The following is a 144,179-nucleotide window of genomic DNA, read 5'->3' on the forward strand; positions in this document are numbered from 1 at the left end:
TCCCTGAGGTCCCTCCACCTTAGTGAATGACACCTCCACAGTCTCTGTTCTGCCCTAGAACATCTGCCCAGCAGACACAGGGCTGCTGGAACCATGGTTTGGCCACAACCTCACAAGCCATTCCATGGAGCATCCCTACCATCCAATTCCCCACCTCCATCCCTGCAGCCACAGCTCAGGCATCAGTAGCCTCACTCTCCCTGCTGTAGCCACTCTTGCCTGGGTCTGATAAACAGCATCCTGTCCCCTCAAAGTGCCCACTGAGAGCAGCAAGGTGGCTGTACCCATCTCCAGCACAGTGCGGAGGCTCATCTTCCTCGGGGAAGCATGAGGATGGCCTGCACCTTCCCCAGCACAGCTCCCCTCTGCCTAGTTCTTCATTGTCCCTCTCATACATGTAGGATATACACACAGGAGAGGGATGGAGTACCTCTCCTATGAGAGAATTTGGACTGTTCTGCCTGGAAAAGAGAAGGCTTTGGGGTGACCTTATTGTGGCCTTTCAATACCTGAAGGGAGTTTATAGAAAAGATAGGGCAAGACTACTGACAAGACCATGTAGCAACATAACAAGGAGGAATGGTTTCAAATTCAAGGAGTGTAGGCTTAGATTAGATATGGGGGAAAGAAATCTTTTCCATGAGGGCGGTGAGGCACTGGAATTTCCCAGGGAAATTGTGGATGCACGACTCCTGACGTGGTAGGGCCAGGCTGGATGGAGACCTGAGCAATGTGGCCAGTGAAAGGTGCCACTGCCCATGGCAGGGGGCTTGGAATTAGAAAATATTTAAGGTCCCTTCCAACCGAAACCGTTCTACGAATCTCTGATTCATGCCGTGAGCACTGCTATCGGAAACACTGCTCTCCCAACCTTCTCAAATATTTCTGGCTTTTTTCCTGTGTGCTTGACGCCATGCGGGCAGGCTGAGGTCTCATGTGCCAAAACGCACCCAGCCCTGTCTCCGAGCGGCTGCCTTGCCCAGGCCGGGCACGGCCCCGCCGAGCTCAGGGCTGCAGCCGGCCGCCGAGCGAGCGCCGAACAATGCGCCGCTCGCAGCGGGGCCTTGTGGGTAGGGGAGGCGGCCTGCGCGCGGCCGGGAGCGGGAGGCCGCGCCGGGCCGGGGGCGGGCGGAACGCGGAAAGCGGAGAGGGAAAGCGAGGCTGGCGGGGATCGCGGCTCCCGCCCCAACAGCCGGCGAACGCTGCAGAGAGAGCCGCACTCTGAGCCCGACCCCACGGCAGCCGCTCCCCCTTCGCTCCCCGCCTCCCCCCGCCCTCGGAGCGATGTCCCGGCGGAGCGGGCAGTGAGGCGGCGGCCGCCAAGGGACGCCCTGAGCGGCGAGAGGCGGAGGCACGGCGGGAAGCGCTCCGTCCCTCCCTTCCAGCGCTCTCCCCTCCCTCTCCCCGCGCCCGGGCGGAGCAGCGGCCGTTTTCCCTCGCCCTTCATGCCCGGGCGGCGGCCACCGGCGGCGCTGCCCTCCGCTCCCGCCTCGCCGCCCCCGCCCTTCCCGGGCTCGCCGCCGCGCTAGGCCCGCCGGGCGGCCCCGCGCAGTGCCCTCCGCGGGCCCGGCACCAGGCGGGCCGGAGGATGAGCCAGCAGCCGGCGGGGAAGATGTCGGCGGCTCCCCTGGCGGCCGAGGCGCTGGAGCCAACGGCGGGGATGCTCGAGGGCCGCCAGAGGAAGCTGGAGTCCATGATCCGCGACCCGCGCTCCCCGGTCAACGTGGAGAGCCTGCTGGTGAGGGGCGGCCGCGCCTGGGGGGAGCGCTCGGCGGGGGAACAAAGGGAGCGCTGCCCTCGCCTCAGGCGGGCGGGAGGGAACGGGAAGGAAGGAAAGGGCTCCCGCGTCCTGAAAGTGCTTTCCTGAGGGAGGACGAAGGATCGTCTCCACGCCCCCGCCGGGCCACGGGCAGCGGGGAGGTGGCGGGAGCGGCCCTCGCCCCCAGGACGGTGTTGGGCGAGGGGACGAGCATGGCACCGTGAGAGGAAAGCGAGCGCTCCTCGATTAGCAACATCTTATTTGGGGGAAAGCGAGAAACGTCCCTGACGAGGTCTGATGCAGGGAGAGGAAAGCGCCTTGTTTTCCCTCCCAGCATCGTTCGTTCACACCGTTCGCTTTCGCGCCTGGGAATCCCAGCGTGTCCGTCCCCAAAGTACCTGCCTTTGTGTGCGCTGCCGGCACCCATCGCTCACCCCCTGTGAAACGTCCCCTGGTGAAGCTGAGGTTGCTGTGAGATGTGGAAATATTTCAGGAAAAGGCGACACGCCTAAGGGAGAAATGTAACTGGGGGGTCCAGTGACCCTTCACGTTTATTTTTCATTGGGGCAAATTGATTCGTCTGTGTCCTGTTTCAAATAGCATTTTTCCGTGTGAGTGTATGAAATACAATTCACTTTAGTGAGAAATCTATGCCCTTGTGAAGAAGTGTAAAAGGGGTTAGATTTTCTCATTTAACCATCTGAACTCTAGAAAGGCAGCCAAGAGACAGATGATTATCATTATTATTATCACTGTTATCATTATTTTCATTATTAGTACTATAATTATTAGTATTTTAATTGATAAATACTTTAGGGTCTTCAAATCTTATATTTCCAGTCTGCCCCAAGATTTCCAATATGTCCCAGTTATGAGGAGCAGAAAAAGGGAGAATAAATCCCAGTCCTTCCAGCAGTTGCTCAAGGCACATACACTGTGGTTTTTTTTGTGCTTTCAAATGACTCAGTTCTGTTTGGCCAAAAATACAGGAACTGACTGAACAGAATGTATGCCTGTGCTGTGTGGAGAATATAGGAATTTCCTATAACATCTGAAAAATGTTCTTCCCGAGGCTGTGGTGCTGTTATTCCTCTCATACATGTTCAGAGGCATAATGACAGCCATAGTCAATGGAGGGGGGTGGGAAACAGTGCTACATATCTGACTGGATTCAGATAAGTTTTTGCCTAGGTCAAAGCAGAGAGAGCTGCCTCTGGGCTTCGCTCCCAGCATTTTCACTTTGGTATTTTGCTTGGAAAACTTTGACCTGTGGCCAAAAAAGAGCAGTTAAAAATAGTACAGTCGTTCTGAAAAATGCATCAGGTTAATACTTAACCCCAGTAGACTTTTTCACACTCTGCTTTTATACTTTTATATGCATGATTCTTTTATTCTCTCACCTCCCATGCCTTGGATGTAGATTGAATACACTAAAATATGTTTGTGTTTCTGAAGATAAATCCTAGCTGCAAAATTGAGACTGGGCTGCTTAGAACTTGATTTTTTTGTTTGTTTTATATGCTAGCAATGTAGACTGCTTCATGTAATACATTGAGAAAGAAAACTATGGGAGAGTGTTAACTGGATTGTAAATGCATTTTTTTACAGTAAAGGTCATCACTGTACTCTACACTCTGTCTATAAGTATTGTTTAAAAAACTAGCAGCAAGTGAAATATTATGCTAATCAATCAGATTTCCTAGCTTGTGCAGTGTACATATCTGTGTATGAAATAATGAACTATTTATTATTCTTATTTAGGAAATTTGCAACAGATTTCCTGTAAAAGCGTTTTCTTTTGCTCTCTGGCATTGCTGCTTTATGAAATTTGACATCAATTTTGCATTGGTGTGCTGCTGAATAGTCTGAGTATGAAAGCATATTAATATTGAAAAATTTACTTGTTTACTAACGAGCTGCCTTGCAGTGTAAATTATCAAAAGTGGAAATGTGTTTTCAGTTAAAAGTAGAAATACAGCAATATGAACTGAGAGTTAAGGGAAAGCATCTTAAAAAGACTAGCTGGAATGCCACTATTCCATCCTCCAAAAATAACATAACCAAAACTAAAAATGTGGAATGGAATTCAAAATGGAATTCATTTCCTTACAGTGTAAAAAGTCATAAACAGCTGCTATTCTGTATTTTGTGTGCATGCTTTATTTTTGGGAAGCCGTAAAAAGCGAAAAAGTAGCTGTTGATCTATAACACATGGTGTAAATTTGAAAGACGTGAGAAGCTGAGGTAATAAGCTGTCTTTCTCTAGATAGCAATTCCACTGTCATCAAGGGATGTTTTATTCAGTGGCTCTAAATGAAGAGACTCTCTTTGCGTACCTTTCTGACCACAGGATGGCTGACCACATCCATCTGTTTCTTCAGCAGGAGAATCTATGAAGCCAAATACATTGATTGATTATGTTCCTCCCATTCCCCTTCGGGGCTCAAGAGAGACTGTTAGATGTTCTAATGGGATTTTTGCTATCTTGTGTGCCTTAACAGTTATTAATGCCTGTGTTGAGCATAATTATTTGTGTTTGATTAAAGCATATCTTCAAAAAAGACCTATGCAATCTCAGTTCAGAGGCATTATGAGATGGAGAACTCTGCATTTAGTTTGTTCTCACAGGCAGTTATGAAGGCAAAATAAAACGTCCCAGGAAACAACCAACCAACCAAAATGTGTGGCAAAATGTTATTACCACCCTTCTTCTGCTAAATAAAGAAAAATCATGGAGGACTTTCTACTCATTAGCATAGATGAGATGCACAGCCAGCACTTGGTGGGGTTCTTCTGGTTTTGTTCTGATAAAGAGATGGAAAGAGGAATGCTAGAACTGTGTGCTCAGTGCTGTGGTAGGTGTCAGCAAAGACATCCACAAAGGGAAGTGGTTATTGCAACCTCATTGAGGCGTTGGCTGAGTGCTCATTCTCTCATTGTGTCTTGTTGAAAGCTTGTTGTTAGGTTGCCTATGCTAAGATAAATAATTTTGATATTGTCACAGCTTTCTATGGTACAGTCTTACTCTTTTTGGGCATGGAACAGTGCATTAGTGGTTATGAAAACCTGTTTTCTCTATTACATTTAGATCGTGCAGATTACTTTATAAAGCTACCATATTTTTATTATTTGCTTTTCTGCCAGTTGTGTCACCCACTAATTTAATGAAGTGACATTTTTATGTGTACTGCATGTAGACATGGATGATAGCACTTAATGGCATTTGACCTTGGCTGATCCATAAGAAACCCTTCTATAAATACATTCCTACCGAATAGTTCTGAGTTGACAGCTACATTTAAGGCAAGCTTAACAGTGCTCAAATACATTTGGGCATTTATGATTTTGCACATAAGCTCTATCTACAGTATGAACTGAGTTATTTTTGATAGTATTTCGTACACATTATCTAGTAGGGGTGTGTTGGCAAGTGTTACCTTCTCTAAAACAAGAGCAGAGAGGTCACTGTAGGCTGTGTAAAACTAATCCAGACCTCCACTTCCTTGCCATGTGTAATTGTATCACTTCAGCACATGCTGAACTCAACTTTTGAGTTGTGTGGTGGTGATGAACAACTCTGGTAAATCTTACCATGCTCTTTCTGCAGTGCTTTGCCTGGGCTGGTGCTGCTCGAGTGCAGTTGTCCAGAGAAAGGTGGTGGTGTTTGCCCTTGGACTCACTGGTCCAGTGCAAGCCTCAGGATTTTAGTCATAAGCTTGAAGTTTGGCATTACACTGGAGGTGTAAAATGTTGAGTATATTCTGGCTGCTCTGCTATGGTTGTGTCAGCTTTTGAAAGAAGGAGCTCTTAAAACTGTTAATTAGGCAGTGCATCAGTGAAATTGTGAGCACAGTGCTGGGCTGTGCTGGCATGCAAGTATGATGGACTGAGAAATGGAGAGATGATTAGCAGGAGAGTGCTCAAGTGTCTCAGAATACACATGCCTTAGAACCCAAACCCACAAACCAAAACTGAACTAATTAGCCATTTATTTCTTTTTTAAATAAAGCTGACAGGTAAACTGTGTATTTACACTAGTTTGAACATGAATAGATGTTCATCTACATGGATCATTGACATCAGGACCCTGGAATTTTATTCTTAATGAAAAGTGAAGTGGAGATACAGCTGTGACTCCCATTCTTTCAGTAGGTGCATCTGTCCATAAAGATCTCATCAATTGAGTAGATGCCAGCCTTGTTCCAAGAGTGTTAATTGAGCAGATCACTAGGCTGAGCTCTGTTAATTCAGGATCTCCAGGTCATCATGGCTGATACAAGGTATTCCTTTGCAGGATTTTAGCCTTAGGAACTTTCTAAGTATTTAATAATTAATATGAAAGTTGTTTCACTTTCCTGAATTTATTGCCACACATAATTTTGAATCAGCAAGAACAATCTGTTGTGTTAATTTGAGCCAGAGAGTACAGGGAAGAGATGCATATGTAGCAGTTAGCAGGATCTGATCTAAAATTCATTGCCCACTAAGTAATTTGAAGGCCAGATGATTCTCTGTTCTTGAAGAAATAACCTTTTCTTGTTGGTTATATTTCTTGTGCTGTTATTTCTCTCTTAGTTTCTGACTCTTTCTATAAATGTTCTATTTTTGATCTGTAATTTTAGAGCATCTACTGCAGAGTTAAAAATTATGATCCTTAAGGAAACTGAATTGTCTTTTGTTCATTGTTCCCCTCTGATGGATTTATATATAGCAGTATAGTTAGCTGGAAAAAGATAGTTCTACTTTTCTGACAGCTTTATGTGTTTTTATATTCTGACTTATTCTACACTAGGATTAAAGTGTTTCACTTCTGGTTTGAGAAAACAGAAAGAACATTTTGCTCAGCTTCAGGTCTTTTTACTGCCACACGAGATGCATGCAGATTTTGTGTGTGTGTATTCACAATAGGCATGTTCACTCCCAGTATTTCATCTCTGTTGATCAGATTGCAGAGTATGTCATTAGGATCCTTTAATTGTTCAATCTTTGTAACAACTTAAGAGAAACATAAATACACCTACACTAGCAAATTAGCAGAGTTTTCTTCTGTTTTATGTGTGCAGGAATAAAAGTTCAGGAACTCTTCACTTTTCCAAATATTAGTAGTCTCAGTTTCAGTTGAAATGTGTGCAAATGCTTATTAGAACCTGTTTTTTAAAGTACATTTTCAGTTCTAACTAATGCAGAGCAGTGCCAAAGCATTTGGCTCTTTGTCTAGTAATGCAATCCATAACAAAAGCTGTCTAATTTCAAAAGAAAGGAAAGTGCTACCTCAGTAGGCAATCTCCACAGCAATCAGTTGATGATTTCTTGCCAGTGTTTGATCTACAAAATATGACTGGAATTGTATCAGTGTCACAGAGGAGCTGGCTTTGGATTTTAAAGATGAAAGTGATTAAAATTGGGTAGTAGAATTTTACATAATGAAAGATAAAAAGAAATTAAATCTGTGTATTTTTATAACTCATAAGCATGGGGGGTTTGGGGGGGAAGAATGCTATATTGTGTCCAAGGTTTCTTCTAAACTGTTACACTGTAGAGCAGCGAATGATTCTGGTAACAAATTTATTTTAAATACTTTTTTTCTTGGTACATCCCATTGGTTAAGAATAAGAATACAGTGTTTATGTTGGCAGACTTGGCTAGTAATAAACTTATTTTAATGAGCTGTTGGCAATGTAAACACAAGGCTGAATGTAGCGCTCGGTTGCCCAGCCATACCTGCCGTGTGTGAAGCTGCTGCAGCAGTGCAGTGTTGGCTGCCCGAGCACAGGTGAGGCATCACCTGCATCCTTCATTGGCAGCATTGTATTCATTACCTGCTAACAGAGTATTAAGACTGTATGCTACAATCAGTGATTGGGCCCCTAACATGCTGACAGCTTGCAATATTTGGAACGTTGTGATTTTGTGAATTTTGTCGAGATTTCACTATGGTGGATAGTCTCAGTCTGTAACAGGTGCTTTGTGTGGTGTGGACTTAGCTTTTACTCTGTGTTTGTCTGCTACTGTTACAGCTATTGAAAGAGGGGCCCTTTTTTGTCTGTGAAGTGTCATGGAGTTTTGTTGTTGGATGGACGCAGATTTCTTCATTGTCATGTGAAATGTGCCTTCTGTTCAGTCTCTGCTTCATTTGTTGTAGGGTGTGGAAGGTGATAGACACGAGAAGAAAAACAATCTGGGTGTGACATACAGAGGGGTTTTGATTATGCTTGTCTTCCTTTAATTTAGTTCATGTAGAATGACTTACCTAAGTCAAATCTTTTGCAAAAAATAACCCATCACATGCTTTGTGTTTTGTGTGCCCAGATGGAGACTAATGAGTTCTGATAGTGTTCAGCATTGATACTTTAATTCCACAGTCATTTCATCATTCATTTTTTTAGGATAGTGTTGTTCGGATGGTACAGAGAATAAAAAAATGGTGTGCAGGAGAGTCTGAATCCTAATCTACTGCTATCACTTCATGGTTTCAGACAAATCTTTCTTCATTTCCAACTATATGAAATGGAGATGATGAAGCTTTATTTTTAAGATGATGAAGCTTTATTTTTAGGTGATTTAAAAAGTTGATCACAAGTAAGCCATGCCCAAGTGTTTAATTCTGAACCTTGAGGATTCAGGTAATCAGTAATTGCTTTATTGCCTTTTGACTGTTCTAAATTATGGGTACTGATTTTATTAGTCCGTATTTAAAGTACAGAATTACAGGATCCTACATAAAGCTAGATAAAGTTTGGGTGACTCATCCAAACACAAGAATTTTCTTGTACTTTTCTTCAGGAGGAAATGAAGAGGAGGTCACATACAGGCTTGAAAGTAGGCTTAAACAGCTATGAAAGAAGAAAAGTTAAGCTTTAGCAAATACTCCTTTTTTTTGTTAATCTCAAAACACATAATGTTGACTGTTACTGTCACCAAATAAATAAATAACTAGAAGAAAAATGCCTGAGTTCCACACTTTCTTTCAAATGCTATTTAAAGTTTAACTAAAATTTGATTACTATTTAAAGGCTGTAACGCATCATTGTTCTTTGTCCATGTCACTGCTGTTACAGGTAGCCGTCCAAAGTCTATAGCTTCATTGTTGATTAAATATCAAACATAGCTCTGTCAACAGCATAGATTTACCCTAGTATGGAACAGAGAGAAGGATCTTCAGGTTCTTTGGGAATTCCTTTTTACTGAATGAACTCTGAACTTGGAAATCTGCTTTTGTTTGTTGCTACTGTACAACTTGATTGACCCTCTTTATTTTTCTTTTGTTTGAAATTAGGAGTGCTGCATTGATAAATTCACAGTACTGTGTATCTGCATACTTTCAAAGAGATTATGCTCTAGAAACAGTAATAGCAGAGGTTTTGGTTGAGGGATATACAAACGTTTGGCGTGCCTATGCTATAAAAATGTTCTATTTCGTACAGAAAATAGTTTAAACTGGTTTTCCTTATGGTTACTGAAACTAGTTTGTTCTAGTCTCAGTTTTCAGTTTAGTGCTGATCATTTTAAGTACAAGATTAGGGAGACAAGCCTTTTCATTTGTTGCATGTTTAGGACACAGATTTTTATTTGTAAATGACTTTTAGCACCATCTGCTATATAGGGAAGGCTATATTATGATAGGCTTCTACAATGTGCAGCTAGAGTCATTGGAAACAAGCTGCAGTAAATAGATAAAAGATCTTCTGAGCTTACTTAATATTGGTTGCACCCCTTCTTGCACAGTTTTATAACTATGCTTGACTTCTGAATTATGGGGGTTTTTGTGGAATTTTAAACTTTTGTGATAAAATAACCATGAAGTCTCTCAATTTAGGAATAGAATTATTCCTTCTAATAGTTTAGGAGAATGAAGAAGAGCAAGAAATAATAGCACGTTAGAAGCTGGTGGTTTAGTGAGTGAGAAATGAAAACCTTTCCAATGCCAGGGGTATGCATGCATGATCTGTTTCCTTTAGGGAACATCTCGGGACCTCCTCCTCCAACAGTAAAAGTTAGGCCACTTAGGCACTAAGCCATAGTTTTTATTTCTTGGCCTGTTCAATTGAATTACCTTTTTAGGGTGTATAAACCTAGATTATAAAATACCCCCCCCTTTTATTTTATGTTCTTTTATATGAAAAGTGACTGAGAACAACTGCTTGAATTACTCATCTGGCAAGGAGGTACTGGCAGTTTATGATTGTATCGCTGCTGCTGCTATTAATTTAAACATTATTCTATGTTAATTTTTTTTCTCTGTGAGTACAAAATAATAATTCTGTTAAACTTAAGACTTGCATCCATGCTGGTATTACAAGCACCTGTACTATATATCTGATAGGGAAAGCTGAAAATAGCTGCACTTGCAAAAAAAAAATCCTCTTACTAAATTGTTAAGTTTTATAAAGCTGTTTTCTAAATTGCTTTCAAATTCATTCTTCAGTATCAGTTTAATTATATGGAATATGCTTATTTTTTATTGCATTTTTAAGTTATTTTCCTTATTCCCCACTTGTCATCTTCCCAGAACTGAAGGATTTGTCTTGACTGCAAATGTGATGTTATTGACAGTGAGGGTGGGAAGCAGCAGAACTCTGTTGTCAGAGTTCTGCTGGTAAAACCTGAATGTAACAGCAAACGAGGCAGCCTGAACATTGTTTCGTATGCACGTAGTGTTCTGTGTCAGAAATATTTTAAGCTTGTATTAAAAGATAATAATAAATACACTAATGTAAGCTACATCATCTGAAAAAAATATTATGTTGGCAATTCCTTTTAATTATAGACATCTAGCTAGATCTCTGGTTTAGAAATGATTTCTGCTCAGATTATGAAGAAAACCACTAAATGTGGACACTGTGATGAGGAATAGTTTATATGCGTAGAAGCCTGGAACAGTAGCACCATGAGGTGTGAATCATTTCGTCTATTTTAATGGTTGGCTGCCTCTGAAGAAAGGCAATTTAGGTGTCAAAATAAACTATTTCAGTGCTCTCATTTTTTAGAAGAAATACCAGTATTTGTTCCCACATGTGCCTTGCAGTGTTTCTCAAGTGGCAGAAGTCCCAAATGTCCCCTCTCTACCTGTGAAAACATCTTTGGCAAATTTTGACATATATAAAGTGGAAACTCTAACTAAAAATTTTCTAAGGTATGAAGTTGTTCATTATTTTAAAAGCTCATGGCTTTATTTTATATGACTCTACTGCAGGACTGCACTGAATCAGAAAATCAGAGATAGCACTGAGCCCAACTGCAGAGCTTATTTTACATTTTCTACCTAGAATAGACTGTTCTGCTTATTCTGCCATATTGCTGAAAGAATGTTTGCTATAGGTTGGGTAAAAGTACATATGGTTATGTGGTATTCGTGTTTTGAAATCACACTGTCTAAATTTATGAGGGAAGATATGCAGTATGTCTTACAGACAGATGGGAATTAATAAAATTGCAGTATACTTGCAATACAAATTCTTTTTTGTTAAATCAAAACCAAGTGAATGTATACTGAAGTTATTTCTGTTTGTCAGTGTTTTACATCAAATGGATGATGAATGTCACAGGGGAGAGGAATGGCTGTTTTGCCTTTCTGGAGTATGCAGGAAGCAGGACTGAAGAAAAGTCTTAGACACATTTTATTCCAAGGTGGAACTTTTTAGCTCTATTTTGATTTCAAGCTTACTTTCTAGAGTTTATCAGAAGGAGACTGCCATGTAATTGGACTCCTTTCTTAGCACATGTTAATTGTTCTTGGGTTTATACACAGACTAAATTTCTGAATTGTGGAATTTGTTTTGGTTTTACTGCCATCATGCCTTGATTTTTTTTCTCATGTGTGAACTCTTAGCACTATTGCGTCAGTTTTCCTCTAAAATGGAAGTGGGGGACAAACAAATGTGCTTGAAGCTGTAATATCATAGGGTCACTGATGCTGAAAGCACATATGGATTGTGAGAGAAGCATAACATTTTTTTTATCTTCTTTGTGTTTGCATGTAGAAAATTATTGAAAAAGTCGTTATTGTGGTAAAATGTCACTGTCTTCTGTAAGTTTGTATCTAATAACAGTAACTCAGACTGTGTCAGGGTTCTCCCCTGTACCTGGTGTGGTGTTGCCCAGTCCCTAGTGGGAAGTTCCTGACCCAAGATTGTCCAGAAACATCGCTGTGGTTACAGTGAGGGGACTGGAGGCCTCACACAGAGGTTCAGGTGCTGCTCTTGTTTCACAAAAGGATTCACCAGAATACCCTTTCAACTCAGAGTATTCTGTATATCCTTCTGTGAATCTGTGATTTAAGTCAAAACCAGCAGAATGATCAGCAATTTAGGCTTAAAATGAACCTTGCCAGTGCTCAGAGTGAATGATGGTTTCCAAGGCCACGTCTGTAGCAGCAAGTGAAACAAGAGCAGCACCAATTATCTCATGTTATTCCTGAGTTATTTCTGAAAATATAGATTTTTGAGTAAGTGAGCATATTCAATAATCAATTTTTTTGTGTGTCTGAACTCCCTTTGACAGTGATGTGTATCTAGCTAGTCATATGCACATTTTCCATGTAGGGTAATAAGAAATGACAAGAAACTCAAATCATTTAGGGACCCAATTATGTCTAGAATGGCCTGAAACACCAGGGTCATACTCTTACCTACTCAATGTGCAGTGGAGCTGTTAAACTGGTTTTTGTTGATACAAGGACTTTGTATCCCCAAATTTAAATTCTGCTTTAGTAGAGACTAGTGATCTCTGCTTGCTGTTGGGTGGTGCCATGCTGTGGTGGCTGTCCTGTTTCTCATTAGGTCAAGGTTGTGTGCTCTCCACCTGTGTATATTCATAGAATATAAAACTTTTTTTCTTCCTCATAATCTTTAGCCAAGTGCATACACTTCTTCTGACCTTAATGGTCTTTATGCATGAGTTTTTTCTTCAAATGCAAAAATTGTGATTCCTTGAGGAATGGCTCTTGTGGGGATTAATCTGCTCAGGTCTTAGGCAAATATTTTCTTGACTTTCCATATAAGAATCATTTGTTGCCAAAGCTGAAGGAAAATTTAGGAAACATCGAGTTATTGTCTGTGGGAAAACTTTTCCACTTATAAAACCGTGAGGAATTTGAAATCTACTTTCTATTTTGCTTTGCTTTCCCAAGTAATTTAGGCTATTCACTTAGCCCTGAATTTCTTGCCATATTTTTATTTAACAGTTGTGGGCTTTCTTAATTCTTTATATTCCAAATATATATTTGCTTTAAAAAGGAAAGTGATTATGGTGGAATAAGCACAAACTAAATAAACTGAAAAATATTATTCTATTTAAAAAATTCTTTTTTGCTACCATAATCTCAGCTGATATTTTTAATATCAGTTTGTAGACAAATTCTGATAGAGTTTTAATTTAACTGTCTCAATGAAAGCAGTCCTGTATATCTTCTGACAAAGTAAAAAGACAGGATTTCATTGCCTGCATATATAAAGATAATACCTTGCAGAGCTGTTATTAATTGGAAAGAATATTTTATGTCTGATTCAAGTTTTACAGTGCCCAGGAGCCTTTGCTTTACCTTGAAAAGGCTATGAAATTGTCCTGGCGTTCTGAAGATACAAGGTACTTGATTGTCAGATTAAGACCGAACTTCCTGAGGATGTGGGTTCCTTTGTGAAGATCTCTATCAGCCATAGACAAAGATGTTAGAATGTCCATGGAGGATGAGGGAAGCCTAAAAATGCTGTAGGATGCTGTCTCTGTTTCTGAATTACTTCTAGAAGCAGAAAGAGATGAGATTTTGCAGACATGAACTTAGTAAATAGGCGTACCGTGCTTGGGTCAGATAACTGTGGTCTGTAATGTGGATGTAAATGCAGCAGTAATTAAGACAAGCTTAAATATTCTCAGGTAGTCTGCAGTGCTCTGAAGGAAGATAAAACAGTGGGGATGTTGTAAATAAAAATTTGGGAAAAGGTGGGCACAGCAGAGGACAGATGTGTTCTCAGATACATGTGCCATAATTATTATTAACGGCAGCAAGCTAACTTTTTTGCCTTAGGACTAGCACATTTAGAGGAGGAACAGACATGGTCTACTGGTGGTCTTTATAACTGGAATAAGGTTTTCTGGGTTATTCTTTAATAGTCTAGATTTTGATTTTTAAAAATGTATATTTTTGTATTTAAGTGCTTCTGTCATTAATGGTAGTACCAATCAAATTTTTATGTATTTAACAAGAATACATCTGTTTTGGAAGAATTTGTAAATGAACCAATAAAATTGTACAGTGTTACATGAAGATACCAAGCAGCTTTTAAAATAAGAACAAGAAATGTTCAGAAATCTGAAGAATAGGGAAGTTTTTCAGTATGAGAAACTAAGCCTCAGTGATCTCAGAAACTTTTTAACCCCTGTCTTTCTCCTTTACTAGTTATATGAATCTATTGAAAAACAAATGGCTAACACAAATCGTTTCCCTATCAGTTAAAGCAGTAGCTCCACCTGCTTCCCTGAGGCACCACCTCGGTGGTGACACAATATTTGTGCTGGTGTGTTGTGAATTGCTTTGAGTACCTAACCTAGATTAAAACTAGCCTGAATCACTTTCTCAGCTAATCCTGGCAGATTTGCAGAATGATCACCAACCATATTAAGTTTACCAAGGACAAATGCTGGATTCTGTATCTGGGTTGGGGCAGTTGTATCCCAGTTGTGTGCACAGACTGGGGAATGAGATGCTGGAGAGCAGTGCCATGGAAAGGGATTTGGGGTCCTGGTCAGCAGAAAGTTGAACACGAGCCAGCAGTGCCCTGGCAGCCAGGAGGGCCATCCCTGTCCTGGGGCATCAGGGACAGCATGGCCAGCTGGGCAAGGGAGGGGATTGTCCTGCTCTGCTCTGCACTGGGGCAGCCTCACCTCCAGTGCTGGGGCAGCTCTGGGTGCCACAATGTAAGAAGGGCATGAAACAACTGCAGAGTGTCCAAAGGAAGGAACAAAGATGGTGAAGGGCCCTGAGGGGAAACCGTGTGAGGAGTGGCTGAGGTCACTTGGTCTGTCCAGCCTGGAGGAGACTGAGGGCAGAGCTCACTGCAGTTACAGCTTCTTGTGAGGAGGAGAAGAAGGACAGACACTGATCTTTTCACTCTCAAGGCAAGTGAAAGGACTTGAGGAAACAGCATGAAGCTGAGTCAGGGGAAGTTTAGGTTGGATATCAGGAAGAAGTTTTTCATCCAGATGGTGGTTGGGCACTGGAACAGGCTCCCCAGGGAAGTGGTTACAGCACTGGCCTGACAGAGCTCAAGAAGCATTTGAACAATCCTCTCAGGCACATGGTGGGTTTCTTGGGGTGTCCTGTTCAGGGCCTGAAGTTGGACTCAATGATCCTTGTGGGTCTCTTAAAATTCAGCATATTCTATGACTCTGTGAACTATCACAATAACATAGAAAACCAAACAACCCACAATCCTGAACCTCTCCAAAGCAAACTAAAAAATCCACAGCCTATCTCCTTTCTCCAGAGGGGTGGGTTCCAAGTGAATGGTGTGTTTATTGATGCAGCCTACTTTTTCTGAATGCAGGCCATCATCTGCATGTCCTTCCACAGTGTTGGTAATGAAACTTTGAGGAGAGCGTGGTCCAAGAAAAAAAAATTTATGCACTGCTCTGCAAATACTGTAGCTTCTTTCAGATTACAGAGAACACTTCAACTAGAACATGCTAATATAAGTTTATGAGAAAAGAGAATGAGAATAAAAGAATTAAATAAATTCTGCTATCACATTCAGGGGTAATATCACACTGTCTTACTAGTCTGTGTACAGAGAAAATGGTAGAAACTGGAAAGGGTTTCTTTTAAAAAAAATAATAAAACGTCAATTCTGATTAGTACTTGCCTGTGTTTGAATTTTGATAATTTAAACAGATTTTTTGTGCTTTAGTCTGTTGCTTTAATCTGTTCTTTTAGGAAAAAGCAGGAATCTGTGAGTAAACATGCTTGTTTTAAAGATAAATACTGGCTTATATATTCTTCTGGAAATAGTGGAATTCATCAACATAAGAAATGCCAAGTGACTAATTTCAGTTGTTAGCTGCCAGTGATTAGCTAAAAGTTGTTCTTAGTGCCATGTTATTATTGCTCCATCTCCAGTAGGGAGGTTCTGTTACACGGGCACAAAGCAGACTGACACCACTGCAGCCTGCTTTGATACCTGACTGAATTAAACTATATCAATACTAATTTGACCTTACACAGTTTTCTGATTTTATATTCTTACGTCAGGGCAACATCAACTACATCAGTAGTGTTAGCATTGAAACAAGGTTGTTTAAAGAACAAAGGTTTTACTTCTAGGTTTTTGATGGAGAGGTAGATATATTTATAATAGACAAAATTTTTCTGAAGGTTCCACAGAAAAGAGATGTTTAATTTTACAGTTGGTAAAAGAAAGAAGTATTTTTAATGATGGGTGCCATTTACAAATTAAGGAAATAGCTGATTATTGATGTATCATTTTCAGCACTGATTACAAAATTCTTTCAGAATTACAGAACAGTTTGACTTGAAAGGGACTTTTAAAATAATGTAGTTCCAACCTCGATGCCATGAGGAGGGACATTGTTCATTAAACCAGATTGATCAAAGCCCCATCCAAACTGACCTGGAATTTTTCCAGAGTCAGGGCATCTGCAACCTCTTTGGACAACCAGCGTCTCAACATCCTCACTGTAAAGATTTTCTCCTTATGTCCGTTATAAATCTACCATCTTGGAATTTAAAAATTGTCTCCTGTCATTATAGGCGCTGCTAAAAGGTCTCTTTAACTTTCCAATTAGCCCTCTTTAAATATTAAAATGTTGCAGTAAGGTCTCCCTGAAGCCTCTTCTCCAGGCTGAACAAAATCGATTCTCTGAGTCTTTTCTCATGGGAGAAGTGCTCCAGCCCTCTGATCATCTTGTGCCCTTCCTGTGGGCTCACTCCAACAGGTCCATGTCATTCCCGTGCTGGGGACCTCAGAGCTGGGTGCAGCTCTGCAGGTGGGGTCTCACCAGAGCAGAGCAGAGGGGCAGAATCCCCTCCCTCTCCTGCTGCCCACGCTGCTTTGGATGCAGCCCAGGACATGTTTGGCTTTCTGGGCTGCAGGGGCCCATGGCTGGGTCATGTCCAGCCTCTCACCCACCAGCACCCCAAAGTTCTTCTGTGTTCAATTCCTTCATCCCCCCAGCCTGTCTGATTGCCCCAGCTCATGTCCTTGACTTGGCATTTGGCCTTGTTGAACTTCATAAGGTTCACATGAAGAAGCAGGCAATAGTTCACTGCAGTAAATGGAATTGGTATTCTTGTTTTTTTGCCTGAAAATGTTAGAAAACTATGTCAAATACAATTTATGGAGAGAATTGCCACTTGGCAGTGTCACTGCAGTCAGTTTTACATTCAGTTTGTTTCCGATTTGTAGCCTGATGTTAAGCAATTCAGAGCTCTGTTTTGGTAACAGACTGAGAGTGTAAATTTTTTTTTCATCATTAGAGTGCAGGAACCATGGCAGGATGAATTTCTGCAGATACCAGATCTCTTGGTTAGATAAGCTAAAGACAGTTTTCTTTCAGAGAAGTTGGGGTCCCAGGGTATAGTTACTTTCATACAATTTCCTTTTTTTGACAACACTAATGTCAAAAATCAAATACAGCTAATCAAAAGTCTGTATTGTTATACTTGTTCAGATGTTGTCAAAATGTGAATGTATTATCCCTTCACAAAAAAAAAATACAAATTTCTCTGTCATAGTGGGAAGCTTCTTTGGCTGTTTGAATTCTTTCCCCTAGGTAAACAGAATAGATAGTCAGACATGGATTTTTAAAACTATTACTTAACAAATCATGAAAGTGAAATGGATCCTAGAGAGATGGATTCCTGGAAGTCTTTTGAAAGACACTTTGGGGCAGGAGGAGTGTTTTTCAGAAATATTATTAGAGTGCAGTTTTGCAAGCCCTTACACGCATGTTTAGCTTAAAGCATTTTAGTAAATACAATTAAGTAGGTAGGACTACTTATAGGCTCAGAATTAGACATAAGGTTGTTTCAGTCCACAGAGCTGTGGATTGGGTGGTTGTTGCCAGGACTGTGTAATTTTTCCTTGTCATCTCTTTGATATGTAAGATACTTGTTGTACCCACTTCATTCTAATCTCTCTTCTCATCTTAGAGCAACATGGAGCCATTTCAGTAGAGGCTAACAGACGAAGTCTATTTCCTAATAAAAATATGCTCTGTTTAAGTAGATTCCTGACATCTAAGAGCTAATGTTTGAATGTGTGTTCTGTTAGCATGTAGTACTGTGAGCTTAGTCATTACTGCTTTGAAGCCAAAGAGTTTACTGTATGTGAAATTTAGTCATGCATTCAGTAATACATTCAACTAATTTCCGTGGAATTCTGCCCTTTCTTTCTCAGGTATTTCATTGTGTTTTTGGAGCAAGCTTTTTATGCTTTATGGAGGAATAATTGGAGGAAGAGGAAAGGGCAGATGTCCTGGCTCCAGTGATGATTTTATTTAATTTTTTTCAGACTCCAGATGGTTTATTTTCTGTTACTGGAATATCCAGGTGAAACTTGGAGCATAACTGGAATATTTGCAACTGTGATGAAAAACACAGAATTAAAATTACTGACTTGTCACATCTTTAAATATGAACAGGTTGATAGAACCTTTTTATTATTTTTCTAAAAGACAATGCCTGAAAAACATTGACTTTTTTCCATTGTGCTGTCAACTTTTCTTTGAGATCATTGGTCAGAGTCTACAATGTTTCTTGTTGTGTGTATATATATATGTATGTGTGTGTGTGTGTCTGTAATGGGAAGACAGTATTTCTTTACTGAAAGTGAGTTTTGGCCTGGGATTTGTTTCATGTGCCTTACTTGAGTAGTTACAAAAATGTGTTACTCTTCATTTCTGCTATGATTATCTAAGTGTTTATTTTCTGAATTTTCAACCTTTTTGGCAAACATGAATATGTAACACTGGAAATAATAATAAGTATTTTTCAATATTTTTAGTAAGGAAATATATATACTACCTGTCTTTTCTTTCCCCTGCGTGTTTCAGTAAGTTTAATCAGGTGGTATTGGTTGGCAGATGTTTTCTCATGTTTATCTCATTTTGCTAAGCATTTAGTGACATTTACTTTGCTTTTATACACACTTTGCTCATTTTGGTAGGAACTGCACTACCTTTGCTAGGCTTGTCTTTGAAAAGCAGTTTCAACCCAAACTATCAAAAAATAACCAGCTATCAATTTTTTCTCCCCTTTTTCTCCAAACGCACACAGGTCATCTTAAAAAAATAAATATATATAAAAATTTTGGGATAAATTATAGTATTTCTTAAGCACTAATTTTGTAAGTGATTGTGGTAACTGCTAACCTCTTGACTGTTTGTAGGAGAAACTTTCTGCACCAAACTTCAAATGCTGTTGAAAGAACACACTTCAGTGTCATAAAATGTATTTAAAAAATGAGTTTGATAGAGAGAAGAAAAATGCAGTCTGTCTCAGACCTGGAGCACTGGCTGCCCCCAGAGCTGCAGGCTCTCTTTGGGTTTAGAGTTTGGGGAATTATATTTGCTGGCATAAGTTGTTATGCCAGCTTCCTCAGCTGTGGTATTTGGAGACAAAACCCTGCAGCAAAAATGTAGCAGATGACCAGGAAAGAGGCAGCTTGTGGTGGAAAAGGTGGCGAGCTTTTCTGTGGTCCTTAATTCTGTGTAATTTCATTGCCTAATTTTGGACCAGTCTCTCAAAATCTCAAGCTTCCAAATAGAGATGATAAAACTCATCTCTGTTTTGCAAATCTTCTTTGCTCAAGAGGAATGTAATTATATACCACAGTCTTCAGATGAGAGATTTCACTGGTGTGGTGACACTGTAAGGGCCAGTTGAACTCTGTGTTCCTCAAGGAATGATGAGATCGATTTGCAAAGTCTAAATCTACTACAGGAGCCAAAGGCAAATGCTTTGAGACAGCTGGTCTGGCTCTGGAGGAACACTGCAGTGTTTGGTACAACAGGACTAGGCTCCAGAAATCTTCATGTCAATAAAATTGTATGGCAGCACTCCAGCAAGATTTAAGATAAGTTGAGTAAGTAAGGCTTATCTGCAGTATGGGATAGGAAGTTGAGGAGGAAAAAGGTTCAGATTTTTGCGGGGTGGGATTTTTTTTAAGGTTAGGGAGGAAAGAGGTTTTCAAGTTGACAGTGCGGATACATGAAACTCAGGATAAACATTCTTTCAAACTACTTGATACAAATCCAAACAACACTTTTATGAGCAAGGTCGTGACCATTGTCTTAAATAGAATGAAGAAGGAAAATTACTTGAAGAGGTGAAGTGATGTTACTGTTTCTCTGTAGAGGATAATAGTTTACGATTAATCTTTTCCCAAAATATGTCCTTTCTAATATAGCTCCTTGTGTTTACAGCTGAAGGGCACCCTTGTGCAGTATGTCAGTATGATTTTCTTAAAAGTTATCTTCCACTTCTTCACTCTCTCTAAATTTACAGATCTATTTCCTAAGCAAAAGAAGGTACTATTTGCATGTGTGAAGAGTTTTTTATATAGTTATGTAAAAATTCATTGTTTTGACATTTTGACTTTCTTTTTATGTTTGGCAGGAAGTGAAAAATGAACTTAGTGGATTACTCTAAAATATGTAGGGAGTGTTTTGTTCTTGAGAGGTCTGTCTGTCCATTTGGATATGAACCATAACTTAGTGAAACAAAACATTTTCTGTGGATAAACTAATTGCTATTGATAGTATGCTTAGTATAGTTTTCTTACAGAACTATGGAAGTATTTTCTATTTTGATTAGACTGATTAGTATGCCAAGAAATAGTCAGTTCTAAAGATATACAACTTCTTTTCAAGTGAAGCTGTATTGGTAGAATAAAAGAAAGAAGTTCTTTACAGCTTTTTGTTGTTTTGTTATTGCTTTTCCACCCTCCATGTGTTTCAGGTTTGAATGAAATAACATTTTCTCAGGAGTAATTCCCCGTGCATGGGACTGATCTGCCTTGGTTGCTATATTCTTTCTGCTGCCTTTTCACTGATTATTTTACTTCTTTGGCCTTGCGGTGAACAGGTTTAAGGGGATAAATGGCCAAAAATGAAAACAGCAAAGACCTGTCCAGTTTGGCTCCCTAAACTGGCTTGCTCAGGGTGAGAAAGACATAACTGCTGAGGCAAAGGAGGGGTGGGGATTTTTGTTTAGGGGATAAGGAGACTGGTTTAGACTGTCCTGGAACTTCATCCTCAGACCTTGAATAGATCACTTCTGTATGCAAACATATGCTGCTTGACTGGTTACTCTGCAGCTCTGAAAATTACTGTGGGTTGCTGTAATTTATTTACTCATTGTTAGGTGCCTGCAACACACAGCTTTGGAAGCAAATGTTAGTGTTAACCTGCTTCCGAAGTTTGTTTTGGGAAGAGTTGGGTGGAGTAAGTTCTTGAGACATCCATCCTGACTGCTGTGGATATCACCAATAGCACAGGCTCGAGCTTCCCATTTCTCTGTGGTTTTTATTCAGCTGCTTCTTAATCAGGTCAACAACGTAATGGCTCTTTTGCAGTCTGGGGCAAATGAAAAGAAGGAAGCTTCAAAAGGTTATTTCACACTTGTCCTTGATACAGCGTGTATATTGAATGCCATGTATTTGTAATTATTTTATATTAAAATTATAAGTATTGGTCACTCTTAATGAAAAGTATGAGCTGTTCAGTATTTCCATCTCAAAACTCCTCCCATAGAGCTATTTTTGATTGCTTTTCTTCAGTGAATTGAAATAAAGCAATTACCAACATGTTTTACAGTTTTAGCACTTCAACACTTGTTATTTGTGGAAGTCCTTCAGGCTTTGTTAGCAAATGTAGCAAAAGATGTAGCAAATAACTACTTCATCATGTATTCCAAGGGTCATTCACTACAGTTAGGCTTTTTCTCATTTTACCTTTAAGACAATCCTGTTTAAATTATTTTAATTGACTCTAATATGTTTGGGCATGAGTTTCAGACTTATTAACTTTAATTTTTTTTCAAAGTGTCATTATAAAATACCATTCTGTATAGTTAGTGTTTGCAATACCTGTGAAAATTTGTTTTGTATAAGCCAGATATTTTGAGATGTTGAGACGTGGAGGTAGATGATGTAGGAGGCATAAAGTGCACGGAGTTTATTTATAAATCTAGTAGGTGCATTATTGTAATGTCATGGAAGGAATATATTAATGCTCTCATTTACATAACCTTTTCATGAAGGGCTTAATTGTCTGAAAGTCGTTATCTTGTTAAAGAAATTAAATGACATCACAGAGCTAAAACTAAAAGATTGGACAGATTTCTGTGTTAAGCTATAAACTGCATTCCAAGAAATTACATAAAATAAATACAATGAATGTAAAGCTCCAGCTTCATACGGCCACCCAGGCACTCTGTTGATGAAACCCCAGTGTGAAGGAGGCACACACACAGCGGTGTGTGCCTCCTTCAGAGATCATGCCAGGCTAGATCCTCTTCTGCTCCCCAGTCAAGTTTTTGAAGTGCTGTAAAATACTAATTCTATCAAACATTTGATAATTTACTGACAGCATTTTACAGTTATCTTGGCTACTTCTGTCAAATTCCACTATGCAGTCATCCTTACTAAAAACTCTCTTTGCATCATATGGAAGTTAAATGTTTATAATAGAGTTACAACTGAAATTGCGTGGTAAATGTAATACTTTTGCATAAAATGCTGAGATAGTATTGTTTCATACAACAGATATGCAGAACTTCTTTCTAAATGGTTATTGATAGTAGTTATTTGGAATTCTCTGCTTTTGTGGAGTTGGTGGGTGGCCATTGTTTAGCTGTGAAGTAGAACTGGAGTATTGTTTCTTGCCATTGGGTAGACTGAAAACAAACAAACTTTCAGAGAGCAATGTAAAGAAGGTACTAAGGTCAGAGAAAAACTCCTGGTGTCCTCCCAAGGCCTGTAGGTGCCTCTAGAGGAAAAATGAACAGCTGAACTGTTCTAGTCTAAAGAGAAGGATTCTGAAAAGTATTATTTAAAAGCTTGACTTTGCTGGGAAAAAAGTTCATAATATTGAAAAGTTTGTGGTGTTTTCAATCTGAAGGTTTGAAAAGGTTTTTTACTGTGTCATCTGGTGAGAAGAACAGCAAGGTTTTTTACTGTGTCATCTGAAGAGAAATATATTAGTTCTATGAAAAAATGATACGGCAACCTGGCCTGTGTAGATAAAGATGAGTTTAAAGAGCTGCAAATGTGCTGGCTGAGTAAGACATTGCAACTCTGAAGAAGAGCTACAACTGTGGTCAAGCATCTCAAATTGAGAGCAGTTCATGACAAATCATGAAAATAATGCAAGATCAGTTTTGAGAAAATGAAATGTTGTCTGGGAATCCAGCTGGTGTGGAGCTATAGCAAAGAAAGAAACCCAAAGAAGAAAAGATCCGGAGATAAGAGGAACAGAGGAGCATGGCTTTGTTAAAAATCTACTTCTGACATTGTATTACTGGGTCAGCTAAATCGCCACTTTTTAAAAAGCCTTAAAATTAAAATGAGACAGTTCTGCTGACTTCAGTAGAAACAAAATTGCTCTTGACTGAAGTGCCGTATTGCAGCACAAAGAAATAAGAAGCTTTTAGCTTTCCTCCTTATTTCTGCAGCATAAAGTGTTGCTGCAGCTTGGTTTGCAAGTGGAAGTTGTGAAAGCACTTACCTCGTTTTCCTGCCTGCTGTGCAGAATGGCTAACCTCTGCATTTACAGGGACAGTACTTCTTGTTCCTGTGAGCTGCCCAAAAAATCCCAGCATAAATTTCCATTTATCTTGAATCTTCTGTCATGCTTTAAAATGTGCATTCAGTCCATTTCTATCCAGGAAAGGACCTAGATCTTTTAGTGGAACATGACATGTCAGCAGGAAGGTTCTGCAGCTGGAAGGCAGCTGTGTCATAGGGCTTTTGGAGGGGTTGATGAAGGTCTCTGAATGCGTCCTCCTTTATGACTTGGTGAGAAAATTTAAAAGGAGGGAGTTGGTTTACTAAGATTATGACTGGTTGGAAGAATGTGCATAACTGAAGCGTGCCATACTTATGCAGTCAGTCAGAAAGTGAGTTTTCATAGAGCATCATGATTTACTTTGTCACAGCTACACTGAGTGTTGCTTTAGTGTTTTCTGTTGTAAATGTCAGTTTAGCAAAATATGGAGTTTAAAGTTTGACATATGCATTGTTTAGATAAATTGCAAGTCTTAATGTTGTTAAAAATTTGTGCTTTTCACGGAAGCATTCACATGGTAGCTCATGCAGATGGTTCTGTGTTATGTACCACCTTAAATTTGAGGCTGATCAGGAAATTAAATAACTTCCCATTTAATCATGTACTTACTAGAGGATAGTATTTGAGCAGCTGTTCCTAGGAGTGGGCAGGTGCCCTATTCTGCTTTCGTTCAGCTACTTCCTGTGATGAGTGGAAGATTTTTAAAATGAAGTAAAGTATGATGATAATTTCTTAAACATTTCAGAAGATGAAAATGTCATACTGTAAACTTTACACATACAATCTTATATGAGGTAACTGAGGGGGTTGAAATCAATATATAGCAAAGCATGGTTGCAAATTTATAGGTTGCTTCAGAACTTGGAAGACTTTTGGAAATATCAGCTCAGAATGATTTCTATATACTTACTGCTAATTTTCCCATAGTGGATTTTTTCCTAGCACTTTTTTTAAATACAGAAAATCTAAAATTATGCTAGTAAGAGGTTTCATATTTAATATTTCTGCTTGACAAAGAGAGTGAGTTAATATTTTCATCAGCATTCTTGTTAATTGAATATCACAACTGTGAATGTAAAATTGATCTGCAAAACAGTACATCCTAGCAAATAAACCTGAATTCTGGTAAACTGCATTTTGGTAAAGAAGGGTAATGTTTGCACAGTTATAATGGAATTCCATGTCCGAGATTAGGATAAGGCTGTTGCTCTGATGGCAGCATTGGCTTTCATATGGAGCTGAAGAACAGCCTCCTGGTTTTCAAAATGTCTGTGCTGCTGCCTTGGGAATGTGGGTTTTTCTATTCCCCTTTTAATTTTGAGGCAAGAAGAAGTTGCCATGATGTAGCAGGGAAGAGGCAGGTGGGGAAGCAGTTCTGAAGTCTTCTTGGCACAGGGGGAGAATTCTGGTTCTTGTTCCTGAGTGTGTAAAGGGATATAAAGTCCCTGCTCCCGATCATGGCTGTAAGTGTGGAGGACAGGACCAGAGTGGCTGTGTCCTGCCCTGGCCACCATTGCTGCTCTGCTCTCAGCAATGCACCCTGGGCTGCAGGGGACAGGGTCCCTAGCAAAGGGATGTATATAAGCAACATTTTTTAGTAAACTGATCCTATTTCCCAAGAAAGCATGCTAGTTGCTTGACTGAGTGTTGTGTTTGCAGAATGGACAAGATATGAGCTATGACATTGGTATAGAGTGAAAATTCATAAGCAGGAAGAGGAAGGAATTGCATCACTAATCCGGTGTTGTGGTGGTGCACCAGAAGTCTCCGCCTAGAAGTGTCTGCATTTCAAGTTGCAATGGGACGTGGAGGTAACAGTTGTTGAGATCATCCACCTTCTGCTTTGCAGTGCAGGGTTATGGCTGAGCTGGAGTCTGGGCATGGCCTTCACTGCTGGTATTGCTCAGAAATAGCCATAGCCATGAAATTCAGCTCTACAGTCTGCATGAGGCTCAGCCACTGCTTTGGGAATCTGCACAGGGAAGACTTCATTAGCTTGTTATAGAAATCTTTCTCCAGGAACTCAGGGCACTTGCGATTCTGAAATCAGTGCTGTCCTCTTGGCAGAAGACTGTACTCTTAGAGTTGACTTTTTTTTTCTTTCACCTGTACCCATTTTTTTTGTTGATGATGTTGTTGTTTGACCTGTACCCTACTCAGCCTGTGCTGTCTACCTGAAAGGCTTCCCATTTGTCTGTGCTGTCACATCGGAGTATGACAGTGATGCTGGCATCCCCTGCTCTTGCTTTGTAAGCCTACTGGATTGCTTTTCATAGAACCCTTAAGGCTGGAAAAGAGCCTTAAGATCATCAAGTCCAACCGCTAACCTAACATTAAAAAAAAAAAAATTTCCATTTTCAGATTATTTTCCCCCACATTATTCTCATAGATGCAATGTGGGGAATTCTGGAAACAAATTACAAATCATGAATCATATTCTGTGTCGATGTACATGTACTGTGAATGACCTGAAAGTCATCTATTTTGCTGGCTCAACAAACAACTTCAAGGCACATGGTTCTTTCACTTATTGATACTGGGAAGAGCTCAGATAAGAGATTGTTAAATCTTGTTCAATTTATGGTGCTTTGTGGACTGTTTTTTTACATATGCATATAGGAGAACCTGCAAAAAGAGCTGATGTAGTTCTTTTACTAAAGAAATTTATGTACAAAGACTGTAAAAGTCTAGAACTAGTTCCAGAATTTTGACACTAGTTCTAGAATTCTAGCACTAGTTTGTGTTAGTAGGATTTTAGAACTTTACAGGAAAGATAATTTTTGAAATAATTGACTTCAGTTTCTCCGACATTATCAATCAGTGGTTTAGCTAGGGAGTTAAATTTCCATTTAATTATTTGATTTCTTTTAAAAAGAATTTAGTACCTAATTTACCATATATTTTAGTAGTAATGCGAATTAAAGTCAGTGCAGAAACATTGGTTTATAATTGGAATCAAGCCATTCAGACTGAAAAAGCCATAATAATTTTAACTGCTCCTTTCTTCCTTTTGCCGAAGTCTAAGTGATAATATTTAGAATTCCTTTCAAAATGTGCTTGGAATGATCTTTGACATTTCCCTCTGTAAACCTTTTCTATCCTTTCATCTTTTTAAGTATTGACCACCTTTCTTGTCTGCATTATGTGTGCTAAAACTCTGACCTTTTTTTTCTGGTCATTTTAATGCTAACTTGGATTTTCAGTATTATGATTTACTGTAGAAACATGTTTGTGGATTTTCATTTATGTGAGCAAATGTGAGTTTGTTTTCATGCCAAACTTTCATCAATATTTGATGATTAATAATAGGTCTTAAATATCTTCTAATTCGATGACTGCAGTATTTCTTAGCCTAGCACTTCTTTGCCTGTCCTTTGTAGAAGAAGTTTTATGTTGCTGCTGTTAGGCAAATACAATCATATGTACTTTTCAAACAGGTTTCTTTGACAGGTTTGTTATTCAGATGTATTGAAGTGGGATCAAACAGAATAGTAGGGATTAGCTGCACGTTAATGTTTTTTCACAAATAGTTGTTGTTGTGGTTACTGTAATTCAGTGTTTCTCAAAAGTACATGTAAACAAGGGGGATTTGAGCACATTATGAAGTTAGGTATATGCTTTCGAAGAACTGAAATTATATTTTCAGATCAATTAGTCAGCATAAAGGATTACTGCTTCTTGGAGTTCTATTTTGGCATGTAACTAAAGTATTTCCACTGAGAGTGATGGCATTCTGAGTGAAGAGATGGGTTAAATATAGAATTGCATACTGTGTAGTGTAGGGTGATAGCAAAATTTAGAAATAAGTATTAGAAGGTAAGCTGCATGGTGGGTCATTGCACCTCTAAGTGATGAAAATTAAAATGGGGTCTTCGTATCTTTCACCTGTGTACCTCCATCTTCTTGGCTTGAATACAGGAAGTTAGGAAGCAGGACTCTCTTAAAGAGTAAAGGTGCATATCTACTTCAAAATGTGGATTTGGATGAGATTTTTTCTTGAGAGCTTGGAGACTTGTATGTCCATCTGAAAATCACATTACTATGGATAAAAGGACAAGTGTGTGTATGTAGAGCAAAACCTTTGATTTCCAGGTTTTATTTCGTCCATAATGAACAGAAGAGTGAATTTACAATAGTTCAGGAATAACATCTTTACTGTGAAAAAAACTATATTGCTCTAATTTCAGAATTTTGCAATAATGTTTCTCTTAGTAGAGATAAGTCTTTCTTTGAATTGGATTTGAAAATAATAATTTCCTAGGTTGGTGAAATTGTGAAAATAACACTAAATTCAAAATTCAGATACTGAGAATTGAGATGTCTGGGGAAAAAAGACACTAGAGTTCTCTTAAAGATAAATCTTATATTTAAAGTAGGGACATAACTTAAATAATTTTCTCTCTTAGCAGTAAAAGTCTAAGGAACTTCATTATGATTTGAAGTCTCTTCTAAAAGGACTACAGTTTCCTTTGCCAATTTGATGTGATTCCTTTTCACAAATGCAAACAAAAGGATCTTGTATACATAGGCACACCGAATTGTTTGATTTCACCTACAGCTGGAACATTGGGAAGAGGAATGTTCTGGGAACTCGTTATGCAAATTCCAGACCAAGTGTCCCACTTTATTTCAGAGTTACCATCTAGAGTATTACCAAAACAAATGGCTTTTTTAACTAGAATGAGGTTTAACCAGCTGTAAAATTGATAATCAGTCATGGTATTTCAGAAACTGCAGTGTCAGTGGTTTTTACATTGTCTGTGCAGTAATGGAAGTCAAGTTCCTAGAACATTGAATGTACCTGAAAGTAGTTTTTAAGCTACCTAAGAGAAATTTTAAACACTGAATGCTGTTGCTTTTGTTTTCACTGAGTGAGATGAACTTGCGTCCAGGAAAGAGTGCACAAAGTATTGCACAGCCACCCATTCCATGCTGGATTATCATGTTGAAAGGGAAGTGAGATAAGGTTGGGCAGTCAACCTTTGTTCTATTTTATCCCCTAAGTTTTGATTTTTTTTTTCCTTCTAATAGGTCTGTATGTGTATGCAGTTGTACTGCCACTCCCAAGATGTAAAAGTTGGCTTAAAATAGATGCAGTATGACTTTAAAACATTACTAAATAGTTAATAGTCTTTTTGTTGTAAATTTCAAAGATGAGAAAAATTATTTTATTGCACAGAGCTGATACTAAATCCTTTCAAATGTCTTCTGCAAGCTCATAGCCTGCTTTGTAGTAGTAGCCCTTGATTTGGTTGTTGCTGGAGTTGGCATCTGAATCCAGCCTCTGTTTTCTCACATTTCACAGAATTATTTAGATTGGAAAAGACCTCCAAGATCGTCAGAGTCCAGCCTTTGAACAATCACCACCTCATCAACAGATTACTCCTCCAGCCCCAAATTTCAAGGCTCCTCTTGCAGGCTGGGAGAATGACAGGCGAGATACAATGTACTGCTGGTTTCAGAATGGTTTCTCTTAGTCTCTGTTATTGAAGCTTTTCTCTTTTTACATGCGTACTTTTGAGTTTGGCATGATGTTCTCTTTTGTCCAGAGCATGTAATATGTAGGCTGAAAGAAACTTGTCTTACTTCCATATAATTATTTGTAGGGATTATGTGAGCATGAAAAGACAGTTTCAATAACTAGATTGTATTAGGAGTTTTTCTAGCCTAATGATGCTGTTCCCAGCAGTAGTCAGTAACTCAGAAGTGCCTGGGACAGAGTGCAGAAGAAGGACTCTGCCTGTTCAATTCCACTCTCCCAACTTGGGGAGACAGGGCAACTCAGGGAATCTCCAAGGTGGATGTGGTGGTTTTCTGTCTCACAGCCCTTGTCAGCTTTATCTCCCCTGAATCGAATAGCCTTCAGCCCAGTGTAAACTCCTTGGCAGCAGAAACATCCCGTGGCAATGAGTTTTATGATGTGAATAAACCCTTCCCTTCTGTTTTCAGTGTCTTGCATGCTGGCTTCGTGTGCCTTCCATCTTCCTGTTAATGGAGACCCAGCTAGCCAGGAAGTCTGAGTCACCACATACGTAGGAGACAAGGTTCCAGCTGAATGTCTGTGATACTGTCTGATAGTGTCTCTGCTTATTTCAATTTGTGCTTATCCATCTCTTATCTTAGATTTGACTGCAATACAAAACAAAACAGAGCCATGATCTTCCACAGACAGGCCTCAGTTCATGATTGATGACACTGTGATAATACAATTCATGATGAAATATTGTTTCACAAAATATCCTGTCAGCTCTTCGAACAACAATGTCTAGCCAAATAATTTGTGGTATTTCTGGAGATGCACATGGCACCCTGTCAGTAATTGAGCTCTGCTTGAAGTTATTTCCAGAATTGAATACAAATACCCATCATAGGATAATTTAGGATGCAAGGGACCTGTGGAGGTCTTCTGGTCCAAACTGCTGATGTACTCATTATCAGCTTCAATTAGATGATGTTTAAGCATTTCGCTTGGAAAATATCCAAACATGGAGATGCCATACCCTCTCTGGGCGACCTGTTCTAACATTTGACCGTGGTGAAGAAAATGTTTCCATGTAGCCAATTTCAGTTCCCAACCTGTGTCTGTTGCCTCTTGTCATACTCCTCTGCCACAGGGCCCACTGCTGACCTGTGACGAGGTTTTTGTTCAACAGGACCCTCAGATCCTTTTCCTTAAAACCACTGTCTAGCCAGCAAGTGCCAGCCTTTCCTGGTGTGTGGTGGTATTCCATCGCAGATGGGGGCGTCTGTGTGTGTTACCGAACTGCATGAGGCTCCTCTCAGCCCATTTTCCCCAGCATTTCTGGGTCCCTCTGAATAGCAGCTCTGTCCTCCAGTGTATCAGCCACTGTCCTGGTTGTGTTATCCTTGAGGTTGCTTAAGGTACACTGTGTCCTAGCTTTTGGGTCATTAGTAAAAACAAACAGTATTGGTCCCAGTATCGCTCCCAGTATTAGTCCCTGGGGAATGCCAGTGGTCACCAGGTGCCAAGTTGACTTGATTCTGCTGATCACAGTGATACTTTGAGCCGGATGGTCCAGCCAGTTTTCCACCCACCTGATTGTTTGTGTACCCAAGTGGCCCATACAATTCCGCAGGAATCTGTGTTGAATACCTTGCTGAAGTCCAGATAAACAAAATAAACACTGCTCAGTCCTTTGGCACTGAAAAAGTCATCTCCTTAGAGAAGACAAGTTGATTATGTACAATTTCCTTCTGATCAATTTAGTCAGTTATCTTATTCTGCATTTAATTGATAATGGTATCCAGGGGCCTGAACTTAATTTGAATTCTGGCCTGTTTTTCTGCAGGTCCTCCTTCTTGAACATGGGCAGAAAATTTGTTATTTTCCATTTAACAGGAGACTCCCCCAGTTGTTATGACCTCTCAGAGGAGGTAGAGAGCAGCCTGGTAATGGTTTTGACTGACTCCTTCACGCCCCTCAGATGGATCCCATGAGGATGCCTGAGGTGGAGCTCTCTATGTCCCAGGGGACAACAGCAAAAAAGGCACAAAGTGTCCATCTTCTGTCCCCAGGTCTCCTGCTTTACTAAGACAGTTTGCCCCCATTTACTTTCTTTAGTTGCTGATTTATTAATAGAAGCTTTTGTTCTTGTCTTTCATACCCTTTCATACCCTTTACCTAAGACCTGAGCCACAGTATACACACATAGATGTGTGTGTGCATGTATGTGTGTATATTCTGGTTTTCTAGGGACAGACATACTAAATGCTTTTCAGTTTAAGAGAAACAGGTTTAATCACAGTCATTCTGTGTCATGCTCCAAGTCATGCTCTTTTATGCACGGCACAGGATTTTTTACACTGTCCAAAGTGAGATAATGTGTTTATTTTATCATGGTCATACATGACATTTGAATATCTTGCGGACACTGATGTTTTTCCTGACTGAGATAAAACTGAGGTGCTGTGTACAAGCACAAGTGTTTATTGTTTGTATTTGTCTCTTCAAGCTGCAATAGTTTGGAGTTTTTTCTTGGGTATCTTAGTATTATGTAATGTTTATTTTTAAATACAGTTCCTTCTGATATAACTTGCAATTAGCATTAAAAGCTTCTGCAAACTGATTCATAAGGCAGAGGATATAACAACACCCACTGAGTGGAATTTATGGCTAGATAAACAGATCAGAAATCAAGAGCTGTTATTCTCCTGAGTTTGTGATCAACCATGATAGAAATTTTAAATTTTGTAATGAATTCACTTGCTAGCAACTTCTAAAGCAAGGTTCTGCAGTTGCCTTGATGTCTTTTAAACTTTACATTAACTAGATTTTAGTGACTAAAGAAATAAAAGTTCTTCCATGACTGAACTAATTTATTATTAAAGTAGTTGAAAAAATCCTTCAGAAGAAATTTTTTGCTTTCTTCTGTGGTCTTTGCATCACCTCCTCTTCAATGAAAGAAGCCCCAAGACCTTGATAAAGGCTACCCACAGCTTTGGGGACCAGTTGTTTCTATGTGAAGGTCTTAACTAATCTTCTGGAAGAAATAGCTAATTAATATAGATTTGTGCACACAACTAACTTCTCACTCAGAAACTTGGAAATGAGTAGTTATTGCAGCAGATTGCAATAGGCATTCACTTCACCAGGCTTGCTGAAGTAGTCTTTCAAAATCTGCAGATAGCAAGTTCCTGTCAACACTTCTTTTCTACTGCTTTACTTCATACTTTTTTACAGTAGAAAATTCCTTATTCAAGGACTGTCTTTATCTTTGCAAGAACAGAAGTTTTTGGACTCAATGATACAAAAACTGATTTTAATGTTCCTCATCTGCCATGTGTTCAGATCAAAAGTAATTCTAGCATCATGGAGTAACTCAGCTTTGAAGACCTCCAGAGGTCATTTGGGTTCAACCCTTGCTCAAAGTGGCTGCTTAATGTCTGTCCCGAGTGTGAATCCAGTCTCTTCTATACAGGACAGCCAGTTATGTGGCACAACAGGTTTGCTTTTCTCCATGTTTTGGGGGGGAGTTTTCAGCCACTTTTAGTTGGGCTTGTCAGGAGAGACAAACTCTGCTCTACAGTCCTCGAGGCTGAGGCAATTGACCTCTTAAATATTTTTTCTGTTATTGAAGTTGATGAGAAAACTTCACTTTTTGATAATACCTCATCATCATGGATTTTACAAATGATTGAACTACTACTTTAGTCAGTCCCTAGAAGAAGGTATACAGAGTTCCATCAGAAAACATCCAGAAAAATTCCTGTTCTGCTTTAAAATCTAGAATGTTCCATTAGAAGTCCTGACACAGGAATCAGAATTGAAGTGTTATTTATGTTATTTTATATATTTAAACATTTTAAATATTTATGTATTTTAACATATTAGCATGTAGGTTTTTCCATACTGCATCCAAATTCTGTACTCCAGAGTTAGATGTGATTTTGATTACCTCAGTTTTATTCATCACTTTAACTGGAATTCTGGGCTCATGGAAATATGGTGGAGTGCAGCACTTACATTTCAAGAAATATGTGGTGCAGCTGATAAGAATATGCTGCTGACATCAAATTTGAAGTTAGGCAGGAGGTAACACGATGGGCAGGCCATTATTTATTTGGTTAGAAGTGTTTTAAAGAGTGACTTTAAACAGTTGCTGGTATTTTTAGTACAGGGAAATTTTATAATAATTTGTTCTGAGTCAGTGACTACAAAAAAAATCAAGCCTTTTAATAACTTCTAATTAATCATGCTTTTAAGGGAGGAGGGTGCTAGGCTTTTTCTTGATTTTTTTTTCCAAGCTATGTTGTTTGCAGCTCCAGTTACTGTAATAGAGGTAGTTACAATTTTTGTTGTTTACCCTAATAAGTGTCCTTTTTAGTTAGTAGATTGTGTACTTGCATCTTATTTATCCATGACTGCTAAATAGATTAGTAAAAATACATAATATAATACAACCATCAGCATTATGTGAAGGAATACATATAGGAAATTAATTTATCTGAAAGCAAGTTCACAGTGGAATTGACGAATGAGTGATTCTGATGGTGTAACCTGCAATGGATAGTTGCTGACACAAGCTTCACAGACTGAACTGTCTGAGGTTACAAAAAGATAAATAGAATAAGTTTCATGATGGACAAGTGGGAGTCTTAGTTAATACAGAACAAGGATGGTAAAAAAATGTGGTCAAAAAATGATTTTAAGAATAGGCTGTGTATCTGTCTCCATCCTCAAGCACAGATGAGCCTCCTGACCTTTTATCTGTGTTCCTGATGTTACCTCTTCGTCCAACAGCTGTAACCTTTGGAAGCCCTTTTTGAGAAAAGAGGAATGAATAAAAGGCTGTGTGTTGCATTTGGATTTTCTTGAAACAGTAGGTAATACCATTTTTTCAGGGTGTCAGAGAAACAATTCTAGGCATGGGTTTATTTTTTGTGCACTTTTAGATAGTCTTTTTACAGTTCTACTACTGTTTTGCTTGATTGTCTGGGCAAACCCCATCTGAGCTGGTGCATAAATGACTGCAGGAAAGTGACTGTCAAAATCACCAACCCGCTCTTGCTCTCCTGTTAAGGAGCAAAGATTGCTAATAAGGGCCTTGGAGATTTCCAATGAATAGGAAATTATCTCTGATGTCATTTTAACAGGTTTGTAGTTCTGGGCTTTGGTGCATATTAATGTTTTGAAAGCAGTGTGAATTCTAAAATCAAAAGTAGCTAAAGAACCTGGAAATTTACAGTGACTTCAGATGAAAGCAGATTATGCTGAACTACTGAATTTTTCATGGCTACAGTGATAATCAGCAACACATGCAAGACCAGTTTTATTTTCTTAAAGCTTAAAGAGAACAGTAACAACCAATTTGGAGGAAGAAAAAGTGCATTTTTGTAATGGTTAAGTTTTTAGGGATTTTTTTTAAGTGAATAATGTTAAGCTATATCTTCAGAGCTTCTGGTTTACTCTGGCTTTCAGTCCTTTTTCTTTGGCATGAGTTACTGCCTTTGTGTATTTCTTACAGTAATTTGTGAAGAGATTTTAGGTGGGTTTGGAAGGAATTTTAGAGATCACTGCTAAAGGATCCACAGCTGAACCTACTGTAATAAATATTTCTCTAGCTTGTGAATCTCTTGTGAAGGTGGTCTCTCAACTCCCTTAAGGAGCTGCATTATGTCAGTTTATCACTACTGCTATTTAGAACTTTTTTCCCTAATCTGTGACCTAACATTTGTGCCTAATTCAGCTAATTTTTTATGTTGTTTTAGGGAATGTGAGGAATTGTCTATCATCAGCATTGCTCATAACAGCTTTTTATGTTCTGAGAGAACTTGTCTCCTTAGGCTAACCTTTTTAAAGACTAAAGTCTCTGCTCCTGACAGCCTATTTTAGCACAAATTGCTTATCATTTCCCTGCTCTTTTTAACTTCCCCTTAAGTTCTTTTCCAGCTTGTCTTTTGCAGTCCTCTGTGTAGGGATTCACAGAACTGGACACAATATTCTGGCATAGATGATATCAATATCAGCAAATTATTTCTGATCTTTATTTACAAAAGAATCTTAGTTCTCTGTGAGGTCTTATCCAATGCACCTCCTGTTTATGCATGTGAAACTGGACTTCTAGTCTGCTGTAACCCCACATCATTTTCCATTATCTTCCTGCTTGGTCATAATTTCAATATTTATATTCTGTGCATTTAAATGCTTTCAAAAGCATATGTTAGTGGAGATTTTCTCCCCCTTTTTGTACTTTGAGTTGCATCTGACTGTATTTTTTTCAGGGTTTATTTTTTCCTTCTTTTTGAGGTAATTTCAAATGCATTTAAAAGCCTGTGCTCAAAACTTCAAGCTCGGTATCATTTGCTGAATTTACTTATTTTATTTTTAGTTCTTAATAGATCTGTTTCTCATTTTATTGCTTTATTGTGGCAATGAAAATATTCTGTAGAACTGAAACAGGACAAACCCAAGGGACTTTCTTTTTGACACACTTTTCCAAGTCCTGATGATTACCAAATTCCTAATACTTATCTTTTGGACCTTTTCTCCATGATTTCCTATACCATATTTTTCTTTACTTTGCCTATGTTAATGTTGAGTCCTGTGTTTATTCCTGTGTTAAGATGATTTACTTTATTGATTGCTCCCTATAATCTGCCAGAAATCTTTTTTTGTGGCACTGTTTTATCTTTGAGAAGAACACAAAAAACCTTAAACTCTGAATCTCGCATGTTAATCTTCTAGGTGTTTGCAAAATGATGAATGTCTTACTCTAACTCCTCATTGCCAAATATTCTGATCTGTAGTTTGGAAAACCCTATGCATTTTAATGGGAGTGCTTTGATTTACCCTTTTCAGTCCTGCTGACCTCTCCTGTTCTCCTGAGTTTTCAATGTAAATTGGTTGGGACAGTCTCCTTAAATACTGTGAGTGAATCTCAGTGTATCTTGCTGTCCTCAGCACATTTCTTTATGTATATAATGAATTTCTTTAGGATTTGTTTTCATTCTTATCCCAGAAAGCATGGAAAATGTAAACCTTCTGTGCATTCTTTGTTTTTTGTTACTCTTAATGGATTTTTTTTGACCATTCTTAATATAAAGTATCTTCCTTTGTTTTCTTTTGTCTCTTGTAAACTACAACTCATTATACCCCTTAGCCTTTCTGATCATTATTTACATAAGCTTTTATTATTCCATAGTGGTGTTCCTTAACATCTGTCTTGTTGCATCTTGAACAATTTTGTGATTATACCTTTGTAAGTATTTAGAAGGAAGCTGGTTTAGGGCTGTTACCATCCTATCATTATCATTACATTTTCACACTGTGTCTTTCAAATAGCAGGGGAAATGTATAAAACCATTAACATATGCATGTCAAATGCAGCACATAAGAGGACATGTCTTGAGGAGTATTGCTTGTATGATGAAGAAAACTTTGCCTGTATTCACTAGTAGACAACATTAAAACCATTTCAGTATTTGTTTACCTTCATGTACAAAAATCAGATTGTAAGTGAAGCCTGTTGTAAAATATTTACATACTCATTTGTGGACAGTAGCTGCTTTTAGGTTTCTAAACTGTACATACTCAATACTGTTAAAAAATCTGTTAATTAATGTAAAACTGTTAAAGAACTAGAATAGCAAGACCTCCCAGCAGTAAATGTCGGCTGCATTATCATGGCCCAGATTATTCCTTCACATACTGATTAGTTATGCTTAAATAAGAGAAAAGTGAATTGCAACATATCCTAGAGATCACTGAGCAGGGAAAAGGCTGTATTTGCCTTGCATATGATCTTTCAGTTGTTTTTCCTATTGTATGTTGATACTGAGCTGCTCACCTTGCATCCAAACATACCTTCTGTGTTATGGAAAGAAGTAATTGCTCAGGAAAGACCAGAATTATTTAAGGGTCCCATTGGCATATGGAAGAACATAGTGGAGGTTTAGTCCTGGGGAAGAGTCATTAGATGCTCAAGTCCTGTGTTCATAGAATTGGGTAGTTCTGCCTGTAAAACCATTTAGGCCCAGCTAAAAAAATGCAATGTGATGTTACAGGACGTTTCTATCCTTACTTTTTGCTGCAGCATATTTTATTAAATTTTATTTGGTGATTTGGAAAAAGAAAGGAATATTGTTTTAGGTTTTTTAAAAAATAATGGCATAGTGAAATTTCCATAGGATCTCATGAGTGTAGGTTAGAAGGGAACCGTGAAAGATCATCTATTCCAGCTCCTTGTCTGGGCCAGAGACATCTTTCACTAGATCAGACTTTTTATATTTTCCAGTTTATTTTATTACAGGATGATGAATTGTTTCCTGAAGTAACTTACACCTTTTCTGTTCAGTCATTCACTATTTGGCCTTGTTTGGGTTTTTTTTCACATCATGAAAGTGAGGAATAAATCAAAATAGCCAAAGCTGCTTTTGACAGCCAGTGGAGTTTACATGCACATATCAATGTTAGACAGGTTCAGACAGTTACTTTAATATCAGAAACTCTCATCAACACAGAATGGTTTCATTTGATGAAGGCTTCTGTGGGGTTGCCTGGAATTAATATTAAGCTCATTATTGAGAAGCTGCTAGTATTTTTCCCTATCACTGACCCTTCTGTCAGAAAACAACATAAACATTTAGTTCCTGTATTTCATGAACTTTTCTTGCCTGTTTTTTTCATTCATGCCTGTTCATTCAGGTGGGTAAGCAGTGCAAACTGCTTGCTGGGGAAGGCAAGTTCCCTGTTGTCCACAGAGGGTGACTGCTGTCAGTGGCCAAGACCTCTGCTCCTCATGTAGTAGGAGGGTGTTGCAAAATTTATCAAGTTTGATCTTTTCTCTTGGAAAACATTTCAGCATGTTTGCCATCAGCAAAAGGCTTTTGATGGGGGCAGATCTGTCTTTGCCAGTGATGCTTTTGCTTGGGAGCTGCTATTTTTGGCCTGTTAGCTCAGAGTCTTTTGTAATAGCAGAAAGCGGAAACGAGCAGTGAAATCCCTTTAATAGCATATTTCCTGGTTGAAGTGACTTATCTGGGAGGCCTAGACAGAGGACACGTCATTTCCTGGATTACTTCTCTTCAGTCCCAACTGTCTCTTTTACTGCATAATCTTATGACCTAGCTTCTTAATTGTAGGGATTTTTTCTGTTAAGTGATATAAATTAGGTCTTTCAATGAAAATGTAAAGCTTTAAGGAAACAACTTTTGACAAAATGCTAGTGTGCAAGACAAGTTTTTCATAGATTACAAGTTGATAGGAACTTGAAATCACTACATTAAAATTTTGTTTAAAAGCTTAAAATCTTGTCTTTGAAAGAGTATAAGATTTCTTCACAGGGCTAAAAAAAATTTGACACACTTTCTGTTCCTTATGATGATTATACTTATCACCTCTCTTTGACTAGCTGTATCTGGCTGTAGTCTAGAGTTAGGACACTTCCAAAGAGCTAAAATAGTCAGTTGTGCTGTTCTCAAATTTCCTTTCATTAATAACTACTTGTGAAAATTATTACCTAGAGTCCATGAAAAAGAGGCAAAAAGAGCTAATTAAAAATTAGCTGCAAATATGGTTCTCAGTTTGTATAGCCCACAAAAAAGCCATGGAATCAGAATGACACATGGGAAAAAAGTGACATCTGAAATTATAATATACAGTTCAGCTTAAATTGGAATATGTACGATTGGTTTGGACCTTGTAATCCAACTTCACTATAATTTTTTGGGAGTGATAACTATTCTTTCCCCTGATGTTTTTGCATAAAATAGAAGTCAAGAACACTATATATGGGTTTCTTGGTCAACCACTAAAATATCTTCACATAAAAAGCATTAAGACCTCACCTCTCTTCCCCTCCAAACTAAGAAGAACAAAAATATGCCTTCCTGATTTTTGTTAGCACAGAGTGGTTTTACATCTCCCTTAAAGTGTCTACCCAGTTAGTGACTATGAGAGTATTTTCTCAGTAGCAATGAAGGAATAATGTTGGAGTTCAGTGTAAACTGCCATCTAATTGGAATTGATACTTCATTGAGCTGGGTAAAATCCTAAACAGCTGGCCCAGCTGTTCCCATCAGGGCATTCAGCATGGTCCTTCTCTACATGTTCCAGGGTGAGGATCCATATTTCTGCAGACACATTGTGCTGCAGAATGAGATACCCTTTTTTGAAGGTGGTGTTTGCCAAATCAAGAGTAGTATGGATTCTATTATGCTATTTGCAGGAAGTCCTCTCAAATTAGTGCTTTCTGTTGGATTTGTCCATATTGGGCATTACCTGTGTAATTGATGTAGTGACTAATCCATAAGTATATAACAACCTTGTTACTTTGATTTGGTTTTATTGTATCTTCTGTAAAAGTGTCATATAAATTAGGAATAAATAATAAGTGTTCTGTCCCTCAGAAAGATGAGAATGATGTCTTGGTGCATCTCTCCTGTCTCCTTAATGTGTCGTGCATGAGCTGTTATGGTCAAGGCTGAAATAATCCCTATACTTACTGTTATTAAAGCACCTACTGTGCCTTCTTGACTGACTTTCTGTTTGCTTATTTACACTGTCTTATGCTTCTTTCTGGTAGGGAGTTCTAGAACTTGATGTGTAAGGCTGCCATAACAGTTAAGGTTACAGTCAAGAGTAAAATTCCACCTTTTTTCTGTGCAGCAGTGGAAATATTAGAGGTGTTACAGAATGTTTGAGCTTGGCAAGGACCTCTTGGTATTGTCTAGTCCAACACCCTGCTCACTGCAGGGTCTACCAAAGTAGGTTGCCCAGGACCATGCCATGTCAGATTTTGAATATCTCCACTGGTGGAGACTCCACGGCCTCTGTGGGCAGTTTGTTCCAGTACTTGACCACTCTCACAGGAAAAAAGCGTGGTGTTAAAATAGAGTTTTCTATGTTTCACCTTATGTCCATTGTCTGTTGTCCTGTCAATGAGCAATGCCTTTTCTTCTTTCCTTCCCATCAGGTACTTACAGACACTGATGAGCTCCCCTGCCCTGAGTCTTCTCCTCTCAGGCTGCAGAGTCACAGCTCTTTGAACCTTTTCTCCTTGGAGAAGTGTGTTAGTGCCTTAATCTTACTGGCCCTTTGCTGGACTCACTCCAGTAGATCCCTGCCTTTAATGCTTTGGGAGACCAGGAGTGAACACTCCAGGTGGGACCTCATCGGTGCAGAGTAGAGAGGAACTTGTTGTTCACCAGGACCCTCTGGTGCTTCATTGCAAAGTTGCTCTCCTGCTTGTCAGGCCACGCCCTATACCTGGTACCTGGGGTTTTTCCTCTCCAGCACCAGGACTTGACTTTTCCCCTCGCTGACCTTTGTGAAAACCTTCTGTGTCCATGAGAAGTGCCAGTGCAGGGGTGCACTGCTGGTAACCGGCTCCGACTGGACTTTGTGCCACTGATCAGTCTTCTGGGCCCGGTCTTTCAACCAGCTTTTAATCATTTGTATAACCCATACTCCATCAACATGTCTGTGACACTTTCCAAGACACTTTCATTTGTTAGGAGGCAAAAATAAATAAATAAATAAAATATCTTCACTTTGGACATTGTTTTAACCACTAATGTGTTTTGTGATGTAAACTGATACTGCCATGGATGAGGTGGTCTTATTTTTGTATGAGCTTATTTAGGACAAAGCAGCATTCAAAATGTATTTAATAATCTTAGGTGTTGCCTTTGAATCTCTACAGATACATTATTAAAATGAATATAATAATTTTAGTAATATTTGCAATAAACTACACATTTCCAGATATATTAATAAAAATTTAAAATCAGCAGGTTCTTAGCTATAGCCTCAGTTATTAAGAAGACCGAAAAGCTGTCTAGTTCTGTTGGCTGCCTATTAATAAACATGATGTGGTCTCTGACTTAAATCTCTGTGATGTCCTGTCAAGGCTCAAAAACCTGAAAAAGCAGTCTCAGGATTTTGTTCTTAGGGCAATGAATAAAGCTGCCATTTCAGGCTGAACACTGGAGCTGCTGACAATGAATGGTGTACACTGCTCTTAGTGTCTGAAGCTAATTTTTAGTTTTATTTGTCCCTGTGTAACTGGAAAGGTCTCTATGTTTGAAGAGTAATTTTCTGAGTTTTTCCAGGTTGCAGAAAGGTGGAACTGAGTAAAGTCTTCTAACAGGCATTTAAAATACTATTTTTAGTTTAGTTTTGGTGATCTCATTGCTTCCATTTTAGGAGTCCCAATTGTTTTCTGCTGAGGCATTGATAATGGGTAGCAGAACAGCATGTAGAGTTCTGGCTCATCTACTGTTGAGTCACTTAGAAAAGGTATTTTAGTGTTGTGAGCCTGAATTACATGGTAAATTGTCTTCTTAGGTTTAGGTCATGTCTTGCTTCCAAGAAAAATGTGTGGTTGGTTTTTGAATGTCCAGAATGAGAAGGTAGAGAGACTTTGATCAAAGCACTAATATGGATATGCAAACATAAAGTCTTTGCAGGAAAAGTGTAAGAGAAGTAAGAAAAATGGATTGACTGAACTCAGTATCTCAAATCAGTGTTTAGTGAGTAAGATTACTTACTGATTAAGATTAAATCTACTACTCCAGTTTAAGTCCCAGTGCCACCAATCAGTGGTAATATAGCTGTCCTGTTTATAGAACTTGGAGCCAGTCAGTGTGTGTTGGCTCCTCTGCTGGTTTATAAACATACTTGAGAGCTTGTTTGATTTGCCTACTAGGAATGTAATGCGTGCTTGAATAATGTATAATCAGTCTCGGTGCAGTAATTTTAAGTTGTTAATTAAGATTTTAGAATTCAATTAACTTATTTTTATTTTTTTTCAGGATGGCTTGAATTCTTTGGTCCTTGATCTGGATTATCCAGCGCTGAGGAAGAACAAGAACATTGATAATTTTTTAAATAGATGTAAGTTGCAAGTAGCTCTTAAACAATGACATTGTTGTGATCTCAATCATAAGAAGTTGAGTGGTCAGAAATGCATTTCTCATAGTTATTCTATTAAGTTTTATAAATCTGAGCTTCAGAAGGCTTTGGAGAACCATTTATTACAGAGAGAAATTTCATTTAAGGGGGTTGTTGTATTGTAAAAATATGTTGGAAAATACCAGCTTTTTATTTTCCTAAATACAGTTGGAAAAACCCTTTTATGTTATTTTCTTATCTTACATATGTGTAACTACGTAACTTGCTAAGTATATCCTAGTTATTATTCTTCAGGAATTCATTACACTGAAGTCAACATTGTTTATATAGTCATATTTAATCTAACAGAAAAGTCTTCTGTGGGTTTTTAAAACTAAATTGTTGTACCTTAAAGTCTGTTGGTTCATTTTTGAACCTTTGCATAAATGTTTGTGATTCTCCCCAAGTTAATTGTAGACAGGATCTTGGAGTTTATTAAGCATATGATTCTACACCAAAGTAGCTGTATTTTGTGGTTTTGAAGTGTTTTCTATTATTGTATAAAGCAGAACATTTTTTCTGGTAAAAATAGCAGATTATTTTGTAATTTGCAGTGAGTAAGCCTTCTTGGAATAACTGTGCTTTCTAGTGAACTTCTTTTGAGATGTATATTTTTTTTAAAAAATCCTTTTCTGTTGCATATGTTGAGGTTAGGTTTCTGCAGATGCAGTCCTATTAGCAACTCCTTTTCAATTCTTTACTGGTAAGACCTTGTATGTGTTTGCCCTCTGTTGCCCTGGGACTCCTTGGAATATCCACTCAAACTCTTCACTTAAATAGTGGCTGGTGTAGTAATTTGTGGTGAGTTCTTTGTTTGGAATTCAGTGCTTCTCCATGAGGTTTAGCAGAGCCCTGTAGATGGACATACAGCTTTTACAGTTGCCAGTAAAGTCTCATTTGGAGAAATCATTTATAATACAGTAAATAAGAAAGAGTAGATTAGGACATACAGGCATACCTTAGGATTATTTTCAGTTTGAGTTCAAAGGAATTCAAGCAGATATTTATGAAAGAAAGGGTCTGTAAGAGCATTTTAAGCATCTTTGTTATTTGCAACTGAGCATTGTATGTGTAGAGGGGAAACCCCTATGAAAAAAACATAAATAACATTTATCAGCAAATTCTATGAGCTGGTCATATTTGCTTTTACGTTACTATTTTTTCAGTAGAACAAAATTAGAAGCCTCTCTCTGATCAGAAGACCAGTGTCTTTTGACTATTAGAAATAGTAACTGTGGGAAAACAATTTAACCTCAGGAGCAGGTTGGGATTTTGGCTGTTACTTGATTGGTTGTTTTTTGTTTGTTTGCTGGCTTGTTTTCTGCAGCCCCTGAACATTCTGGCTGACTGTCTCCCTTTTTTCGAAGGCTGTTGCTCCTTCTCCTCCTCTAGGCTCTCTGTCATTGTTGTAGTAAATATTTTAAAGTATCTTATGTGACGTGGAGGCTACCAGCAATGTCAGAAACATGAAAATATACTTTTGTTCACAATTTTGTTACTGCCTTTTTATTGTTAAATCACCTGACAGTATACTGTTGAAATAGCCAGATACTAGTTAAAAGAATTTTGAGATGTGTTACAAAAAAATTCACAATCGCTAATAAAGAGTTTTTAAGGGTACACTTCATCTTTACCTGTTGAACTCTAAAAAAGCATGCAACACCTGACTATTTTGGCCAACATATCATGTGACAGTGCATCTTGCTTAAGAATCACGCATGTAACTCTTCTGTTTCTGTACTGACTGGGAGAGAGTAAAAATAGTGCTGCATATCTTCTGTGATTTACACTTTGGGAAAAAATGAATTGTGAAATGAGAATTTTGTAAACATTCAAGGCTGGTAGTATTTTGATATTGCAAAAGAAAGAATCAATCCTGCCACAGTGATTCATTTCAGTCTTTTCTGACACGGGTGGTTGTATGGTTTGTTATATACCACACAGGGAACCTGAGCAGAATTAATGCAGTCAGTCAGGTTTCATTTTTTCTTTTTACTAAAACTAGTCAGGCAAAATAAAAGCAAAGACCAGTTTCTGATTTTCATTACACTTCACTGATACTTGTGCTAGCACAAAATGAGCCACTCAGATACAGGAAAAAACAGAACAACTGGGTTCTTATTGACATCCCCATTTTATGCAGTTTAAAGTTGTTAAACCCATAGCTCAGGTCTTCTTGGAAACTGTTCTGAGGGTAGCAGGTATCACGGGAAAGAGTGTGACACGTGCTTGCTGAAGCCTCTTGCAACCTTGGGCTTGGAAGAAAAGTTGGGAACTGTATGGAGAATTTATGGAACTGTAAGTTGTTGCCTTCTTAGGGTAAGGAACAGTGAGTTCTTGTCTCTTGTGGTTTTTCTCAACATCTGAAGAGCTGCCGCAAATGCCCAGCTGAGAACTGCTGTCAAAAGGTTCTGACAAACTCTGCTGAGCAGTCTGTGCCAGAGGCCTGGAGTCTGCATCCCTCCCCAGGGTTTCCTGAGGCCAGCCTGGAGAGGTGGCAGGGCCTCCTGGGAGTTGCACTGTGCTGCACAGCGAGGCAGCTAAAGCAGAGTCACTGCCATCCTTCTCATCCACATTACACAAGTCTGCAGAAATTGTGGAGAGCACTAAATAATTATCATACTTTCAGTCAGTTTAATCACTTAATTCTTCCACAATAACATTTTGAGTGATAATTTTTTTTCCCACCACAATCCCAGGGGTTTGTATACACCCTACTTCCAACCTATGTCAAGTTATTACTATTCAGGTTAATGTTTTATTAATAGTTTTTTAAATTTAAAAATGAAATAGCTTGCACTTCAGCTGAGACATTAATTTATGTTTAGCTCAACTCATAATTGCAAGCTGAAACTCAAATGTTTCAACTATTTCACAAAGGCAGTTTATTAATTGTCCACACCATAGAAGTTTGATGTATTCTGTTTCTGTGATCACTTCACCAAAGCAGTCTCTTCACTTGTTTGATATGAAAGAAATTCTTTAATTGCCTGCTTTGCCTTACTATTCTGATTTCTTACCACTTTATCTAAGGTACTGAACAAAAGTGTAGCCTGTGTTTATTAGAAGAGGCACATTAAATATCTTACATAATACAACCATTTCTTTTCAGGTTTTTGTTCTTTTTTGTTGCTTTAATTAACTGTTGGGATTCTGATTTTAAATTGCTCTGTTTTTTAGCGTATTCATGGAACAGAAAAACGTAATGCAATATTTAATTCCGAAAACAATGAGAGGAATCTCATAGTCCTCTGAGAGCAAAAACTAATTCGCTTATTTTAGAAAAGGAAGCTGAGTTTTTCAGCATGGGCTTGGTGTAACAAATCTTTCTTGGTCTTTTCCTCTTCTGTCATCCAGGCAAAGGTGATAGGCTGAGTAAATTCTTCCAAGTCAATTTTTCTGCCGTCTAAGATTTGCCAATTGTTGAATCGTGTCTTAGTGGCTTGTGCCTTTTTTGGTGATGTCCCATTCAGATGCAATTTAGTCTGAAATAGTTAAGTGACAGGTTTAAGCAATAGTTGGAAACATTTAATCATCTATAATCTTATCATCATGAATAGAAGGACACAAAAAATGGATTTTGAGTAAGTCCAAATAGCAGCATAGAGAGGGGTGCCATAAACAGGCCTTGTACAACCCAGAAGTCTTGGCTCCCTAAATGGATCAGTGATTTTCTATGCATTATTTAGCATCACTCAAGAGTTGGAAACTTGTGTTGTTAAAATGATTTGCTGATATTATGTAGGTTGGCAGACTTGTAGAGTGTAGTGACAGTGGATGTATTTACAGTAGAAGGGATTTCTAGTAGAGATGTGGCACCTGTGCACCAGTTTTTCTAGACTCTCTGAATAAACTCCCTGAAAAGTTCCTTTGGCCATTTTCCTCTCCAAGCAGACACTACTTACTTGGAAGATGCATCTGTTAAGATTAATTTCTTGCAAAATCAACAGTTCTGGTTCCTTCCCTTGCATTTTGTTATGTCATTTGAAGTTGCTGAACCCTGCCCAGCCATGTGGTTACCGACAGGAACCTGTGTTCACCCCGTGTGGTGTGAGCGCCTCATAGGGCTGCAGCTCTGCGTGCTCTGGGCTTCCTGTCAGCAGCACTCATGAAATGTCAGATGCCATTTGCTATCTTGGGAATTTAGTGCACTGTAGAACTTCCACTGAGTTAAGGAGCTAATTGCTCCCCTGGTTTTCTCTTGGCTTCTCTAAGGCAGCTCCCTGCCAGGTCTTCACTGTCACCTCAGCAGGTTGGGCTCCAGTTCCATTCTTAATGATATTGTTCTGGTAGGAGTAGGGATAGGAGAGGTATCAAATAACCAACTTTCCCAAGCAGAGCATGGAAGCCACAGTGTGTGTGTAAGACAGAATGTCTTAGATGTATAAACAAGTTATATGTCAGTGTCATTAACCACATTCCCTTTTGGGTACTTGGTAGATACAAAGCAATTCAGCCCTGCCATCAGGCTTATTTTCATTACATTAGGGATGTGTTCTCTGTAAGCCAGAGAGGGCTGCTGCTTTCTGTTTCCCTGTGTTCTGCTGTTTTCCATCTATGCAAGAGAACATATTTCTCATGTTCTCCTTTTATTTCTCTGAGGGAGGAAGCATTACCCTGTCTGGAGCTGTGCCTTCTAGTTCCTCCTGATTCTGCAAGGTCTCCAGCAGCTTCTTCTTCTTCTTCTTCATACACCTTTGACCAGACACCATAGATGCACCCCTCATTACTTCAGTCTTTCTGTTGTGCTTTCTCTTTGGTTTTGTTCAGCTGTGGGATGGCAGCACTTCCTGGCTGTACTTCAGTTTAACTTCTGGCTGGACTTCTGCCTAGGGCAGCAACTTTTGACTTAACATACTCCATAGCAGCATTCATTGACTGACTGTGTCTGATCTGTGGGGTAAAATTGCACTCCCTTGCAATTTTTTTTCATCATATATACACTCCCCAGAACTGCTTGATACACATTATTTTTTTAAGAGAAAATAACTTGCATATGAACTTTTTTTTTTAATCTTAAAAGGCAGAAAAGTTTGGGTGTTTCCTTCCTCCCTATCCCCCTTTATTGTCCTAGACAGGTATTTTTTCCATTTTCACAAGGATTTGCAACCTTCAGCCACATTCCTGCTGCCAGCTGTCAGCAACTGATCCAGACACCCTGCCCTTTCAGAAAGTGAAACTTCATTTGTTCGAAAGTTATAATGAAAGTTATAATTTTCATATAGTAAATCAAAAGTTGTCTTTAAAGACTCTTTGTATCTAACATTCCTGGTCTTTCCTGTGTTAACAAAGAAAACTGAGTGATAGGTGATGGTATTCTCACTTTTTAGAACTTTTATTTAAATATCACAATATTTCTATAAGATTCCATTGCATCCTGGGGCTGGGGAGTCCACCTAATGCCTTCCTTTAAACATAATATTTTTCTTCTGCTGGTCTTTGTGCTGTTGCAAATTCATGAGACATGCATACAGATACCAAAACTTTCAAACTCATCTGTGTGAAATCTGAAAATTCAGACCACTATAAGAAGGCTGCTATTGAAAAGGTCTCCTGCACCCTGAATTAGATCACGTTATGTGATAGTGAACTAAATCTTATGATCCACAGTGTTGCAATTACGATGTGGCTTCAGGGTTAATCTAAGCTTGCCTTCTTCCACCCCAGTTTTTTGTTTCAGGTTGGTTCCATGCATTGATTATCTGCTCCATATCCATAAGATTTTATGCCAAAATAGACAACCCATCTGTGTTACTGGTACCTTTGCAACATTTGCATCCCTATGTGGTATTATTAACTGAGATTATTAAATTTTAAAGGAATTAGGAGGAATAACCTTATTGCTCTCTAAAGAGGGGAAAAGTGGAGAGGAAGCTGTGGAGCTCAGCTTCCTGGGATGCAGTGACAGGACATATGGGAATGGTCCAAAGATGCACCAGGGGAGGTTCAGACAAGACATGATGAAGCATTTCTGTACTCTGAGGGTGGTCAGACACTGGAACAGGCTTCCTTGAGAGACAGCCAATGTCCCAGGCTTGTCAATGTTTAAGAGGCATTTAACAACCTGTAACTGTTGGTCAGCCCTGAAATAGTCAGACAATTGCAGTGATGGTCACTGTGGGTCCCTTTGAACTGTTCTATTCTATTCTATTCTATTCTATTCTATTCTATTCTATTCCATTCCATTCCATTCCATTCCATTCCATTCCATTCTTCTTTTAGCAAAGCAAGTAGGATTCCTCTATTCTCAGCCATTTCACCAGGATGATAAAACTAGTAACTCCTCACCTGGTTGTTTAACATATTTTTGGGTTTTTATTGTTTGTTTGCATTATTTATTGCTTGAGGAGTTTCACTGGAGCTGTATTGACTTTGTTTATAGTTTCTACCTTATACAGAAGTATTCTGTGAGTTCCTTCTCAGATATTAAGCTGCATAAAACTACACACTGCTTTTTCAACGTGTTTAGATCTCTGCTCATTTCACGTATTTGAAAACATTGAAACATGTCAGAAACATTTAAAATAAACTCATGTCATTCCTGTGTCTAATGAGGTGTAACATTATATTCAAACGTGTAACTGCACATTCTCTGTCACTTGAAGTTTGCTAATATTCTCTCTGTAGTGCTGCTTCCTGTGAATTTGTATTTATCTTCCTTGTCTAGTACCAGGGCTTGCGATCTGCATCTCCAAACACAGCAATTCCCTTTGCAATCTGCAAAATTAATTCATACTATTAACAAAAATAATAAACTTTGTGTGGGTGAAGCACTGTTGCTTTCCTGTGTTTTTGGTCCAGGCTTTCATGATTCTGTATGGAAACAACATCACAATTCTCTCAATTCCTCTTCCTGTCGACAGACTGAATTACTTTGGTCTTACAAGTACACTGAATGTAGCAGATTTGTTTACTTTTGGAGATTTTAATTGCCTCTGTCCTTACAAATTTATTAGCAGATCATTCCCTCACTGTAACATTAATCTCTCCCCTTCCCTGTCACATCCAGTCTTTTCTTCAGAAGAAACTTACAGCAGCATTTTTGTGTTCCACAGGTTAGGAAGGATCTCTGAGGCCAGCTGGTCCAACTCTGCTCAAAGTCAAGCTCGTTTTGATGTTATATCAGATTGTTCAGGTTCTTGTGCAGTTGACTTTTGAGAACTTCCATAGATGGAGTTTTTTAGCTCCACTTGATAGTCTGCACCTTTCCCCAGTTCTTACTATTCTTTTCCTACAAAAGAGGATTTCTGGTACTTCATCTTGTCTGGTGACTTTTGTCCTTTCACTTTGTACCCCTTTGAAATAAAACCTCATTTCAACTTCTGTTGAGGCCAACCATTTACCCATCCCTAACCTGAACAATTCCAGTTCTCTCAGCTTCTCTTGAGCATCATGTGATCATCTTGGTGGTCTTCATGAAGCCGTGGAATGTTTAGTAATTTTGTGCACTGAGGACTCCAAAGTTAGTCATAATATTCCACATATGGTTTCACAAATGACAGATAGGGGAGGAAATCTACTTCCCTCAACTTACTGTCTGTGCATTTACCAGCACATACTCACACAGTCACTGCGAAGGCTGGCTCCTCATTCCTCTCTGCTTGGCTTTTGTCCACCAGGGCTGTCAGGTCCTGTTTCTCATGGTGCCTGCTAGCTGGTGAGTGCATCCTATTCCATTGTGTGGTGCTGTTCCATCCCAACTACAGGGCTCTGCACTTGCTTTTGTTGAACTGTGAGCTTCCTGTCAACTCATTACTCATCCTGTCTGGGTCACTCACACCCTGCCCTCCAGTGCATCAGCTTTGAACTTAAAACCACTGGCTGTGACTCCAACAGCTTTACCACTCACCTGGTAATTCCTCTGTGCAGTCCATGTTTGGCTATAAAGATACTTTGAGATGTTGTGTTGGAAGTCATGCTATTGTCAAGGAAAGGTACTGCTTTCCCTTTGTCCACCAAGACAGACATCGCATCATTGAAGGAAATCAAGGTAGTCAAACACAGTTTGTCCTTTCTAGATCCATTCTGAGTGTTCTTATCCTTCCATGTGCATCATGTTCTTGAAAGTGTATTCCTGAAGGATTTTTCTCCATTATCATCTTGGGCAGTGTGGTCAGGCTGCTATTCCACCCTGTATCCTCCTTGTTGTCCCTTTAGAATATGGATGTGGCCTTTGTGCTTTACCAGTCATCACCTTCCCAAGTTGCCATGACCTTTCAAAGGTGATAGAGAACAGCCTGGTAATGGTCTTGACTGGTATTTTTAGCACACTTGGATGCATCCTGTATTGTCTCAAGATCTGGTACATGCCAAGTTTGCTTCACTGGACCTGAGAGGCTTCTGAACAGGGCTTGAGAGTGAAGTGAAGCAAAAAAGGCATAGACTGCCTCGACCTTCTCCATGTCCCTGGTACTAGATCACCTCCCACACTGGGAGCAGTGGGACTATATTTGCCTCAGTCTTTCTTTTATGGCCAATGTATTTATTGAATCTCTTGTATCCCTTCATAATCCTGCCTAGTTTCAGTTCCAGCTGAGCTTGGTTTTCCCAATTCCATCTTTTCCAGTTTGAGAGGTTCCTGCTGGGTAACCCAACTCAGCTTCCATGTTCCGAATCTTTACCTTTTGTGGTGAGTTGAGGCAGAGGTTGCCCATTTAGGCAGACTGTCTCCTTGCCATTCCTGCTTAATTTCTAACTAGAACAGCTCTATAGCTAACTAGAACAGACTGTTCTTGTGCTATGAACATGTCATCTTTGAAGATCAGCCCACTCCTCTGCCCTTCACAGCAGCTTTTCACAGGATCCTGCTGAAGAGTTTTCCAAACGAGCCATAGTCTGGCTCGATTCTTCTGGATTGAAGTCCAAGGTCTGCTATTTTCCTTCTTCAGGTCTGTTCGAGTCTTAAATTCCACCATCTTGCAGTTGCTTCTGCCAAGTCTGCCACAGACTTTGTCTTTCTGAACCAGTTCATTCTTGTCTGTGAATAATAAATTAGAGTGCCTCCTTGTCCACTTCTGTTGCACCCCTACTTAGACATAAGGGTCCCTGCTACTGAAATCCCTGTGTTGTGTTGTACAACACACACAGATACTGATACGATCCATAACTGAAAGACAGGTATCACTTCTTATGGCTGAGTCTTGTACTTTAGCACCTTTTGATTTCAGAGGACTGTATGCAGAAGGAGAGCTTTGTCTGGTGTGAGTTAGGTGGTTGTTTTGAGGGTTGTAACTCAGTAAAATGCCTTATTGGCTTAGTGCTTGTTTGGAAGAAAAGAAGTGTTCCTGATGGTCAGGCATCTCTTGGATTGCTTGTAGCCTGCCAAGTTGCTCTTCATGAATATGTAGGAATGGTTAAGCTATTTACTAGATGTTCTTATCATTAACTCCCTTAGACCATGTCATCTTTAATGTCATACTGCATTAACTGTATTTCTCATCCTTTTCTCCCCAGTATTCAGATCTGAGATCCTCTTTAATGCCTTTCTAGGGATAAAATTCCATGGTATTTGACCCTAAACGGGATCTTGCAGTATATAAACCTCTACCCCTCTCTGAATCTAAGCATCCACAGCTTTTCATGCAATTTCATGCTCTTCCCTGGTAGAGTTCTTGCTCCAGTCACCTGTTTTGCTTTGTTTTGTTCTTCCTCTAAGTGTGTGTAGGAGCTTGTCATGCCTCAGATGATCTTTTGTCCTCGTAATAAGAATAGATTTTAAAAATGCATTTAGCTGGGAATGCATTCATAGCATGCTTCATTTACAAGATTAAAGAGTCTAGGACCTTGTGTGTTTTTAGAACTTGTCAGAGATCAGAATTTCATTGTTTTCCCTTTTACAGATTCTCACAACTGCTCATAAGACACATTCTGACAGGCAGTGCTTATCTGAAGAATTCTGAACAGAGCATTGTAGACATCATTTTAAGATGTGTAGAACTACACATGCAGTGAACACCAAAAAAGCAGTGTGAGATGGCCAGCAGTTACACATTTGTAAACTTGAATCAATGTTTCATATGGAATGGGTGAGTGGATGTGCCAGATCTTTGTGTGATCTGCAGTTGTACATGAAGGTTACCAAGTCACATTCCTTGCCGTGTGAGTGGTGTTGAACCCTCCAGGTGTGCAGGAGCAGGTTACACCTGCAGTGCTTTTTGCCTACCACATACTCCACCTTGCATTATCAGTGGAGTGTCAGTGGATCCTGGGAGTGCAGTGGGTAGCAAGGAATGATTGAAAATTCCAGATAGGCATCTCTGGCTCTCTTCATTACCAGAATCTTCCCATAAGCTTGTGAGTGATTATTAGAGGTGTGAAATGAGAGTCAGCAAAACATGAAAGATATTTCATTTGTTACAGCTAAAGGTAGACGGCTAATGGTTTCCAAAGAATAATGAAAGGGGATATTAACAGTGACTACAGATTTTAAGAATTACCAAGAAGGCTCTAAACATTTGAATAAAAATAGCTTATTTTTACTCTAAATGAATAACTAAAATTGTATTCTATTAATGCATGCATTATCACGACTTCTTTTTGATTTGTTTTAGATGAGAAGATTGTGGAAAAAATCCGAGCTTTACAAATGAAAGCTGAAGACTATGATGTTGTTAAGGTGATTGGAAGAGGGGCTTTTGGAGAAGTGCAGCTGGTAAGAATGTAATGATTTAATGTTTAGAGAGATTAACAGCTTTAACCAAAAACTTCCTCAATCTTCATGTTTTATATTTAAAAATTCTTCTTAAAAAGAACAAGTGTCATTTTCATTGTATTGAGAGATTGTTTCTGTGCATAGTAAACAGTAAATCTGAGTTCAAAATATGATGGACAGGAAGTGAAGAACTCAGGAATGTTTTCTATCTTTGGTCAAAATCAAAAAGGCAGTCCATGGCAATTCTAAATCTTTTTGGCCACAAGTATCACTGTATAATATATGAAACCTTGTACAAAAGAGCAGGCAAACACTGCAACAAAAGATTTTTGTTTTGTTCTTATAATTGTGTTGCTTGCATTGTATTTTAAGTGACATGACTCACAGGATTTTTAAAGATTCCTTCCGTAACATTGTCCCCTTGACATTGTATGCAATATAATACCTAAAGTATGAATGAGATTACTTTTAAAATTTCTATTGCAGAGAAATTCTTTTATAAAAAAAAGGTAATCAAGCTACAAAAAGTAACTTGGTGTATCACATGTAGTCTGATTTTCATTTAATTTTGATTTTTCCAGGACTTCCAAGTCCTACTGTCTGATAAGTTGGCACAAAAATGTGAACCTATGTATGAGATGGATTGATATGTCAGTTTTGAAATAAGTATTGGATGTAAGTGCCAGATAGAATCTAGAATGCAAACATTAGGGACAAGTTATCATGAGCTAACAGATAACTGTGCACCAGCTGATCCATGGTGATTTTCTGGGTGAGTACTTTTAGAGGAAGAGAGCACCTCAATGGAAAGGGGAGCAACTAATGTGCTGCAATTGAAGCTTGTTATCTTGTTACCACAAGGTAACAAAAATTACTCTTTTGCTCGTACTTTTGACCTGGAGCTGGTATTTTACTGCTCTGTGGTAATTTTGCCCTAGGAAGCTGGGAAAATCATATTGTCTTGTAATGTATAACCATTTTGGAAAATACAAAGATGTGTTGGAGTTTTGCTGAGGAATGTGGTACGATCTAAGCTGTGAAGGGCTTATAGGAGACACAGTGTATAATGGCAAGAAATTTATGATCCAATTATAAAATTCTTTGTATTTTCCATATTAGTGTTGTTGAAATTTGTTGGAACTTGAAAAAAAACCCTCTGATTAGCCTAATGTTGTTTGCATGACTCATGGGTAATTTGCAAATTTTGATGTGATTAGTATGGCAGATAGCAACATCTAATCAGCAATTTTTATTCATCTATGTCAATTTTTAAGACAACTTCATCCAAGTCTAGTAGCATGAGAATGTAGCACCCTCTTCTCTTTCTTTCTGTCAGGGTCATTTACACTTTGTTTTTGTCCAGAAGAGTGAATGAACTATGGAATGGAGTATTTCTAAAAATCCTCATTTTCTAGCAAGACTTTAAAGAATTATTATGTATATTTTTAACTTTGTATGATTTTATATCTTTGTAGGCAAGAAATTAAAATCAAACCAAAACCTTCAGCAGAACCTTACTTTCTTGTGAAGGGGCTGCTGCAGGATGTTTTTAAGAAAGCAGTCTAGTCCATGTCTTTTCAATGACAGTCACATCAAATGGTTTATTTTAAAGTCTTTTATTAGACATTTGTATCTTTACATTAATCCACATGGAGCAATGAATAGAGATGCTCCTTATGCACTGGCATGTGAAGTCAGTGAAAAATCAGGTTGTAAGGAGCAGAGTTCCTTGTCCATTTTTTGAGGGGACAGGAGATGAAAAAGAGCAAATCCCAATAACAGAAGCCATGTGCCATTTTTAGATGTCACACTCATATTTCCTGGAAGCGTCCAAGATAACTGTATTTTTGATGTGCTTCAAAAATGAAAATACATTGTTTTCATATGTGTATTTCTTAAGAACAGAAGGTTTTTTCTAACTTATTTTTATTTTCTTTTTAACAATTAATTTCAAATAAAAGGTCCTGATTTGTTCTGGAAACTCTTTTTTGTAATTCACCATGTCATATACAATTTAAATTCTTAAAAAGAGATAACTTTTTGTAGTGTACATACTGCAGTTGGGCACTTTGAGGGATCTGAAGACAAACATTTATTTTTCATTTGCCCGACCATTAAAATGTAATGACAAAATGCCTAGTAACCTGGTCATACAATGATGGGGTTTGGACTGCATTGTTGTCATGGGGTTTTTAAAAAGCCTTTCAAAAAAAGCAAGAATCATTGGTATTGGAAAGAAACTTCTTTGTCTCATCTAGATCTCTTCTGTACTTCATGTCAATTTAAAAAAGCACTTTTTCTGGAGAGTAAAAATACAAGTAGAAATCATCATGTTATGCAGTCTTACAGCTGAAAAGCAATGGGCTAATAAATACAACTGCAGATCTGAACTAATATTAGCTGGTGATGTGGACGTACATACCTCAATTTTTTGCCTCACGAGGTATGGTACAAGTTTAAACTATTGAGCTAAGCTCTATCTATTTCTACTCCATTCAAAATGTTGACACCACTGTTGCAGATGATGGATTTGGGTAATGAAAATATTTTGCAACGCTTTCTGTGATCAAAATAGAAATTTGCTTCAGTGGGGATTAAATGCAGAAAGAACCATAAATAAAGCATGATTAGGTACATGAGTTAAATTAATGAATGTTGTGTTATCAGTATGTGTTATTGTGCATAGGAATTTCAGCACAAATATTTATTATATGTTTCTAATGATTATATTAGTATGCTCATTTGTTGGCTTGTAATGTTTGCAACGTAAAATACTCAGCTATGACCTCTTTCATTTAATTTTGTTTTCCATAAGTTTTCTGCTCTAGTATAACATTTTCTTGCTAAAGAACTGATGTGAAGCAATCAGCTTTCCAGATTCTGTTAAGAAAGTGAAATACATTCTCTACTGTTGTGTCTTACAGCTAGATTTTTTTTAAAGGCTTGATTTTTCCTCTTCCTCTCCCCTCCAAAAAATTTTAAAAATAGTCCAATAGAGATCAGATGGCTATGGTCTGAGCATCTGACTGTGGTGGAGAAACAATGTCCTTATAAATCCAGAAGTATTAAACTCTACATTGTGCTCTGGTTTCTGGTTTTGCTGGGTCTGTACTGATGGGGAAAGCTAAGAAAATGATTGCCAGCTGCCAGATCACTTCTTCTGTTTCACAGTGCCGTGAATAAAAGTGACTGGTGTCTAGGGCAGACAGAAAAATTGAATTATGGTACTTAATATGTTACTTCTGGTTTATGCAGAAATTGTTATTTATGAAAGCACATCCTGAGTTCCTCTTATTTTCACTTGTGGAAAATCATCTTGATTTGAAATTGAAACTTATCCTTAGTTCCTTCTCCCAGGTCTAACCATGAAGGACTGTAATGTTGCAGTGACACAGCAGACTGACCTGCTCATGCACTGGAAGAGAAAACTAAAACAAAGTTAACACTTCCTTGTGTTTGGGTGCTACTGGATGGTCTGAGTGACAGTCTCTACTGTCTGATTTCTTAGTGTTGCAAAGCACTGGTCATCTTAGCCTGCTGGTTTATTTTTCTTCTTTAAGTTTGTTTGTTTATTAGGTTTATTGTTTGTTTATTAGGTTTAATTCCCCATGCACTGCTGATGTACAGTTCTGTACTAAAGCAGATAAAGCAGTCGTGTTTTATTACCTGTGAATTTGTCAGGACATGAACTTTGATACCCTATCTGTAGTCATTTCTTACAGCTTTATTAGTTATTTTAGGATACCTGTAATTATTCAAGCCATAAAAATTCAAGCCATAGAGTTCATTTCAAAACACCACTCTAGGATCATCATTTTTTTCAAAATCATAAAAGAGACAGTATCATTACCAATACTATGTACTAAATCTGATAACTTCAAATTGATGTGTTATTTTCTTTGCCTACTGATTGTCTTCCCATGTGAATGCTGGGGAAATTATGGAGGCATTTTGTTTATTGAAAGTATTGGATTGTTGAAGCAGAGTAGAGTCAAATTCTTTTTTCTTAATGCATTTTCATGAGTTAAACAAGGCCATGTTACTCAGTGCTAATGGCATGAAGGGATTTTCCTACCTATTTTAAGAGTTACTCTGGTGAGCTGCAGTTTAAATTTGGCAGTTCATTTTAACAGTTGGAAGAAGTTGAAACATCATGACAGTTTAATACATGAATAATCTGCTGTATGAGCTAATATCTGTATGTACAAATATAGCTCTGAGTAAAGAGCACAGTGACTAGCAGCTCAAAAGGCTGGCTCAGGGCCCATGGTGCTGATAGCAGGAGGAATGTCAGTGGTAGGTCTGCTCACCTGCAAGGAGTGCCAAGACATACTTAGTCTCTGGCTGTGCCAGTATATTTGTTATTGCTTTGGTTTTGTACAGAGAAAGAGCCCATCTTGAAATTTTCGCAAGAAATCATTAGCCAATAGCCTATTGACCCTGTTTAGACAGGTGTACAGAGTGATTTTGGGCCCCCACCCCTCTTTGTTTCTACTGTATATGAGCTTCCTTCAGGCTGTGATGACTTTCAAGAATTTTTTTCCCCAAGTCATAGGAGACAGTTGTTTTTCTAAATGCAGGCAGCTGCTCTAACTGCACCTAGGCAAGAGTAAACAGTGACTTTAGGAATTGTAAACTACTAAATACATTGCAGAGCTTCCATGTGAAGTTTCAGGAAACAGGAAATGCATCTTCAATTGAACAATATCTTTTTGAGGTTTCTGGTCTTTGTGTTTCTTCTGGTTTTGGCTAGGATTACAAAAGTTCTACTTAGGGGAGTATAGTTTGTGGTGTGCCACCAAATCTTAGTAAATTATCCCATTTGGGATTAGTAAGTGGGAAGCAGTTAGTTTTCAAAATACTGTTTTAGGACATCTTCACTAGCTGACTAATTAATGTCCTAAAATATGGTTATAGAGTTGTTAATGCACATAGATACCATGTTTCTGTTCTGGTGTTAGGTTGGAGGTTTTTTGATCTAATTTCTTAGTGTTAAACTATGCAAGATACTAATAATAAAACCTTTGCAGCTGTATCTAGAAGGTAAAAAGCCCCGATTTCAAGAACAGCAACTCCTTAAATAATCCTCTTTCTGATCATGTTCTTGCTTTTTCAAAGATTACCCCTCCACCTAATAATTCTTCTATTCCTTCAGGAGTATTAAATTTTGCAGCTCCTCAGGAGCAGGAGACTGATGCTCCCAGATCTGTAGACCAAATAGGTACCTCTCTGAAGCTTTGCTCTGCAGGTGTCATGGACCTGCATCTACAGCTGCTCAGAAAAGTCTATTAAACTTTCTTTCGTGTAACATAATTAAACTTAGATATTGTGCAAAACTAAGAAGTTAGGGGATCTGCTTTATTTACTAGATGTGAAAGGTTTTAAATGCACCAGAAAATCATAACTTCAGTTTCTGGATTTTTTATTTTAACAGGAAAAAAATAGGCAGAAACTTGATGTCCTGATGACTCAGTCTTCTTACAGCTGAATATTTCTCACCTTGATTTCTTTAAGAAAAACTCAAGAATGTGAAAAACCTGTTCCTTTAATAGTTTTTTCATAATATAGCATGTCACATGATTAATTACTGAGTAATGACTGCAATGTGCAATTTAAGGATTTGGTTTCATGTCTGAATTCAGATGAAGTTTTCAAAAATGTTTTCATATTTTGTAATAAAAGGTTTAATTACAGTTTTCCAACAGGATTTATTGTATTAATTTTGCACCATTTAAAGTGCATTTAAGAGCTGTTTAGGAAAATAAAGAGGAACAATCTTGTTTTGGTGTAAAATAAAAATTGGCCGAGGTAGAAGCAGACTGCTTGCCGAGTTTCTAACATGGATGAATCCATTGGCTAGACAGTGTTCAGAATAAGAAAATAAAAGCAGAGTTATACTTTATTTCCTGCTATGGTGGGTTTTTTTGAGCAGCTGTTAAACTTTTCTTTTGAGGTTTGGAAGTTCTCAAATCCTTACTATGTAGAAAATTGGGTGTATGAAGACCTGGAGGCATCACAACCCAGAAAGCAGTTTGCACATAGCAGAAACATACTATGCTGGTACTCAGATTTTAACAAGGCATTTTAAAAAGGTTGATTCTCTTCTTTCTCAACCAACAGGTTCGCCATAAAATGACACAGAAGGTTTATGCAATGAAGCTCCTTAGTAAATTTGAAATGATCAAAAGATCAGATTCAGCCTTTTTCTGGGAAGAAAGAGATATCATGGCCTTTGCCAACAGCCCATGGGTGGTTCAGGTAAGGAAGATGTGTAAAAGTAAAATAATAACAACAGCAGCAATAGTAATGATGCTGAGGCCATAAATACTTCCCAGTCTTGAGCTGGTTTTGAATTTACATTGAAACTCAAATCAAGATTTAGGTTCAGATTTTTACTTTTAAAAAATACATTTTTACAGCAATTTCCCTAAGTATTGTATATTTGGCTGTGTTAAAAAGCAGAGTAATTTGCATTTTAGTTACTACCAAATGCATCCTAAAACAGAATTGAATAGATTTATGAAATGTCTACATGATTATTTGGAATAATAGGGAAGTTATCTTTCCAACTGTGAAAAATTCTGTATAGGACTGTAGAAACAAATGTGATTGGCATTTCCAGTCTTTCCTCATGCGACAGTCAACTGATCACAGGCAATTGGTATTAAGGGTGCTTTAAATAGTCACTGTCTTTTCAGCTGCAGTTTGGTATATGGATGAGTGTGCAGTCCTGGTCTCCTGCAAGACAGAGGCTGTAGCAGTGGTTTCCTTGAAACCATCCTCTCAGAATGGTCAGTTCTGAGCTCACATCAGCCCTGGGCATGTCCAGTAACAGAGAGCTGACTTCTTCCTCTGGTCTTGGACACCATCACTCGCAGCTGTCTAGTGACATGTGTCATCAAGATGCTGTAATGTGAATTATGCCTTTGGGAACAATCAGTACTGAGTATTGCCATTTGTTGTAACTGGTAAATTGCACCAGTTAACAAAAGGAGTAGGGAAAGCATGTGCTTGGAGAAATTGTTAGTCCTTATAAATAATTTAAGTGCTCTCATATAAATTTCTATGCTTCTGTATATTTGATAAGATTGACTTTAAGCTTTTCGTATATTTTTAATTACAGTTTACCTCAGGTGTACAAAGATGTTTTGCTCTTTGAGCATGTTTTGTGCTCTTGCCTATATTCAGTAGAAATACTTAAAGAAATAGATTATTTTTTTATTTAGTTCTTTGTTCTAGTAACAGTAATTGTCAGGAACTATTTCTCACATGCAGTTGAAAGTAATGAGAAATGCATGACGTGGATTTTCAAAGGAAACAGTCACAAGCAGGACATAAATATGTGTCTGCATTTGTAAATAGCAAATGAACTAAAGTTTAGTTGCAATTGTGGCTTCTATGATTAAGTGTATTAGTGTGATATATTTAGGTGATATGGTCCAATGGGGTAGGACATTGAGCTGATTTGAAGAAAATGTAGGTCCTATTCTGATCTAGAAACTGGGACAGATAACACTGCTTCTCTATGTCTAGTTTTTAATGTGAAAAAAAATGAAACAAGAGCCCTAGGTAGTTTTAATTTTTTTTATTAAATCCCTTGAGGGCAATAACAAAAGTGCTGTATAAAGACATAGTGCTGTTTTTTATTATTATATTAGTATCTCTACGTGTGACAACATAGAGATTATTTTGAATCTTCATTTGGATTTTAATGCCGCAATCCATTATTGTACTATATATCAGATATATTATCCATTTGGGCAAATAAATACAGTGCAGCATATATGTATTAGAATACATATTTCTAACCTAGGTCTTCTGTCACTACTTATACAAGTAATTTTAATCTGAAGGTCAAATCTATGTAATAACATACCTGCCTTTCGTGGTTCCTCATCCTCCACAGTTTCCCTGATTCTGACTTCATCCTTTCCACACATCATATTTTTAATTGCCTTTTAATTTTGTGTGTAATTTAAAGATGTGAATGATTTTAGTTTTTAAGGTAAGGCAGTATTCCCTGAGAAATAAGGTGAGACTTTCAGAGACTTTTTCACAACAGTCACTGAACATTTGATAGTAATGCTTTTTGCTGGACTGGGCTATTTTCAGACCTAGTGATAACCAAGTGGAATCTCTAAAACTTCAGCACTCTAGGTCTGAAGTACATTTTAAAGAGACTGAATTTACTTTCACTATCGTGCCAGTAGAAAACCTACTGACTGCCACTTACACCAGACTAGCATTTTATTGTTAAGGACAGTTTCTTTGTATTGTGTTAGTTTTCTTCAGGAGCATTTTGTTTTTCTTTCTTATTTCAATATGCATTGATTTAGGACAAAGTCAGCAGTGGCTTTGCAAACATGTACAGAGATAAGGAATTTATAATATAAAAAATTTGGAAACAGTCTAAAATGCTGCTCACTGTTGAGCTATTTTCAAATCAGAACATGATGCTCCCTGTTGCAGATTTGGTACTTTGCATTTTGACTCAGTTATACTTCTTAATGCCAGGAAACATTGAGATAGATAGATAGATAGATAGATAGATAGATAGATAGATAGATAGATAGATAGATAGATAGATAGATGCCTATACTATTAAAATAATCAGGAAATATTTTTTTACTTTCTCAAAAATTATGATGAGGGGTTTCTGAAATTCAGTAAATTTCAGGGTACTCTAATAGAAAAATGTATATTTTATGCATATTAAAAGTAATCTTAAAAAGTATTCTCAGGTTCAATGAAACTTCAAGAAAGGGCTTTACTCCTCTCCCTAGCTGTCTGAAAAGTAATTGCAATTTTTTTCCTTTCCTTTTTTTTACCGTTGCAGCTATTTTGTGCCTTTCAAGATGACAAATATTTGTACATGGTAATGGAATACATGCCAGGCGGAGATCTCGTAAACCTTATGAGCAATTACGATGTGCCTGAGAAATGGGCCAAGTTCTACACAGCTGAAGTTGTTCTTGCTCTTGATGCAATTCACTCCATGGGCTTGATACACAGAGATGTGAAGCCTGACAATATGCTTTTAGATAAGTATGGGCATCTGAAGCTGGCAGATTTTGGCACTTGCATGAAAATGGATGAAGTAAGTATGCAACTGAATAATTTACCATCTATTAAACTGTAATTCTAACTTACATCTACATCTGAGGTTATTTTCTTATGAAGTGTAATACCCAAAATAATATTCATCTAATGATCTGCTTGGTTAGAAAACTGATTCTTGTTTCCTATTTTTAAATATAAGAGTACTTTAAATAGTGTAACCTTTTCTTTTATAAACTCTTCTCTCACACGGAAGAAGGATGTAAACTTACTCTTTGCTATTTTTGAAAGCATGTGCCTTTGTGAATTTCTAAGGTACTTCTTTTCTTTTGCCAAATGTTTGAAAAACTCTAAGATAACTCATAGTTTCAACATTAATAATCTTGGAACAGTTCATAAGCTGACATTTTTTTGTAAATGAAATTATTTTATAGGCAAGATACATTCCATGTATGTTTTTCCTGTATCTAATTGTTCTCATAGCATCCTCTAGTGGTCATTCAAATGAGGTCATGGTACAGCAGCAGTTGATATGTGATATATTGATCAAAATCTGTTAGTTATTTGTCAGGATGCCAAGATGTCAATTAAAATGATTTAATTGTCCAGATTTAGCCATATACAGCCAAATACATTTTTCTAATGAGTTTGTATAAAAATATTTTTAATAGGGTACTTTATATTATTAAAAACCTTGAAAGTAAAATGACCTTTTGTAGTTTATACTCTTAGAATCTGCTGACAGACAGTGTTGTGATGTAATTTATAGAATATACTCTTCCTATGAAAAACTGTAAGATTATAACATATACAAAAAAACTGTATATGAATGTGTGTTATGATTTGCCTGATCTTTGAAAGTTTTCTGTCGTGGTGTTGGCAAGGGTAATCCTTTTAAGCTTACTTGCTTTTATGTTTTGGGGTTTTTTTCTGTATTTTTTAGGCAGTGCTTGATATAATTTCTGCTATCTACTTAATTTGCATTTGCATCATTAAGTTAATGTCTCTTCAGCAATATCCAGAAGTACTGTGTCTGTTCAGGGTGGGTTTTTTTCACATGACAATATATTATTTTCATCATTATCTAACTGCAGCTGTTTATTGAAGTTCAGCCTATTCAGTTTTGGTGATGTTGTAGTTGTTAGTCTAAAGGCAGAGATAATATGTACCTCCATTTTTTTGATGTACTTTCCTGTATTTTAGAGAACAGCATTTACTTTAATTGGAAAAATCAAAAGTAGTACTTGGTCTCTTAATTCAGATTGTAATGTCTTAAAAGAATCTGTTGTTCATTGGACATGACAACAAAAAAGCATCAAAAAACCTCACAATATAAATCTACCAAAAAAGGTGATCCTCTGTGCTATTTTAGGGGCCCCAGAAATGGTGGACCTATACCTTTTATGATGGTACTGTAAATGTGACAAATGCATCTGTGTTTCTCATAAAGTTACAGTGAGCTCCAGTTTAGACCAGGCATCATCAATGGACCACTGATCTCCTAGGGAAGTTAATTTTTTAAAGGATTGCATTTTAAGTTCTTTGTGTTTCTCACAGTCAGTGGAATGGCAAAAATTTTTTGTACAGGAAGCTTTAGAAGTTTGAGAAGCTTTCTACGGAAGCTTTTAGAAGTTGAGAGGTTCTGGATTGTCTCCAAATCTCATGCTACTTCTTGCAAAACATGAACACATCCCAGCTGTGTAAATATAATATTGGTGTTGGCAGAGTTATTTGTAAAAAATATATGCTTACCCAATACTTATTTATTTTTTTTTATTTCTTTTAGCAGTTGTGGGCATTAGCATCTTCCTTATGCTGTTGAAAACCCAGGATAATTTTGCTGCAATTTGTTGAGGGATTTTTCTGACCTTTGCTATGGAATTGTGTTCAGTGTTTGCTTAAGTCAGCCAGGCCAGGCCAGAACAGACACTTGCAGCAGAGTTTCTCCTTATCATTTTGTGAAAAGAGTTGCTAAGTGTTTTAGTGATCTTTCCCAGCATAAAAGGGAAAGATCTGTTTTTGTAACTCAGTTGTGATAATTGGGGGTTTGTGGCGTTGTTTTTCATTGTTTGTCTTGGTTTTTTAAAATTAGTTCTCTAATTTAAAATCTGCATCAAAGTGGGTATTTCTGTTGTTGAATAAAGAATGGTGTTAGACTCAAAAATTTAGTAGGAATCATGGTTCCCTTTTTTGGTATTTAGGTATATTAAGTAGACCAGGGCAGGGTTCACCAGTGTGTCAAATCCTCAAGTGCTGTGTAAGAAACTAAATAGCAGCTGGCTTTGGTAGATATTGCAGGGCCAGGAGCTCCCTGTGTTGCCATGCACAGCACTGTCCTGTGCTAACTGAGCTTTCAGCAGAGCACAGATTCAGAGGATATCTGTTGAAAAAGATGTGACCAAAAGAAGGGATGTTTGCCACTTGGGATTATTGCCTCAGCCCAGGCAGTTCAGCTGAAAGAAGCAGCGTTCTCCTCTTTTTGGAACTCAGCTTCTTTCTCACTGAAGCTTGTCCAGTGAAGAGGACTCTGCTGGATCCTTCCTGCCTCCATGCATTGTCTGCTGTTTACACCTGATGTGTGTGGTCCTCATGTTTCCACACAAACACCCTCCAGCTCTTGTTTACTGGAAGAAACTTCCTGAGGGAGTGAAAGCCTGATTTTCAGCCTTGGTTCAAAGACAGCAAGTCCTTCAGGTTTGATGGAGATCCTCCTGAAGATGAAACCTGAATTGCTTTGTCTTAGCAATATAATAATGTGGAATGATGCTGGGAAAAACAACAGCCTCACCTCCAAGTTGTCAGGAGCTGCAAGAACATTGCTGTGTCTCCTGGACAGCCTATTTTTTAAGATTGTGGACTGTACATCTCTCACATATCTGCAGGAGATGAGTTCCAAGGTCCACCATGATATTTTGAGGTGACGAGAAAAGTTTCAGGTGAAACACTGGCCTGAGAATCCTGACAGGAAGCTTTGCATGACAACTGTTATAGTAAGTATGATACTCAGGCATAGAGGCTTAGTGTTTGAAACCCAGGAGTAACACGTTACCCAAAGAAAACAGCACCATTTAAGTCTCTTCAGAATGCAGGGACTGCCAAGCTGCTCTCTATTGGACAGAGAGCACGTCCCTGTTTACTCAACTTTGATGCCAGAGATCACTGTCTGATTGTGGTATTAAAGGTATCCGCCACTTAAAAATACTTACAGAACAACACCCAAGTTCTTTGAAAGAAGAAGTGTGTAAATGAGCAGAACAGAAATCTGAGAATTTCATATTCAGGTGATAATGGGCCAACCTCCTGAGGGACTTGGTAGAATCCCCATTTTTGTAATGTAGTCACACAGGGTGCAAGATAATCTTTTCCCATGACTGGTTGAGTCAGTTGATCTTTCTGACCCTTCTAAGCCAGGCTGTTCTGTGATCTGTAAATGCATTTCTAAGTTAGTTCCTGAGGCAGAAGGTAGAGAGTTTTATGGGGAATAAGAACCAGCTTCATGTGCTTCAGAGAGCTATGGCCCATTGAGCCTGGTGTTAACATGCAGAGGCTTCTCTTACTGTAGAAGTATTTTTTTGTTCTACTGTTCAATTCTTTGGCATCTTGCCTGAAAACTTAAAGCGTTACTACATGGAGTTCTTCAGCATCTGTAACATTTTTGAAAATACTTCGTTTTTTGCTGCATAGCAGCCATCAGACTTGTGTAGGTCTGGCTAGGTTTTGGCACAGCCTTGACTTGGTTTGTTTAAGACCTCAGAAAATAGCAACATGTGTAACATATTAAAAAGTATTCTTGCTTTGGTGTATTAGTTATAGAGGGATGAGAAATAGGATGTTATTAAGTGCTTTGGTGTCACAGTGGAAAGGCTGTGACTGAAGCTGCTGACTTCAGAGAACTCTTTCAGAACTGTTTTGGTGACTTTGTTTTTAAAGAATCTCCTTACCCAGGGAGGGATTCAGGTGGTTTCAACCAGACTTGACTGAGCAAAAATTCAGACTTTCCCCTGTTGTAATTTTGTGTTTTGATAAGAAAGAGATAGACACACACCAGTGTTGGAGCCCCATTACGTTGCCACAGTCCTACTGGATGAGTAGAACCACATAACCCTACAGCAATTCCTCCTGTGCTCAAAGCAAAGAGAGGCTTAAGCTTCAGAGAAGTCATGCAGGTTAGTGCACAGAGTGCTGTGACAAGCAGGATGTTCAAATAGTGGTTCCTTGCCATGTGTTAGATCCATTTTCAAATCCTCTCAGCTTTAGATTCCTGTAGTCTTTGAGCTTTAGTTTATTTTGCAGTGTTAAAATGTGTTTGCCTGAATTTTTCTTTGTCTAATGAATGCAGTAGGTCTTCTGGAAAGAGCTAACTTCATTTTCTTATCCCAGTATGAATAAGCTATGTGCTATCTCATCCAGTTTAGAGTGCAAATGTTTACGTGCTCTTCATTCTGGAACTGAGAAGTTAAAATTTCTTTAGGTTTCAGTTTTAGCATGGAGTCATAGAAAATAGGCATTTGCCAGGAGGACATTTGAAGTATTCCATAGGTCTTTACAGTATATAGTAAAGTATTCCATATATACCTATGGAATACTTCAATGGACCCTTTAGTTTTTGCCTACTGGTTCATGACTTTCTGGATATTGCTTTAGTACAGAAATAAAAGCTTTTCACAGTTCATATTGTATATGAGGAAGAATATTGTAATGTGGTGTCTAAATTTTGTGTATCAGTACAATTCCAAAATCAAATGGTTCTCTTATTTTATTTAAATATGTATTTTGAACTTAGCTGTTGCTACTAATATTTTGTATTAATATTCAAAATTAATATATATTGCCATTCATGCTGATGGCAAAATGAACAAAAAACCTTTGTAAAATGGTTTAGATAAAACTTCAGATTAGGAAACAGGATAAAAGATGAGTGTATTTTTGGTACTTCTCTAACTTCATCCAGGATTTAATTTCATTCATCCATCTGGTCTCAGGAATTAATTCAGTGAATTTCATTAAAGGAAACAAGACTTATAACTGATTCAGAATGATGGCAGAGCTGATTGATGCTCTGCATCACTCAGTCCCTACATTTTTGGTTTCTCAGTGTGAAGCAGAGTATGAGGAATCATTTCATTGATACAGTTGTGGTAATATGTTAATAAAAAAATAAAGCTTTGCTATTCTTTAAAAATAGCTTCTCCTTTTATTCTTCTTACTATATATAAACAAAAACAAAGCACATACAAAAATTTACCTATAATTTGATTTATTGGCTGAATTAGACAAAATTGTTATGTATCTGCTTTGTAGGGCCTAGAATTCATAACTTGTCAAAATTATTCTAAAATTTGTCCCTGAATTCAAAGAGAAAAGGAGCAGTCTGATACACTGTGTACCTTCATATTAAAACCAATGGTAAAAAGAATAAAATTGGTGAATTTTGAGAAGATGAAGTCAAGAGAAATCACTACAGAGTAGGCAGGGGTAAGCACGTTACCAAGAAATGTCGTTTCAATCCATTTTGCTTCTTGAATTATAGTTAGTCTTTAAAACACACTCCTCAAACCAAGTATTTTAGGCCATATTTTGGATGGTTTTCTGTGCTGCTAACAGAGGAATTGGTTAGAGAGGTGCTCAGAAGGCCCTTGAGCTGAGCTGTGTGTGTTGTTGCTGTTGCCCAGACAGGAATGGTGCGCTGTGACACAGCCGTGGGGACTCCCGACTACATCTCGCCCGAAGTCCTGAAGTCGCAGGGGGGTGATGGCTACTATGGACGGGAATGTGACTGGTGGTCTGTAGGGGTTTTCCTTTTTGAGATGTTAGTTGGTAAGTAATGATTACTTCAGCTAATGAGACTATCACTGAGTCTTCCCTGTGCCTTTAGCTGCATTTTGGTGCATGGAGGCTGCTCGTACCTCACTGACAGCTTCTGACTTCTTGCTGATGCTGTGGCTCATTGCTGTTCTCTTTGCTCTCTGTCACTCTGGTGCTGTGACAGCTGTTTGCGTGCTTGTTCAGTGATTAGTTCCCTGACTCGGTTCAGCTTATAACTAATTCTTAGAATGGTTTTAACTGGCGTCAGCTACCTCACCACATTTGTGCCCACCTCAGGCAGGATGAGTTTGCAGGGGCACAGGAGATGAGAGGAATGGCAAGGGCAGGCCTGTTCTTTTCTTTTCTCCTCCTTTTCCATAGCACATCAGTGTCTTATGTTAGGTCAAAGTGTGGAAGTATGGCTTAATTCTTTCTTTTGTGCTTGAGTCAGGTTTTTCTAATAAAATACACTGGACTGCTATGGCAACGAACATAGAATATAATCTGTTCAGGAGATGAGTCATCTGCATCTTAAATTATAGTGAGGATCACTATGATAGTCTGGTAGCAAAATGCTGATTTTGGAAGGATGGAATTGAGCATACAATTATTAAAAGTCAGCATTTTCTAGGAATATTGCAGATTTGATGTTTCTGGTATACTAAGACAGGAAATACGCTTTAACATATGATGCTATTACTATTTCCAACTCTTTCAGAATTACAGCATGTTGACTTTAAGAATGTGTGGTTTGTACTCTGTCATGAACAATTTTAGCAGTAAATAAAATTATTCAGTTCTTAAAATATTGGGCATAGCTGTCCAGAATGTTTTCTCAGCATTTCAGAGCCTCTTTTTTTCCTGCCTTGTATCTAGGAGGAAAATATTATTTAATTTCTCCATATTCCCCACTTACTGGTAGAAAGTATCTATTTTTATTTGTGCATATGCACCAGATTCTGGCTATGGTCTTCTAAAACTTTGCACTTTAAAGAAAGCACAGAAACTGTTTTGTTATTCTGGTTTTGATAAAGCCTCAGAACTAATGAAAATGGTAATTTTATTATGAAAATGAAAATTTTATTGTGTGCTTAACTAAACCATAAAATGTTGGTCACAGGATGAATCCTAATGTTAGTTTAGTGACTTAAGATAGTTTTGAGGTGTTTCCAAAATCAAAGGTGTTTCCAAGACAGAAGAGAAGGTTGGGAAAGAGGGAGGCAGCAGCAAATAGCAGTGATTCCCACCTGTATTGCACTGGTATGGCAACCTAATAAATTTACTAAAAGTCCAGAAGTTACGTTCAAGCTGGTGTGTACTACTTCCTTATTTTTCTATAAAATGACAGAAAGAGACAGAAGTTAAGATTGTTCTTTCAAAAGCAGACTGGTTTTTGTCCAGTGGTTTGTTTGTACATTTTTTCATGTTCGTGGCTTTTGAGATGCTCAGTTGGAAGGCTGCAACCTGAGGCGCCGACTGATTCCTGCCTGCCTGCAGCACACCAGAACTGAGGAAAGAGCCTAGCTCACAGGACTGCTTGTTCACCTTCTCTATTAAACCTATGGATTAGTTGGGAGAAAGGATTCCTGTGAAAGTTGCAGCTTCTTGATTACAGACCCAAACCATTTGTATGTTAAGAATGTTGCCAGTTAATCTGACTGTCAGTTGTCTCTATCACAGCCTATTCTTTTCACTTGCCCCTGTTCTACCTTTCTTAAGTCTAGTTCCTTTGCAAATATCTTTAACTACAGCCTAGGCTGGAAACCTCTGGGTGAGACAAGTCTATTAATTATTTTAAAAGCCACCTGCCATCTTAATATGGGCACTCAAGCTGATGTAATTTGTCAGTCAGCAAGATTTATTATTATGGGTTTAACAGTGTGGTAACACACTGGGAAGGCTCCTGCTCAGAGCTGACATGCCTTAGGGAGGATAGACCTGTGTGCCTCTGAAATGGTCTTCAGAGAGCTTTGGTGGATTCCTTCCAACAAATGTGCATGAGCAAGTCTTTAATGAGTTTTGGTCCATTTTACCCTTGGAATGTTTAAAGATTGATTCATATGGGTGTCGGCCATTATGTAAATTAAAAAATATATTGAGAGCTTCAAGGCAGAACAAAAGATGTAATTCACTGGGCAAAATTTAGGTAGGGATAGGCAGGATGGAAAATGGTGTAGTTTCTAACACAGACATTTTAGGAATATTTTTAGTAGTATACATTATTTGTACACTGCATGTCCAATTTTTTTCTTTTTCTTAATAGAAGACTACTAGGTAAACTGGTGTAGACTTTTCATTATTTCTTCTGTCTTATTCAACTCACATAACTTAAACATGATATAAAATCACAGCCAGTTTACTATTTTATTTTCAGGTGATACTCCTTTTTATGCAGACTCACTAGTAGGAACATATAGTAAAATTATGGATCACAAGAACTCATTGCATTTCCCTGATGATGTGGAAATCTCTAAGCATGCAAAGAACCTTATCTGTGCCTTTTTAACTGATAGGTAAGTGCACATACTGTTCTGGCACTGTTTTTTATTTTGGATGGTACACTGTAAAAATTAATTCCTTCTCATACTTCTGATCGCTGTACAAATCTCTTCTGCCAAACCTCCTGTTCACTAGTTTTTCTTTTCTTGAGGTATTTTTTCCAGGTATTGTATTTTATTTCTTTGAGCAATTCTGACAGCTCTTGTTAACAACGCAGTTGGTGCCAGACAAATCCTTCCAATTGCAGTAACAAACTTGTAAGGCTGAAAGTAATTCGTAACCTCCAAGGCAGGGACAAAATTGTTTTGCTCAATGTCTATGTGGGTGTTACTTAAAAAAAGTACTTTTCTGAAAGTAAGCATGTATTTACTGAATTTTTTTTTTCATTTGCTTTGTTGCATTAATTGGTAAATATAGCTAACAAACCCGCAAGGTTATTGTTTTGGCTACAAAAAAAAAAAATCCTAGAAGTTTCCCTTGATGGAACTAAGCCACTTATTGAAATTAAGCTGTGTAAGCTTGTTCTTGACATGAACACTTACATTTTGTTTACTTTCAGAAAGCAGAGATAATCTTCAATTTAACTGATTTAAAAGAACAGCAATTTAGGTCCACAGTCTGGATCGATGATGCCTTCTTATGCTTTCCTGTGATCACCTGAACTTGGCTGGAGCTGGGCATCCGGCCACTACAGAAGGAGGAATTAGGAAAACAAAGTGCCTTATAATGGGTTTTGCATTCAGAGAGATTGTTTGCTCTACTGAGCAAGCCTGTGGTTGGTCAGGAAGGATGTGCTTTATTTAACAGCATTTTTCACCTTTAGTAACTGAAGGGTAGAGAGAAAATATGATTAGAATTTAATAGTGTAAATGTAGTGAGGTGGACTTCTACTACGTGTGTCCCTCTTCCTGTTTATATTTAACACAGGGCTCGAGCAATTTATTTGAAACAGATGCTGCGTGATCACTGCTGAAGCACTTAAAGGAGGACTAAACATTGACCCTGTGATTTATGGCTTCTTTTCCATGCATTGTTTTTATGTCCTGTTCTTGTACGTAGTTTCAAGAGAGACTCCTCTGTTCAAACTAAAAGTTTCTTGTTGCAAGTAAGATTTACTTCACGGCAAATATCAGCAAGAGACGTGTCAGGGTTAGTTGTGGGGCAGAGGATGGAATTCTTAGAATATTTATTTGAGTCCAGCTTTGAATAACTGTTCTGTGCAGCAAGTCAGACCTTCCTTCACTTGCGTCTTACGGTCTGTCATGTGGTTTGGCAGACACGAAAGTTCTGCAGTTTTATTTCCCCCAAGGGTGTTGAGATTTTGTTTGTGTCTTTAGTTTTTTCTTAGTTTTTGCCTCAGTGCTCGCTTTCTTGCTTTACTCCCCACGTGGCAGACTCCAGATTCTGGACATTTTAGCAGTCACAGGGGGAGCGCATGCTAAGAATCAGTAAATTTTATATAAGAAACTACAGATTAGTGGTTGGTGGTTTTTAAATTTTGGTTTTGTTTGACCATTAGTGTGGTTAACACAGACAATCTTTACTGAAAGTTTCATTGCTGCTTATGAACAAGTGAGAATTAAAAAAGAAAAAAAAAACCAACAAAAGCAGCTATTTTTCCTAATGTGACTCTGGATTAATTGCTGTTTAGGGATGTGCGACTTGGGAGAAATGGGGTTGAAGAAATAAAGCATCACCCTTTCTTCAGAAGTGATCAGTGGAACTGGGACAACATTCGAGAGAGTAAGTAAATCAGGTTAAAAGCTCGATTTTATTCAGTATTTACAATAGTAGAAATGAAAAAAAAAAACCTTCCGGTTGCATTAACAAAGTAATTTCTATCTATCAAGAATCTTGCTCAAACATTTATATTTATCACTTGTATTATAAAACCTTATATGAGGAAGAGTTAATAAATATACATTTTTCCTACTGGAATTATCTCACCTTTGTCATGTTTTTAATGTAGAAGTTTCAATTTTAAACAATGGAATTGAAGGGTTCAGAATTTTAACTAAAAGGAATGCATGTTAGGTTCTGTTTCTCAGGTTTTTTGTTCTTTTGAGGGTTTTTTTTGTTTTCTTTCATTTTTCTTTTAATCTTCTGGTAGTTAAGACAGTAGTTTGACAGTGGTCTTGTCAGTTTTACTGCTTTTCATGTAAAGTATTGAGAACCTGATAGCTTTAGGTAAAAAAGCAAAGAATGTCAGTTCTCAAAAGCTTGTCATAACTTCTAAAGTTATATATTTACTAAGAAGTTTAAAAATTATTATTGTATTTAGAGTTATATTCTCAAGTGTGATTACCTGAGCAAATATGTCTTGCATACTAGATGGTCTATGCATTAGGCAACGAATGCAAAAATAGATTGCTCTAGAAAAAATTGTTCATAGTAATATTTCCAGATCTGTTGTCTGATTAATACATATTTAACTCCAAGTTATTTAAGGACAACTTATAATACAGTCTTTTAACACTAGAGAGATAGCCGTATATAGCAAGTGACTGAGTCTTGAAGTGAAATGCATCTTTTTTCCCCTTTTTATAGCTGCTGCTCCTGTTGTTCCTGAGCTTAGCAGTGATATAGATAGCAGTAATTTTGATGACATTGAGGACGACAAGGGAGATGTGGAGACCTTTCCAATCCCCAAAGCCTTCGTGGGAAACCAGCTGCCTTTCATAGGATTTACCTATTACAGAGACAATTTGTATGTGATACTTTAATATGCATTTTTAAAATACCTGCACATTTCTTCTTATATTCTTTCTTTTTATCACTCTAAATGCATAATTTATTTCTTGCATTATATTAATTTATGTCCAGTTATGAAGATACAAAATGCAAAGTTTGAGTAAAATAATTTGTTACTCTTTCAATTATTTAAATAACTCTGATTAAACAGTGTATTTTTATATGCACAAAATTACACAATATCTTAAAAAATCAATTAGGGTTAAAATTCAGATAGATTGGTACTTTTTTTCTAAAATTGCTTTTTATTAGTTATTTTAGAAGAAAGCTTACACAGCATAATAACTTTCTAGAATTCATCTTGAATAATCAAGAAATAATTGTATTAATTGAAAAATTTCAAAATTTCAAGCTGCTGTAGTTTTGGAAACATTCTGTTAAGGAAAATTCAAATCAGAAAGATGCACCAACATCAAAATGAAACAAGCTTTATTCTGAGAGCGGTGTAGGACAAATTAAGATTTGAGAGAATTTATTAAAATGGCAAGGTTGCCAGAGTTGTTGAAAACTTGAGTAAGAGCTGAGGGATTTGTTTTTGTTTTTGACAGGTTGCTAAGTGACTCCTCTCAGTCTTGCAGAGAAAACGAATCTGTGCAATCTAGTAAAAATGAGGTTAGTGCCTTTTTTCCTTGGTATTAATAGGATGATTAACTAATTTTGTTAAGTCTGTTAAGAAAGACAAAGTCTAAAATAAGTGTTGAAACAGTTTAGTGGAGAGCTCTTTGTCTTTTACTGATCCTCAATAAAAATGATATTTTCTATTTACAGGACAGCAAAGAGGTAAGTACAGTATCTGAATTATGAAAGGAATAAAAAAATTCCTTCATAATTTTATGTCGATGTGAAGTATCTTTAATGTTTATTCACCAAATTGTTAGCAGTAAACCAGTTGTATTTTGAAACAGTTGTAATCAAGTGTTAAGGTACTGTAGTATCAAGATAAATTAATACAGATTTTTCTCAAATTCTTTTGGCATCCAGAATTTGTTTGGAAAGCCAATGTATGAGGCTCTGTTTCCTACAGATAGCATTACTCTTGTGAAGGTCCCACACTTGCATTAATGATTCATGACTGATTTATTCAGAGTTTGAAAAAGTAAATTGTCACCTGCAGGGATAAAGGAATGTTTAAATCATACTCCAGTTGGAGCATATGGAGTTGTTTATCCAGCTTTTGAAGACTGACAAATGAATTTAAATTTGCATGACAGGAAAAGCAATGGTATTTTCATATACTTACTTCATTATGTTACTTAAACATTTGTATTATTCAAATGTAGATAGTATGTCGTTAGCATTTCTGAAAACTTACAATTCCTTTTCAAAGTTTAAAAAATACATAAAGGAAATGCATTATGTATTGATCAGATAAATTTAAATGCACAAGTTTATGAGACTCCACTTCCTTCCTGTCATTGATGAATAGATGAATAGTTTTAGACTTCACCTTTTAAATAGAAATGGTACTGCTGTTTAAAATACATATGGTCACATTCATGATGTTTTCTTTATGTTGTGTTTGTAAATGCAGATGGTAAAACTTTGCATTTCACTTCTGACAACTTATGTTATTTGTATTTTCTCAAGCAACAAATCTCCGGTTTTGATGTCCTTTTCAATGTTCCTGTTGTGGAAATCTTCTAATTGTAACAATTATAAAGTGTTTTGGAAAACCACGTTTTTACATTTTTTGTTTGGGGGGTAGAGGAAGAGGAGGAAGGGAGGAAAAGAAATGCGTTTGAAAGCCTGAAGTCATGAGATTAATCCAAAATTTATTATTTATAATTTATTTCATTAATATTTGGGTAATGGACTATCAATTATTTCTCAAAAATATTTTAGTAAGCAAACCAAAGCATTTCCAAAGTGTTCATTAGCTTTCAAGGTATGAGACTAAGAAATTCTTCTTTATGTGAGGTCATTGAACATGTTTAGCCATATTATTTAATATTGTCTAATTTGGTCATGTACACCCCTTTTTTATTTTTTCATTTCGTTTAGAAAATGCTATCCAAAAACAACTGCTCCAGTGGAAAGTCTCTGGCTACAGAGCACAACAAAGGGCGGGTAACAATGTTTTTTGCCCATATAAATTTAATGACGCACAATCTGTGGCACATAATTCTGTGATGGTTCAATTCAATTCAGTATGCAGCAAATTTTGTTGCTATAAATCCATATATTCAAAATTATCAGAATTAATGCCTTGTAAAGATGTAACCTTCTAGTGATGGTTTTAAAATAATATACTGGAAGATTGAATTAATTTTCCTCACTTTCCCTTATTTTTTATTTGATTGAATTGCATTTGTTTTCTGTGAAAGTGGTTTTATACATGGGTCATGCTTTTTTGACATTTTACACAGTTTCAGAATAAACTAAGCAAGCTAGAAGAACAGCTCAGTAATGAATTACAAGCCAAAGATGAACTAGAACAGAAGTACAGGTGAGAATGTTTCAACATGTTTGGTATGTTTATAAAGATGTTTCATTAGACCTTTTGTTTTTGAATGCTTAAAAGCATTTTAATCCACTTTGGGGATTCCCAACCCTGCAAGCAGACCTCACTGTAAATTGCTGGCTTAATTCTTGCTACTCCTCTGACTACTGGAGTGGTTTTTTGGGGGTTTGTTGAGTTTTTTTTGGCTTTAGTTCCCTATAAGAATCTCACTCTTTAGTGATTTCACCAGTCCTTGAGGTTTCATGTTTTTTGCTTAAAATAGAATATCTTGCATAAAAATAATGAGACAAAAGCACCTTACATAAAATTAGTGTAACACATCCAAACATTCTAATTTCTGTATTATCAGCAGGGTTTAAAATTATTTTTCAAATTTCTTCAGGTCTACAAGTGTTCGTTTAGAGAAGATAGCGAAAGAGCTTGATGAAGAGGTAAGGCCATAGATTTCTTACTGGAATTAGAACTTAATCATTTGTGTGTGGATTTTTCCCTTCAATAACAGCAAATTGCTTTTGAGTAGCTGTGTATTTTATAGCAAATAGCACCAGCTGATTTCTTGGTGTTCACAAGCATGAAATTGTTGTCACTGCTAAAATATTTTCATTATGATTTCTGTACTGTAACTGCATATTTCTTTCTAGAACTAGATTTTTACCATATTTTTAAGTTGGCAGACAGCATGACACAAATATCCCATACAGATTTTAAAAACTGAAGGTATGAGAGTAATGTTTCCAGAGGAAGAAAACCATGCTTTGGATTATTTGGTGCTAGTAAAAGGACCCTATTTCTTACCCAGCTTTGCACTTTACTGCTTCTACAAATTTAGATGTGGCTTTGTACAACTAAAAGTATGGCTCATGCAAGTGCATGTCAAGACCTTACCTTTACATGTATGTTTCTCTGCTCCCAGAGTGACTGCTTAGGCAGGTCTACCAGGTTTGTCAAATTCAGATGATCAAACAGTATTTAAATTGCAGAGCTCCTGGCCATAGACATCCCAGGCTGGATTTGACCACGTGTTCTGATACGTAGGATTTGCAGCAGGCAGATGGACTGGCTTCCTCCATTACAGACTAAACTGAGTGCATGAGCTGGGTTTTTATCGTAAAAGAATACCACTCCTGTGTGTGTAATTAGTGGTGTGTTTTTTTAAATATATCCAGATAACTTCAAGGAAGAATGTAGAGTCTGCAGTCAGGCAGTTAGAGAGAGAGAAGGCTCTTCTTCAGCATAAGAACACAGAATACCAGAGGAAAGCAGAACATGAAGCAGATAAGAAACGCAATTTGGAAAATGAGGGTATGTTGAACCATGCTTGAAGGTTCCATTTTGATGTGGGTTTTTAATACTTAAAATAAATAAATTATAGTTACAATTGAAGTGTTTTCATGACAGTGATTAACAATGTTGAATTGTTTTTGTTGCAGTTAACAGTTTGAAAGACCAACTTGAAGATTTAAAAAAGAGGAATCAGAACTCTCAAATATCCAATGAAAAAATCAATCAACTACAAAGACAGGTATGTCAGCTTTATACATATATTTTAAAATAACCACTGCTTGAAGTACAGATTTTGGTAACAGTGGAGGAATTTGAAAAGTGTGATTGGGTTTTAAAAGCTGTTCTTTCTTGTTAGGTTTTGGTGTTCAAAAGTAATCTTAAAATATACTCCTTACTTCTTTAATCCATAAAACCTAGTATTCTGTAGTAGAAACAGTGGGCTTTATATTTTAATTGTTTCTGAAGTATGTTTTTATCAATCTTAGTTGGATGAAGCCAATTCTTTGCTGCGCTCAGAGTCTGATACTGCAGCCAGGTTAAGGAAGAACCAGACAGAAAGCACAAAGCAAATCCAGCAGCTGGAAATTAATAATAGAGAACTACAAGATAAGAACTGCCTGCTAGAGAATGCAAAACTCAAACTGGAGAAGGAGTATCTCAATCTTCAGTCAGCTCTAGAATCAGAAAGGAGAGATCGAAGTCATGGATCAGAGATTATCAGTGATTTACAAGGTATTTCTACAAATCTTCTGAAGTTAAGATTGCTTCTTGTTTCTGGTGTGGGTGATGTTATTTGAGTTTCAGACTGTGACTAGGTAAGTGTGCTGTTTTATAAAATGTTACATAATGTGAATAGCATTTAAGAAAAAATATGTAAGTGACATCTATAAAACATTATTGAAAACTTTTAGAATCGCCCCAAAAGGAGACATTCTTAATAGTCAGAATCAGAAGCTGTTACATTTTTTTAAATGTTATCTCTAAATAGATAAAATACAGTCTTGTTTTCACACACTGACCACAGCCTCATTAATATTTTGGTAATTTTAAGGTCGAATATCTAGCCTTGAAGAAGAAGTGAAAAATGGAAAGAGTGCATTAGCCAAACTGGAAATGGAGAAAAGACAATTGCAGGAAAAGCTCACAGATTTAGAAAAGGTAACAGCGCTGCTAAATTAACATTGGGGTTACATTCTTACAGAATTTTTGAAATTGTACTTTTATTATTTGAGTCATTGCAACTAAACCTATACAAAACAATAAGCCTTGTTTTCTTGTTTTCAGCTTTTTTTTTTTTTTTTTTCAATTTGAGAAGTGGGGAAAAAAAGACAATTTCCCATATAATCATGATACATTTTACTTCTAAAGTACTTAAGAACTTATTATGTACTGTGGTGTGTACCTTAACAGTACAGTAGCTACATTTCATTTCATGTGTGGGGTTTTTTTAAACTCTCGTTATTGCCAAAAATAAAAGAGCCTCTGCTAACAGGATTTTTAAACAAATTTGTTACTGAAGCAAAAGGCTTGAAAAATTTCTTCAATAAACTTAATCTTTGAGCTGCTGTTACTACAGAATGTTGGTTGTTAAGGCAGAATTCTGTAATTGTTTGCAACTGGGGATGTCATTGTACATTTTTAGAGCACTTTGGCATTCAGAAAAAAACATTTATGGAAATGAGTTCTCAGCTCCTTAGCATGAGCTCCTCTCTTCTATTCCAAGCATCCTTCCAAGCAGCATGTTACTGTTGCTCAAAACTCTGCCACTAACCTGGTGTATTTAATGTTTTATTTCAATGTTATTTTTTCTTTAACAGGAAAAGAGCAACATGGAAATAGATATGACATATAAATTTAAAGTTATGCAGCAGAACCTTGAACAAGAAGAAGCTGAACATAAAGCCACAAAAGCACGATTAGCAGACAAAAATAAGATCTATGAGTCTATAGAGGAAGCAAAATCTGAAGCCATGAAAGGTATGTATTTGACATCACAGTTGGACTTAGGTGTGAATTGTACAAAGTAGATAATAGAATCTTTCACTGTGCATATTCTGGTGCATCTCATGACAACTGAAATATCCTGAAGGAAGGGATAATTGCCAAAAAAATCCAGAAGATAGCTCTTACTTTTGAATTAAATGGCTTGTGTTTATTGCAGCTAATTAAAAAGCTACCTACAGATCCTGTCCTTCCAATCGCAGAGCATTCACAAAAAATTTGATCATGCAGATCTTCCAAAAGAAGCAAGAATGATTCAGTAATAATGGCTGAGTCACTTGGCCTATCAGGTTCCCAAAGAGCTTCAGCTCTTAGATTTTAGATTATCACAGTCAGAGCACAGTAGATTTAAATATTTTATTTTTAAAATTCCACCCGTTTTGTTCATCTCAGAGGTGTTGCAAATAAACTGGAAGTTATCTACAAGCTCAAAAGTAGGAAATAGCTCTGTCAGAAATGCTTGAAAAAGCATCCTCTGGGCATGTATTTACTGTGAAAATTTTAATTAATCACTTCTAAGTAGTCTTTCTCTTCAGTTTTAAAAGGAAAAACATGTAGCTTATTGTTAGTACAGGGTAGACATCCTCTTCCCTTTGGCCTCCAAAATCTGCTGTTTACACTTCACTGATGTCACTTTTACTTGACAGAAATGGAAAAGAAACTTTTGGAAGAGAGAGCTTTAAAGCAGAAAGTAGAAAATCGGCTGTTGGAAGCTGAGAAGCAGCGCTCCATGTTGGACTGTGATCTCAAACAGTCACAGCAGAAGATAAATGAGCTCCTTCGGCAAAAGGATATACTGAGTGAAGATGTAAGGAACACTGGCAGAAGGAGTCTTGAGCCAAACCTTGGTTTCAATGTCCTATTATTTTCCCTGTTATAGCTGTATTTAGGAATATTTGTGAATGAAAATGGCAACAAAGTTTTCCTTCTCTGCCTTTAAAACTTTGAAAAGTCTACTTCATGGAATGTGGTGTCATTTTCTGATATATTTCAGCATTATTCATGTTAAAAGGTTTGTCCTCTATAGTGGTAAATGCTGTGAGATTGACATGGAAAAACTAGGTAATTTAATGTATGCTAATGCTTTTATTCAGGAAGCAGCTTTGATTTACCAAGAGATGTAAAGGAAGTCAATTAGAGACTGTTTAAATGTTGTTTTCCTGTGTAGATCTGTAAAATTCACAGGTTTCTGCTCCTTTTACAGGTAAAAAACTTGACATTAAAAATAGAGCAAGAAACACAGAAGCGCTGTCTCACTCAAAATGACCTCAAGATGCAAACACAGCAGGTCAACACCTTGAGAATGTCGGAGAAGCAGTTAAAACAGGAGAATAACCACCTTCAGGAAATCAAATTAAGTCTGGAAAAACAAAACAATGAACTCCGCAAGTATGCAAGTTGCTCTATATGTTTTAGTCATGTTACTGATTTGAAATATTTTTGGAACAAAAGCTGGGAGCAAAATTTATTTTAAAAAATTGCTGCAAAGAATATGCTATGCTACAGTGCAAAACCTCATTGTTCTTTAAAATGATTTACAGTGACTCTAAATGTGACTTGCCCTAGTGATTCAGTGATGTATAGGTTTGTATTAAAAGATGTTTGTTATCCCGAAAATCTTAGAAAACACAGCTTAAATATGAGTCTGAAAACTTCAGAGAAGCACTTATTTAACTGAAGGTCTAGGTACTTTTTTTTAATGATGTAGGACTTCGGTGAAGAGGAAAGTTACTGGAATTATTAGTCTAGGAGAGCTTGTCAGAGTTGGAAATGAATACTGCTACAGAGCTATGAAGCATAACCATTGGGAATATCTAGTACTACAGATAACACATCTGTTGGACCTTCAATCAGGAGTTCTTCAAGGTTTTACAAGTAGTATTTGCACCTGATAGGAAGTAAGGAAAGAATTTTTTTTTTACATAAAAAACTTCCTTGTGAATGAAAAGACCAGATTACCACATGTATCAGATGAATCTCAATCCTAGCTCCTTTATGACTTTGCATGTTTTGTCTCCCTGTGCTTTGCCTTTCTGTCAGCAAGATGCAGTTAGTCATGTAGAAGGTGGCCATAATGTGGAACACTGGCAGAAGTCCTTTCTGCTACATTTCTGTTGTTATGGAACTGACTTGTTTAAATAACAGATGAATTCAAGAAAATATGCATGTCAAGGAGTACAGACGTTCACACACCATGCTCTAGCAAACAAGAGACCTAAAACAACCAGTCAGATCAGTGACATTATACATGGAAATAAGATTCTGTTGGTGGCTGTTTACTTCATCAGTGTCTCTTACCAGTTAAACTTTGTGACATTGCTGTAGTTAGTGTGTTAGCATTAAACTGACTTGTTATTAGTGCAGTATTCTCAGCTGTACAAGTGAAAAAGAGAGCTGGTACCCAGAGGAAGCTTCAGGTTTAATAGCTGATGATACTTAGATCAAAAAATTGCTGGAGATCTCAAGAGTGTGATTGCTGTCTTTTCTGTTTACTGCTTTGGAATATCTTCATATCTCTAAAGCATGTTCTTCCTTTCTAGGGAACGTCAAGATGCAGATGGACAAATGAAAGAGCTTCAAGACCAGCTCGAAGCTGAGCAATATTTCTCAGTATGTTTTATGCTGCTTTTTTTTAATATTAATCTGTTTGCTGAGTATGTTAGCTTTTCTTCTTCCCCACAGCTATCAGACATTTCACATCTCTAACCCAAAGCTACTTGTTTTTCTTGTGCCTGTCTCCAGTGTTGTCTGCTGCCTTGATCTTGATCACTGAGCAGCACAAAACAGCTTATGTTGAGAAATGTCGCAGCTTTCTAGGGGAGTTCAGAGGGAGAGTGAAGCAGCTCATTTTTCCACAATGTGAATAATCTTGTGCATGTTTTAAGCCTTTTCCACGCTGTATGGTAGAGAAGAGTTGTATTCTCATGTGATGTGACAATACATGTGCATCTACCACTCAGAAGGAAATTTTGCATTACGACCAAACTTGGTTGTGATCTGTTGGGAGTTTTTCATTTATTGTGGCAAGGTGCACCAGAATAAATAGGTAGCATACTTAAAACATCATCACTGGCATGTGGAGGTCAATTTTTATTAACAGTGCACAGCCAGTCACTGCATGAGATGCCAAAAGGCTTGTTTCAATATTAATGGAAAATTAAGATTTCCTTGTGGATTTAGGTCAGTGAGGAGGAGGCCTACCTAAAGTTTTATAGATTAAAATGTTACACATGTTAAAGGAAAGAAAGGGAGAATGGAGGTCAGTTGACTGCTGTAGATGGGCCAGAGAGACAATCTGTCTTGAAATCCCCACAGTAAGTACACTTAGAGTCTGTTACTTGACCTGTAGTCAGTCATTTGAATGGACAGAGCAATATAATGTTTCTTTCATTTTCTTCAGAGTTCTAAATTTATATTGAGTCTGTGAAATTTTTGAATTTCAAATTATTTTCTAATTGGTTTTCCCTTATTCCTCTATTTCTTTTTGGTCTTTAACTGTCATATTGGTTTTATGGATTCAGATGATTAGCATCTAAACTGCACATGCCTAGTTACATGAGATAAAGATTTAAAATAGTAGAGAAAAATAAATTAATTATTTTCTCTGCTTCTGATACTTCTGATTTTGTACAAAATAGTGATTTTCACATTTAGAGTATCTTTAGAAGTATGTATACAAACAAAGAAAATGTAAATCATACATCTACCCATTCATAAATATATAAATTAAAAAAGGAAAAACAACAAAGTAAAATAACCAAAGCACATTTGTGAATGATGATGATATTTAGATAAGTTTCAAGAAGGCATTGCACAATTATACTCTAATTAGTGTGATTAAGGAACTGCATACCATGTCAACTTGTATAAATTTTGTGGACCTTCAAGAGTATAGAAATCACATCATTTTCTTTCCAACTTTAAATTCTAGACTCTTTATAAGACACAAGTGCGAGAACTTAAAGAAGAATGTGAGGAAAAGACCAAAATTTGTAAAGAAATGCAGCAGAAGATACAAGAGTTACAGGATGAGAGGTAGGTTTTGCTAGTTGGACTGCTAATACATAAAGGATCAGGATAGCTTTTTGTTGTTTTCTTTCTTCCTAACCTACCCATTTTAAAGTTAAAAGTATATATCAATAATTTGCAGAGATTCCTTGGCTGCTCAGCTAGAGATTACTTTGACAAAAGCAGATTCAGAACAACTTGCCCGTTCCATTGCTGAAGAGCAGTACTCTGATTTGGAAAAAGAGAAGATTATGAAAGAGCTGGAGATTAAAGAGATGATGGCGAGGCATAAACAGGAACTTACTGAGAAAGATGCCACCATAGCCTCAGTGAGTTACATGATCTGTAATTTTGGTAGACATTGTATGTGAGCTTTATTTGCAGTTTGAGTTATCCATTACTCTTTAGCAGATTTAGAGATATACAAGTATATCTAATCTTTGGAAAATATTTATTTCTTATGATTGAAATTCATAAGAATTTAAGAACTCTTACTGTGTTTCTTCCATGCATTTCTCTGACCATTCTTTCTTTTGTGCCCCTACCCCTCTTACAGCAAGTCCTCTTATCCTTATCCTGGTCTCACTCTGCAGCATTTTTTTCTGTCTTGTAATGCTGCTTTGTTTGCCAAATGAGATTTGTTACATGTTCACATGTCCTTTTTTTTTTTTTTTTTTAGTTGGAGGAAGCAAATAGGACACTAACTAGTGATGTGGCTAACCTTGCTAATGAGAAAGAAGAACTAAACAATAAACTGAAGGAAGCACAAGAACGTACGTAATCTCTGAACCAAATGAGATTTAAATTGAAACTAGGTTTGTTCTTTAATAGTACTATATGCATTTGTCATGAGTTTTCATAGATTTTAATTATCTTGCTACAGAAATTACAAAGCTAAAAGAAGAAGAAGCAAATGTAGGAAATATTAAAGCACAATTTGAGAAACAGTTGTTGAATGAAAGAACATTAAAAACCCAGGTAAGCAAATATATTCAAATGCATGTAGACACAATGTTCATGAATCAAATAATTTTTAGTAGATTACTTTACTTTATAAACTGTTGATATATACCAGTATTGCTTAATTTGTTTTTGCTCTGAAAGAAAATATATTGGGGTTTTTTCCCCTTCTTCTGAGTAGACTTTCAATGTAGTGAAACTGAATCCTTATGATTCATAATAGAGGAACTTCTAATCCAGATGTATTCCACCAGCAGAAGCCTTCATTTCCTTCAAATTATTTGATATGTTACTGGTTTCAATCTTGATTTATATATCTCTACAAATTCTGTAAAGGAGGACATTTCTGATTTTAATCTAAATTGTTTTTAGAACAAGTGGCATTTTAATACAGAGACATATTTTGAGTCTATGTAGTGAAAATGGAAGGGATTATTTAAATGAGTGAAAGTGCTCACACAGCTAATGCTTGCTTCAAGTAAAAAGGGCATCATTACCTTCTTTTATATTTTGTGTAATACATTGAATTAAAGCAAGCTTGTAATACTGGATTGCAGAGATCTTAATTTATAGTTAGAAGTGCTTGGTTATAGATGGAGAGAAGACTTTATTTCTTCACAACTTAACTCTATGTATTTATTAGTGTGGTTTTTGTCACTTTTTTCTTTCCCATGGGAAGGCTGTGAATAAATTGGCTGAAATCATGAATCGGAAGGGTCCAGTCAAACGTGGAGCTGACACTGATGTACGGCGGAAGGAAAAAGAAAATAGGAAGCTGCATATGGAACTGAAGTCTGAACGAGAAAAGTTAACTCAGATGATGATCAAATATCAGAAGGAAATAAATGAAATGCAGGCAGTAAGATCCTTTTATAAATATAAACATTGGAGTATTTTCTGTAAAATCTTACTATTGATACAGACTTTAAGGTAGCATATCCAGTCTCTATTTTTGAGTTTCCCCAACCAGAAGAAATACATGGAATGTATATTGAGATTGGCTACAAATTCTGCATAATTTTCTCTGAGTAACCAAATATTGTGATAATAGGAAATCTTGCAATTTATCCCTGCAGCAAATAGCAGAAGAGAGTCAGATACGGATCGAACTGCAGATGACTCTGGACAGCAAAGACAGTGACATTGAACAGCTTCGCTCCCAGCTGCAGTCACTGCACATTGGGCTGGACAACAGTAGCATAGGCAGTGGACCTGGAGAGGCTGAGGCAGATGATGGATTCCCTGGTATGTTAATTTTGTTAATATTTCTGCATTAACTAGGTTCGTACCAGTGTTTTTCCATAGATACTGGTGTATTAAATTGATGGTCTGATGATTCTGTGATTCTCATCTTCATCTATTTCTACTATCTTACCAATCCTTTGACAGTGATCACTTGCTCACCTGCTAACTAAATCTGTCTGTAGTAATACTTCACCTTATATTTATTTAAAGAAATTTTTTTAAAATTCTGTTGTGCTCCATTAGAACTAAGTTTTTTTCACTTTATCTTGGTGGTTACTTTGCAATTATTGTGTGTATGTGATAAAATGTAAAACTAATACTCTCTTAGAGATTCTATTTTGACTTCTTTTCTACTTTTCCTCCTTTATGCTTTATGTTTAGTCCATATCACTCAATCCCACACTATGGAATCCATGTCCTTTACCTATCAGCACTCTTCTACCTCTGTCAGTATTGCCACTAAGCCTTCCAGTTCTCGCATGCTTCTTGATTCCGATTCTGACTCAGAGGAAGAACCTTTGTCTTGTTCCCACAGCCCTACAGAAGCTGATAGCACAGGTGACACCCCTGAGAACCATTTGATTTTGTTCTTATTGTGTTATTTTTTGTTTCAGAACTAACACTATTAATACATAATGAAAGACCCATAAACCAAATCTGGCAGATAACACGCTGCAGCAGCAGTAAACATTGCCATCAAAGACATGAGAAAGTTTGCATGAACAAATAACTGGCTTGTTTTCTCTAAATGTTTGCAAATGCTTGCTGACAGTTACAAACCCACCATTTTTATTGAGTCATTGAATAAATTAGCCTTATGGCTTGTTTCCAAGATAGTTCTACACAGTATCTGCAGCTCTCTGTATGACCCTAAGGTACTGAACACCAAAAGGTCAAATCTTTGTGTTTAAGTGAAGTGTGGAAATATCTAACGGCTCGCATCTAAACATATATGATTTTCTTGTAGAAATTAATTGTCCTGAATATTACATTGTTTTGCCTTCAAAGTATATTATGAGTGATAAGGCCCTGTTTTATTAATTCTATATTCATTTTATGTGACTATACATACACCCTTTTAACAAAGCTTTTGTTTAGTGTTAATGTTAGAGGTGGGTTTTTTATTGCGATCAAATTTCTCTGTTTCACATGAGATTCCTTTAAAGTGTGAATACCTTTCCACTGAAGGTGGTAGGACCTCTTTTGGTATTTTGACATTACTTCATCAAACTAGAGTAAAAAATTTCTTCTATTTCCTCTATTTTCCTCATTCTCTGGTTTTTGCTTTGAAGCTTCTAATGAAAGAAAACTTACATATGTATTTTTTTCCTTGTTAGCTGCTGTTGTGGTATGCACATGGATTTGCTTTGTTCTAAAGTAAAAATCTTAGCTAAGATGAGATTTTTTGCTGACATAATTACAAAATATTTGAGGTAGGATAGTGTCCTAGTGTTTATAAGCATGTATTTTGAGAAGTTTGAATATTCTGCCCTTTTTCTGATCTGTTAGTATTGAATGGACACCAGAATTGAAGAACTATAATGAGAAGCTCTCCATTTTGTCTAATTTAATCTGTATTACAAGTTACAGAGAAAAATAGGAAAATCATATTTGAGGAAATAGGAGAAATATAGATTTTTTTTGCTCTACTTCTGCTTCCTGGATATGGGGTAGACTATTTTTTTGATGCTTACTACACTTTCTATAAGGTGTAGTTGAAAGGAACAATATAAGGTGGCAGGTATGAGGCAAAACAAATGTTACAGAACTGTTTCATGTACTTTATATGTTTATTAAAATAGGTCCTCAACAGCATTGCTTGTAGGGCAATGGACACTGAAGACACTGTGTATCTGTGTATCTTGCTTTAAGTCTCTCTAACACAAAAAGAATTCTATGAATATCTAGTAATTATTTGTTACACTGTGTTAAACATGGGCAGGAACATGCAAATGCCCTCTTGATAAGAAGAAAAATAGTTTTTGTAATTTTGGAGTATGTTTCTGCTAGTTCCATGGTTTTGTCTTTGTTAATGCTTAACACTTCCCTGTTTTTGACTTGGAGATTCCTCAGCAGTAGTAAAGGCTATCTGCTGGGGTAGGAAACTCATTAGAAAAATATTATTGCAATTAAGTAGTTCCCCTTAATAAAACATAGGGAGAAGAAACACTTGTGTTACGTGCAGCTACAAAAATAGGGTGGAAGGGTATGTGATCCTATGTATTACCAAGCACTGGGAAAGTGTGATCCTGTTGAGCTTTTGGTGACTGCTGAAATGTGTGTGTCAAACAACAGCTGAGCTCTCAATACTCTTGATAAATCAAATCTGACAAATGTGCCAGTGTAATATAAAATACTGCAAGTGTGTGAAAGGGCAGTTGAATTCAGGCAAGGTCTAAAAGTTAGCCAAAAATTACTTATTTTGGATCAGAAAGCCTAGGAGATACAGGCAGAATTAGAGAAAAGAAAAATTTAGAGACCAAAAAGTTTGAATTAGAATACTAAACTGACATTTCCCCCATATGGGGTATATAGGTTATTTGTGGTGGTAATTTGCCTTTTTTTTTTGTTCTTGGATTGGATGTTGTGTGGTCTGTACTAATATCTTTAGGTGCTGTTGTAAAAGGTAATGGTCAATAGACAAAAGGCTTTTAAGACATGAAAAAATTACTAAAGGGAATGTGTGTGCTATAATTGCAAGTTTGTTCTTTCCCTTCCTCCTACTACTTCTTTGTGATTGCATTGCTGGTTCATGGCTGTATTCGGTGGTTCATTATTTAATGTATTCCTGAACATTTACCATGATAAACTTGGCAAGATCTCATACTGATAAATAGTTCATCTTCTCATGTTTGCTCTCTTGCTTTATTATTGATGTTCAATAACTTCTAAAATGCACAGTATTCTCAATTTTTTTTTGTCTGTTCTTTAATACATATCTCTTTTTCAGAATCAAGATTGGAAGGCTGGCTATCAATGCCTGTTAGAAATAACACTAAAAAATTTGGATGGGTTAAAAAGGTAAGAAAAACAGATTTATTATTTTGTTTCATGCATAGGTTCAACTTTAAACTTACTGTAAGTTTTCAACTCTTCAGTTTTTCTATGTGTTCTCTCCTTACTTAAATGTATAAAATGTGTTAACTGGTATAGTTACATGTGAGAGGAGCAGCTTAAGACAATTGCAATAATTTAAGACACCTCTTTGTATAGCCAGGGGTGAGAGTCATTCATGATCTTCAGATGTTTTTACATGCCATGAGCATTCCCATCAGTATTACACAGCTGGATCTAGGCAGAGTCTGGAAACAGGTGCTCTTGACAATTTTTTTATTTAGGAGATAAAGACTAAAACCTACTCCTCCTCTTTGTGCAGCCTTCATTTGTTTACTGCTTCTCAGTAACCTCTTTGATGAGTCTTTGTCCAAAATGTAACATAAATATTTTCGTAGAAATTTCCTTACTGCTGCCATACAGTTAATTCTAGGCAAAATACTGGAAGTAGGACATCTTTTAGGTAATTAGCTTTTTAGTAAACATTGCTAGCTATTCTGGTAAGTATAATAGTGCTCTTTTTAAATATGATCCCTATTAGCTGTGACCTGCACACATGAAATAGGCAGGAGGACAGTTACTCTCTCTACCAGTCCAAGTGAAAATTAAATCAATAAAATAGAAGGAAAAGCTTATATCCTACTTTCTTCCTGACCTTCATTTTTGTTTCTTCATAGATATTTAAATATATTTAAAAATCAGTTAATCTGATAATATAACTTGATTTATCAGGTAATCAGAATTTTGTTTGTTATGCAATGAATTCCTTGGCATGGACTTAGTACTACCACTGTCCACTTAGCTACCATTTAATCAAATTGTAGAAAAATATCGCTACAACATATGTGCTAGATAATTGTTGTGACATATTTGACATCTGTGATGAGCTGAATTAAAACATGTTTTATCCTTTTGTCTCCTAACAGTATGTAATTGTAAGCAGCAAGAAGATCCTGTTCTATGACAGTGAACAAGATAAAGAGCAATCTAATCCCCATATGGTATTGGATATAGAGTAAGTATTGCCATGTGTGTTTCCTTCTTCTGATCTGTAGGTGAACTCTGTTGGAAAGATCTGTGACCAAAGGGCTTTTTGAGGTCCAGTCTGGGAGCACATCACATGGGACATGGCTTTTTTAATCTGAACTGTAGAGCTGGACCCACTGTGGTGCAGAGTGGGGTTTGCTGTGTAGGCACTGGTGCAGGAGGAGCAGTGTGGGGCTCAGACTGATCCAGAGAGCTGCACTGAGCCCTGGTGTAACTGAAGTGCCCCCACTAGCTCAGCTAGACCTTCCTCACACACACTTGGGAGCAGAGCATGTAATGAAAACTGTAGCAGAGAAGATATCATTCCAGTGTTCATGTATTTTCTCCTACAGCATGGTCTTACAGGGGGGTTATATAGTTAATTTATTTTCTTAATAAATGCAGAATGTGGCTATTCGGAGCATGGGGAAAGGATTGTGTTAGAAAGGTGCCAGCAGCCATTAAAGTCATATGATGATGGTTTCTCAGTGCTTCCACAAATGTAGCTGGATGCTTGTGACTTCTTTTTATTTAGAGTTTTTGGGAGTTCATGTGCAGAGTTGAAAGACAGGGCTTTACCAAGTGATTAGAAATCTGTACAAACCTGACAAATCTTTAATGGTTCTAAGCCTTAATGAGGTGTGTTGTATTCTAACTTAATCTGTCATACTTATCATTGTGGTAACATTAATTTTTGTCCTTATTGAAACAATTTCCTATAGCAAACTCTTCCATGTCCGACCAGTCACTCAGACTGATGTGTACAGAGCAGATGCCAAGGAAATTCCTAGGATATTCCAGGTATTCATTAATAAATTAATGTTTCTAGTGTAATAGACATGGCATTTCAGACATTTTCAAAAATACTGTCTAATGAAATATTTACTAAGAAATCATTGAAAAATCATTCCTAGATTACTTCTTCAGTCTTTGTACTTAGATAATGACTCTCAAGTTATATTTGCCATCTCAGAGTATTGAGATTATTTTGCTTTCATTCTAGATCCTATATGCTAATGAAGGAGAGAGCAAAAAGGAGCAGGAATTTCCTGTGGAGCCCATGGGAGAGAAGTCAAATTACATTTGTCACAAAGGACATGAGTTTATACCTACTCTTTACCACTTCCCAACCAATTGTGAAGCTTGCATGAAGCCCCTGTGGCACATGTTTAAACCTCCTCCTGCTCTGGAATGTCGCCGCTGCCATATCAAATGTCACAAAGATCACATGGATAAAAAGGAAGAGATTATAGCGCCTTGCAAAGGTAAATAGCAAGTATTTAAATATACAGATAGTGCTGGAGCCACAAGGCATTATAATAGATCAGAAGATTCTAGTAATGGTCTGACACCAACTGAACATCAAGGTTGGTTTGTCTTTTGTTAGTACATGGCCATCAGCCCCTTTCCAAGGGTGTCCATGAGGGTCACTCTGCTCTGGGTTCATGGCATGTGGCTGTGGTGTGCATGTACCTGTTGTGTTGCCATCCTCATGCAGCAGAGCGTGGTGGTTGTAAGGTGCTCACACTGTGTTGTGCTCTGCTGTGGGAAACAACAGCGCTATGGAAGGGGTTACATGTGGTAAAGGTTGCTCCTTGTGACTCAACATTATATAGTTTTTTAGTCTCAATCACACCTCTTTGCATTACCTGTTTTCTTCCACTTGAATGTGCATCTTCTGCAGTACTAAGTTGTTACTCTCAAAATATAAGGAGGAGGCACTGTCAGCAGCCATGAAACCTACTGGTTCATTTTACTTTTGACCTCTCTTCTGGTTTCTCTGCTTCAAGTATGAGAGTATCCTAATCTGACAGCTAATTTTTGATGTGGAGTCGAGAATAATAACAATATTCATTTTTATTTTTAAAATCTTATTACAGTGTACTATGATATTTCTACGGCGAAGAATCTACTACTGTTAGCTAATTCTACGGAAGAACAGCAGAAATGGGTGAGCCGACTGGTGAAAAAAATACCCAAGAAGCCTCCAGCACCAGACCCCTTTGCTCGATCTTCTCCCAGAACTTCCATGAAGGTACAGCCAAACCAGTCCATCAGACGACCAAGTCGACAGCTTCCTCCAAACAAACCAAGGTGACACAAGAGTTGCTATTTAATTTATTGTTCTAAATGTTTTAGTACAATTGGTTTCAATTTCTTATTCAGGGTAGAAGGGCTCGTGCTAATGTCTCATGATCCCTAAAAGAATAGCCTAATCAGATTCTTCCGATTGGGTAAAAATTGTCCATATACAAATTGCTAGTTTACTGCTGGATCACTTCAAAGGAGCAGAATGTGCTGTGCTGTGGAAGTTGATAGCATTCTGCAGGTAGCATTTATATGATTGTGCAGGGCAGTTTCTGGCTTTTTTCCAGTTTGCTTTTTTCATCACCTGCAGTACTAGTTTATATTTGTTTCTGTCAGTTCCCAGTGCTGGCAGCCTGTGAAAAGGTTGGTCTCACTTATTTTGTTCATTGCAGTGTTCCAGTTTAGCAAAGGCTGAACATTTTTCCCCAGAGAGGTAATTGGGCAGTGCCTAGACAGGATTGCTGTCCTTTTTTCTCTGACTAGACTGGCACCAGTATCTCAGGTGGCTGAGTGAGACCTGGGCTGGGTGAGTGGCCAGAGTTACAGTTGTGAATGCAGGGAAGCACACTCTTGCTGTGATGCTGCTATTACCACAAAACATCCTTATGCTATGAAGCATAAGGATCTTAAACAGATACTGGTATTTTAATGAGTGGAAATGCATAGTGGAAGGACTTAGAGTAATTTAATTTCACTTCCCTCCCAACCTTCATACAGTCTAATTTTTGGTGATTTAATTTACATATTTTAAAGAGAATCAGACCTCATAATTTGGATTTTAAATTAATAGATTTATTATAATCATGAAGGAAAAAAGCTTTTAAATCACTTTTTAGGGACCAATTATTGAAGAGTTTCTTTGTGCAAAAATAAAATATCAGTGATAGGACTGAAAGCATGAATCAGGAAAACATTCATGACAATTTGGAGGACAAGTAGATCACTTCTGCATACTGTTTACTGTCAACTTAGTGGTGTTACTCTGTTTCTTGCTGTTAACATATAAAGGTATATGATAAATTCTGATTTTTTTCAATAGCTATATTTAGGTGTTCTGCAAATAATTATTTTTTCTTCCAATACCCTTTTTTCAGTCTTGAACTTTGGTACAAAATGCTTTCATAGCATAGTATTTACCATTCTATACTGGGGGAAAAGGAGGGGGGTGAGTGTTTTTGTGTGTAAAGCATGTAATTCTTCAGTTTAAGTTTCCAAGTTAGCCTCACAAATGTACCTAACAGAAGAAAAGTGTAGTTCTGTTAGGTCATGTCACCTATTACCAGAATAATGCAGGTCTGTCAAACCAGTGGAAATTTGTATGGATTTAAACACCTTTAATTAGAAACCACATACTCATAAATAACTGTAATTGCTATGGCAAATTTATATCTCAGTGTTGTTTCTATGAGGCTTTTGTGCAAGGGCTTACCATATGAAATAATTAATTTTCCTTTATGAACTTTATGAAGAATGAAGATGTAGTTGCCAGTTCAATCTAGGGACTGAGCAGTGGGCCCTGGCAGCCAGGTGGGCTCTGGGACTGCACCAAGAGGAGCACACCTGGATGGCTGAGGGAAGATTATACCCCTCTGTCCACTCCATAGTCTGCAGCACAACACTGCCTCCACCTCTGAGCCCCCACATTCCAGCCAGACCTCAGCACACTGGGGAAGGAGCAAGCAGAGGCCACCAGGATGGTCAGAGCAGATGCCTGAGGGAGCTGGGCTTGTTCAGTCTGGATGATGGATGTGTCCAGGGGCTCCCATAGCAGCCTCTGGGGAGGGCATCCAGGAGACAGAGCCAGGCTCATCAGTGCTGCATGGTGAGAAACAAGGGGCTCCCCTGAACCAGGAGACATTCCAGCTGGAGAGAAGGAAAAGCCAATGCAGAGAGGGAGGCCAATGAGGCTGGACAGGCTCCATCTCTGGAGGCTCTCAACACCTGACAGGACAAGGCCTTGAGCATCCTGGGCTGGTTTTGTATCTGACTCTGCTTTGAGCAGGTTCCTTCCAAGCTGCCTTGTCCTAAAAATGCTGTCCGTGCTAGGAATTTCACACAACCACAATGATGGTTTTCATGACTGTTTTTCTTCACGAGGATTTAAGAAAGGGCAAACCAGTTTTTCATACAGACCATATAATTTCTGCTCAGCCATTTGGTTGGGTCATGCCAAATGGATAATTCCAAATTGAAAAAAAACCCCAACTTTCATGTATTTTAATTCCTATAAATTTAAGTGTAATAGCCATAGTTCATGTAACAAATGAATATTGAGCCTTTTCAGGGCTATATCACATTTAAAGGTTTAAATAGTTTAAAGCCAGAAAATACAAATTCCCCTGAAACCCATTTTGTTTAAAGCATGTGATTAACTGTATTAAACAATGTAACATGTTTATATTGATGCTCTCTTAGGGTAAGGTTTCCATGCCTGCATCCTGTGCTTGGCATACAACCCCTAATTAGGATCCTTCCAGCTCACTGGAGAGATGACTAGGCTGTGTTTCATTTGTTGTAGCTATAGTAGTTGAAAAGTTAGTACTTAGGATATTAGAACAGAAAGAGTTGAGTGCTTCTAGACAATGATTCACCTCATCCCAAAATAAATGCCTCAGATAAGTAAAATAACTCATTTGCTGACAGAGTTTGCCTTGCTTGCCTTCTTTGTTCTATAGTGACCATACAAGGAGCATAGACAGGGAGGCCTAGACAACAAGTTGATAAATCCTCTTTTTTGGCATTGCTTAACTTTAAATAACAAGCTACAGAATAGCTTCATAGTGTAATCACCCTGTTTTTGGGATCCAGTAAAATCCTGCTATATTTGTTTGTACGTTCAGATGAAGTGCTATCTTATTCAATGTTCTTTTCAGCACTCAAAATTACTTGATTTTATTGGAAAAATTGTTAGGTTTGCATTATTGTCTGGAAGGGGATAGCAGAAGAGCATAAAACTACCTCAGTCAGCAAAAACAGCAACAAAACAGAAAGCAGATAATTTTATAAAAGGTACATGTTGGTCTTTCCTACTGAAATTCTAGGGGAAAAAATCAATATGGTAAGAGTTCTGAATTGAATAGAATTATTTTTGAGATGGATTTGCAATGAATGCAATATTCTTAACTTTTTTATGAACACTAACTGAATCTTCATACTCGTGATAGGCAAAGGAACAAACCCACCTACATTAAACAGTCTTTCAGTTAAAAAGGTTTAGTGATAGCAAAAGGAATTTTCAAGTCTTTTATAGAAGTGTGACACTCATTAAACATCAAACCCTCCTGTTGCAGATTACTTGATCTGGCATTTAAGGACTGGGATTGGTCCTTTGATGATGTTGATGATATTGATGGTGATGATGATGATGATGACGATGTTTTTGATTTCTGAAGAAGTATAAGGGGTAAATCTAAATAGAGAGGAATGGATTTGTTTGCCTTTGAATACAGCATGCTATGTTGGATTTTGTTTCTCAAAGCAGAGAAAATACAAGATCTCATTTTGAAATTTTAAATAGAAAAATGAGATTCTGTTCATCATATTGAACTTTTAGAGTCGTCGTTTTCATTAAAACAAAGTTGTTGCCTTTGCCAGTGTTTTATTTTTCTAATCTTAGATTTTTTTTCCAAAATTCATGTCTGCCTGCCTGAAAAAAAACCCAAAACTGCTGTTTTCAGGGTGCTTGCTCATCTCTAATGCTAATACTGGGAACCTCAGCATTGAATATTTGAATGATAAAAGGGAGATGGTAGCAATTGGATGTTTAGCTGAAGTAGACTTGGTTTTTATTTACTTTTCATTTCTAAGCTTTGAATATAAACTGGTCTATGGCTAGCAGACATGAAATCACTGGAGTTCTGCATTTTGCTTTTCTACCTCTGTTCTGAAGTGGATTTGACTTGGCTTTCCTTTGCAGTGCTGTGCTTTCTGGGTACCTAACCAGGCATTTGACAACTATGTAAACAGATGGGTTTGCAGCTTCTGTGGTGTGGTTTCCTTGACTGCTTTAGAAAGATCCCGCTGTTGCAGTGATCCGATTTGTCCCATGGCTTAATTCTGGATGTATTGCAAATAGCTTTACCTTTTTTATAGACCTCAGGATCTGATCATTTCACACATTGATGCAATCTTATATTTACACAGAAAAAACCTATATGTTAAATGCCAAAGAATTGTTTTAAACAGTATGTGAGATATGTCTCAGCTGTATAACAGTGGCACCGGGGCTGCTCCTCTGCTGTGTGCTCAGGGAACTGAGGAACCAGCTCCTGCAGAACTTAACTGGCTTAGTGTTCACAGTAAGGAGCATTATGTTAATTAAATATTCTGCATCTTTGTGTATTAAAAGCTCACTGATCACTAATCCTTTAGAAGTAACTATTACACTGTGCATATTGTACTTTACCCTCATGTATTGCAAGGGAGTTTAATTGATTTGGGATTACAGTGTGTAAGGATGTGCTATACTGGAGTAATGCTGCTGTTGGATGCAGAGGAAAGGCGCTTCTCACAAGTACAATGATGAACCCATCTTAAAGGAAGACTTTGAAGAAGTATATTTTTGTCAGATTTACATTTGTTGCATTTACTGACCAAACTTCCTGCTTCTTTTTCAGCTAACTGCTTTCCGTGAATGCAGACACAGTCAAGGTGATAATTTTCTTCCCGTTACAGCAAGACTGAAACATATCCCAAAATATATTAAAAATATATATTTTCCTGAGAGATTGTGCTATATATATCAGAGGTTTACATTTTTGCTGCAATATAAATTACTAATCTCTGAGGGTTTTCCTGTATTCTCCCAAGTGACTGATCAGTTGAGGAATGGTTGGTAAATAGTCAAAGGATATGTTAGGTAACCTTTTAAGCTCTGTTCCACAAAAGCTTTCTTGGCAAGACACATACACTACATTTCATAAAAGGATTGAGAGGAATGAGTATTGCAATGGAAGAAACTGACTTTTCAGCTCTGGTAAAGATGCCACCAGCATGTCTGCACGTAGAACCGGAGGAGGATCCACCACAGTGATATAGACTGCATCTGTGAGAAGTGACCATTAAACTGTGTAAATATATTGTACTGTAATACTGCAAGAGGGGTTTAAAAATCTTTCCACTTTATTTTTTTATGCTTATTAATCAGATACCGTTACTTATTGCAGTTGCAACTATGCACTTGTATAAAGCCATAATGTTGAAGTTTATATCATTCATACACATCTATCAGAAGCTGCATGTCAGTGTTCAGCAGCTAGTATAGGTTTGAAGTATATACTAGTTTCAGCTACATCATCATGGGCAGTCCCCTTGTACCTGTCTAATTGCCTTAATTTAAATTTTTTTCAAGTTTTTTTTTGCCCATTCTTTCTATTTAAGGAAAAAGAAAGTTTACCAGCTCTTAGGATGCAGTTTTGCTTTGTGGCAGAAAAAATAGTGCACTATTTTTACACCTATTAAGTATATCAGTGTCAACCTATTTTGAATGTATATCAACTGGTTTTAAGGGTGGAGAAGTGTTGGTTACAGAAACAATGTCTGAGAGCATGGGATTTACCAGACCATTTGCTTGTACATGTAACTGCTCATCCAGCCCTTTTTACAAACCTCAGTACTCCTTATTGACTTATATTAACCCTCATTAAGTGCTATGAAACTTCATTTTGCCTTGTTTTTGCATACTCTCCTAGATGTGTTTTTTTTTTTTTATTTCTGGAAAATAAAAGAATCTGTGACTATTTTTACATTTCACAACACAATATCTGAGGACTGTCACAAACTTTAAGAAAAGTGAAACATACTGTAGATGTATTTTAAAGTTTTAATCTGGTTCTCTAGCACATAGCTGTAGGCATAGATAAAAAATTCAGTAGTGTGTTTTGAGAACTGATAGCTGGGAAGAAAGGGCCTCAGAGGCACTTATTCTGACTTTTTTTAACTTGGAGTTGTACAAAAAATATAATATATATGGGCTCATTCATGATGTGTTCATAATTATCCCAGAAAATGCATGTTTTATACAACTACAGTATGTGATGTTAAACATATTGACAGTAAAAAATGTAGTCTCCTATTTGGTCTCTTTATATATATATATAAATATATATATATATTTAGAATATATATATATATATAATATTGTGTGGGAGTGCAGTAATTTAAAATATGATCTAACACTTCAATGAAGGAGGACATTTCACTTTAAAATTTTGTTTGTTTGTTTTTGTTTTTTAAAGAGTGTTGAAATGTTTGGAAGGATAGGACCATGTTTTATTTAACACTATCATGAAAGGTGGACTTGGAAACACTGAAATACTGAAAATTAATAAATATATTTACATTTTGTAACCTCTACTACAGTTCAGCTTAACAAAGCAAGAATGTATTCAGTCTTCTATTTATGTGCTCACAAAGTAAAATGTTGTTTGTGAGTTCTTAAATTCAAAACTAAAACTTTCATATCATTTCTGTTAGGTATTATAACCCAGAGTACAGCTATGGTGGTTTTTCCCTGCTTATTTTGATTTACAGAAGTACGGTATATTTTTAGATAATGCAGATTTGCATAGAGTACAACATTAAAAATGTATACAGTAAAACTGTTTCCATTCACTGAATGCATAAATATTTTATATATATATATAAAAAATGTTACATTGTGGGAAGTTCTATCCTTTTCTGAATTGGAGAATATTATATATATATATATTTTTAAATAAACTATTTGAGTAAGGTAAAATAGTTCCTGAACTTGAGAAGCTGGTAATTAATTGAAATATTTAAATATAAAGATAACTACTGCAGCAGATATGGGAAGGGCAAGGGCTGCTTCAGAGGCAGCCCAGCAAAGGCTGTGTGTTTGGAGAAAGAGCAGACTCCAGGGGAGCTGTTTGGCAGCTCCTCCACTGCTGGGGCTGGATCCTTTGCACTTTCTTTCCCTGGCTTGCTCTCATTTACTGTGAATCCACGGGGCCCTGCTGAGCCTGACATTTTAGGAGATGTACTATATGATAGTATTGCTAGTCCCAGTGTCTGAATTCCACGCTTGTACAAACAGTCCTTAGCTGTACGGACAGCAGGCTGTGCTGAGACGGAGTCAGGGAGCAGCTCGGGCCTCAGGGAGCACTGGGCTCCTGTGCTCTGCCCTCTGCCCAGAGCAGAGCTAACTTAGCACAGCTTCCTCAAGGCCTCTGGGCTGAGGTGCACACACCTCACTTCGTACCCAGCACACAAAAAGAAGGCAGAGCTGCTCTTCTGTTCTTCTCCCTTATCCTGCTGTGAAACGCAAACACCTCTTTAATGCTAGTTCCTGGAGTTTGTGTTGTTTCCTTATTGTCTAGTGGTGACCTTTTAATATTTTTAAGAGAAGGGCATATTCATGAACTAAGGAGTATTTGTCGTGAAAGTCACTGATGTTTTAACATTTTCTTTTTGTTACAGGCTTGTCCTAAGCAAACAGGACATTTTTATGGCCTGAATGACTCACCTATAGAAAATTCTCTCGTTGCAAGTCCTTTTGTCTCACAAGCATAAACAAGTGGTATAGCCAAGCTGCAGATTAATCTTCTGGAAAACCAGGAGTCAGACTTGGAGCCAGAAGCTCAAGGCACTTGTACCGAAATTGCTCCTTAGTTCCCAGTCCCAAGAGCTCACCAGAACAGAAGGACAGGCAGACCCCACTGAAGTTACCTTGTCAGGTGTCAGAAAGACCTTTCTGCAATGAGATTTTCACTTCTGTCCTAGTTGTGTGCTCCAATTCCCTACCTCTTGTGGTCCCTGCCAAAGTGCAGCTCCTCCAGCACTGCCAGCAACCCAGCACCAAGTCTGCTTTTAACTAGAAGAAAACTGTGGTGGTTCTTGTGCTTCTGAGCATGGCTGATGCTGTAACCAAAAACATGACACAGAAGCACAGTAGGATGTAGGACTTTGAAACATGCAAGAGGCTCAAGGATCTTAGCAGTGACAGGGGCCAAATTTAAAACATCACTGAAATTTCGCTTACTTTCTCTTACTGCCTCTTGAAAACACTGAAACTCCTACATTTTGACAGGCATTCAGTGGCTCTCTGAAGGCACCAAGGCCAGGAAAGCTGCCACTGAAATTATGGGCTTTTTCTCTTTAGTTTCTTTTTTGTTTCTAATGTCAAGTGATCATTACAAATTTGAGCCTTTCTGTTTGGAATCTTACAATGTATTCATTTCCCATCAAGCTTTGAGAGAATCATCCTTAAAAGAGAATTATTTCTTTTGATCCCAAGTGCCTTTACCCATCCTGTGCTTGTGAGGTTGTATATGGGATGCTGCTGTGAAAAGGGGGAGCTTATATGAAAGCAAACTTCTTACCTGCATTGCTCGTACAAACCCTTAATCATCTCCTTATTCTGTTTTTGAGGCAGAAGAACAAGGTCCAGTTCAGTGAACTGGAGTATTTCAGTCTCCTCCACATTCCTGGATAGTTTGCCTTGACATTCATGTTAAAATAATGATTAATTTATTTTTTTCATGTAATCATAGATACATCAAGTTGGAAGGGACCTATAAGGATCATCAAGTCCAACTCTCTGCTCCTCCCACAACTACCTAAAACTAAACCATATGACTAAAAGCATGATCTAGACACTCCTTGACCTCTGACAGGCTTGGTGCCTTTTTCAGTGCATTACAGTTTTTTACAAATGATCATCTCTGCACATAGTACACTTTAAATTGAAAACATTATTTCTTATTTTTTAAGATAATCTTCTGAATCATTTAGGGTTCTATCAGAATCCCAAGAATCATAGAGTTTGCCTGCTGCTTTGAAGTACCCCTCATGAGGGTGGGAAGGATTCTTCTTTCTAATCTCCATAAAAGATATTGATGGAGGGGTTCTGAAAATACAATTTGTGTTCAATGTTGAAGTTGCCTAAAAATTGGACAGGTGTACATACTCAGACATTCTCATCTGAGAAATTGGACAAGTCTACTGCAATGTGTGTGGCAGAGAAGAACACTCAAAACGCATCCAGCCTAGTTCTCCCCAGAAACTATTGCAGTGAATGGAAAAGCTGTAGCTGTAGAAACATAGCTCTTAAGAAGTGGGGATGTAGAGAAAATAATGTATTGGCACAGGGATGCTAATTACCAGGTCTTATTAATGAAAATTGGGATGTGGATCTTTGCCACTTTGTAGGCAGGAAGCAGTGTTTTCTAAAGGTAAGAAAGCCACATTACTACTTGATAGTGCAAGGGTGAAGCTTGATTTGACTGCAGCTGCTTTTGCTCCAATAATCTTGTAGAAGCTGCAAGATTAAAGTGACCTTTCAAAATGAAAGTCATGGTGAAAGGTCACGAAATTTACATTATAAGTGTATGTAGTCTTGATACCTTAAAGATCTCTGGAAAAACACATCATCACCCTGAAAAGAAAGGGCAGAGAGTCCAATAATGTCATGTCCCTGCAGCCCTTACTTGTTGGAGGAGCTGCACAGAAATGTTTCCACAGCCAAGACAACTGCATGGGATCCTTCAGTCTTACCACCTCATTTTAAGGTTGAGGGCTCCAGTGTTTGTTCAGAGATGTGTGCCTGCTTCTATGCTTCTATGCATACTGTCTCTGTGGGCCTCATGTCATGTAGTTCTTGTCATTTGTCATTACTGTTTGGGGTGCTTTTTGCAATAGCCCAGGATGCTCTTGCACCACTTGGTAAGCATGGCTATCCAGCGATAAGCACACCAGGCTTGTGAGATCACAGCCAGTCCTCCTGTCCTTTGCATCACCAACTGCTTAGACTTTGGGCACTGAATTGTCTTCAATAAGTGCTACTTTTTATAAACAAGTGAACTGATAGAAACTTGTTTTGGATCTGAGATATTAAATCCCTTTATCTTTTTAACACTGAAGGAGCTGCATACTCCACCTGAGGTCTGAGCCCTGTTTCATACTGGCTCGCCTTGCACTGTCTCTGACAACAACTCTTCCATTTTCTGGTAGGCTCTTGGAGCAGGTCTTGCAGTTGGGTGCAGGTCTGGCTGCAGCTTCAGGACTTGAATCTGCCTGCTGGCCCCATGGTCTCATGTGTCTGTGTGATGTTTTCCAGCATATTACAATCCCTGTGTCCTGGGGGCCTGCTGAGACTCAGTAGGATCTGCGTAGCCTTTAGTCCAATCTGGAGCCATGGGGAGAGGCTCCCCTGCAAGCTCTGTTCTGAGCTACAGCAATGGGAGTTGTATTACTGGAACGGTGGGCATTTGTGCAAACTAAAAAAAAACAACACGGCTGAGAGAGGAAAATACCCATGAGCTCAGAGAGTCCATGAAGACTGTAAGTTGTGCTGACAGTGCATTTCATGGGGGAAAAAAAAAACCCTTACAAAATAAGTCAGACTCTTGAAAGACCACTGTACAGGATCTGTATATAGTCAGCTGTTCAAAGGTGAAAGAACTTCTCTCCAGTTATTTATTATTTAAAATATGCTTTATCAAAGCTCAATTCATGCTTCATTAAGATTTACCTGACAGAGGCAACAGTGAGGCATAGGATGTGTGTTACTCCATTTATGATTTTCATATAGTATGAGTCTTGGTATTGCTGGCCAAAGCCTTTGCATACCAAAGCAGATATCTTGTACATTCCAGAGCAGGCATATACACAGATGACTTGCAATTATAATAAGGTAGTAAGTAGAATTGATTTTCAGCATGGAGCCTTGTTACTACACAGTTTGAATCAGAACGATCATGAGCCAGCTTAACTTGTCACGTTTTAGACTGGTGCAGGTTCTGTCCTTTACATCATTTTCCAGAATACCTGACAGATAAAACAAGGTATCTGCCCTCTTAAAGCTCCCTCCCTGTGAGTCAGTGATACCACATAATGCACGGAGGTACCTGTTTAGGCTTCTGACAATTTAAGAAAGTTTTAAGATGAAATAATGAAACAAAACAGGGTATGAACAAAATTTTGACAATTATTTAAACTGTTCTTCAGGTATCCCAAATTAAATTTCATCAAAACTGTGATGTAAAAATCTCTTACTTTACCCCTGGCCCAAAGATTGATTTTTTTTCCAAGACAGAGATGGTTGCCCCAAACTACTGCCAATGTAGAATGGAATAGCTGGCACTTTTAACTTGAAAATGACTGTATGTCTGTCTTGCCACTAGGCAGGAAACACCTGAGGTCCATCAGGACTCAGGTCTGTGAGGCTTGCAAGGTCTTGTAATTGGATCCATCACAAGTGATGATCTGTCTGATTCTTACAGTGATGTTCACTGTGGCTCCCAGGCACCTGTTTGACCTCAACAGTTGTCATCACCGAGAACTCTGAAGTGTCCTGGAGAACCCTGGCTCAAAATCCAGCAAATTAAATTTAGTACAAACCAAGAACTTTAGAACATCCTATTTTAAGATTTTTTTTTTCAGTTTCCTCACCTTCAAAAGTGAGACATCCTTAGACCATTATTAGTGATGACAGTGACATTTCATGTTCTGCTTCATACATAAATATGAATTTCAAGTATGGAAGAATTTGGAAGAGAGTGGAAAAACCAGCCTTAAGAGAATTTGGAGGGAAGTCATTATTATTTATCATCAGGGAAAATACATGGCTGGGAAACTACCTCATATCAGTTATCTCCACTTCTGTGCAGTTTTTCATTTATAATAGTTCCTTGTGTGGACTCAGCTGTTTTTTCCTTTTTTTATTTTCCCCCTATTACATATATCACTAAGTGGATGATTGTTTGGTGGAGGAAGAGTAATTTTACCACATTTAAAGAAGTGAGTGAAGGTGTTCTATAAGATTGGGGCCATTCAGCTGATTCTGAATTACTTTCTCCAGAGTTAAACTGCACTAAAATCCAGCTCTCAACCTGCAGTGGCTGGGGGCTGTCACTGCCTCCCCAGCCCACTCGTTTCTCTTGTGTTTCAGTAGATCAGCTGAGCAGAGCCAGGCTGGGGAGCAGCCACGTGCACGGTGTAAGGCAGACAGAGGCTCGGGGCTCGGGCAGGGACAGGGGCTGCTGAGCAGTCCAAGCAATCACATCTCTTGCTGGATTGCAGCAGCACAAGGAAAGACCTGTGTCTGCTTCGCACAAGGATGCCCAGTGCTAAGGGAGGCCCAGAGGGAGGGGAGAGGATGCGGTTGCATTTGTGTTCAGTGTTCTGTTCACTGAGGACAGTCCAGAAAAAATAAACTATACACCTCTTCCCCTGTCCACATCCATGTCCAGACCTGCAGCCTGCTGTCTCTGGGCTCACATCCTTATTCTTTCGATAGTAAATCTCATGGTAAATGTTTTCTCTCTCATACAGCTGAAGTGAGGTTCTAGCTTACCTGCTGCCAAATCCAGTCACAGTTTGTCACAGCCACTGCTGGAGGTACTTGGGGTTATTTAGTGGACTGTACTGGAACTCAGAGCTTGTCTTCTCACAGACAAGAAGACTCAAAGTTTTTGAAAGCCCCGGCAAGACACACCCTTTGTCAGCCAGGGCAGGACAGGTTGTGTTACCTTGTGAGCATGTTGTGAACTGGTACAATTAGACACCAAGTGTGTAATTCCACACCTGTACAGCATCTGTGAATGGAGCTGGATTACTTCCAGCCCTGTGGACGAGAGCTGCTTACTTGCTTACACCTTCTGCCATAAATCCAAGATGCTTTCCCTGCTTGCTTTTGCCCTGCTGCTGCATTACACAGCCAATGACCTCCCTGTTTCCACCCTGATACTGGTGAATGACAAGTTTAACAAGATTTATCCTGCCTATGTATTTGTCTAAAGCTGTTGCCTTTAATCCAGCCACCGAGAAGATTATTCTTTACCTACTGGAAAACACAGTGTCTGCGCTTTCGTGGGGCTTGCCTGGAATTTGAATGTGCCTCTGTTTATGAAAGTTGCTCTCTGGGAGAGGAAAAAGTGTGTACAACGATTTACTGCTAGTTTCTGATTTGTTCCATATCTCTTGCAGCTTGAATGAGAACTCATGGTCCAGCTTTCCAAGTCCACAAAATTACTTTACCTTAAGTTCATTAATTACCCAGCTTTATTTGTTTTCCTCAGTCTTTTTTTCCCACAGGTTTCTTGGGTGATTTATTCAAAATGCATTAAGTAACCTATTAAGAACTGTTCTTAAATGCATTTTCAGTATTTTATGATAAAAAACCATCTTGAGGTGCTGATTCTCAAACCAAAAATGGAGCAGCTTCATCTTGCTACAGCATCACTCAGGAGTGTGAAAGATGTCAATAACAGAGAGGGTTTGAATTCCATACAAATCTTTCTCTATCAAGAAAAGGCTTTAATTAAAAAGCAAGTGTGTTTTTTTCATTTTAAGATGCTGGAGTTCTTTATCATTTGGCAGGTCAGTATTCAGCCTGATGCTTCAAGTGTTAAGATGAAAGCTGCCCATTTATGACCTGTAATGAATATTTCATTTTCTCTCCATATATGGAGAGAACAATAAACAATAAAAACTCAAAAGCAATGAAAATTAACTGTAAGAATGACACTATCAATCTTGAAAAATAGCATTTATTAGTATCACCTGGAAAATGTATCACATGCCACTTGCCACCATTTAGACCACTTCAGATACTTTACACAGATTTAGTAAAATCAGAATGTTTACAATTAATCTTTCAACCAACATTGAAAGATTTGACTTTTTATTGGAGCAGTAAAGAAAAGCTCATCTTTGACTTGCTCTCAATGACATGGGATACATGAAATCAATGCCCACAGACACATCTCTTTCCAGCCCTTCCCACTAAAATTTAGAGTACGAAGCAGCTGTTTTCTGATGGTGAATGCTCCAATTGCTGCGTCCTCACTGGCAGAAACATCTGCTTTTGCAGATCCCTTTGCTCCACAGCAGTCATACAATTTAGAATGTTACAAAGAAAACCTGCCTCAAATGAAGTCAATGTAGTCTTCCCATAGTTTTCAAGGGTATTGGGATCAAGGGTGCCTAGGTTTTTACATGCCAATCAACAGAATACCATAAGACCTCTTGGAATGTTGTATCTTTTAATTTGGGGAATGTAATGATAAATGAAGGCAAGCTGTATGATTACTAATGTAACTTTTGGTTGTGAAGGCAGTACTTTCAAAACCAAAATCCTCTGTTAATAGTTGTCAAGAATATCCTTTCCCCTTTTTTACTCTAAGTACTACAAATTTATTAGAATTTCTGAAGTAAAAGTTTAAGTGAAGTCTATGTTCTTCAACACACTTAGCACTGACAGGCCAAAAATTCATGAACCACAGAGCAGTATCCCCAAAACCTGACAACCGCAGGAGATCAGTCTGCTGAGATGCATCAAGGTGCACATGTCACTGTCAGTATGGATGGTGTTTGGGAATTCTGGATATCATTCCAGGAATGGCATTTTTAACTGTTGGCCACAGTTTCATTAATTCCCATACATTCCTGTCCCTGCTGTTCCCAAAATACTATGTTCAGTGAATGAGAGGTCAGGTTGAAAAATAATTTGTAGTTGAGTTTTTGCTCTCTTATCCAATAAAAACTGGGTATACTGAGGAAAGTGACTGTGGGTATCCTGTATCAGCTGTATAAATTGTACTATTTAAGTGTTGCATGTAAGTGCTACAATCCCAACTGGATTTGTGACTTAGCAATTAGAACCTTATTCTGGATTGGGCCTTGACTCAGATTTTCTTCATCCTAAAATACAGTTAATGTTGAACTAATTGAGTTGCTTGCAAGAAGACAAACTTCTGTTGTGGTTTTACAGTTTTGCAGCAGGACAAGTGGATGCAGTATGTTGGTGCAAAATTGATCATGTATAATTGAAGAAAATTGCTTTTATGTAACCAGAAAGTACTGAAGTGATACCAGAATATATATACATCTAACTATGAAATACTTTGTAGTAAAAAAATCCAGAGAAAATGTGATATCAGTGAAACTTGTCTGAAATGACCAATAAAAATATGCTGCTTAAATTAAGTATCTTATCAGAATTATTTCCAAGAGAAAGTAAGCATGAATGTGCTATACTGTAAGTCTGTAAGTAGTGTAAATACTATAAGTACGCTAAAAGGTAAATATTAGAGAAAGAGAGCTTCCTCAATCTTAGAAGAATTCTTAAATTCATTAGGCTTAATTATATTTTTATGGTAATGATATATGTGCTGATGAGTGTCGTCTAATCAGTCTTTTTAATCTTCCTGTAGTGCAGGATTGTGGCTGTGACCCAAATATTGAGAATGAGCATGAGTATGAAACGGATGAGAACTAAAAGAGAAAAAAAATATTGTAAGCATAAATCAAAAAATCAACCACTGTTACAAAACTGGTTTGTAAACTTTTGCTGGTGTACACACAGGGTGGTTCACATTTGGAAACTGTTTTCAGCCAATTAGTTTCAATTACCATGTTCAGGAATCCACACATTCTGAGCATGAATCCAAGCATTTAGCACTTGATCACTTTCAGAGATAGCTCAAAATTATACACTTCAGTACCTTTAATTCTTTTGTAACCTGGAGAATTGTACAAGCATGAGAAGCATCATATAAATTTATATGTACACTAAAAGTTAAATTCCGAGTCACAGCTCACATGTCCTTTATAGCTGCATGTGTTATTTATAATAAAGGAACTACTCTCTAATGCTATCTCTTAAGTTTAGACTTTGAGAAGACAGAAGATACTTGGATCCGTCAGACTTTAATGACAGAAAATCTGACAAAAAAGCAGTTTTTCAGTACCTGGGTTAAATCAGCTTTAAACCATAACAGCACTGTACCTCTACCTGTGAGAAGGTATTAAAGTATAGGATGTCTGATGTCTATTTGGTAGGTGGAATACTCACAGAAATGTATACAAAACTTTGTTTCAGAACTATGCGATATCTGACTCTTTCCTACGTGTCAATGTGTTCAGTGTTGCAACTTAATGGGAAACATTTTCCATTAGAGCAGCACAGCATCAGTGTTTGCTGCTGGCCCTTCCATGTGCCAAAGTGGATGGTGCTGTGTTTCAAACAGCAGCTTTACCCAGCACCAGTTTTGCTTTCCTGGTGTTTCCTCCCTCCCCATAGTGAACCCCTCCCTCCCCCTCAGTGTAAATGTGTAGCTGTGGGTGACGTAGACTCAGTACCTGACCCTGACCAAATCCCTGCATGAGCATTTTGCCAAATTTTGGTGACCAGTTAACTGCAGAGCCCCACAAACTCCTTACCTTGGCAAAGAAAAAGCAGCAAGCATGGGGGTGGAAATGTGGGCCAGAAATGGGACTTCCCTTTCCAGTGAAAGACCCACTTGAAATGCTTGCAAAGCTACAGCTTTATTGGGCTGCAGAGGCTGCTTAAAAATTTCAAAATCCATTCAAGTGATGTTTATGATGAAACAGTTTTGAACAAGAACAAGGAACCACCAGATGAAGTACAAACGGATTGTTACTGTTTCTTGCATCCACCAAGCCTTGATTTTGAACAATTTACTGAAAAATCTGTGACATTCCCTAGCTCTTGTGGTTTTCTCAGGACAGTAAGAAGCTGTTAAATAAATCTGTTTTATAATTTGTTGGAAATTATATATTTTAAGTCAGTTTTAAAAAATTTCTTACTAGCCTACCATTTTATTTTCAGCCTGTCATAAACCTTCTGAATGTTGGACCTAAAACTGTTCACATACTAGTTTTGGTTTTTAGTTTTCTAAAATAAATTTTTTATTCAAAAAGCTGTCAATAAGTGAAATTATCACTTGAAAATCTCATAAAATTACTACAGTTTTTTAAAACTTGTTTTTTAGTATATTTATTTATTTATTTATTAAAATAGTAAATATTTTAATACTTTATTTTGCTATTTTGTAGTGCTTTTTCCATTTGGAAAAAAAGGCCTTTTGGACCAGTTGCACCACATGACAAGCATAAGCAGTTTTCTGGCTTTTTTTTTTTTTATGTCTTCGCCTGATTTTTAATCCTGTGTAACTCCTGCCCTCACCATGCAGGAGTAAGCTATCACATTCATGGTTTGTTCTCGTGAGACTTTCTAAGTGTTTTGCAACACAACTAAAAACTACTGTGACAGCTGTTCCCTTGGAAAGGCAGAGAATTCCATACTTCACTCACCTGCAAAATCATTTGTAGTCAATAGAGTTGTAATAATTCTTGCTGTAGATTGAATGAATTCTGATTAGTGGAACACATAGGACACATTTATACTTCTAAAAAATTATGAAATATCTGTTTTTCAACAGAAGATCATCTTGCATGAAAATATATACTGTACACATTCCCACTTTTATTAGTATGTCCACTGTTCACTATTTTGGTTTCGGAGATCAAGTTCTCAAAACTGACTGACAATATATTAAGGGTCTTTTTTAATGAGAAAATCACAGATATAATTAGAATTTTACATCTATCACTCTAGATTGGATGTGGTCAGTTTACTGCTTTTCTTTCTGTTCAGCCCCTCTTTCAGGAGCTGACAATGAGCTACAGCCACAGTTGAGTTAGCATGACTTAACCATTGGGAATGTTCATGCCTTCAGGTTTTGCAAATACAAGGAATTCAGCTTCCCTTCCCACAAGGAACCTAAATGTTAATTATTTCACACTTGCAGCAGAGTGAAAGCATTTATAAAGTTTACTGTTGCTGTTCACCACAACTTGTAATTACTGACTTTTTTCATGTAGAAATAGATCCAGCATCACTGGATGATAAGTTTTATAGTGAGAATATTTTAAATGAGTTTTGTGAAGATGCAAAAGGCACTTCTGACAAACAGCTGTAGAACTGTTCATGCAGACCACTGGGGAAGAAATGTTATTACAAGTAGCCATAGAGTTAAAGGTATTCAGTTAAAGTGTGTATTTATTTGTAGACAACTTTTCAAAATTAGCATTGTCTGACTGTATACCTGAAATTTTAGCACCTTTTCATGCTGGACCACTAGTAACTTTATTAAATCATAGAACATGGAAAAATTTTCCTCATAAAGACAGTTCAGTTTCAGTTATTTCAATTCCATTTCTCTTGGTCATATTCACATTTTAAGTCATTGGTTAAGTCATTCACACATTAAGTCATTTTATCACCGGTGTCAAAGATAAACTTGTTTTCAAGAGACTGTGTGTTTTCTGAGTCCCAGGTGTCAGCACTGAGGGAAACCAAGGCAAGATCTTCACCTAGTATGACTGAGTAAAGACCTATGAAAAAAGGAACTAGGAGAACTCAGTACTTCACACCAAGTTGTCTGTAGCTTACCTGCAGAGGCGTATACAGACATGCCCCAGGTCAGGGCGCTTGCTTGTCCGGCATCTTTGGTCTCCCAGAGATGCTGCAGCTGAACCAGCTTACTGGCTGCACTGATGAGCGTGCACAGATTCTGAAAAGCAGGTGAAAAAGAGAGAGAACCTCTGCCTCTGCCATGGTATTATCTGAATAGGAGTAGCTTTTCCATTTAGAATAAAAAAAAAAAAAGACACTTTTCCAGTATTTGGCAACCCAAGTGCTTTGGCTTCTTAGTAAGGAACAGTGAAGCAAAAACTAGGAGTTGCCAGAAACAAGGACTCATTTCTGAGGTCCTGCCCAGCAAGAAGCTCAAAGAGTATAGTTGCTACTGTTGCTGACAAATGCTTGACAGAGGCAAATGCAGTAAGAAGGAAAGAAACAAAAAGAGCTTCTCAACCTGCTCCATAAAATGTTTATAGAAGTCACCTAAATGAGACTGACCTAGTCTAAACAGCAAGGTTGATTCAGACCATCTGTTACCATTACGTCTGGCACACCAAACCATAAAGGAATGAGAAAACTGACAAGAATGTGTGGAAAATTAGTCCAGTTGGAGGGAAAAAATAGTAACAGGAATGCACTATTCACTCAGTCCCCCTTTTAAAGGGGATTTTGCAAAGGCAGCAGGTAGAGAGGACTCCACATGGGCCTTTGTGCCATGCCTGGATTTCTGCTGCAAGTAAGGATCAGCATAGGGCTTGGAAGCTTTTCTCCCCATCTGTATCATCTTTTGCATAAGCAAGATCCTATTCATCTCAATTACTTTTTTTCTTTCTCTCTCCTGCTAAGAAAAGACCATCTTTAACCTTTGTAGGCGTTATCAGATTATATTTTTCTTGCAAAATTGTATGACTAAAGGGGAAAAAAGAAATATGTCACAATCCCCGTTTCAAATGCTTTGATGCTTTATTCTCTTCCTCTTGTGTTAAAGGTTTATTGGTTGGGATTATGACGTTAGGACTAAAGTAGCAGTAGAATTTCAACATTTGAAGTATTTGCTAGTTTTAATTAAGGCACCACCAAGTAACAACTTATCTCAGAACATGCCCTTTTTTCCCCCATAGAGTCTCTATTTTCAGTGCTATTTTCCAGCTACTTGCAAAAGAAAGAACCTGTATCTGAAAACTGGTGGGTTATTCTGAAAGCTAACCAAAATTACAAATTCTTCCAAGGATATATATATAGGAGAGAGTCCACTAATAAATACTTCCAGAAAAAAAAAGTCATTTCATGTGAAGATCTAATTTCAGATAATCATGTAGCACTTACCATGGCCAGGTCTATTATCCACTTCTGCAGTGTTATCATATACCAGCCCACCCAATATCTTACATTACATTAAGTTTCATAGCACTTAAATTATAGGATACAAAGTTCTCAAAACTGCCTGAGGAATAATATTCTTTTAAACATCTGGAAATAATCTTATTGAAACTTTTTAACAGACTATACAATCGAGATAAAACATATTCAGAACTGGTTGAAACGCTACGTGTTCCTATTTTTCAGACTGTCTTTGGTCAAATAGTGTCTGGAGTTTCTCAAAACCTGCTCCAAAGCACAAGATTTGAGATTTAAACCCAAGTCCTATTTAGAGAAAACCCAAACAGTGCTGTCTTTATTGTAAGTACAACCTGCAAGGGTAGGAATTAAAAAAAAAAAAAAATTTAAAAAAAATCAGATATTTCTATTCTGCATCCCTGTAGAAAAGATGTAAATTAAGAATTTAGTTTACTCTTTATCAGTTGGGAGCCTTCTAAAGCAGAGCAAACATATAAAGCTTACTTCCTGCAGAGGTTTTACTGTGCTCCCAGAAATCAGCACGGGAATGTGGAATACCTGTTGAGAGGTGCCTGAGAATGATTTACAATAGTAGCACACAATGATGACACAGCTGCTATGCAAAGAACTACCAAACAAGCCACATAAACCAAACCTCCCAGATTTCAAAGGATACACGAGTGCATAGAAACAAGCTCGTCTCACTTTTCCACTGAAATGCATAATACAGCTAAGGAGAATGACATCTGCAATAAACAAAAGATGGCTCGTCACAGAAAGGACTGAAGGGGCCCAAACACGATCCCAGACAGTTCCACTGGGCACGAGGTCTGCGGAAACTCCTTTCTTACAGCTTTTGTCTCTCAAATGTGATTGATGATCAAAATACTGCAATCTCCAAAACTAAGGTTTTTCTTAGAGTCTAAGTGTTTAGTATGTTTCTCTCCCATGTGGAGAAACCAGACAAAAGGATGAGTTTACACTGTGACTCTGTGTAATAATTAGGTTTTTCTCCTCTACCTGACCATCTCTTTCAATGGCATTTAAAAGGATTCAGTTTTATATGAGAAGTTAATTCCCTCTTTCCCCCAACTCCAGCATCACTGCAGTGGAGCACTGTACCTACATGCAGAGACTTGGAGTGCTGAATGAGCCCCATTTCGTTTCCAAAACATGGCTTACAAAAATTACCTTGTGCAATGACGACAGGAAACTCCAGGTATGTCTCCAGGGGGTAACCATAATAGATCTGGTACCTCAGAAACACAAGGAGGCTGAACAGAGAGATACAAAACATGACTGCACAGAGGGACACAAATGCCTTCACAACTTTTATACTGTTTTGGTGGTGCCAAAAGGCTCCAGATAGGTGTAGCCCTTGCTGTCAAACTGATAAACAACAGGCACACAGAGCAAGCCTGATCATTCTGTAATCTATTTCTGTTACCCTCACTGCCCACACTTCTCATCAAGGTCTTTATGTCGCAGTCTGTAGGGCATAATTTTATTTATTATAATTGCTGAGAAAGAAATGAAGGCTTCCAGATCTAGGAGATACCTCCTCTCTGCAAGAGCCTTGGCACCTCCAGGATAACTCTGATTTCTTTACATCTGTAGTTCAATTTGTACATTAAGAAAGTGTTATAAGGGTAGAAAATGTCTTCCAAGCTGTCTAGACTACACTGTTATGAGATTACTCAGTGTAGCTCTACTGATCAGGCTGTCTGTTTCTAAGTGCACCAAACAATGGCAATTTTCCTTCCTGCCATTCCACAATACAGTACCTAAAAGGAACTGAACTTTTATGTTTTTTGTACTTCCAGTTCTCCTGCAAGTCCATGGGGTTAGATAGAAAATTCAAAGCTGTACAGAAAACAGAAAGGACTCAGAGTAGTTTTACATAAGAAAAAATATTATGGTTTCTGGTGTAGAAAAATGGCAGAAGGAACAGCCTGCCTTGTAAGAAACTGGCTTTTACAGTTTTCAGAATTTAAATATCTGGACTTCCTAGGAATGCTATTTGATGTAGAGTCAATTTTCTCTGTCACCCCTCACACCTGGTCACTCTGTGTTGATTTCACAGAACCAGCCCAGCTTGTAGTGGTAGTCACACAGCTCCCTGAAACTGGATTCAAAATATTTAAAGGTAGGAGGATAAACAGTCTACTAAATACAATAAATGTTTCAAAGACCAGAACCTGTAATTGTGTGGGTACCGTGGTTCTCATACAGGTGCTGAAGAGACATTTTCAGCTTCTCCATGCTCATCTCAAACATTACTTACAAACACTTTTTAATGCGCTCCAACGCACACAAATGATTGAAGTGTTGTCACCGCTTTTTGGCTCATCTCTGCTGGAGCTCCAGTTTGCTTCATTTACTCTGAGGTGTGTTAAGGGTAAACAGCAGAAACACGGGTTCAGTGCTGCAGAGAGAGGCGGGCGGGGAGCGGCCACGGCGGAACCTGAGGGATTCCGCACAGCTCCACTGAGAGGTGTCTGTAAACGGAGCTGTGGTACTGCCTGGAGACATGGCACGGGCACCCTCAGACACACCACGCCGTTTTTGTGAGGGGATTTTTCTGGATGAAACCCCCTTTCCTAGCAGCCGGCCCGGCTGGATGTTCTGCCCGCCTCAAGCCCCCGGTTGGGACAAGGCAGGGCTCTTCCAGGTGCTTTCTCTCGCTTGTACCCACACCTGAACGTGCACACACCGAGCTTATTTGTTTGTCGTTTCATACAATCCTCTTTAAGCAAGATTTAATAAGCCTAGCCCATGTAAGCTCATTACAGGCTCACAAGTCTTTGGAGTTTGACACGGCTTGTAATTTTCTTAAGGAATTATTTAAGTCTTACTGATTCGGGTGAGGGAAGCCTGTCTGACGAGTACAGCTACCTGCACCACAGGGCACACGGGCCACTGAATAACCTAAACACAGGCTTACACCCTCTGCAGCTGCTGTATGCAGCGACATGAGTGGTCCGGGATGGTTTGGAGCAAGTCAAAAAAGCCGAGTTTCCCTTTAAATGAAAAAGCGGAATCACTAAAACAGGAAGTTCCTTCCCGAAAGGCTCTGTGGGCTCAGCTGGGCTCCGAGCGGAGCGATGTGGCACCGCGGGAGCGTGGAGTGCTCGCTGCCCCCAGGCCGCCCCTCAGCGCGCCCTCACGCCCGAGCTGAGCCGCGGAGGAAAGAATGAGTCTCCGGCTGCCGCAGCAGCCCCGGGGCCCCGCAGTCCCGGCCGAGGGGACCCGCGGCTCCAGCCGCTGCTCCCGCCGCAGTCCCCGTGTGCCCCCGCCGCCTTACCCGGCCAGCTCCAGGAGGAGGCTGCTCACGCTGAGTCCCCACGCCGAGCCGGCCCTCAGCACCGCCACCAGCTGCGGCAGCTTGATCACGGCGCACACGGCCCAGGTTGTCAGGTGCACCAGGTCCAGCAGCCCCGGCGCCATCCCGCTGCTGCGGCCCGGGATGGGGATCCGCAGAGCGGCGGGCAGGGTGCGGTGGGATCGGCGCTGCCCTCACGGAGCGCCCGGGGCGCCCGCACTGCCCGGGACACGAGGAGGGGAGAGCCAGGCCCGGCGGAGCACCCGCGGCCCCGGCGGGAGGGGCAGCGCCGCGGTCACCCCCGGCCCGTGGGGCTGAGCACCGCGGTGACCCTGGGACCGCTAGTTGAGGTCTCCCTACCTCTGATTCCCTCGGGGACCGGGCCGAGAACCGCTCCGCTCCAGGTTCGGAGCAATGGTCCTGGAATGAGTTCGTTACCATAAACAGCATCCCCGAACAGCGATGATGTGATGCTGTGCCGGCCATGGGCCGTGTTCAGCCCGGAGCAGTGCAGGTCAGCCCCGGCCTTGGAGCTGTAGGCTGCAGCTCAGTTTTCTCCCCCAAAGTAGAGTCCCCACTGCTCCAGCGCCTGTCGTTTTCAGGTCACTCTCTCTGGACTGCTGTGGAACTAATTCCTGCAGCAGGGATCACAGGGGTCTGACAGCAGCACTTTATTTTTACAAGAAAAATGTGCAGCAAAATTAAAAATTCCTAAATGCTGAACTTGTCAGATGATACCAAAATTGGCGGAAATAAACTTTTTAACACAATTTGAAGTATTAGAAAGCAGGCATTCTTTACTTGTGGAGGACACAGTGGGTTTATTCTATGTCTGGAGTGAGACTTTACAGCAGGGTTTTTGTTCATTATAACTATACATATTCATTAAAACATGCTTCTCATTTAATATATAAATATCACTTTACTAGAACTAACATGCATGCATTCATCTCTTACTGGAAGTTTATGGTTCTGGAGGTTTCTTAAGAGGGGTCTTTGGTGATTGTATTCACTGAATGCTTTGATATTGAAGGTGACTTTCCCTTGAAGTTTTTCTTTGTGTATGCACTGTTGTTTCTTGTTATATAAAATTTGCTAAAAACCCCCTGTAGGCCTCCTTATCTGTTTCTCCACAGCTGTGTTTATCATCCTGTGTGCATATCTTTACATTCTTTTTTTTTTTTTGACAGTTAGTCTTTCAGCAACATCAGGGGAGCTGAAAATTGTTACTCTTTAAGTTATTTATCGCAGGTTATTGGAGATGGAGTAGCTTCTCCAAAACATACACCTACCCACCACACACAGTTACATACAAAACCAGTAAAGTTTTTGCACTTCTCAGTTTGTCAGAACTAAATAAAGGTTTTCCTAGGACCACACATTTGTACTGATTATGCATGCTCTGAATCTTGGCTGTTTTGTGCCTGCATATGGCCAGGACTGCTCTGACTGTCAAATCTACACCATTAATTCGGAGTTTTAACTAGAATGTAATTGCTTTAACATGAGAGGTTATTTGCAGGCATAGCATTTCTTCTTTTTCATTTTAATTTTAATGAAAGTTGTATTTTACTATGGCAAATAGTTCTTAAAATGGCTTAAAATGGGTATATTGCATTAATTCCACATACCCTTGGTGGTATTTTAAAACTGTATTTCTAGGTCTGAATTTGTAAATCACGTTGCCCTTCGGTAATTCAGTCATAAAAGGAAGCAGGTATGTAGAAGTACATAAAATCTCAAAACTCAGAAATAAATAGCCCCCAATACAAAATTCCTATGTAGAAACTGTGTTTCTGTCAATAAAATTCAAAGTAATCAAGCTTTTTAAAGACAATAAGCTAAAAGAAAAAAAATTTTGAGTTTGATTTTCTTGATAAACTGAATTGTTGACTTTGTGGGAGCATTATGTACTTGAAAAAAGTTGATAAATTGTCATACACGATGAAGTTATTTAAGGTTAGGTCTGAGGTGTAAGATTGTGTCTGTCATTTCAGATGATCTGAAAATAACAGAGAAATGTCTAAGATAGAAGTTGCATATTTGCACTGCTGTGTGGATGCTGATCCAAAAAACCTATAAAATTGTCAGTAATGTGTACTGCCTTGTACCTTTGTAGAGTAATCAAGAAGCTGAACTACAAACCATTAAGCAGGTCCAGGAGCCCATTTTATTCAACCGTTTTTATATTTAAGAAGATATTAAGTATTTTGCTTTAGTCAGCATTTTACCTTTTTAAAATCACATCCTGCTTTGCATTTTAAGCAATCAGATAACCAGGATGATTGACCATCTCCCCTGCCCTGTCTGTGTAATGGCCCAGCTCTGCATCTGTTCACTGCCTATGTGAGCAGCAGCTTAGGGAAGAAACAGATGTCCCAGTGCTGGGCAGCCCTGTCCAAGGTCAGGAAGAAAAATTTAATCTGTGAGCAGTATGAGAAATTCTTCCTAGTCTAAATTATTTAGTTGTACATCAAGTTTCAGTTTTGGTCAGTTGCAGCAGAATGCAGGACCCCTTCAAATTACAGTTCAGGAAATGAATTCACAGCATCTGAGTCTCCAGTGCAGATTGTGAGTTCTGCAGCAGATGGGCAGTGGTTTAACATTGCTGCACCTCAAATGGGAATGTGCATGTTGATTCCTATTGAAAAAAACACAAAGAAGGAAAATAATCTTCCAATAGTAACTAATGACAAAAAGCCAAAACATTTTTTTCCATGTAATGATGTTGGTTTATCACAGTTGGGTTTTTGAACAGAATAATGCCTTAAATTTTGTGGGTTTGCAAGGAATGCAGAGGGTGCAGTCTTGCTGTTTATTTCCACAGCCTGCCATGCTAACAGATGTTCATTTTACAGATAATTGATGTTTTGAGCTCTAGGTTACATCCACCTGTAGGAGGGTGGATGTGGGACCTGTGCAGATGGGGACAGTTCCTGAGAGACACATAAAGGAAGGTTGGGGGTGAACAGAATTGCCAGGGACACCAGGTTACAGGAGGCTCATTTGTTTGCCCAGGGAAGGGAGCATGAACACAGTGTGTCAACACATAGAGCTCAGGAAATAAACCAGAGGAATTAGACATACCAGCACAGTGGCAGGGCTGTGAGCTCTTAGGCATCACAGGGACAGTGTGGCACAGCGCATTACAGGTCACAGGATTCAAGGTTTTTTGGAAAAGCAGACAGGGAAATGAGTGGAAGTTGTGTTCTACACAAAACAGTTTATATTTGCCTGGAGCTTTCCTCTGCTTGTTGGAATAAGCACTGAGTTGGCTGAGAGGGTTCAAAATTGGTGGGGACACTGGCATGGGGAACACTGTGCAGGCACCTTCTATAAATTGTCTGATCAGGAAGAGGAAGCAGATGAAGCTTTAAATAACTACAAGGAGCTCACAGTTGTAGGTACAGGCTGCTTTGGCATACAAAATTGCTCTGCTATCTGGAGGAGCACCGAGTGGGGTAAAAGCAGTCTAACCAATTTTTGTGGGTCATCAAGAGCATTCTTTTTTGACCCCGATGCTGGATTTGTTACTCCAAAACAAAGAAGGAAGGAATGTGAAGGTAAAGGGCAGCCTTGGTGTTAGTGACTCCAGGACCTTAGAATTAAGACTCCAAGAGAAATAAGGAAGACAAATAGCAGAATAAAGATTCTGGCCTTCAGAAGAACAGAATTTGTCTTGTTTGGGAAATTGGTTTGTCAGGACCTCCCAGGAACATGCGATGGGGGCAATGGAGATCAGGAGGGTGCATTGAAACTCAAGAGAACATGCTCACAGAACAAAAACTGGCTCGTCTGGTGAGCTGGAACTCAGGCAGGCAGAGAAACAGCTTGGCTGATCCAGCAGGTGCTTATCTGAACTCAAACACCAAAAAGGGAGGGCTGGAAAGATGGAAACAGGTATGAGCCACCCAGGTGTAAAGGAATGGAGTTGAACACTGGAACAGTGGCCCAGAGAGGCTCTGACATCTCTATCTATAGAGATTTTCACAACTGAGCAGGACAAGGTCCTGAGCAACCTGGTTTGACGTCAGCATTGGCCTTGCTTTGAGCAGGGGCTTGGCCTTGAGGCCTCCAGAGGTGCCTTCTGGCCACATGACTCTGATTTCCTATACTTCAGTCCTTATGCAAGCTGCATATTTGAGGCTCCATTCTGCCACCAGACACATTAAGATTAAGACAAGGTAAAAATTATGAAGACTTTAAAACAAAATTGAAAAAGGATGGCTATGATTTTAGGTACTCTTCACTTTTTATTGTCTTTGCTGAATACTTTTAGTGCCCAAGGACTGTGAGCTTTACTGGTGAGTAGTAGACTGATGCTCTGTGATAAAAGCTCACCTTGAGGAGGAGGTTATCTCTGTGCTGAGGCTCCTTGGTGGCACAATGACACTGCTTCAACTCTGATCTGAAGATCCTTCTCTTACTAAAGAAGTCCAATGGATCCCTGTGTGCTTCGTGTTTGTGGTTATGTTGTACAAATGTGCATGACACGAGTATTAAAGAAACAGTGGAGGTTGCATGTAGTTTGTTGGTTCTGTCTACAGTGTGTTGTATATATTTGTGGGAACTGAAAACATGACCTTATTTATATAAGGTTTACTTGAGGTTAGGCTGAACAGAAGCATAACAAATTGAATGAAAGTACTATAAGCAAAAAATCCCCAAAACCTCTTGACTCAGTGTTTGGTCTGTGGAATGCTTTTCTGAGTTAACAGAAGGCCTTAAGGCCATTCTGGGTAATGACATTTATCTAAAATAATATTGCTATCTAAAAAGTAGTACTGAAAGAGTCTAGAATGCCAAACACAGATTTTAAAACCTAACTCAAAAGCCTAACAAAGCTAGGATCTGGGAGGAGCAGAAGAGAAGGAAAATACCCTAACTAGTGTCCCTATTAGAAAATCTGCATTGAGCTTGTAGCCCAGAGAGGAGCTTGAGCTGCAGCTTGGAACTGGTATTGTTCTAGATCCATACTTACATCTGATTTGCCCAAAGAGGAGGCTCCAGCAAGAGTTGAGAGTGTGACTATATAAGGGCAGCAGGCCTTGCTAAGGTCCTGGTGAGTGATGCCTCCTGCACTCTTGCTAAATGTCTTAAGATTCTCCCAGAGGGTGCAAATGGATCTGCCAGCACTGAGGAGCAGCTACAGTTACAATCATGCTTATTCCAGCATAGATCATCTCCTCACCGGGGCTGAAACACTGCCAGATGTGGGTTTCACTCTGGCCTTTGTAGGGCTTTTTATGTATCTGTATGGTAACACAGTGCTAGCAATGTGTCAGCATTCCATTAAGTTTTGTGGTAGAGAGTTGATGTAAACACTGTGTTTTCAGTCTATCTGGCTTTAAAGAGACATAACAGAGTAACTACTAAATAAGCATTGTGATAGCTGCAGGTGGTTCTAGGCTACATCTTTGGTTTGTTTTTCATTCTCAGCAACACCTGCAGCTGACATGAGAGTTACTGCATGGAAAATTTGTTAATTCACAGGTCATATAGAATATGTCCAGTGATGATATTTGGTTATTAGTAACTGGGCAAAGTGAACCCACAGTTTTAAGTCATATAGTGATCAGGTCATAGAGTAAACCCAAATGTCATCATTTTTATATTTATTGTGCCAGTTTATTTGGACATTACTTCTTAATGCAATTTATCAATCATTATATGCCAGCTGAGACTTTCCTCTGGGTTAAGAGACAGTTAATATAAATTTGCAGTAGTTTTGCTCCATCAACCTGGCATAAAGGCCTTGTGCTGACATGAGGCTGTAATCCCAGACACTTGGAAATTCCATTTTTAAGTGCTGGCAGTTGTGCAGATACGTAGGTTCACACAGCTTCTCAGAGAGGCTTTGGAAAGGTCACAAGCTGAATTCAGTCAGTCCATGCCCTGTGACAGAAGAGGGCTGTGGGCAGGCTTGTGCCAGCACCTCTTCACCTTTCAGCAGAATTCCCAAGTTACGTGGAGACCCATCTGTCTTTCATTGACTCAAACATGAAGTTTTCTGAAGAAGGAAAACATATCTGACATGGATTCAGACTAGCAAGTAGAGTTTTCAAGGGTAGCATTCAGATTTAGGAAGGTTTTAGTGTTTTGCATCTGTGCAGGATTTAGGAAATGCAACTTGAGGCCCTGACAGATTATTTTTGGTTTCTAAAACCAACGAAACAAAAAATGCCCCACTTTAGAAAACTGTTTTCTGATTTAATTTCTGAAAATAAATTTATTTCTTTTAGAAGCTGAGCAATGTGAATATGTCCGCACATAAGGCACACAAACAGATGATGCCCTGTCAGCATCATCATATGTCTCACAGCATAATGAGACCTTCTTTGTAGGAAAACCTGTTTTTTTTGTTTTTTTTTTTTTTTTTACTTTAAAGTAATCTAAAGGTCAAGAAACAGTTTTAAATACAGTTTCTAAGAAACAACTGGATTAACAGTTATAAAAAAACCTTATTAAATGAAACTTTATAGTTAAGGTGCCATCTGGGAACTATATACAAAGACTGTTCTAAAAGCACAAGAAACACAGATTTATATGAACTTACGTATGTTATGTTTTTTAAAAAATATATTTCACACTTTTTAAATTTAAATGAACAAATGAGAACACACAAAATCCAGATGTACTGGAAATGTGTTCACATTATAAATATTATAACTATACTCAAAAAGATAGAAGAGAAAGCAGTATATAACTAAGGGAAGAACTAAATCAATATAGCTACCCACTTGTGCCTGAAAGAAATAAAGAAAATGAATTCTCTAAACATGGATAATCTCTCGTTTGAGATCTGGCAACAAAAGGGAAGAAAGCTTATAAAACTGAAGCCCAAGTGATACACCATAAGAATGCTTTACAAGTAACTTACCACACAGTTTAATATCTACACAGTCTCTTTGATGAATAGAATTTCCACTGATTATTTACAGATTTCACTACTATTATAAGCTCAGCCAATCTTTCTAAGACACTCCGCTTACATAAATAAGGATTAGTTGGCAAAGTTAATTACTGTAAAAGAAAAATGACTGCTAAACTTGGGATGAAATTGGAGTCTAGAGATTGTGTGTTTGCTGCCTTCTACTTGCAGGTGCTAAGGCACTTTTGATTAGGACCCTGGATATTACCAAAAGGTCTCTTCTGGAGGTTGCTGTACATGGAGAGACCCAAACTAACTTTGGAATTGTAATGCTGGAGAGCTAATTGCATTGACATAATTTATGTGTAATTATTAGGAAAGTGTAATAATTTAACAACATCTGATGTCCAGTTCTACACAATGTTCCCATATCACACAGATTATCTGATCTTTTCCACATAGGAAACTTTGGTTCTCAAGACATTCCCCCTTAATCATTAAAATGTCAAAATGCTAAAGAGTTGTGATTGATTTCAAAGGGAAATAGGAATGAATTGAAGTTCTGTGGTGAACAGAGCTGGTCCTACCCAGTTATTGCCCACTAGTATTTTAGAGTAATTTCAATTAGCTTGAACTCTGACTCAGAAAGTCAAGATATTAGCTTAATTGCACATAAAAAGAGTCAGCACATTGGTGGGTTGCTGTGATCTCACAACAAGGAACAGAGTTACATTGTCCAAGGTTGGACTCTTCAACAATTAAGCCAGAAATTATTGCATACTTTGGCTCCTTTTCAGGTATTCCTACAGAGTTTCCAGTTGAGATCTGTTGGCCTGAGGTGACCTTGCAAGGGAGTACACAGCAGAGGGGAGTGCAGGGCTTTTCCTGTGCTGTACACACATCACCACTGCACATCCCCACTTCAAGAAATGCCTGGCACCTCCATGGCTTCATCTGATTAAGGACACAGGACTGGACGTTTTTACTAAAGACTTCATCAATTTAAGAAAAAAAAAATTGGTTGTTGCCTTTCACAGACATGACATAATATGTTCTTTGAGAAGTGTCCTTATGTGGCTGTCAGGAGGGCACTTAAGCCTCTCGGATGTGTGATTAAAAGAGACACATCTTGACTTTGTGAAAAGTATCTTATATGAGTAGTTAGAAGAATTAAAAATATATTTCAATCAAAAAAGTGACTAATCTGTATTTTAGAGATGAAATCTATTTAAGCCTTATATAATTAAAATAGGAATTTTAAAAAATTATTTGTGAATGTTTTTGAAAAATTATTTTTGCAAAATATGTTCTGTTCCCAGAAGCTCTGGTTAGTCATATAATTGGTGAAAAGCTCTTCAGAGAGCAATTCAATTTATACAATAAAAGACAAACCCTATTATATACATCCCTCTTGATGGATGTGTGTGTTTAACCTTCAAGGGTGGAGATTCCTCAGGGAATCCATTTCATGCTGTATTATCCTTACTACTAGCTTCCCAAAAAGTTAATGTGATTCCTCCATGCTAAAACTTAAGCTTGTTATTTTTGCTGCTGCCTGACACTCCCTCAAAGTGCAAATTACTTGTTTTCTTACTCCAGAGATGCACACGTATCTAAGGACTGCTATCCTCTTCCAAGACAGCTTTTTTCCCTTCAGGTTAAACTTTTAACAGTCTTTTTAACCTTTCCTTATGTGACATGTCTTCCCATACTCCAGTTGCCATCGCTACTCCTCTAGACTCTGATTAGTAGCCCACATCTTTAAGGTAAGATGTGGAAGGTCTTGTCAAAAACCAGAAGTGCTTCAGTTGAAACAATGCTGCTTGTGAGTGAAGTGGGAGGATTAAATCATGCACTGCTTAGACCATCCTCTTGCCCTCCAGTTTGCAGGAACTGTCTGGAGAAGGATTCTCTGGATTCACACACAGTAAACAGAGTCAAGAATCTGGAATTATTCAATGTCATTAAAAAGGCACCAAGTACTGCCTTAGTATCCTTTCTGGTGGATTACATGGTGTAGAGTGAGTGCCATCTGGAGGTTAGGAAACATGGAGCTCTGTATGCTTTCATGCTGAAAAACAAAATCCCCTAGGTTTACAAATGAAATGTTCTTACATGAGTAGGAGCTTGAGCCTGACAGATACTGGGCATCCAGCACTCAGTGAAAAGTTTGTGACCCAGAGTGAGGCATGCAAGGGCAATGTCTCTTGCTGTTAGGCAATCACCAGAAAATGTCTAACCTCTGAGTGGCCTGTGCAGTTTTCAGAAAAAGCTCTGAACAGCACAAGGACAAGAAAAGTCTTGATCTGCTCTTTCCTCTCCTGGTTTCAGGAGACAAATGAGTTCCTGGTGCAGTTTTCTGCTCACAGGAGGCAGCAGAAAGCATTTCAGATGAACAAGTTTTAAAAGGATGGTTCCCATTTGGTATGTCTGAACTCAGTTCTCCATCATCATTCATGTCTGCACAGAGTAGAATCAGCCTTCCTCACCTGGGCTGGTTGCATGATGTGGTCTTCCTTCTTTAGGTAACTTAGTTGTCATCTTGAAAGCCCTGATCCTTCAGTTCTCACTGTGTTGAGGAAGCCAAGAGGAGTACCACTTGGAAGTCGTGACTTTGTGGGATGGGACCTGGCTCTCCTTGCTACAGTGCCTTCTTTTTTGCCTGAGACTGCTTGGATCAGTGATCACACTGGTCACAGTGGTCACCTTGTTTGCTCAGCTGCCATAAAAACAAATAGCTTTAATCGCAAAGTGTGAGTGCACCCATCTCCATCTCAGACTGGTGAGAGACTGCAGCCTGTTGTGTCAAGGCAATGCTAATGGCTTCGGTGTTGAGCTCCACTTAGGCCTGAGCATGATCCTGCAGAAGTTACATACAGCTTAATGGACAGATATTGAGTGTCCCTCTCCATGCTCTGCTCCTTGCAGATTTTTCCCTACAGAACAATAGGCCATAAAGTTTCAACCAATGTAATGAAGATGTACTAGCTGAACAGGTTTTTGGTATTGTGTTGATTTAGCTTGAGGACAGTTTCCCTGGGCAACCACAGATTTTAGGGACTGAACCTGTTAAATTTAAGGTTGACAATCCTGAGGGTGTAAGACAGGTTGCTGAGCCAACACGCCTTCAGAGCAAAATGTGAAAGCCTGCTTCCTTGTCAATGAGTTTCCATCAGTTAAACCAGGAAAAAAAGCATAAGGGAAAGGAATTGAAGAGCAGCAAATCCACAGAAACAAAAATGAAAACTAGTGTGAAAAATATTTGGTCTCCCTCCCTCAGCAGGGAGTGGTGAAAAGCACAGAGCATGTCTCACGTGCCTAAGTATTATTCTTTAGAGCAAGTTTAAACATGCAGATGACAGAAGCTGATGAATCCTTGTCTAACTACATGAAATGCAACAAGCTGATATATTTTTGACATGCTGGCTTCCAGAACTGAAAGTATGGTTTTTATGTTGTGACTCATCTGAGCAGACCTCTATTATTTGTTTTCAGGAGATAAAATTCAGGAAGAAATGGTCTCTTGTCTGTAACCTCATTCTTTCAGATGTTAGTGGCATCCTTACTGTAGATTTGCATGGGAGGATGGATGAGATCTGTAGTGCTGTCTGCATATGGCACAGTCACCCAAAATACGAAGAGGATCATCTATTATGGCATTGTTGGACCAGATCTGTTTTTACCCTTGAAAGAACTTGCTTTGTTGCTGTTATATTGTTACTGAAGCACTAAGAAAGCTGGAGCTCACCCTCAAGTTTCCTCTTTCGTGCAGCACTGCTGAAGAATTCATATTTACTAGAGCCCTGCCAAGCTCAGTATTCATTTGGCTGCCAGTAGTTTGGTTAGTTGAGTTGGGAACTTTGCTTGAGAACACAGACAAACAGTTTGGCAGTGGCTTCTGCTCCTTTCTCTTACCCTGGATAAAACTAAGACCATAATAAGTTTTCAAAACGGAAAGAATTGCTTCTGTCTTCTAAGTGCTGATATTACAAATAATTTCAGTAAGTTGTACTTTACTGAAATTATTTGTAATATCAGCACTTGTAATATCACTTATAATATCAGCACTTCTGCTTTGGAAATTAGAATTTAAATGTACTTAAATGTATCATACTGAATGTACATGAAAGTATTGTAGAAATAAAGCAAAACAATTGGGAGGGTTTTTTGCGCTATTGTCTTATGATAGGATAACAGAGGGAAATGAATAATTTTAAAATGTGTTGCATAAAATGTTATCTGGGATGGAAGTTACCCTGCTCTAGAATGGTTGTGATGTGGGAGGCTTTTCTTTTATTTTTAGTAAGTGGCTTGGGTTTCAGCAGATGATTATCTTACAAATTTGCTCCTAGGAAGTTGATTCTTCCAGCACCTGTCTTTTTGCCAAGTTGTTAACATTAAAACAGATTGAACACACATAGGTAGCAGAGAAAAACATTTCAGCTCTTTTATTTTTCCTAAAGATTATAGTCGTAAAGAATTTACCTATAATGCCTAGGTATGCTTCATGTTGAAATATTAGCCTAGCTCAAATTGATGAAAACTAAAAAGAGCGTGGGGACAGTTAAATGTCTGTTCAAAACTCAACATTTGGCCATGGTCCTTTAGGAAACTCCAGTTCTGGTACCTTGGAATAGAAGTAAAAAATACAGTGTCAATTTTTTTGTCTTTAAATAAATTGGTTAATGTTGATCATAATTGAATGCCTGTTTAACTGCTCAGTTTGACATGTACAGCCCAGCTCTTATACCTGTAGATTCCTTGTACTAAAAGCTGTCTTTTTGGGGATGGAGCCCAGGGTTTTCTTTTCATACGTTCATTTCTATTCATTCATATATGAGGAGTGGGTGTTATTTTTGCTAAGGGAAGGTGAGAATACCATGTCCACAATGCCTTGTGCAAATGTAAATAAATTATTCATGTCCTGAGTTACTCTAGAAAACATTTGTCCAATGCCTTGAGCAAGACACAGCACCTTATTTTTGAAATGACCAATACTTTTCTGGCAGAAGGCGCTGGTAGGAGCTCCCAGAGCCATATTGCTGCAGGCAAACATCCATGGGAGTATTCTGTGCAGATAGGCAGCTGTGCTAGGAGCACATGGAGTCAGAGGAGACCTGAGTTTTGTGTTTCGAATCTCTTCTATACCTGGTGTGAGACTGCAGGGCAAGTCCTTTGATTTTCTGTCCTTTGCTTTCCTCGGCCTGAAATGGAGAAAACATCAGTTCACCCACTATTGTAAGAGAGTGTGAGTCAAGAGAGGAAACAGTTCTGTACAGCTGTATCTGCAGCAGGGCTTAAGGGACACCTGGGTTGACTCTGAGCTGCTTACCTGTGCTGCATCTAAGCTCATCAAACTAGTGTTGAATCTGTACATCCTTCTGAGCTGAGCTTGTCTGTACAGCACAGCCTTGTACCATGTGGAGCTAGGAGCAATGGATTTCTGTGCTGCACTCCTCTGTCCAGTGCAGATATGCCCCAGGTGCAAATAAAATCTAATTTATGACTGTTCTGTCTATCACTATGTGTCTTGGCATACCAGCACAGCACTGAGATCCTAGAATTTTATATCTTGATATGCAGCCATTATTTGAGCGCTATCAGGTTTGGGTGCTATTGGATGGTGCTAATTAGTGAGAAATGTCATGGTCTCAGGCATTGCCCTACATCTATTTCAAGTCAGACATTTAATGCATACCAGCCTTTCTCCATCACTGTTTTTGGGACAGGAATGTGGAACTGAAGGACAGTCCCCTGCAGGCTGTAGGGTATGTAGTTTGATGAATCCATCTTTAGGCATGTTGTTCTTCACAAGCCTGTCCTACCCTTTTGCAAGAATTTCTGTCTTCATAGCTAAAACTGGAAAGCAGAACATGCATCAGCTGGATGATGTGTTACATTACACATGAAATTGAGTTTGCACCAATATTCATGACTGTCAACCCCAGGGACAGGCACAGAGTCTTTCCTGCTGCCTTAGCTAGGGAATGAGTATGGAACAGGCTGAGCCTGTTGAGCAAGAGTCTGAGTGTCCCAGCAGAACTGGGAAAGAGTAACATTGCCCTGGCTTTGCATGCGTCACAGTCCTGGCATCAGCCTGTTCCTCAAGTAAACAGAGCCAGGCAGGACTGCAAACTGCAAATTTCTCTGGGGAAATCAGGGCTGGGATCTCTAGCTCCTCTGGAAGGCTGAAGGGGGTGAAGGTTTTTGGATGGTTTCGTTTCCCATTTTAGAAAGTCCTGAGAGTGATACTCTTTTTCTTCCCTTTCCTTTGGCTTGGTCAGTGTGCAGCTGGAAATGGAGCTGATTTTAATTTTACCAAGAATATTCTTCTAATAGAGATGATGATCTATACTGAAGTATAAACATAAACACTTACTCAAGGTACGTGGCAGAGACAGGATCTCAATTTCGAGTTCCTTTGGGTCACTGGTGTGTGCACAGCCAAAGCTTAGGCTGTACGTGTGCAGCAGTCTGCTGAAATACCAGAACAATGGGGCAAGTTCTCTAGATTTACAGACTGGGAATACAAAATTGTATTTTGGCAGAACACTCTGTTCTGCTTCCATTTCAGCCATTTCCAAGGGTATGAGAAGAGGTGATAATATCAGTGTGTCTGCAATAAATTATAAAGCTTAGCACTTTTATGTCTTCATTGTGGAAATCTCTAAAAGCTAAAAGATACTTAGCATGCAGTTCTTTGCATCGATTTTCAGCTTAAGCCCAGCATGCTGGAGATATTAGGACAGATTTTGTCCAGTGAAGGAGAGCAGAGATAATGTAACCCTAGAAAGGAAGGTATTAGGATTTGATCCAAAGTCCCTGCAGCAGCAAATTTTATTTGATAGTGTCGGCTTTGGGTCAAGCCCTAATGCTGTCAGGGACTATCAGGACCATTGTCAAGACAAACCAAAGAGGTATGAACTGGAACAAGTGACTTACCAGATTCTCCTTCCCCTCTGTTCAGCCTCCACAGACTCTCCAGATCTTATCCTGTTGGACCTGGTCTACCTGCCTGTCTGCCCAGGCCCAAGTAGCCACTTGTGCAGTGGTTGCCAGTTCTGCTCAGCTGGGTGCTGCTATGACACAGAAGGAGCTGGGGCTGGTTGCCCCAGAGGTATGGTTCCTGTTTGCTCAGACCTAACCAAGGTATTTCTCCTGATTCCAGAACCCCTTTCCAGCTTGTCCATTTAGTGACTTACCATATACCCAGCCTTTTTAGCCATATTGTGACTTCTCAGAAAGTGAAACCTATTCATGTTTGCACTTTCAAAGTTCCTTTTCTCCTAGCATTTTCTTTCAGCTGCTGCTTTGGAGTGCTTTCAGAAAAGAACATGCACAGCAGCACTGACAGGCAGTGCTCAGCACTGGTTTACTTCCCTCTTATTTAATGCCCCTTTCCTACTGCTTTATGTTACATCATTGCTTGAGTGCTGTTGGGGTCTTCATGGTAACAGCAGCTTCATAAATGACTGTAATTGGAAGCAATGGGATCTCCAGATGTAGCCAGCAAACTCTTAGCTTACAAGGTGATTACAGTGACTGCAGCTGAGATCAGCCTCTGTTCAAAATCCTCAGAACAATAAAGTCTGGTTTAATAGCAAAGGGTGCTGTGGAGATTGCTGCTGAGTAGTCAGGAGGACTTCTGTTGTGGTTATGTAGCAGAAGCAAAAGCTCCTGAAAGCTGCTGGTTTCCCTGTGTGTTTACTGTCTCTATTGGAAACGTCTGACTTGTGAATATATACCAGAAGAGGAGCAGAGACCCAGTGTGACAGCTGCTGGGGCCTTGAACTCTGTTTGGGGCAGAGATGTTTGGTTAAAATTAAGTGTTTCAAGGAATCTGTTCTGAAAGCTTCTTATTTTCAAGTTTAAAAAATTCTTTTCTAAGCACTTGGCGAGTTCTGCAGAAGGTATTAAGCAACTATGAGAAGGTTTTAAGTAACTATAAAGGGTCATTAGTATAAAAAGTGAGAATTTTCAAAACAGTGTCCCAAATGTCAGTGTTTGTCTTTGCAGTCAGCCTGTTGGGCTTCTGTGGGATGAACTCGCTTCCTCAAGTATTTGTGACCTTGCAGGAAAACAGAATATTTAAAGTATAAATTTCCTCTGAAATTCTTGACTGACTTGTTTTTGAGTAGTGTGGATTAGTTCCAGATGAATTCTATCTTCTTGTTTCATCTTTCTGGTAAATGCTAATGAACTTTGAATATACTTCTTCAGGGGGACTTTGGCAAACTTATTTGCTTGCAGTATTGGGAAACACATACTGAATTTGGCAGATAATTTCTTTAACAGTAGTTACAATTATACAACAATCCAAACACTTCATGGAGACAAGTTGAGCAAAAAATATTTCTACAATTCCACAATAATTTTTGAAAAATTATTCTGAATTTGAAGATTGTGATAGCTTAAGAAAAGGTAAATTCCACCTCAAACCACTATGTTTGCTTTGGTTTTGAATTAAATGTTAGTAGGCTTTTTGTTTATTTGCTATTTTTCTGAGATAATTGAAATATGAATAGTTCAATAGTTTCATCTCTTTCAGCCAAAAAGAAAAAGAAGTCATGTAGCCACATAGCATTGTCATGGAGTGAAGAAACTTAGTGCTCTTCAGCCTGGACTGGTAGTTGTCCCTGTTCCTCTTGTGAAATCTGCTTATCCTGTTACATTTGGTCCAGGGTCCTCTCCAAGTTGGAGTGTGTGCAGCTGGTTGGAGAACAGTGTTTTAGTAGCATCTGATTGCTTTAAAAGAAATCTGAGGCACATTTGGAAGAAACAATGCATTAATCAGAGTGCATGGGATTTTATCTCCTGATCTGTTCAGAAAAGGATGCTGATGGAAAGTCTGTTCCTCTTAATTCTTGTGCATAAAGTTCCTGTATCAGATTGAATTTTAATTCTGATCATACTTTCAAGTCAGTTTCTGCAAATTAAACAATAATAAGGTAAAACTGGTTGTTGTACTGAGGTTAGCCTCCAAATGACTATCAGCTACCAAATAAACTGGACAGAAAGATTACAAGCACGTGTTTTAAATCTATGCCATTGAGTGATCTCAGCACACCTGGCACAGATACTGAACTGTTTCCCCTCATTGTTCCCATTTGCCAGTTTATCATTTTATTTGCTCATTTGAATTGGTACAAGTGATTTACTGTGAACACCTTTTCATCCTGTAGGTTGATGTTTATTGTGGCTTCATGCCACATGCATCAATGTAAACTGCTTAGAACATCTTGATTTTTTCTGGATGGGGACATGAAACTTGAAAAATCATTATGAGTGTCACTGTCAAAGATGGCCTTTGCTTAGAAGTTTGTTTTGTGATTAATTAATCTGACAAGCAAATGTCAGGGCCTGTCATTTTGAAGAAGAACTTGACTGAGGTAAGTCTTTTGGTTTTACAAGACAAGTGATAATATGCACTGCAAATTCATCTGGCAGAAATTTGGCAGTTATTTCCTTTGAGTCAAAGAAAAAGATGCCTAGAGAGGCTTTTTATGGAGGAAAAATTTCAGACAAAACCTTTTTATTTGACCACAAGAGGGTATTGCAGTATCAGTTATGTAAGACTTTAACTAATGTTTGCCTTTATGTGCTCTGACTTATTTTTAAGATACATATTTCTCAAAACTGATCATTTAAATTAGGTGGTAGTTAAGAAAATCAGGTTTTGAATGCCAGTATTTGATGTCCTTGTCCTAGGGCAATTTCTGAGTTGGTTTTTCCTAAAACTTATAGTAAAAGTTTCTTAAAGCCTTAGAAGTTCCCTTCACTGGATAACAGAGACTTAGACAGTTACTCTGAAACAATGAAAAACTTCATGGAAATGGCTTGCAAGGACACATCAGTCACATCAGAGAAATAGTAACAGGAGATGAATGTGTTGCTGCTTTGTCTGGAAGTGCCCATTGGTCCAGGATGGGAGCTGGCACAGTCAGTGAGACTCTGATCTGATTTTTCCATGTGGTTTTACTTGAAGGAATAAGTTCTGAGATCTTTTTTAGCTCATTTGTGTTTCCCAATTTTCTCATTTACACTCAATTCTTCTACAGTATACATCCAATGTTGATTTGCACTTTTTTAATAACTCAATACTGTGTTGCAATACCTCCCTACAAAAGTTGTGTATTCTGAACTTTAAGGGCTGTGTTGCCAAATGTTTGTGCCATGGGAGAGGGACCTAGAAGGATTTTTGGATTCACCCACTCCTAGATCTACTGCTGAATTTAGGAGAAGGTGCATGGGATGACTGCATGTCTCTCAACAAGCTCACCTTGTAAAAGAAGAGCAGCAATATCTCATTATCTGTGAGGATCAAGTTTCTGAGAGTTCTGATAGTGGCTAATGGATAACAAAGCAATTTTCATACAAGAAGGTTTGTGAGATATTGTGGAGATTTAAGTAGCACACATATTGAAAACCCAGGTGCAGTGCATGTGCTGTATGCAAATAAGAGACAGAAGCAAAAGCTGGAGGAGAGGGCAGCCCTCTGGAGAGCAGCTTCTCGGAGCAGGTCACATTTCAGAAGATCTCTGTCACTTCATGACAAAAGGAAATCTTTCAGCACAAGCAGTGTTTCCTGCCTGCCTCAAATAGTGGCATTTATCTGTCATCATCATGTCCCTCAAATGAATGAAGATCAGTCAAGTCAGTCAGGGTTGCAGGCTGGAAGGAGGGCCATGGTGAAGGGTGGCAGAGCAGCTGTGAGGTGGTCGGCCAGAGGACACTGAGCACCCAGCAGAAAAGTGACATTTGGCAGGGCATTAACACACTGCTTTTTCATCAGCCCTGGGCATTAAGCACCGAGGGCTCTGGAAAGCCTGGAGAGGGCAGCTCCTGCTGGTGAGCCATATCTTGGTCTGGCTGGAGCAGAATGCCTTGGGTCTCTGTATGCAGGCAAAATGAAAACAAATCCAGCCAGCTGCCACTTTGGAGTCAAGCTCCTTTTAAGCAGTTTGTATAGCTGATTGATTAAAGGCATCATGCATTAAGTTTTGCTGTGGGTTTCTTAAAGCATACAGTTATTTCATGTCTTTATGGAGTTGTGCTGATAGACCCTGGCAAGTGGAGTGTCTGTTGCGTCGGCAGCGTACAAATACCACGGGGGGAATGTCTGCTTCCAGTGACACAGAGTCTGACACTTCAAATACAACCAAAGCTGTAGTACAGACTGCAAGAAATCTGTTGTGATTTTTTTTATCCTCTTATAAAGGTTGTAAAATTTGTTAACTACTGATGTGCCGTTTTCCCTGTTTGAAGCAAAAATTATTTATTTGGGCTGTTGTATGAGTAGGGATTTGAAGGTATCTGGTTTTAGGAGAAAGAACTTTAAATATATGTAGTGATCCTTGCTGGCTGGGGAATCTTTTCAGTTGCTATTACACATAATTTAAGTCTTAGAGGCCAGATCCTGTGAAGAAGTGCAATATTGTAGGGACAACCAAAATTATCTTTGTTAGTCAGAGCTGAGTTAAAATCACATCCTCACCACAGCAGGGAGCTCTGGTAACTGCACAGTGGAGCTTGGCTTTATTCTGTTCATCCTCACTGTTGCCTTGCACAATTTGTGAACAGGGCTAGGAGAATTGCAGGGTATGAAGTGGTTCAGTGCTCTGCAGAGGCTGTGCTTCGTGCTGCCTGAGCACCCATGGCAGTGGTTTGGCCTCTGACTCTGGCGTGGCTCTGATTCCTGCACTCCTGGGGTCTGCAGCTGCTCACAGAGGCAGCTTACAGGGGAGGGAAACTGCCTCAAAAATACTACAGAGGCTCAGTTTTCCCTCTCTGCTACCTGCAGCACTGTGGCACTTACAGAAGTATTTTGTCCTGTGAATTACAACATTCCAGCTGTGTATTATTAAATATTTCAATGCTCAAGATTATTTTCTGGTTTTGGGGTGTTTTGCAGTATTCTCTGGTTTTTCACCTGTCTCTTCTGGCAGCTAAGGGTATAATTTGTTGGTCTGCATTTTTGTACACTGAATGTTTCATTTGCCATCTGTTCACCATATTCATAAAAGACATTAACTTGCTGTTTTTATGTGAGAAACCAAAAATTCTCTGCTGCAAGTTATGCAAAGTTTTCAAAGGACAGTACCTAAAGTTTATTTAATTGTGTCTCATTATTAAATGAAAGGTGTCACCTGGCTTTTAAAATGTTCTTCACCTTTGTTAGCTTTGTTGGCTGAGAATTGAGCTACTTCCTCTTAATTTTTTTCAAGGTAACTGTCAGAGTCTTGTCTGATCATGCTAATCACAAGCTTTGTCTATTTTTCAGCAAAGCTTTTAGTGTCTTCATTGCAGCTATTAGTGTCAGGTTCCTTTTTAACTGTAGAAGCTAGTGTCAGATCACACTTCAGGCTGGTGTTTGTCCATCTCTGACTGTTGGGGATTGGAAAGAAGTTCTCCCTGAAGGCAGGATGTTCCCATAATATGGGGGGTTGTGTATAACCTTTTCTTTGATACACTAAAATCTGGTGGCAGATTTCCAGAGATGATGAGAATTCAGGTCTGAAGGGACCTCAGGAGGTCTCTAGCCCAACCTGCTCCTCAGAGCATGAGCTATGAAATCAGACCAGCTGGTCAGGGCTTTACGCTGTGATCCTGAAAGCCTCCAAGGATGGAGACTGCAGAACCATTTTGGGTAACGCATCTCACCTCAGGGTTGCCACTGTAGTGAAGATGTTTTGGCTTATATACAGTCAGAACCTCTCCTGTTTCAACTTGTGCCCATTTTTTTTCATTCCTCCACTGAGCCATGGTCTAAGCAGCCTGACTGAGTCTTTCCAATAATCTGATTGCAGTTGCTGGGACTCTGCTCTTTGGTCTCCCCACAGCCTTCTCTGCTCCAGGCTGGGCAGAGTTTGATCTCCAGTTGTGTTGTTTGTGTTAGACAGTGTGTCAGATCTTTACCTGACCCACTCTGTTCTCTCTCCCTGCCTGATTTGACCATTTACACTGCTCATGCCCAGCAGGGCAGATGCTCCATGAGATCTAGAAAGGAAAATAACAGAGTGTATTTGGAGTGCACATGGAATGTCATTTGGCATTCTTTTCTTAGATCACCTGCACTGTTCTGTAGCCCAGTTCAGCCTTATTCCTTCTGTGGTTGTAGTGAGCTTGACTGTTTTGCTGTAGAGTTGGAAAATTTTGCTCCCTGAAGAATGGACATCCAGAACAATGTGAAATCTTCCTGGATTTCAGAGTTTGGAGCTTTTCTTTATCTCAGTTGTGCAGCCATTCACATTTGGATACTCAAACAGGCAAAACTGAAAGGAAAACAGCTGCATCCCCAGACCTTTAGGCCAGAGTAGCTAAACAGACTTGGAAAATATTTCAGACTGGATTTTCAATGTACCAGGTGCTTCAATAAAGATATTGTTATAGTGTGATGAAGAGAATGGGAGTTTGCCGCTTAGAATGGGCTGTATTCCAGTTTTCAAGACAGGTCCCAGTTTCAAGGAAACCTTTTGCTAAGGTCACTACTGAGATTTAGAATCCTCCCAAAACAGTATACAGAAATACCACTATGAGTGCAGTTGCAGAATTAGGACTAAATCCTGCCTTCTTGCATTTGGTCACTTAATGAGAAAAAGAGCAAGACCTTATCCTACTTTTTGTGTGAATTACCTACATAATCTACACATGTACAGTATGAGTATCATATATCTCTCTTTAAAAATCGAGCTCTGAATAACAGTGCTGATAGAAGTGCACCTACCAGCATTTTCCATGTAGACTTCATGAAAAACTTCTGCCAAACTGAGATTATGGAAAACTGTTGCCCTCTTTCACATGAAGCATTTAATCTTGAAATATAGTGAGATCAGTGAATTTTTAATGAGAAACAGGGTTTCCAAAATGCTTCCAGGTTCTGGAGGCCCAGGACAGAAAACAAAGCAAAGCCTGACAGACAGCATGAAGAGCCCCATGTCAGTTGAGGTCTCCTAAAGCTTCCAGCATTCCTGGCACTTAATAGCAGGCATCTCAAAGTTCTGAGATGTTGTGCTACCTGGGTCCTTGGTTTCTGGGCAGACTACTCAAGGCTTCCATATATTTTTAAAAGAATGGAAAAAATAGCAACCAAAATAGGGATATTCAGATGGGCATTTTAATTCTTTGTCTACTTCAGCATTCCACGTCCTTGGTAGATTAAACCATGAGAAAAAAACATTTTGCAAATCTTTGTTCTTGTCTGCTGACCATGCTAAAGATCCTTTAAATGTATTCTAAATTGTTTAAGACTGACTAACCTGGGGTTGAGTCAGTGAGATAATCACACATAGAAGCATCTTCTGCTATTTAGAAAGTCCTAGGATAGCTGAGAAGTCCATGATGGGCCACCAGATCCATAGCTAAGCTGCAAGAGACCTGCATCTTTCTTAAAAAGCAGGAGGGACAGGCAACATCTGGCTGTCGTGTTGCCCTGGGTGACCATGAGTGTGTCAATACTTCACATCTTGACATCCAGCTAAGAGTGTTGTTCAACCAAATCTCCAGTCAGCTCCACCTGCTGCACTGTGGATTGTGCCATGGAGTGGTCCTGGAACAGGCAGCCTGTGGGGACTCTGGGACTGCTCTGGGGAAGGTGAGGTGCACCCGCTCTGCAGCTGCTCACAGCTGTCAGCACTGAGCACCAGGAAGGGCAGGCAGCCCCTGACCTGCAGGGTGAGTTAAACATCTCTGTGGTTCCTTAACCACAGCCAGTTTCACTCCAAAGATCCACTTCCCGCTGCTGCACACGTGTTCCCTACACCTCCATTACCTGTAGGGTGGCGTAGATATCCTTAACGAGTCAATAGCAGCTGTTGAACATGAGATTTACTGTGAGGGAAAGGTATAACCACACTTAGGCTAGGAAAAGAGTGCCAGGAGACACTCTCTGGATGAGAATCATAAACATTTCCCACATTAGTGAAGAAGTTTGTACTAAGTGATTACATTATATTGCATGGTCTGTTCTGTTACTTAATTGCTGTTTAAAAAAGGACTTAGCCAGGAGCAAAGGAAGAGGTTGGTTGAGGGACTTTGTAGAAAAAATAGCTTAACTTTCCAGTCTTTTTCTCTGTTTGATAAGTTTAATATTCCTACTTCCAGCCATTTTTTCCCTCATAAAATTTTTTTATGTACTTGAACCTGACAATTGGAGGATTGAGGATGTGTTTGGAGTGCCTTTTTTTGCAAGTCTGATGATGAAAACAACTTATGCCATTAGCATAAAATAAAAAGCCCAAACCATTTTACAGTTTACAGAAGCTAAAAGTTTTGCTGATGAATGGGACTATCCATATTGGAAATAGCCTGCACTGGCTCTGTATTTGAAATGGTACCACACTCTTGCAAAAGGCCAGATAGAGATAGAGATTTTGAATAAAGCATCTCTGTGCTGTATCCATTTGCTCTTTGCCCTTGCCTGTTTCCATTCCTCTATGGTGTCACTAACTTGCCATAATGTGAATATTCTCACAGGCTGCATGCCTCAGCTTGCACAAACCTACCATTTTGTAGGAGGACTAGACAACAGCAATAATCAATGAAGATTTTTCAAGCTGCTCCTTTTTAAAAAAAAACCCTTTAACTCCAAATACAACTTTTAGCAAAAAAAAGTTTATCTTACTTTTCTATATGTCTTTGTGGTGGGTGTTCAGATTCATCAGCACCTTGGTCTGTGGTGGCTGCTTTACTTTGTACATTCTGTTTTATGGACTCTGCTGTTGGGATTGTTGTTAGCTGGGAGAAATAAATAGACTTTGAGAAAGAGATCACACCATAGCAACCTTCATCTTCTGGTTACAGTTCAAATAAATGTCTCTGCCATGGAAACTTATGTCCTGAAGAATTTTCTAAACTAGAACATTAATTGGTTTAATAACAAAAGGATTAATGCAGATAAGTTGAAGATGAATCTACATACAATATTTAAATGGTGAATAATTTTATTTTTTAAAAGCTGCCATTGACCCCGAGATTATCTCAGCTGGTCAGAACATGGTGTTAATACCACCAAGTTTGTGAGGTCAATCCCCATATGGACCATTTACTTAAGACTTTAACTCTATGCTCCTTGTGGGTCCCTTCCAATTCAGAAGATTCTGTGAATCTGTAAATTATACAGGCCACAGGCATTCAGTAGGAAGAGAGTATTTTTCACATATTTACAATACCAGAAAGTACATGATTGTTTTGAGGGAGAGGCTCCTGTAAGCATCCAGCAGAATATGACTTCTCCCATTAAAATCAATATTTAATGGCAGCAACTCCATGTGTGCTTTGAAAATCCCAACATGTCAGTTTGTAATTTCCTCACCTTTTGGTTAAAGAAGTAGACTTAAGCAAAACATCTATTGGCTGAACTGGATGTTTTGCTCCCCTCTGAACATCCTGGCTGGAGGGAGATCTTCGACCTTTAAAGGGTATGCCAGGAAAGTACATTTTTTCCTTCCTGCAACTGATGCTAAGACACTGTTGCTGGCAGTACTTTGGGTTTGTTCTTTTCTTAATATGCAAATTGGCAAGATTTTATTCCTACGTGTAAGCATTCCTTATTCCTTAGAGATTTCAGCCGTATGTCCTTTGTCCTTCAGCTGGGTTGCCTTTATAATTGGCCAGTGGTGCAGAAAGCATGGTCAGGGGAGACAGAAAGCATGTCACTGTGGGATGGAGTCACCATTTGGGAGGATCTTCTCTCTGGTGAGGCCCTCGTGGGTTTTGGCACAGAGAGTGGCTGGAGAAGTCAATTAGGAAGCAGAGTAGGGTTAGGTATGGTTTTAATATCAGGGTATTTCCCCCTGATCGAAATTATAATAAAACCCAATAACTTGGACATCATTGGAATATTCGTCTTGAAATCCAGGGGTAGGTGATCCCCACAGAGCCCCCTGCATGGTGCTTGCTCAGAGCCCACCTGCAACACACACACCTGCGGGTTTGTGCCTCTTCTCTCCCAGCTCCCTTCCAGCATGTGAAGGTTAGCTGGGTGAGGGGAAAGCCAAGCTTTTTATGTAGTGCTGGCTGCTATAGAAACCACGAGCTCTGTGACAGCGAGCTCGGCTGTGTGGGCACAGCAGCAGCAGCTCCCAACTGGGGGATGCTGGAGCTGCACTCTCAGTTTTCAGTGTTCTCAACCAAAACCCAGCTGCCTTTGACTGTTGTGTGTCTGTCTCTGCAAGGTGCAGGTCTCTGACATGGGAAATGAGATGATTTCTCTGTAACATGAGAAATAAGATGCTGAATGCCTGATGTTGTTCACGCTGTAGAAGAAACCCACAGCTCCTGGCTATAAAGGTTTATCTGCCATTTCAAGTCTGTTGCAACATGTGGATGACATCAAGCCTCTAGTGATTGGAATTATGGCTGTAACTTTCCCCAGAATGTCACTTTCAGCCATCTCTGTGTCTGCCCAAATGGAAAGAGCCAGCATTAAAAGAGGTGATATGTGAAAAGTATTGTGTCTGCTATGCTTTTCATGACAGTGTTATGATAAAAAAGTCTATGAAATGACTGACAAATATTTCTGAAGTCAGAGGAGGATGGAGCTGTTGGCTGTGAGGGAAGAAAAGTAATCTGGCATTGATCCTTAACAGGACAATGCTGCTTATTCTGGTAAGTCTGGCTTTAGGAAAAATAAAACAAACAAGAAGAGAGAAAAAAAATGTAGAACATCCTAAAGACATCTGAAGTACACTCTGCTAAAAGTAAAAAGGAAATTATATTCATTAAATGTTTTAGAGCAGTAGATATGATTGCTTCTGTCTGGGTTACAAGATATCTAGAGGAAGAAAAAGGGAACTGCTTGTTTAAAACCCCAGTTCTGGATGGTATGGCTGAGGCAGAATCTCAAAAACACTTACCTGAGAGACAAATGTGAAAAAAAAGTACAGTGATGAGTACAAAAAAACCAACATGGAAGATTCAGTACAAAATAAAAAAAATCAGAAGCTGAATTTATTTTAGATTCCAAAACATTCTTCTCAGAGGAACTTGTGTCCCACAGGCAAAGGATTGAGTGGGGTGGAGGTGAGGCAGAGACTGTGTATGGAGACTGTGGAACTGCTGTGGATGGGAAGGATGAGAGCTTTGAATGGTGACCTCTACTTCTGCAAGTTATAGGCTTATTTCGCAAGCTTTTGTCCTGCTTTATCCAGCTCCTCTCCTTTCAAACACTAGCACAGGCTATGCTGCATGCACAGCAGCCTCCCCTTTGAGGAATAAATGTCACAGCAAAATGTTGGTGCTTCTCCAGGTCCCATTGAGTACTTGCTGCAAATCCAGGGTGTTGGTGAATTTTGAGACAAGCAGAACTCAGAACACAGAGAGCAGACTCAGGGGGTTGACAAACTGCATACACCAGCTATTGGAAAGTGCATGCTGAAAGAAAGGGGATGGCTCACCCCCTCTGCTTTGAAATCAGCAGCCAGTCAGGTTCTGTCAGAAGTAAAGATGCTCAGGAAGTACTGGAGTTGATCCCACAGTGGGGTAAGGATTCTGGCAAACTGCAAAACCAAGTCTTTCCAGAAATACTGCATGATTTACACACCCACTTCTTAGTTTTGAATAATCTAGGATTATTGCTGCCAGACAAACTAAATTGGTGCTGTCATAAGCTCTCAAAGGCAGGCAATAGCAAAATCAATTCAAGGGGTTTTGTTTTCTTCTTTGATTTTTTTAGGGCTTTGCTAGCTGTGAAAATGATGAAGCACCTAAAACAGTGTGAGAGAAAAGAGTGTTTGGGATTATACTAAGTAATCTTTCTGGTGGGAAGCACGCAATTATGTACTGTCAGCACATGGAGCGTGATGGGACTATAATTTTGGCTATGTTATTTTCCTGGGTTGCCAAAGAAACGATAATAAGAAAAGTCAAAGTGCTCTTGTTCTTATTGATCTTCTTAACAAATTCTCACAAGCAGCATTGACTGTTATAATTATTTTCTCTTCTGTAAGCTGATATCTGATGTCACACATACCACTGTCAAAATCAGCTGGTTTGCTAGTGCTGAAATCTAGCATAAAACTCTGTAAAAAAGGCTAAACTGAAGGAAATTGAATGAGCACATGAATGCTTTCTTTTGCTGTTTCTTTAAAAGCTTTATTGATGTTGTCAGAAATGAGAAAAAAAAGGCTGCCAAGTCCAAGAAAATTAGTCCCTGTCAATTTCAAGTTGGGTGAGATGACAATGAAGGTCTCCTTGATGGCTGGCAGCATCCGTGGTGTGTTCAAGGAAGGGCAGGAGCTCTTTGGAAACATTTCTTTCCAACCATAGGCCAAGGCAGGTTTGCTTGGCAGCCTTGGGAAATGATAGTGGTGTATCTTGGATGGACTTTGGGAGACACAAGACAGGGAGGACAGTGGCAGGGACCTGCTGGAGGTCAGCAGTAGCAATAGGGAAGAAGGAAGCCAGAAAGGCTTTTCATCCTGTCCCTGTGGAACCAGTAGTTAAACAGGTGGTTGAAGGCTTCCTCCTCATCCTTGTCCTCATTCTCCTCCTCATTTTTCTCCTCATCCTTATCCTTCTCCTCTCCTCCCTGGCAGAGTCCCACAGGGAGTGGGGTCTTTGGGGCTCTGTGGAGAAGTGAGGTAATGAGGCCACACCAGGACACTGAGGCAAAGCTGACCTACTGGCACATCCTGGAGTTAAAATTTTAATATTATTTTTTCCCTTTTCCTTCTCTGTCCTTTGAAAATGGGTGCTCTGGTCCTGATCCATGGATCCATGATCCATGCAATCATAATTTTTTATCCAAAAAACTGAGTTTACAGCTAAAGAGAGAGTGATGGCTAAAATAAACCTATAAACTGGAGTGTCTGCAAACACATCCCATGCTATTTCTGCAGTCTCTTGTAGCAGCTGTCTGTAGCTCCTGTAGTTGAAAAGTTCTACTGAGTAGTAGATGCAGAGAAAAGAGACTTATTACTGTATAAATAAAAGCCCAAGCAGGACAGAAAGATTCCTTAGGGAAAGCTGATCTAAAAAATTTGGGTTTTAGCTGAGGGACTAGAGAGGGTTTTGGTCATTTGGAGCATGAAAAGCAAGGGTGTTCCTTTAGTCAGATTTTTGTGTTCACTTGCAAAGTCTCTGTCCTCTGTTGCCCTCAGATGATGAGCAGTGACATATGGATGCTGTGAGAGGCTGGGACTGGGAAGGCAGTTCTCTCAGGTCAGGAGAATGCATGGCATTGACAAGTGCAATGCACCTATGGCTGGTCTGCAACTCTAGCTGGAAAGATAAAAAAATGGTTCAGATTTATTCAGGGTGCAAAGCAAGCCTTGGAAGAGAGTCTTGGAAGCTCTTGGTGAAAGCTGAGAGGTGGACATGCAAGCAGAAATGTTAAAGTTGAGTTTGTGTCCATGTGGTTGTCTACCTTTTCTTAAAATTAATGGAAAGCACAGGTTTTCCCTCGTTTTTGAAAGAATTTTCTCAAGTAGGTTTAATAGTATGTGAAGAAGATATGACAACACCTTCCTGCCTAATTGGCAGCCTGCAGCTAACTTATGAGCCTTTCTTAATAACATTTCAATTATTCTCCTTCATACGGAGTGTGAGTGCAAGATATAACTTCAGTAAAATTATTACAGCCCTATTTTTAATCTCCCTGTGCAGAGTAACAGTTGGGGTGTTGAGTAGCTCTGGTGTTTGGAAATTATGTCTGACAGCCCCAGCAAAGTGTGAAAGAGAGCTGCCCTCTCAAAGCCAGTAAATAGTCATCCCAGTAACTACTGTGTCTGAGAGATGTTTAGGGTCCTTTGTCTGAATGGAGATTTGATGAAACTGAAAAAACCATTGTATTTAGTTGCTTGGAAGAACAGAAAACATTTTTCTTTCTGTATTGTATAGTTAATAGAAGAAACGAGGTTGACCCCACTTGCCAACCTTCTCTCTGTAAATCCTTTCCATCAGAGCTTCAAAAACATCTTGAGAAATTTTTCAACACTGAAGGAAAGTCCCTAAAGACTAAAGATAATCAAGTGGTTTTTGCATTACCACAGTGGCCTCTAATCCTGAGAGCCACTTAAGGAGTGAAAGTGGTTTTCAAGTTATTTCTGCCTGCCCTCCTCCCATGCTGGCTTAAGTCTCTTCCCAGGCATCCATACCCAGCACTGAGTGGGCAAGGCAGGATGGAATTACACATTTACTGCAAACGGACCTCTGCATCGTGTAACACATCAAACAAATCATCAGCCACAAGACTGTGGTCAGTGGCTGCTGAAATTGGATCTGAAATTATGGCAGGATCTATCATTAGAGGCAGTTATTATGGAATATAGACTATCTTCTGCATATCCTGTTTTCCCATTTTACTCTATCTGCTGTGTAAAGTGTCCTTCTGTTGAATCATGGCATCTTCCCAATCAACAGCCCCATCCATTACAGCTGTGCTGTGAAGTTTGCCTGTAAATAGTGAAAGGATTGTAAATGTGTGACTTGTGACAGCTTGTGACAGCAAGCAGTGTGGCCAGCCTTTTATCATTGCATTTCTGTGGGCTTTTATGTTGGTGTTTGATTAGTAGCTTAGCTGTGAATTTGCATAAACCTGATCATCTTCATGAAAATTTGATTCAAACAATCAACACAGCATTTTGTACTATTTTTCCTTTCTTTCCTTTTTTCCTAGTAGATAGTGGTTCTATTTGGTGTCTTAGGTAAGCAGTGAAACGAAAGCTCTCTGCAATTTCAATACAGTAAATATCTCTTATGATTTTAAGAAAATTTCATTTGCTCAGTATATATAATGGAACACATACGTGTTCTAAGCTATGAGTACATCACAACATGTGCGTTGTGCACTAATGCTCCCATATTACACACAGTGTTGAAACAAGCCATGTTTTGACTGAAATCCAATGAGATCCCAGGACCAAGGCAGCCTTTATTCCCATTTCCCTTTGGGTGTATGAGAAGCCCTAAGTTTTGTGCCTGTGCCTGTTTCTGTTGCAGGTCTGGGCTCCCATTGGGAAGCTGCTTATTGAACACAGGGGGTACCTTGCCTGCAGATGACAGCAGCTGGTTTAGGTCCAGGAAAAAGAAAACCATGCAGAAGAAAATCAGCCTGGGCTGCAGAGTTCTATCAGAGGGGTGGCATCTGGTCCCGCAGATAGAAAGTTGCTTGAGAACTTGTTCCTGGAACACAGGATACCTCTTTGGCTGTTCCTCTTCTCCAAGGTGATGTGTTATGGTGAACAAACAAACTTGTAGCTCAGGATTGCATTCCATGCCTCCAGAAGACACCTTTATCCCCCTTGTTTAAAATTTTTAAGAGTCTATAATTCAGGGCATACATAATTCAATGCAAATAATAACAATAATATGAGTCAAGGTAAGCAGCTTTCTTTCTAGGCATTGAGCCAGGTAAGTGAGGTTTTTTTCTTTTTTTTTTTTTTTTGTGATATTGGGAATGATTCAAACCAGACCTCCTGTACTTAGAAAAAATTCCCTCATATATATAGTGGGCTTTAAGCACTTGCCTTACTAAAAGGGCATGAGGCCCTGCTCTCATGAAGTCAGTAGTGAAATCCCCATAGTCAGGAAAAAAACCCCAAATCCCTAACTAGGTACTGTAAAAGAAGAGCATGCTTCAGTTTTATGTGTTGCTTAATGGTGCAGCCAGGTTTTGAAGATGCTGCCCTGTTTTCAGGATGCAAATGGACAGCAATTCTGGCTCCTCATCCATTTTTGGCTGATGGTTCCCTGCCAAAAGCCCTGGGAGCTGGGCTGGGTGGGAGGGCTGCTGCCATGTGTTCTCCCAGCAGTAGGTCTGTTGAGCTGCTGCTGTCTGTAGGAAAGGTGTTATTAGCTCCTTTGGGACAGTGTTTTGACAAGATGCTGGATGTACAATCTCACAGGAGTATTAAGAGGTTTGTTGCCAGACTCCCAGAACTCTTGCTGCTCATGGGCAGAGAGGCATTTTTTGATTCTGAGTTCTATGGCTTGGGTGCATACATTCTAGCTGCTGGTATGAAGCAGTTCCAGAAAATGCACTGCCAAATTTGAAGTTACATTGAAATTGTAACAAAAGATATTGTTAGAAATATTGCAGGCAAAAAAAAAAGTAATTATCAAATGATATGGAAGGAGATAAAAGTATGTTCTCTATATTAATTTACAGCAGTTCCTGAGCTGTTTTGGTAGAAACTTGAAAAGTATCAGTCTGAGGCTGAGGTCAGACAGGGAAATGTTCAGACATGATGGTTAAGGTTTATAATCACAGAACTTATAGTCACAGAAATTTATAATCACAGAGAACCTGTTTTTCACAATGGGAGAGTCAAGACATCCTCACCCCAGGCAGCATCTCCAGCATCCCCACCATAAGTTACCATTCTTAGCATAAAGAATTTGTGAAAATTGCTGTCACCATTGCTGTCAGCTTCCACTTGCACAAAGTCATTCAAGGGCTGATCACCTGCCGGGAAAAGCATCCTTTTGTGATTACTCGGGCAGTTTGGGCGCTTTTCGGCAGGCGGGTGCGGAGGGCCCCGGGAGGCGCCAGCAGAGGGGAGCCGCCAGCCGCGCATCCCCTGCGCCTGCCGCGGGGAGCTGGGGCTGCCGGCCGTGCGTGAACGACACTGACTGAATGGAGGCACGAACGAATGAATGAATG

At 38.6% G+C, this 144,179-nt stretch overlaps 2 protein-coding genes across 5 annotated transcripts; one reads left to right on the forward strand and one right to left on the reverse strand.

Moving 5' to 3' along the window:
- The first annotated feature begins 1,501 nt into the window (after positions 1-1,501).
- On the forward strand, positions 1,502-105,808 carry ROCK2 (Rho associated coiled-coil containing protein kinase 2). Of its 4 annotated transcripts, XM_054514381.1 has the most exons (35): positions 1,502-1,738; positions 41,831-41,912; positions 52,520-52,620; positions 58,741-58,878; positions 61,457-61,717; positions 67,350-67,494; positions 69,857-69,995; positions 71,633-71,724; positions 72,529-72,688; positions 73,281-73,344; positions 73,501-73,512; positions 74,734-74,799; positions 75,099-75,178; positions 75,576-75,624; positions 76,360-76,495; positions 76,624-76,715; positions 76,963-77,209; positions 77,529-77,635; positions 78,295-78,454; positions 79,126-79,286; positions 79,683-79,867; positions 81,019-81,088; positions 82,410-82,513; positions 82,629-82,815; positions 83,166-83,259; positions 83,370-83,464; positions 84,126-84,305; positions 84,523-84,691; positions 87,642-87,712; positions 88,672-88,760; positions 89,494-89,572; positions 89,775-90,036; positions 90,652-90,865; positions 94,150-94,262; positions 95,476-105,808. In XM_054514381.1, exons 1-34 carry the CDS (start codon positions 1,589-1,591, stop codon positions 94,247-94,249), a joined length of 4,341 nt encoding a protein of 1,446 aa, XP_054370356.1. In that variant the 5' UTR covers positions 1,502-1,588; the 3' UTR covers positions 94,250-94,262; positions 95,476-105,808. The 4 variants fall into 4 exon arrangements, with proteins under 4 accessions (XP_054370356.1, XP_054370353.1, XP_054370354.1 ...); XM_054514378.1 differs by lacking the exons at positions 73,501-73,512; positions 74,734-74,799 and adding an exon at positions 85,073-85,249; XM_054514379.1 differs by lacking the exons at positions 73,501-73,512; positions 74,734-74,799; positions 94,150-94,262 and adding an exon at positions 85,073-85,249.
- Positions 104,355-113,834, reverse strand: SLC66A3 (solute carrier family 66 member 3). The gene is made up of 7 exons (XM_036380563.1): positions 113,692-113,834; positions 111,579-111,661; positions 111,064-111,133; positions 110,376-110,433; positions 109,080-109,200; positions 107,939-107,980; positions 104,355-106,096 (listed from the first exon to the last, which is right to left on the reverse strand). Exons 1-7 carry the CDS (start codon positions 113,832-113,834, stop codon positions 106,008-106,010), a joined length of 606 nt encoding a protein of 201 aa, XP_036236456.1. The 3' UTR covers positions 104,355-106,007.
- Between the last annotated feature and the right edge of the window lie 30,345 nt (positions 113,835-144,179).

Source organism: Molothrus ater, chromosome 3 (assembly GCF_012460135.2).
Source record: "Molothrus ater isolate BHLD 08-10-18 breed brown headed cowbird chromosome 3, BPBGC_Mater_1.1, whole genome shotgun sequence".
Classification (NCBI taxonomy): Eukaryota; Metazoa; Chordata; class Aves; order Passeriformes; family Icteridae; genus Molothrus; species Molothrus ater.

Bases quoted from the DNA above. Each gene is read 5' to 3' on its own strand.
- SLC66A3 (XM_036380563.1), bottom strand. From the start codon at position 113,834: ATGGCGCCGGGGCTGCTGGACCTGGTGCACCTGACAACCTGGGCCGTG. The intron at 110,434-111,063 runs GTATCCTTTGAA...ATGTAATGTAAG, and splicing joins GCTTGTTTCTATGCACTCGT to ATATTGGGTGGGCTGGTATA. The intron at 106,097-107,938 runs GTGAGTGAAGTA...TTTCTCTTTTAG, and splicing joins GACTACAAATGATTTTGCAG to TTCTCATCCGTTTCATACTC.
- ROCK2 (XM_054514378.1), top strand. From the start codon at position 1,589: ATGAGCCAGCAGCCGGCGGGGAAGATGTCGGCGGCTCCCCTGGCGGCC. The intron at 73,345-75,098 runs GTTAGTGCCTTT...CATTTTACACAG, and splicing joins TGCAATCTAGTAAAAATGAG to TTTCAGAATAAACTAAGCAA. The intron at 88,761-89,493 runs GTAAGTATTGCC...AATTTCCTATAG, and splicing joins CATATGGTATTGGATATAGA to CAAACTCTTCCATGTCCGAC.